Source organism: Calypte anna, chromosome 3 (assembly GCF_003957555.1).
Source record: "Calypte anna isolate BGI_N300 chromosome 3, bCalAnn1_v1.p, whole genome shotgun sequence".
Classification (NCBI taxonomy): domain Eukaryota; kingdom Metazoa; phylum Chordata; class Aves; order Apodiformes; family Trochilidae; genus Calypte; species Calypte anna.
Window position 1 is genome coordinate 37,262,882 of NC_044246.1, and position 120,897 is coordinate 37,383,778.

The following is a 120,897-nucleotide window of genomic DNA, read 5'->3' on the forward strand; positions in this document are numbered from 1 at the left end:
CTTATAGACAATTTGGTCTAGGCTCCCAACACAGAGTTTGAAGAGCAGCAAGGTGTGGGCATCCTTAAGAAGTACCAAACAACCTGAGCACCAACTTAAATCTCTCCCAGCATTGGGGCAGATGAAGAACATTTCATGCTCAAGATTAAAAACTTGAACCTACTCTTTATGCTAAGATGAAGCTTGTTATGTCTGTGGTAGAGAAAACTAGTGTTTTCTATGGATTTTTCTCATCCAAGAAATATCACCAGACACTTCACTTAGATAAATAATACAGATTTTATCAGGATTTGGATTTCTGGCACCTCTGCAGTTTGTATCTCTGTTTTATAGGTAATGCAAAAGAATAAATATACTCCTAACTTCCTTATCAATTGGCATTACCGCACTGCTAAGATCCTCCGGTGCTCCTTCCAAAGTGTTTTGAATGTCAGTGTTTCGATTCGGCCAAGTGCTGTTATGAACAGCACCACGTGTGCCACCTGGTGCCAGGCAGAGGTATGGAGAGCTCTTCACCTGCCACTTGGTTTGCTTAAGTTTTCTATCAAAGATTAACACGCACCACACACATACACCCACTCCACACCCACCTACCCCTTTCCAGGGGTGCTTTTCACAAAACAAGCTAGTTGTAAAAAAAATAAGCATGAATGTAAATTCTTTGGCCTGAAAATGTATCTGCTTAATTTGCAGACCTTGAAATCTTCTGCAAATGGTGCCCTTCTTCCACATGAGGCTGTTTCCTTTCCCACCATCAAATTTTACTTTTCTAATGCTTCGTCACCCACCTTCATGATTTGACTATCATTTTTTTCAAAGAACACCATGACCCTCAACAACAAATACATCATCAAACACAGCATGGAGGACACCTGTTTGCCTCATTCATTTGCGCTGCCCAGCAGGACAAGTACAACCCCAAATATTATTTCTTGCTGCCAAGAGAGCTGAGAAGAGGATTTATAAGTCCCTGAGATTTTGCAGTGCCTACTTGTCCCAGCTTTGACTTTCTGGTTGTAAAAGATGGCATTAGGCTTTTGACTTTTGACAATCAAGGGGTGTTACAGAAATTCTCATTATTAGGTATGGCACTTCAGTATGACATGAAAGGCTGGTGCTGGGTAAAAGATGGGTTATGGAATTGATTCCTGTGTTCACTGTATCTCTGTTCAGAAGAGCCTCCTGGCATTCTGGAGTCCAAACAGTGTTGCTGGTGTTACCAACTCTGGAGAAGCCCGGTTACTGTGATCTGTGAATGCCACTTCTCTGTGGCAGCTTCCAAAGGCATGTGGCAGCTGGGTGAGAAGAAGTGATTCCCTGATGCAGCCAAGTCCCCTGGAAAGGTCTTCCAGTCCAGACAGGCAACCTCACTGCCCTGCAAGAGGTTTTAGAAGCTAACAGACCCACCTGCTGAATAGCTACACCACTTGGCATATATTAAGGGTCCTCTGTGCTGATATCATGACATGAACTAATGAACCAAGCTACTAGCGGTCTGAGTAGGAGGTGACTTTGGCTGCACACATCTGTTAATCATAGCTGTAGGAAAAAAAAAAATTAAAACAAAACCAAAAAACCCAACCTCCAGTATCTTTCTACTCCCATTCTTACTGCTACCAGCAGCTATTTATTGCCTTATCTTTGATTCCTGCCGACATACACAAGGCCTCTCAATGTGGTGTGCAAACCCTAAAAGTGCCAGCAGAAGCTGAGCACAGTCAAGAGCTGTTTTCAGGATGCAGGGGTTTGTCTGCACTCAGGTACAGGATTTCCATTCCTTCCAAATTGAAAAGTGCCTAGCATCACAGAAAGCCTGGCTGACTTTTCCACATCCATCTCTGGCCCACTGGAGGTGGTTTGAAGCCTCAGCCTTCAGTCAAAGGCATCCTGGATAGAATAGGGGCTCCACCAGGAAGGCTAATCACAGCCAGAGCCTCCACCCACAGACCATGTCTTGTTCTCCCTGGTGAGCACTAGGCTTGCACTACTGAGGAGAGTGAGAATATCAGGGGATTTCTGTCTGTGCTCCTCTGTCAAGCACAGCAACTCTATGGGTGCACATGCTGATCCCCTCTGATCAATTTGCTTTGTCTTTCTCTCTTTCTACTAAAGCAGGCATTTGACACAAGTAATGTTTCCCAACTGCTCATCCCTCTAGTTTTCACTTAATGTCCCAGGAAGGAGAGTTAGAATATGGGAAAATCCATGACTGTCACTTGTTTGTTGCTCCTAACTGTGCTTTCCTAGGGTTCTTCCCATGTGGCACTAACAGCTGGTATCTCAGTCTGTTACCATTTCAATCAAACTCCCAAAATGCAGACAAAGAGACTATGTTTGGGAAGGAGACATTGCTTTATTTGATTGTGTGCAGAATCAGTCAACCGGGGAACATTTCCTAAATCAAGTGCTCCATAGCTCATAAACCTGAACATATTTATACACTGAAGCTTACATCACCTGCATAAGTGGCCTTACACATCACATCCTACCTATCTGCTGTATTTGCACAATGCTGACATTACAAAACGAAACTACGTGTGTGGGGGGACCTCAGGTGTCATTGGTGGTCACTTGGTTAGGTGCCCCCTTGTCATTCCAAGGCAAAGTTCACTTTAGGCCTCTTCTGCTGTTAATGTTCTTGCCAAATGCTGTTGCAAGCATGTCCTGTGTCTTTTGGTCTCTCATCCTGACCTTGTGAATGTTTCACTTGAGTGATTAAGGCTGCACAAAAATAGCTGGTAAGGTGACTGCAGAAGAATAGCTCTAAACATACTACATAGGGCTTTTTTTAACCCTTACTGGTAACAGGCCCATAAAGAAAGGCAGGGCCAGGCAAAAAAACCATAGAGCCACCTACACACGTATCTGTGTTAGAAATCTTATCAAGTCGCAATTAATCCAGCTTTTAATAAAATCTTGTTCTTCTGATTTTGTTTATTTTCTTGTAGAAAATAAAATTATCAGTTACATGTTACATCTGGACCTGCAGAAGAAATTGGATGTGTTTCCAGGTGGCTATTCCAGTGAGCCTCTGAGATCATTCAGCTTCATCTGCAGAGGAGAATGCTCAGAGGGAAGTTTAGAGGAGGGATGAAATAAAGCTAAAAATGCAGTTGTTCAGGTAACACTTTACCTGGCACAGATCAGCATGGGCCTTGGGTCCAAAGCAATGAGAGCTATAGTGGATTTGAAAGATCAGGATATTTGAGCTTATCAGGGACATGAATCTTTGCTTGATATGCTCACATCTAGACACATCTGAAATAAAGCTCTAAACACTGTGAAAAATAAAGATTTGCTGCACTTCCATGGATGAATATGTAATAAATGTCCATGAAGTGACAAGAGAGAAAAACAGCACTTGCAAAAATACTCAGATAACACAAACAACAACTAAAAGAGTTAAAAAAAAAAACAAAACAAAAATGCCTCTCCTCCCACTTTCAGAAGTGTGTTCTAAATTACTGTAAGGTTGTTAGAGGTGCAGTGCCCAGCTGAGCAGCAAGGCAGATGCAGCATGCAGTGCCAGCCAGGGTGCAGTGAGCAGCACAGGAACAAGGCACAGAACCAAGGCTGCACCAAGAAGCAGGAAAGTGCAGGCATCTGCCATGTGAGGTCTGACTGCAACACATACATGCACAGGACCACATGCAGAGTGGTCCTGCATGGTGCAGGAGCATCCAAGCAAGGTGTGGGCACAGGGGCATCTGGTGGTCCTTCAGGATGTGTGTCCAGAGTCCAGGGAGGGTATGTCATGTTTGTCATGAGAGAACAGATAGATACCTCTGATCATCCACTAGAGAGACTCAATCTCTTGTCAGTCTCTAGGTAGGGGTTCCCATCTGATCTCATGTGTGGGATGTCACATCGGCTTCCACACAGCTGCAATGCTCCCCAGTCCCTTATGGGCACCTAGCCAGGACTTTTTCCCCTCCCAGTGTAGTAGTCTTTAGTGGCGACAGGGAAGAGGCACCTGCATGTTGCAAGTCTGCAGAGAGGGTCTGGGAGCTGTGCCCCTAGCAGTGCGTTTTATGAACATCTGTAGGGCACAGGACAGTGTGCACATCCACAGCCTGGGGCAAAGGTGTTGAGGTGCAGCTGTGGGCATGGGCAATTTGCAGTGCACATGTGGGATGAAAGGGAACAAGAAAGCATCTGCAAGAATCATGTGCTTATCTGTCCTGTGAGTACAACATGAGTAGCAGTGAGCTGGAGCATGGAGAACAGCATGTCCCTGGAGCAGGGGCAGAGCTGTGTACCTCAGGGTGGGTCAAGAGGGGACTGCCTGGGCATAGGCACAGTGCTCAGCTGCATACAGTGAGAGGCTGATTTCTGTGTGATGCAGTTTTGGTAGCACTGGTGCTGTGCCCAAATGTGGGCTGCTGGGCCTGTTGTTCCCAGCTCTGTGGAGGTGATGACAGTGCTGGTCCTGGCAGTGCAGTGTCTTGACCAACCCTAGTATTGCTGATCCTGGTCCCACTGCTCCGCTGGTATCCTGCCCAGATTATGCTGATGCCAGCACTGGCACTGTAGTGCAATGTACCAGTCACTTGCTGGTGGTGCTAATGCTGGTCTTTGCCCGAGATCGCTGGAGTAAAAAATCCCCAGGCCAGGGGAGTTGACTTCACTGCCAGCAAAGGGCAGTGCCAACCCAATGCTGGCCACAGTGGGTGACGTTTCCAGTCCTAGTGAACAGCAATGCCAAGCCCCAGGCAGATGTGCTGACTCTGGACTTGGTCCCAACAGTACATTGCCCAGCAACAAGCTGAAGGTGCTAGTGACAGTCTAAGGCCCAATGGGACAGTTCCTGGTGAGACAGTCCCAGGATCGTAATGAGGGTCCTGGTCTAAGCGCTGCCCCTGTACAGTCAGTGCCAGCGCTGGACCCGATGCCCGAGCCAGCCGCCCTCTGGTGATGACAGTGCTGGTCCCAGCAACACAGAAACGACCCTTGCAGCAGCCCCCGTCCTGGCAATGCCCGTGACGGTGCCGGCGTTGCAGGTCCCGGTCCCAGGGCGGGGCATTCCCCTGCCTGCCCCGCTCCCTGGGCGGTGCTGTGCCGTGCCCAGCCCCACGTTACTGCCGTGCCTAGCCTCCCGTGTCCCAGCGCGCTGCAGAGCCCAGACCAGGGTGCCGGCAGCGCAGTGCCCCGTGCCGGTGCGGCGTCCAGTTCTACGGCGGGGCCGGTTGCCGGGGGTGGCGGGGCGGGCCCAGGGCGGGCCCGGCCGGAGCGGGGGCGGCCCGCGGGTGATGTCAGGCTGATGCTGTCGGTGCGGCGCGCGGTGCATTGTGGGCGAATCCCGCCGCCCGCCGCGGCTCCGAGGGGGAGGATGCGCCCCGGGCCGGCCAGCCCCACAGCCACAGCCACAGCCAGAGCCGCAGCGCGCCGGGCCGGCGGCACCGAGCCCGGCAATCCCCACTGAGGAGCGCGGGGTATGCGCTGCCCACGCCGGCCACAGCGGGAGGCGCCGGCGGCGGCGGGGCCAGGTGAGCCGGACCGGGCCGGGCCGCGGCGGCCGTTGCGGTCACTGCTGGGGGAGGGGGCGTCCCGCTAGCAGCTCGGGCATGAGGGGCCGTGGGCTGCACCGGGCCGAGCCGGGCCCCTCCACGGTTATGCGCGGGGCACTGTGGGAACTGTAGTTCACCCCGCAGCGCGGTGCCGCCTGCGAAGGAGATGGGTACTGCGTGTGGGACTCAGATTCCCAGAATGCTCGCGGAGCTGGGCGGGCCCGAGGCGGAGTGACGGGCTGGCGCCGCCAATGAGACGGCGGCCCTGGGTGGGGCGAACCATCTGCTGAGAGGGGCGGTGGAGCGGGAGGGGTGGAGGAAGGCGGTGTGCCGGCAGCTGCAGTGCAGGGGCGGACGCGGCCACCTCCTCGGCGGGGGGAGGCGGGGCGGCCCGAGGTGAGGGGCAGAGCGGGACGTGTGGGGCGGTGGCGGCTCCTCTTGCCCCCGCCCCGCCGCCTCCTGCCCGGGCTGGCTGCGGGCCGGCTGGTGCCGGGGCTCAGGGAGAGGCTCGGGGGGTGCCCGCCGGGGAAGGAGGGGCGGGCGGTGGCCTCGCAGGGGCGCTGGCAGCGTCGCCTGTGTCGGTGGGCGGCCTGAGCTGGGGTGGTGCTCCCTCCCCACACGCCTCGAAAGGCTCCGCCGAGGAGGGGATGGTGCTTGGTGGCTCCGCTGCCCTCCCGGCCCCCGGTGCCGGGGTGAGGGCTGAGGTGCGAAGGCAGCCGGCGGCCTTGTGGCGAGGGGGTGGGCAGGGGCCTGCGGGGGCTCCTCAGGTGAAGCCGGGGAGGGTGTCGGCTCTGCCAGCGAGGGCAGGCTGATCGCTGGGGCGAAGGGACGAGCATCCTTCCAGGTGTCACTAAGTGCCTGTGCAGCCGGATGCTAGAAAGCCAGCTGGCTCATCTCGTAGGGTCTTTTGGGGAGGGAGCGTTTTCATTGTGTTATTTTGGGATGACTCTTTGGTGCTCGGGTTTGAGGCGGGAGGCAGACAGCTCCTTCTCATAAGCTTTCACGGGGAGGGAGAGTTTACTCCTGTGTGCACGTTGTCATGTCTTCTGCAGCTTTTTAGCTTGGGAGTCTGCAGCCATTGTGTCTTTATTGCTAGTGGTCCACAAGTTTGCATCGGCGAATATGACTGTAGTCATGCTTTGCCTGCGTACTGGTAGAAGAGGTATCCAGTAACCTGGGTATGACCCGCTGACAACTTTGAAGATGAACACCATGACCTTGAAGTGTGTCTTGTATTTAACGAGTAACCAGTATGCTGTATGAAGCGCTGGAGTGACACTGCTGCTCCAGCAGTGTTGCTGAACTACATGCATGCCAAGTTAAGGCCTCCCTGTGGTTTTTTGGGGAGCAGGAATTTCAGTACCTGTTGGTATCATGTTTCTGAGCAGTCCAAACCAGCTGTGTATTAAAATCTTTCTTCCATATTTTAGCCTTGCAGGGAGGATTTACGTACAATATGATAGAATGAAATGTTTCCCACTTTTACCATTGCACATTTATTTCTTTATATTTCTTTTTACTGTCACTGAAAATGTTACCTTTTAGCAAGAAACTACTCAGTGAGTGACAACAGAGATTTTCAGCCCAAGAGCTTTGTATTTAACCTCATGTTGTGTGTGAGATAGGGTGTGCTAATATTCCCTCAACAGTAACCGGTGCTATGCCTATACAGGGGCTACTGCCTCACTGGTAACTATTGACAACATTTCGGTGTATCAGCTTCTTTTTGAGACCATGTCTGGTCTTGAAAGGATCAGAGGGTCAACTTAGGAATTCAGTGTTAATGTTTTGCCTCTTTCTTTGCCTTTGTGTGCCAGTGATCACCCAGTTCATAAGAAGCATCCTTATGCTGTTGTATGTAGGATCAGAAACTTTTGAGGTGCAATGAATGGTGTATGCGCTGTCCACTGCTCTTACTTCTGCCTTCTTTGTGCTGTTGCATGCTTTATAAAAATCTCATTCTTTTGGGAGTGGACAAAGTTCCTCTTCTCTAATTGGCAAAGCAAAACACTGGAATTATCATTCCCTTGTAGGATAATTTTATCAGGATCATTCTTGAGAATACCTGCCTTTTTTTTCTTGGAATAGTTAGCAAGAGGAAACTTGAATCCATATCTCTTGGTCCTCAGAAAGGAGTGTCTCTGGTGTCAGGAAATATATTTCGCTAGCTCCCACTGCTGATGCTTATTAACTGCAATTTGTTTTGATTTCCTTCCCTTTTCCTTTCCATCCCAACCTGACTGTTTGTTGGCTAAGGCAAGTGTATCTCTAAACTGCAACAGGCAGCATGGAGCTCTCTTCCAATGGAAGCAGGTGGTAATCCTTGTTTTTGAAATCAGGAGTGGTCAGAGAAATCCATGAAGAACCAAATCCCTCTTCATTTTTAGTGCTGGGATCCCATCATGCTGTTTGTTGGCCTCACTTACAGAAATATTGCCACATCACTTTGTAGCGTATTAGACCCACTACTCATTTGAGTCTGTCTGTGGGCTCACCTCTTCAATTGTGTCCTGTTGGTTTTATGCCTTGGTCTGGTCTTATTTATGTGTGTATCGCTGTGTAGGCTCCAGATAAACTGCAGGTATGGCTCCCCCCTCCTGAGAAAGTCCTGGATTAGATTAATTTTGCCAGAGCTCCATAATGACCTTCCAGTAACATTGGTTCACTTTGAAAAAAGAGCAGAAGACAGAAAATACAGCCTTGGAGAGATACATATCTTTATAATGTCCTCAAGGGTTTTGTAAACTCTTTCCTCATTTTTAGGGGTTTGTTGGTATCTTCTTTGGATACTGCAAGTCACAGCCCAGTGTTTGCTGGAGTGATTGTGGAAGTACAATTATTACTTCCCTCCCGTTCTTCCATAAAAAATGACCCCCAAAAGTGGGTTATCCTCTAAAACCTGAAATCTCTTTACATGTTATTGTGAGATGTCCTCCAATTGGAATATATGTTAAGATTGCTTTCAGAGAGAGGAGTAAAGAGAGACAGCTATGAGACCTCGCTCCCTAGGGCAGCGAAAGAACAGGAAAATGTATGGACTTTTTGAAGCATTAGGAAGGAGATGTGAGAAGAGAGGGAGACCATGTGATTTCTACACCATGCATCTGGACCCACACTGAGACACACTCACCTGGAAGAGTCTCAGCAGCTACAAACGGGGCAATGGCAGTCCTCTGTGTCATGCAAGACCAACTGTTGTCTTCTCCACAACAGTGCCCAGGTACAGGCCCATGGCAGTTATCCCACAAAATACGGGAAATGATCTCACAATAGGAATGTCACTTGGAACTCAAAGTATCAGCTGTTTTTTCACATTAACTTTTCCATTTTTTGGAGATGAGCAGATAAATCAATGTATTAGACTTGATGAGGGGGAAAAATATTGCCATGCTAGCTTTTTTCATCAAACTCGTGATCCCTTTTTGTCTTACCCACTTCCACACCATTATCTATTAAATCTTCTGCACTACTCAAGAGCCATTTACATGGGAAAGTATCTTTTTTTGTAGCTGAAAAGGAAGACATTGACAGCGTGATGGACTGTACATGTAATCAAATGAGATGTGCTTGGAAACCCTTTCCTTTTGGTGTCAAGCTATGTCATCTTTAATTTGGTGAACAATATGAAAGGAACAAATTGCACATCCTGGACTGACTCCAGCTGTATAGGCGCAATGGGGATCAGAGAGAGTGCTTGTGGGTGCAGATTTCCTCTTATCTGGAGAAAAAGGGCAGCCCAACCTTAAGAAAGAGATTTAGTGTCAGCCGTGACAGATGGAAGTAGTTTCCTTGTTGTTTGTGTGACAGTAAATGTTAGGAAGCTCACCGTCAACCTGGAGGCTGTATGTATAGAAAGCTTTGGTGGCCTGCCTATCAGATACGAAAAGACTGCAAAAGGGATAAGGAGAAGTTGATGTCTAGTGAAGAGGTTTTTATTACAAGATTATAAATGCCACTGCTCAGGCCAAAACCCCATATTGCTCCAGTCTTTTTTCTACCAGTGGCGAGGAGATGATGCTTAAGGAAAGTCTGAGAAGATATGCATAAAATGCTTGCCCTAGTTATACCCTTCATGGTGTGGCAGTCTGCAGTTTTTCAGTCTCTCTGTTTATTAGCCTGAAGAATTTCATATGTTCACATACAGTGTCATTTAAAGCATGTAATAGCACTCTGTTGTGAAACCTGTGCACTTCTGTTTTCCTCTTGTAGCTTTAGAGAAACTTTCATTTTATCCTGGGACATCGTAATTTTTAAGGCCTTCCACCTGATACCATACCAGAAGCTTTGGACTATCCAGAAACATTGTTATTTGTGACATGGCCCTATCAGCTTGCTAATTCTTTCTAAAAGCTCATAGCGCTACCTATCAGGTCTCTAAATCATTGTTTCCCCCCCTGCTCATCAGTTAGTTTTATTTTTCATTTTCAGTTTTCTGAACATGTCTGGTGTGGAAGTAAGACTGCTCTGATTTTCCAGATCCTCTACAGAGCCCTTTAAAATAAACATCAACCAAAAATTCTTGGAATTTTCTTTAATATTTTTTCTTTATTCAGTTGTTCCATTTCTTGACTGTCAGTCACTCAGCAGACTGGCTGGCTGGCCTCTTGTCAGTTAGGTGTGGAAAACACATAGTTTTTATTGCTGGAAATTTGCCTCACCTCTTCAAAATAATCAGGAAAAAAATACCATATGTAACTTGGAAGAACTTGTTCTGTTTTCTTCTTTCATGCACATCTGTTTTTGAAACACTTTTTGTTCATGCAATAAGACAATCACAACTAAAATCAAGCAGTTTGAAGTACCAAGAAGTTGCACTATCCAAATACTTCCCCCCCCCCCCTTTTTTTTTAAAGGTGATGTATTTATGTTCTTACTAAGCAAACTTGAGTTACTGTTGAGTTATAAAGCTACTATTTAAAGTTTCATCATGGCAACATGTCCTGATCTCTATGAGGAAACTGAAGTTCTCCATTGCTGCCCGTTTCCCAAAGGCAGAGTCCATACAGTCACCCATGGCAAATCACAGTTGCTAGTTTATTCTTGGCTGATGAGGTAGTTCTACATTTTTGTTCCATCTAGGCTTGGTGCAATTCATTTATCTGTCTCCTTTGAGTCTTTTTTTGTTTGTTTGTTTTTTGTTTTCTTTTAGTATCTAGTACTGTTCCTCCCCTTGAGTGATCTGGACTTTTTCTGTGTTCCTTGTTGCTTGGAGCACTGGAGAATGCCACCCTCTTAACCAGTTCCTGGGGTACATGCTACTCCATGTTCTCCCTTGGATACATACATCCTAGCTCTCCACCTCACTTCTGAGACTTATTTCATCTGCTTGGTTTTTTGCATCCCATTTATATGTAACACAAGCCTAAAATTGCTCTTTGGGACAGGGGTGTCTCTTCTAAAATTCTACCCATTTGTTTCCCTGTCTGCCCATAGAAGCTAAAGAACTTGGGGCTTAATCCAGGCTGTCATTTTTGGCTTTTATACCACTGAAAGCCATACATTCATGCTTGCCAGCTTCCCTCTGGGGTGATCTAGAAATGGCATCTCTGGATTAGATCTCACAGCATGTTACCTCTGACTGTGACCAATGCTGAATGCCCAGGAGAGAGCCAGAGGTTGGAGCTGGTGGGCAGTGCCAAGGGCTGATCTCTCAGAGCTCAGTTTCTTTCAATTCAGTGATTCTGGTCAGAGATTTTTCTCATTGTATTCCATTGTCCTCCACTGTTTGTTGGTTTTGTTTTGTTTTTCTTCAGATTTGTTTTTCTGAGTCTTTCTTGTTTGTTCTGGGTGATTTTGTTTGGTTGTTGTTGTTTTGGGTTTGGGTTTGTGGTTTTTTGTTTGGTTTTGTTTGTTTGTGTATGTTTTTGATTAATTTATCCAGTTCCTTGGGCTCTGTGTAATTGCTAACCTCTACTGTGTCTTGCAGCAGGTTGCTGCAGAGCTCCTCTGTGCTTTGCATTTGTTTCAAGCATGTCACCTGCTAGAGTTTCCAGCTGCTGTTACTTTAACACAATAGGAAAAGCTGATAACAGTAATTTCTTCTTCACCTTCTCGGTGCAGAACTTGGTTGTGTTGACCTCAGTCATATCAGATCTCAACTGGTTCTTTGTAAGAATCTGCCTGCCAGCACCTGGTGTGCTACCCTTGCACCTGACTGGCATGTGGCTATGTTGTCCTTTCACCTCACAAATTCAGGTGTCTGCCTGCCAGGTATCTGAGTTGCTTCTGCAGCCTCCCTGTTCCTCTGCCCAGCAGGTTCGGTATTCCTGGTGGAAAAGGATGGGATACCACTATGTGGTTGGCAGGTTTCACCAGCAGGATCATAGCTAGTTGCCGTAAGAACTATTGCCCCAAGGTGTCATCCTCTCATGGGAGAATAGTCTGAAGTTCTCTCTTCCCCTTCCTCAAACTCTGACTTGTGCAGTTCATCCATCCCTAATGTGGAAAAAACAATACTATCCTCCTAATGCATGTGACATATGTGCATATATGCAGTGTTGTGCTTGCAGTGCTTACAGTGCTTGAAGCAGACTATAGCCATCTCACCTTTCTACTGCAATACTGCCTGCTTCCCAGTTTTCCAACCTTTTTGAAGGCAGTGTAGAGCAATCTGTAAGTAGTTCTGATGCTTCCCTCTTAGTGTAAGTGGGTTTCATTTAATTTCTACAGCTAGAAACTAAGAGCTTCATAGTCTTCTTGACATATAGCTTAAATTCTTGATATATGTCCTGTTCACTCAAACAAGGAGATGGTGTAGCTGTCTAATACTTTTAGCTCCATATAGGCATTGGCACAATGTTCCTTTTGAGTGGAAACTCCATTAAGTTGTATTTTGTTTCAAGTTGCTTGTTTGCTGAAGTACCTCAGTCAAAACACAGAAGTCACCTTTGTGGTGACATTTCGTTACGAGACTTAGAGTTTTTGAATTAATTATGTCTTGAATTATTTAAGCAGAATCTAGCTGCAAGAGACTCTAAAATTTACTTATTTACTTAGGGGTTGTGCAGGTGATTTACCAAAACTAACTGGTTGTTTTAAATTTTGCTTTTCTTGAAAAAATTATGGTAGCCTTAGAGTTACTCCACTGCTTTTAAGAAATAGTGGCTGAATCCTGTAATCTTATGGAAGACTGGGTGGTTCCTGCTATGTGAACAAACGTGGAACACAGCTTGGCTAAGGCTGAAATGGAGCTGAGGTACTGCTTCTCTGTGGTGCTGGCATTTGAGCTTGACAAACTACAGTGAACTGGCCCATGGTGGAATCTTGAGTACAGGAGTTGAGAACTGGCACAAGAGAGAGAGGAGCTGTTTCTTACTCTTGCAGGTAGGTTTTTAGGTTGGCTAACCAGGAACCTGAAGCTGTGGGTCTCCAGTATCAACATCTGTTTGTAGGCTTTATGGAAGAGGAAATGTAGGTAATGAACCATTGATTCTCAGCTTTCATTCATTAGTGTCTAAGCACCCAAAAATGTGACATTTGCTTTTGTTGGGGTTTTTTTGTCTTTGTTTTTGTAATTTGCAGAAGCTAAAGCATGCCTTTTTAAAGCATGCTTTAAAGCGAGGCTTGATCTGAAAAGATCAAGAGATCTAGAATCCACCATTTCCCTTGTTCTAGGTCCTATCCTTAAGGAAAGCTCCCATGAAAAACTAATTTGCAGTTAGGCTTCAGTTTCTAGCAGAAGATGAGCTAGAATGGAAGAACCCTTCAGTTTCTTAAACCTTCATCATAGAAAGTACTTCTTTGCTATATTAATTTTCAGTGTGGCTTTTGCATAAGGTACATGCATTTTGAAGAGTTCGATTTTCAGGTGGCTGGAAGGCATCTTTCAGCCTTTTCTCAGTGACTATGAGGCATGGATGCTGGCCCCTTACCAGAGTCCACTGCCTCTGCAATTGTAGGCAAGGACAGAATATCCTCTCTTACTTTTTACTTTTCTCTGTAACCATGTGGTGTTCTGTCTGCATGACCTGGATAACCTAGAGACATCCAAGCATTAATTTGATTGCATTAAGTATTTTGTGGAAGCTACACTTTTTCTTTCTGCTGTTCTTCATGTCCAGAAAGAATCAGGAGTGGCTGCATATCAATCAGCGATGAGGCCTGTGGGTCTTTGTACAATACACTAACTGGAAAAAAAAAAAAAAAAGAGAGAGAGAGAAAGAAAGATGTAGGAAGTGGAAATAGTGGAAATGCAAAGGGCAGGTAGTCAAATATTTTCTCCCTGTTGTGACAGTGTCAGGGAAATGGCAGCATTTGGGTTCTAGGACTCTGGTCTCTCTGGTGGTTTAGGTCTCTGTAGCCTAATTTTAAGTTTGAAACAGAATAACATAAAAATGACAGAAGCTGTTATTTTTATTGTGGTGGTTGCTTCTTTTGTGAAACAGATTTTCTTTAGCCTTGCTACCTGTGTCTCTGATTGTGATGAAATGATGTACATCTTTTCCCTCTCCAAACCCCCTAGGCTGGACTTGAACCAGTAATTGTTTTGTCTGTGGATTATCATTACAAGTGTTCACCAGTAGCTAGTTCACTCTGGCAAATTGAGCACAATGCACAACTACCCATTTCAGGTTCAGATAAATTTGAAAAGCTATCACCTTTGGCCAGTTCCAGTACAAAATTTTTTTTCTATAACTTTACTATATCTATGAATAGAAATAAAATTGTTTTTATGTTCAAATATGACATAAGTTTTAGGTGCTTTTTTATAGAAAAAAATGTTGACCATCTGTGTTCTGTAACAGCAAATTCCTAGGATCCAGTTACCTGGCATAGCACTGGCAAATTGAGTGTCAAAGTACAAATATGGTTTATTAGAGCAAACCTGTCCTAAGGAATATTTTGAAGATTTTTTTTTTTAATTATTTTTTTTTATTCCTGAGAATAATATTCAAGGGACTGGCATGAGATGGCTGGTGTAAGATCTGATAGTAGAGTGAGAAGATGCACGCCTAAGTCATAAAACTGTTTAACTTGACAGATAGGAAAACTCAAGGATGGGAAACTGTTGTCCCAAAATTTGGTCTATTTACCTGGTGTGCAATAGTCTGATCCACACACAGAGCTGAGGTACTCCTTTTTTTCAGGTCTACATCGAAAGGGGTGCTAGGTGGTAAATCCAAAAACCTACTGCAGCTTCCCCATAACACAGGATTTCTTTAATACAGCATAATATGCAAAATTACTTTATTTCTAGGTATACCAATATCTTTTGCTTACATAACTGGTTAACTAGGTCTTTGCTTCTACAAGTAGCACTTCTGCTTTTTACTACATATTCTCAGAGGATAAGGGGTTTGTGTGACTAGGGATCCTTCCAGTGTAAGGGAGGGTATTGAACTATGTTTAAAAAGTGAGTTCTTGGTAAGTTTAATTAGTCATTGCTTTCTGTTACCTTTATTGCTTAAGGCTAAAGACATCAGTGGTTACTATCTTCCATTCAACTCTTCTTCACACAAAAATATGCTCAGTAAACACCCCCTTCCATCAGTCATACTGACCTGTCTTTTTCGACATCAAAATGATTATTTGCATGGACTGGGAGAACACAAGCAGGTACTGACAGCTGTGGACTAGATGGCATCATTGACACATGTGGAAACGGCTTATATAGAAGCACTCCAAACCAGCTTGTAAAAATCTTTTGTAATCTTAGTACTACCATTTCTCCTTGGAAACTAACACACAGCAGTGCAGAAAGAAATTTAACATACAATGCTTGCATATATAAGAGTTTTCATATATCCTTCCTGGAAGTTCAGACATAGAAAGAGATGCAACCCACACCCATTATCTGCTTTGCTGTTATTGTTTTCTTTGTTGTTTCTATCTTTAGATAATTACGAAGGAAACAAATTCCTCTAGAACTGCAGACCCTTCAAATAACAATGGAATTTGTGCTTCCAATCTAAAACCAAGTTTTCCACCTCTGGGGACTCTTAGCTTTGAGAAAAAGCTGAAGCAACTGTTGAATATGGTTGAGAATGCACTGGGATTTCTCAAGAGGCAGAAGAAAAAGTGGGTCAGCCATGAGGACATTACCTTGGGGCTGTCTGCAAACTAAAAAGTGGTGAGGCTGCAGATCAGAGAATGAAATGGTGGATTTGCAAGTGTAAAAGGAAGGTTGAACATTTTCCCCTGAGCATGCTCCAAATAGGGGGGTAGAGTTCTCCTCAAAAATAGGAAAAATGGTTACAGAAGGGTTGTAGAGAGATGATTTAAGGGACTGAGAGTTGGCATGATGAAACATTTTTGTCAGTTCCAAGAAATCTCTTCCATGTAATTACAATCAGAATCTCTGCTGTGGCCAGTGGTGGGATCGAAAGCTGCAAAAATTTTGTCCCAATTACTCTCATTTAGTCTGATGTGATGCATCACTGCAGCAAGTGGCTGTTGTCCCACTTATCCTAATTTTTATTAAATTTCGTATAATTCTTGGCAGCATGAAGTCTGTGTGGCAAATCTATACATGATTTTCCCCTGCAAAATGCCCTGCCTTCCAGAACTTGAATCAAAATATCAAATCTCTGTTATGTTCTTCACCTGTTCCTGTTATGTTCTTAACCTCTTTATATTTTTCACAAGGTTATTTAATATTTTATAATTATGCTGACTGTGTCTGTCATTAAATTATTTGAATGGGTAAGATGAGCACTGTTTTCCTGGGAATTGAGTTGCAGTTAAATGTTTATTGTTAACAGACCATAATATTTGCCTGCTAAATTAGTAGAGGTGAAGCTGGTTATGAGGGGTTTCCTGGGGTGTTAAGTTGAATTTTCTGCTTGGATCAAAAACTGGAGAAACTCTTATCAGCGAGATTGGTAGAAGATCCTAGTCTTTCCTCTCAAACTTTCCTGCTCTCCATTTTTTAGCTTTGCTGCTGGATGTATTTGGAGAGCATTAAGATCACGTAAACTGCCAGTAGTGCAGGCGTGCTCATCTGGTGTGTTCCTAATGATTTGTTGTCATAATTAACTGTTCTGGTTCTCCCTGTAGATAGATGGTTTTTGCACAGAAATTACTGGTGTGTCTGACTGCTCTGTAATGTAGGTGAATACCATCTCTGGCAGTATAAAATTATGTGCTTGACGGTTTTGTGCTTTGTGCTTTTATGTGCTTTGCTTACATAAGATGTAAGCAAAACAACAAAACACTGTGCAGGTAATAATATATTAAGTTGGCTGTGCAACCAGGTAGTCATAAACATACTGTCAAGGTGCATCTGTTATAATATTAAATGTATTTATGTATGCTCTGTTCAATGCAGCCTCACGTTAGCTGAGAATCCAGACCTATCTGTCTCGATTGCAGAGTTTTTTTGAGAGGATTTTTTTTTTGCTTGGTTGGTTTGTGGGTTTTTTGGTTTTGTTTTTCCACATCATAGCTACATCACTCCTCAGTGGTCATAAACCTTTCAAAGGTGAAAAACAGTCCCAGTATCTTACAACCTCACCTTCAGATGTTTTCTTTTCTACAGAAATTAAATGCAGTAAATAGCAAATTTAGAACTTGTAAGGCTGATGCCCTTGCATATATATGGGAAGAATATGACACAGAGGAGACTTAAAGCCACAGCTGCTGAGAGCTGAGCCTGCTCTTTAAGCAGCGTTTGCTTCAGCTGAAGCAGGCAATGAAGGAAGATAAGTGTCTTCAAGGAACAATTTGGAACCTTTTGAGCTCCTGCTGTCAGACCTATCCTAACAGCATATGACTTGTTTTTATTTGCTGTTCAAAGTTCACCTAGGAGGTAAGGTGAGAAGCACCTAGGAGGAGCTTCTCACCAGGGCTGAGAAGCTGTTAGTCCAGTGCACTGTATTTTTTTTTTTTAATTAACTTGTTTCCTGTACTTTCATACACATTTCTACCCTAAAAAGATAATCAGTGCATGGTTCAACTTACTATTCAAAGACTTTATCTTTGTTTGCTTTATTGTGAGGGATTTTATTTTTGTAATTAGCATTGTGTTTTGGAAACAAATTAAGTTTGTTAAACAGTGAGGGATGCCCAGTGTGTGCAGTTATTGCTGCCATTAGCTGAGCCTCAGTCCCACTGCTTAGTTGCAATTGAAAACGCCGCTGTTTTTCTTTTTTTAGTATTTCTCACTCTTAGTCCAATTTTTTATATTCTTCTCCTTTTCCCCACTCCATCTGTTTAATTTTGGCGTAATGCCTGTTGGTAATAGCAAAGTTATGCTTAAATTCTATTTACAACTTTTGTTTGTTTGTTCCTCCCATGAAAATACTGAATGGAGAGAGAGACTACTTTATGGGTGTTACTTGGGTTTGCAGATATTTAACTTCTGTCTCCCCTAAAAAGCTGTGCTTTCCATCAGCTTTCTGAAACACCTTTGTCATCTTCTTTGTAGATGGATCCCATGTTCATGGTAGGAAATTTGTTCGCATACAGAGGGTCGTGGGCAACTTCAGTCTAAATAAACTTCAGGTGTTCTAATTATTTAATTTGTAGGCTTGCAGAGGTAAGGAAGTGTTCTGAAATAAAGGGGGATATTGCAATTCCTCCACAGTGAGATTAAGATGTTTAAAATAATCCAGGATATAAAGCATATAAAAAGACTCTGCAGAATGCTTTTTTTACACCTTCACTGATATGTGAATTCAAGGCTCCCTAAGCTAAGGATGGAATATATGGATGTAACTGTTTTAAGGATTTCTTTATTACTAATTTTAGTGAATTTTTCAAGTCACTTTTTGAATCCATGTAACCTCTCAGCACCTGCATCAAAGATTTCTTCAGATTAACAATTCGTATGAAGTTACTTTTGCTTGGTCTAGTTTGTCTCCCGATGAACACAAGTGTGAATAAGGCAGATGAGTTTGATGTAAGATTCTGCTACACTAATTGCACCATAAGGCCTTGCAATACTTTCCTCCTAAGACTGTTGCTGTTGCCTATCCCAGTTATGACTCCTCTGTTGGGTCTTGATTTTCATGTCAGCTAAGTAATTGCTGCTGTAGTGCAGATTGTTGTATGAGGAGAGAAATAAGGAAACCATTTGTCTGCCAGTGCTGTTGGCTGAGATGGAAGGAACAGCTAGCAGAGCACTGTGTCAGGATATATCATAGAATTGTAGAATTGGCTGGGCTGGAAGGGACCTCTGAGATCATCAAGTCCAACCCTTGATCCACTACCACTGCTATAATGAGGCTTATTAGCCTGTTTTAGCATGATTTTTTAAGATTTCTGCTTGGGGTTTTTTAAAACTCAGGCTTAAAGTATACAATTAAGGTATAAAACTATAAAGGTTTTCCAGTATGGACTGAGTGGAGATAGCAGTATGCAAAAGTTGATCCCACACTTGTTCATGCTGAGGTCTGCCAAGAGACAGGATTTGATCCTGTTGTCACCATTTCTTTCTCACAGCTGCTTTTGTTTCTGCTTCACTTGCTATTTCTAGGAGGCCAGTTTTACAGAATCTGAAGACTGTTCAGCTTTCTTGCCTGTCTTCATGGGAAAGAGGTGCAATCTTGTGCATTTCCTATAGGAGAAGACATTCTGCAAGTTATCTTCTCACTCTCTTCAAAATTATGTCTGTACATTTTAAAGCTAAAAGTGATAAGGATAGATGTCGAAGTTCGTATGCTTGGTCACCCTTTGAATCACGAGCAGCTTTACTGGAGTTCAAGAAGGATATAATCCTTCCACCTGTCCTCCAGTTCCCCGTAACACCACTTAACATTTAACACGTGGAAATGATCCTCCCTGGTGTGTGTTGGGGAAGATGTGGTAGCACATTACCGCTCCCCCACTGACCATTTCTTTGCCAGCTCCCTTCTGTAGCTACATTAGTAAATCCAGCTCTAGGAGGGGGCTGGCTGCAGGCTTTGGTGCCAGTCAAACAATATTTACACTATATTTAATTGATTTAGAAGGAATTAGAATAACGTGTCAGTTAAAAGCCTTTCTTTGTGACTCCTGAAGACCTAGGTTAACAAGTGTCACATATTGCCATGCGTGTCAGCAATGCTTTAGTGTTAGTCGGATAAACCCTTGGTCCGTAGGCCTGAACAGGTTTCTGCAGTATTAGTACTGCCTCAGGAACAAATTTTTGGTATGTTAACTCTGCTCTGTGCTGCTGCTGTGATCTATGACAGCTTGACATTTGTCTCAGGTTGTAATTAAATTGGCTTCTGGTCTGGCTGCATCATTTTGGCTGTACCAAAGCATATCCATAAACTTCATTCTCTAGCTCTGTATTGCCAAATGGCTGCTATTCATGGTAGTGCCCAAAAGGACCTTGTTCCATTTCAAAGCTTCTGAAGACCTAGGTGGCTCCTTCAGATTACAAACATGTTATCTTTGTACACCTGTATTGTAACATTGCTAAAAAAAGTGGAGTAATGCACGATGGAAAGCAGTTCTACGTTGGTTAGCTGTGAGTGCTATTAGATTTTCATGCTCTGACTCCCCTCTAAAATTATTCCTTGGGATTGCTTTCTGCCATCAGTCTCTAGACAGAAATTTTGTTGTGCATCTACATTGTGAATGCATACATCACAAACCATACTTTTTAGGGGGTTTGCTTCAGTGAAAAATAATACATCACTGACTTTCTCTAGAAAACCATTAAACTTCTATCTGTTGCCACTACTACCCTACATCCTGATCTATAGCTGCCTTTGTATCCCCTGCAATTCAAAGACTGCATTGTGCCTTACTTGTCTTTATAAAGTGATGCCAAGAGACTTTCCAGATAGGGAGAGGATACCTGCCTCTGTATTAAGAATTTTTTTTTTAATGTTGAAGGCTTGGGACAGTCTATAATTAAATTACTTTAATAGCAGAGTGAAAAATGGCTAAAAAGAGATTTTGGTGGTATGCTCTCTCCTGTGCAGTCTTGTGGTGATGTGAAGGAAAGAATGGGTGCACACCATATGCAGAGCTCACTGGTATCTTAGGGATGCTCAACTCAGATGTTCTGGTGAGCATAAAAGAGCCTGGGAATGGCATTAAACTCACTCATTAGGGAAAAGCAAAAAAGTTGTGCTGCCAAACACAGTGTATACTTTCTTATCGGAAAGCTTTCCAGTTCCTTATTTTAGTACCTGGTGACTGAAAGGGTTGCTATGCCATACAAATGCAGAACTCTTTCTATGAGAATTTGGAGTATTTTGCAGCACCTTCCTTATGAATTTCTTTAATATTCAGTTTCTTCATATTTCTCTTCTATCATTTTGATTGTACTTTAGCAGATGTTGGATTATATGAACTTTTCCCAGCAGTGCTCTTACTGCATTAATCTTCTGCTTCTTTTTTTCCAGGTAGTTATCGTCTATATCTAGGACACAGTCTTTTGTGAAGATCTTTTGAGAAGGATCTCTTTGAGATCTTTTGTTCATGGTTTTTTTGATCATCCACTATGTCTTGTGCTTTTGACACACCTGGGTCTGCTGCTTCCTTGTGCATACTACACGCTGGGTCACTTCCTATCCTTACTTCTCAGTTCTTTTGTTGGTAGAGAATGAGCTCTTTTCTCTCCTTGAGCACATAATTCACTGGTGACATTTTACTTCTTTGGTGCCTGAAGAAATGTGATGGCTGAATGACCAGCTCAAGTCTTTTTTTCTTTTGGTATTTATATTGTTAATCTTATCTAAGTCTGTGGTCAGAGTGCTACAGTAATGCGCATTTATACAAAGGAGGAAATTTCATATTTTGGGGGAAGGACAATATGGCTGCTGAGAAAGCTTAATAAAACTTCCATGCTTAATAAAAGATCTAGCCTACTTCTAAAGCCAAAAAAATGTTATGGGAAGAGTTAAAATGCTGTAATAACATCTTTTATTAGTACTGTTTCAATTAATTTTCTTCCAGAAAAGTGGATTTAATGTGTGTCTGAAAGTCTTTTTTGTAGAAGAATTATAACCAAAAAAATTGCATAACAAAAACTTAATTTCAGCATAGGCTATCTGGAGCTACCTATAAAAACAGGAAAAAGGAGTAGAATGCAAACACTATAGGAACAAGATATCTCTCTGTATTTTAATTTGGTAATTTTTAGCACTGTGTGTATCCTGTGAGGAGGACAAATTTATACATGACTGAAGCCCCATCTAACCACCCCCATCTTCTTGGCTTGGCTCTTCATCACAGTGATAGTGTCTGTAATCCTGTCTCTGTGAAAGCCCTTCTACTCTATTCAGATGCTTAAAACTTACTGAAAGCAATACCTGGCAAACTTTTCTGATTTGTGTTGGATGTCGTCCAATAAAAAACATAAAAACTGCCTATGTAGCAGCTGCTCTGTTAAAGCAAGACCTTCTTGCCTGATAACAGAAACAGTTCTTGCAAGTTTGGCATTAGATTCTCTTTGACTTGTTGGCTGTCAGGCCCAGGAGCACTGGGATGCTGCATGGTATAGCTGGTAATGGTTACTCTCTTAGTTTGTGCTGCTGACTTGCATCTGCCAGGTTTATGCATGAGGTAACCTCGGGCATTTGCAAGGTGAATTTTCCTTCCTTTATCCTAAGAGATCGTCTCTGATTTAGTCATAAGCAAAACCTGTGGAAAGGTAGCGTGTTCTTCTGCCATAACCTGTAGTAATTTTGTCATTCCTTCCCTCTGCCCCTTTTTTCTCCAGATAAATGGCTCATTTAAATTGGGAGCTATTGAAATACTCTCTGGCTGGCAAATGCAGTGCCTAGCAGCAGTCATCAAGGACGAACCAAACATGAGTGGAGGAGGGGAGCAGGTCGACATTCTTCCGGCCAATTATGTGGTCAAAGATCGCTGGAAAGTGGTGAGTAGCTCTGACTTTGTGCTTCCTTTGGCTACCAAAACAACTCTCTTCCTCTTGTCTTAGTACAGAAACTTGAGTAAGTGGTCCTGAGCTCTGTCAAGCAATAATGGAGTGGTATGGTTTGACATGTTAGTAAGATAGTGCAACAAGGTAGTTAATATTGCTCTAGTGTTTATTTTAGACTGGTGTTTTTAGAACTCTAAACCTACTGATGAATTTTAGGTAGGATTTCAGGCAGAATGGGTCATCTTTTAGTTAGAACCTTAGATTATGAGTTACTGTGTCAAAGAGTACTACAGATCACAGAACCAGCCAGGACAGAAAGGACCTCTGAGATCATAGAGTCCAACCCTTGATCCATTACCACTGTGGTTACCAGACCATGGTACTGAATGCCACATCAGTTTCTTCTTAAAAACCTCCAGGGACAGAGAATCCACCACCTCCCATGGCAGCCCCTTCTAATGCCTGATCACCCTTTCTGTAAAGAATATATTCCTAACATACAACCTAAACCTCCCCTGGCAGAGCTTAAGACCATGCCCTCTTGTCTTACTGGTAGCTACTTGGGAGAAGAGACTGACCCTCACCTGGCTACCCCCTCCTTTCAGGGAGTTGTAGAGAGCAATGAGGTCTCCCCTGAGCCTGCTCTTCTCCAAGAAGATGTATAGATGTATGGATGTGCCTATAAATTGCATTACAATAAAATAATTTTAAAAGAAATGTTGAAGTTTGGAATGTCAGCTACTTCAAAAGTTAGAAATTCCTTAATTAGCTTGTTGGTACAATTTCTGTCCAAATTTATTAGGATACTTTTTAAAATTATATCATCGCATATTAAGAGTTTTAGTTCTTTGTGGGATGACTGTCTCATCTGTTGTATACTGAATTAGTAGCCATTTCAACTCCTATGTATTCATTGTATGGCTGCAGATCTCTCTATGCTTTTAAATTCATGGCATGAGTTTGTCATTGAAAATCAACTCTCTATGTTTCTTAATCCTGTAATATCTATGCCAGATTTTTTTAAAAATGTGTTTTTACTAGGTGATACAGGAGAGAACTATTAGCTTGCTTTTACAGGTAGGGTTTCAAATTTAGTTAAATCTTGACTTTTATAATATATTACAGACTGCTTAATATTTATGACAAAGCACAACTCTGCTAGATGTCATGGGTATCTAAGCATTCTCCTCACATCTATAGATTGGACCTTTCTGTGTTGCCTCAGACACCCAGTGGATGAGTATGTGACTAATGATGGCTTGTGAGCAGAGATTTCTACAGCTTGACCAGAATCATGCAGGAATGCTGTGGTAGAGAGATGGGGAGACTCTCATCCTCTAGACATGTTTCCTTGCCACCAAATGTGTTTGGAGAATACAGTTTCTCCTCCATATAAGGTTTTCTCCTATGTCATAATGTGATGTCTCTGGGATGGTAGGGAAAGTAGCATTATATTATCACATCAATTAAAGAAACTAAAAAGAAGCTTGGCCTTCCAGTACCTGAAGGGGCCTACAGGAAAGGTGGGGAGGGGCATTTTGCAAGGGCACATAGCAATAGGGCAAGGGGTAATGGTTTTAAACTGGGAGAGGGTAGAACTAGGTTAGACATTAGGAAGTACTGTGTGGGTGGGGAGACACTACAACAGGGAAGTTGTGGATACCTGCTCTGTCACAATTTAACCCTGGGAACGATATGAGAGATGCTCTCTATGTATCCCCCTCCCTGATAAAGAAAGGAGAGAGAATAAGGGAGAGAGACTTGTGGGTTGGAAGCTAAACTCCACAGCTTTAACAAAACAGTATTGATATAAAAAGGAAAAATAATTAAATATATATGATATGCAGAAAAATGATGCCACATTCCTCCATCCCTTTCATAGAATCATAGAATGTCTTGAGTTGGAAGGGATCTTGAAGATCACTAAGTTCCAGTCCCCCTGTATGGACACCTCAAGGCCTCATCCAACCTGGCCTTGAACACTTCAAGGGAGGAGGCAGCCACTGCTTCCTTGGGATACCTGTTCCAGTGTCTTGCCACCCTCAAATTAAAGAATTTATTCCCGCTGTCTAACCTAAATCTCCTTTCTTCAAGTTTGAAACCATCTCCCCTTGTCCTCTCACTACACACCCATGTAAAAAGCCCTACCCCAGTTTTCCTGCATGTAGCCCGTTCAGGGGGTTGGAACTAGAAGATCTTTAATGTCCCTTCCAACTCAAACCAGTATATGATTCTATGATAACATGAAAAGATCATGACCTTTATACTTCTTGAAATTCTGTATGTTTTTCCAGGGAGGTTTTTTTTCTGCCTTTAAAAGCTTTGGTTAAAAAAAGGTGAAAAAAACCATTAGATACCACGTGTGCCATTGTGTCCATTTTTAACTTTGGTTACCAGCAGTGCCTGTGTCATTAAACTCACAGCAAAAGCCTTGCTAGTTTGAAATACAAGTGATTTGTAGTAGTAGCACTAAATCATTCATCTGTGCTAACTAGTTATGGTACAGCTGCCCTGTGAGTTTTTCTGTGGACTGTGAAGAGCAGAGGACCAGGGAGACTCAGAACTCTCAACTGGCTTCAGTTCCATGCTGTGGATAGGTTATTTTTAACAGCCCTTTTCAGGCAACATACCCATTCCTAAGACTTGCCTCATGCCTCTGTCTCTTCGTTGCACTGGGCAATTCCTGCTTGCTCTGTTCTTGCTGCTCTCCCATTGTTTACCCTCTCCTCACTGTAGCACTTTGCTCATGCTTTTTCCAAAGCCTTCGCTTTTCTGTCTGGTCTATCCCCAAACAGCCTATTTGTATTTAAGTAATTCAAACTGCTCTTCATTCTCCACGCTTCCTGAGAGCAGATGGGGAATCTCAGTTTTCTCTGTGATGAGATACCAAAATGGAGACACCCCCTGCCCCCTCCCAAAGCTTTCTGGCACAGGTGAAGGAAAGTCTTGCTGTGCTCTTGGAGGTCTGGGCTGGAGCACACATAGCTGTTTTGGCAGGATGATACCTGTGCAGCTTAACTGACGTACAAGATCTGAAACATGTTCTGTGCTTATGGACTTCTCAGAAAATACCTCTTGCACAAATACCTCTTGACCCTCTCTGCACAAATGGAAATTTCCTCAGAGCCTACAGTTTGGTCAGATTGGAGCATGTTCTTTGCAAAGGTGAATCTAGACACTCTCCTCATGCTAAGCCGTTGCTTCAAGTATATGATTATATTCTCCTTTGCCCTAGCTAGCTTTGGCTTGTATCATTCCTCCTGTTCATCAGGAATGGTAAAATGTCCTTATATGATGGGAGTGTTTTTTTTAACACAGTCTAAACTAAGTAACTTTGTTCATGGAAACAGCAGAACTATTAAAAGCACAAAAACCTCAAAATAAAGCCCAAAATATGCTGGGTTATGATCACAGGGAAACATTCCTAACTAAATTTAAGTTTGGTAGAGGCACTAAATGTGGGATTCAGTGACTTCATGCGTGTATCTGTGACTGAGGGCTACTGGAAGCTCTACCCTACCCCCTAACTGCCCTAGGAAATACAGAAATGTGTAACTATATTGTCAACAAAAACTATCTCAAACTAGAGAAACAGTATTTTATGTTTTATAATGTTGGCTCACAGTAGTATTCAATACTGCAGTGAGGTCATCACTCCACTTGAAGATCCTGAAAAGTTACATCACTTGCTAAAGGGTGTAAATACCAATGACAAATTCCGATTTCCAGCTCCAGGGAGCAGAGCTGGGAATGCTTTGTTCTAGCTGAGTTGTGTGTTGTGAGCTTTCATTGAACAGTCATTTCTGCCCCCCCCAAAGTGCACGCCCTCTAGGCAGGCCTTCTGTGCTGTACCCTTGCTGTGCTTGATATTAATGTAGGACCAGTCAGACCTGTGAACTGTATGGAACTCAAAATAATTTGTAAAAAAAATTAAAATACCTGTGTTGGGCCAAAGAAATGGACAGGATAGATCAAGCAATAGATGAAAAAGGGAGCATACCCTGAAGTAATGTACAGATATAAAATCAGTAGTAGCTTTTTTGTTCTTTGTCATAGACATTTCAGAAACTAACCAGTAGAATACAGGCTGGACAGTCCAAGCTTTCTGTGAGCAATGGATCTTGTTCAGGCAGGTGTGTGGCATATTTATGTGATTCTGGGGTTCAGCTGCCAGAAGGCTTTTTGTGTAATTTGTCCTCCCATTGTGACTGTCTCTGGCTGGGCATCTGCTTGAACCTTGTAGTTCTTAGTGCTGGCATACTTCCAGTATTGAGACAATTTCTAATTTTAGATCAGTATATTGTATTCCTTGAATTCCTTTTCTCCTCTCATCCTGTATGCTGGCTGTCAAAGCTTTGAAAAATGAAGATATTAGTCCTCTGCAGTTAGCCTCTTGGTAGTTCATTTTCCTGTCATTCCAAGTCAGTAAAGTTTGGCTGTCTGACAGCAATGGTATTTTTGTTCTTACTTTTGAAGAAAGTCATGGACAAGGAGGGCATATGCTTTTTTATCAAAACTTGTGGACCTGAAGAAGTATTCTTTTGAGTAATTCTTTGCTTGCAGATATTTTTGATGTTTTGACTAGATGAACTTTGGACAGTACTGGAACCATGTAACTCTTTCTGAGATCCCAGAGGGTCACTTGATCTGCACATGCTCTGCTGAATGATAACAGCTGCTTCTTTCAGGGAAGGGAACACAGTTAAAACATAACTTGTACTTTCTTTGAATGAGGTATAGATATTGAGGATGAATGAATGGATCTTTTTATTTCTCCCAAACACTTTATACTGGGGACTCACAACTGAGACTTATTAGCAAAACAGAGTTGGCAGGTCATGCACTGAACTTTGCATATAGGTAGTGACTCCTGTTCACAGGGATATGTATGCTCTTTTGTCAGGTACAATCCATGCTTTGTTTTTTTCCAAGCTTCTGAGATTTTTTAACTGAAGTTTTGGTTACACTTCTCCTGTTTACTTTGGAAACCTCCTTGTAAGCCCCACAAATTTTTGTGCATTCTCACCCTGTCTTGGTCACAAAGGCCAAGAGTCTATGGTTCCAAGAGAGAACTTGGGACAAAGAAGATGCTTTGTTAGTCTTGGGAACTGTTTTGTTCTCACTCTGTGCAGAATTACTGTAAGTGGGGTCTAGCAGGTCTTCAGATGATTTAGAATGTGACTCGTTGACTTGTTCTTGATTGGCTTCTCCATTCATGCCTGTTTTCTATATGTTAGTTTTTCTCTTGAGATCAGTATAACTACAGTCCTCCTAAGGAAGTTGAATAGCCTCTGGGAGTTTGGTGAATGTAGGTCCACTCTTCCTCACCTGTCAGATGAGACCTGCTGGCCATTCTGTTCAAGTAGTCCATTGAGTTGGGCTGCAGGAGTTAAGAGCTTGACTATACAAGTGCTCCTCAAAGTAGTCCCTATTTGAAGCCTGTGGGAGACAGCCTTTATCCTGGTGAGTTCATCATAAGGTCTGTGGCTCTGAGTTTGGTTCTTTGTTGTGGATTCATTGTATGCATTTCTGACCTTGCCACCAATCCTGAGACTGAACCACTCATGTCTTGGTCCTGGAGCATTTTCCTGGGAAGTCCTAGTGCTTATATAATGTCCTTGGAAAGCAGGCTTTGTTTAGAGCAGCAGTGCCTTATATGTTTGCTGAATAAAAGCTTAAATTTGTAGCTGAAGGCTATTTTTAGTTGAGGGAGGTTTGTTGCCTTGGTGTTTTGAACTGCCCCTATGTGAGTACTGATTTCTGCTTAGTGGGAAGGCTGTGTGTTTTGTTTTTAATAAGCTCTGGAGGACTCTTTTCAGGATAAATCTAAAATATTTCAGGATATTTAAAGAGAGCTGTCTGTGTCCTGTGTAACTACTGATATATCCAGGGGGGGCTTTTGGGAGTGGATTCTCCCTCATCAGGACATGGCTGGTTTGTGTTGATAGCCCTGAGGGACAGTCCAGTTTGAGGAATTCCTGGAACCCTGTAGTCAGAGATTGCCACATTGAGGGGTCAAGTAGAGTAGCTTTTCAGAAACAGTTCACTCCAAGGGTCTAATGTGGCATGAAACCTATTAGAAGGTGGAAGAAGTGCTGCAATGAGCTGTGTGGTTGTGTGGCCATTAGTGAGATGCTGAAAGGACTGAAATCGAGTCTGAGATGCAGCTTAATTTTTATTTTCTGTGTGCAAGTCCAAGTAGGTATATGTGTTTGATCAGATGAACTGTTCACATGACTCCACGGGCTGTAATGGAAATCTGGACACCCAGCTCATGTTTGCTCTGCATTTAGGCAGCATGAATCTAGCTGGTGTTTTCAGCCTGTATCCTAGCCTTAGCAGCAAATGGACTGGTGGAAGGTAGGAAACAGGATGAGAACAGAATAATCCCAGAGCAGTGAGGCTTGTCGTGGGTCATTAGGTAATTACTAATTAAGTGATTCTTGTTAATATTCCTTTCTCTTTTTTGACTTTGTTTTTAACAGTTTAATTATTAGGTTTTTTTCTTGAGTGGTATATGCTCATCTCTTCTTTGTGGCCAGCAGAAAGCTCTGCTGAATTCATCCTAGTGAACTCCCACAGTATACCCAAGCAGCAGGGAAATGCCTGTGTGGTAAGTAAGCCTGTGCCTTGTAAGCTAGCCAAGGCCTTGAGTTGCAAGTTAAAAACTTGCTTTGCAGCAAAGAAAAACAAGTGGCTGCTGATGGCCTCTGGATGTTGCTGAAAAATCCAGGAAGGCAGCAGTGTTGTTAATGATGAATAGGACCATCTGGTGTGCTGGGAAAAGCATAGCAGAGAATAATTTCCAAAAGAGGATGCAAAAGGATGTGAGGAAGCAGGGCAGCTTGAGGGCTCTTGGACAGCAAGGTGCATCCGTTGGCTAGAATGTGTGTATAAAATTGGTTTTCTGAGTCAGCAGAAGCTCTGATCTTGATCTCGAGTCATCTCACATTTGTTGTTCGACTTACATGGGTTCTCCAGTATGGCTATTTTCCCAGGTGAGCGCTCTCAATATCCGTACCTTTCTTCCTGAATCTGTTTCTCTGATGTGCACATCCCTTTGCTTTTTCTGAAGTAACAGTCCTAGTCTGTTCTTAGTTTTTCTAGGATCCTGATAATTGTTTTCATCCTGAAATGAACCACTCCAACTCAGTGAGAGCTTCTAGCAGCCAGGTGATTGATATTGGGTATTGTACATGACTAGACCTTCCTATAGGTCCTTATAGTGCCACTGTTCTAATTGTATTACTGTTGTTCCATTTATACTGTAGTAGTTTGCATTTTCACAAATGTATCAGACATGGGAGCTGTCACTATTAAGGGCGGTGAATGGAAAAACATCATTGTGTGTGCCTGTGCTGGCTCAGCAATATTTCTTGCCATCTCCATTTCTTGAATTTGCAGCCCAGCAAGAAGTTTGGGTAGCCTATGTTTCTTCTCCATCCCAGCTATGTTGTGTTATATTTATTACTGATTACTTTGACTTGTTATGTTAACGATTTTCCCAGTGAGGCTTTCTTGATCTTCTTCCAAGCCTTCCTAGATCCCACTTCTGTCTTCTACAGCTTTTATTATTCCTTTCCCTTCTGTGTCAATACATCAGGCAACAGAAAATCTGGTGTACTGAATCCTGAGGTATTAGTTGGCATGATATTCCTATACTGAGTGTAGCATTGTTTTGATAGGAAGATTTTTAATAGCCAGCTGATCGAGTATGTATTTCCAATTTGAAGTAGGGCTGCACTGTAATAATTTATGATAATATGTGGTGACCTAGTTATTGGGTTGTTTACTGTATGAATATGCCTGTTCAGCTCAGTGGAAGCTTGTGAGGAAAAATAACAAGTAAAAGGGGAAAAAGAATGGCTCTGGACGATAACTCTCAAGGGTTTATCAAGAAATAGCTTCAGAGGCAATATCCAGGCTGTTAATATGTGAAGTACTATCTTCTTCATGCAGAGCTGTTTTTCTTGAGATGGGAGCCAGAAAAGCAAATAGTTTATGTTGCCTTCAGAAGAAAAAAATCTGTCCTTTAGAGTCAAGGCCCTTTGCTCAGCAAACAGGACAGAAGCACAGGACAGGCCTTCTGTGGTGCAGAAGACTCTAAAATACCATCCAAGCCTCATTAAACATTGTGTAAGTTATGTGATTGACTATTTGCCTTATTTAAACTTCTTTTTCCCTCCAAGTGTTATTGCTGGCATTGGGAAGAAACAGCACTCAGAACTTCCTAAGCAGATGTGGACAGAGGGAACACAAAATGCTAAAGGGAAAGGATGCAACAAGGTTCAATGAACAACTGCTAAGCAGATCAAAGGAGTCCTGATCTAGCTCTGCTGTAAACCTCAATTTGTTCCTGGGCAGCATAGTATGCTTTAAATATATCTAAGGGGAGCAAATATAAAATTCCTGGCAAATACGTTGATACTTGCAACATGTTACAAGTCTGTCCTGTACATACTTATGTATAACTATATGTGCATATGCTGAGAAGTCTCAGCAGCAGGAGAATCAAGGAATTGCCTTCCAGGAAAGGCAGAGGATCTCAGCTTGCATTCTGAGTGGGTGGCTACTCTAGAACAAGCAGACTATCTATCTCAGTAGGTGCATACCAAATATGCTGCAAGTTAGACATCTTTAGCTTTGAATTTATTTCAATTGCAATTGGTTTGATCTCCAAGTAGTGGTATCCTTCTATTGTGAAACAGTCTTTAATTTTGCTCAGAGAAACAAAAAGCGTCATTTGGTGTGGTTTAAAACTAAAGAGGAATAAAAAAGAAGGAGAGAAGGAGAAGCAGTGGAGCTGTACTTGTGGCTTGTTCATAACTGTTTGGAGGCAAATGCAGTTCACATTTTTCTGAAATGTGAAACTGAAGTAACCTTACCATCATAGCAGGCCAAGCAGCTTGTATAATATTCCAGTGGATGTTTTGGTCAGTATTTAAAATCCTGTGAATAAGATGTAAACTTTATTTAGCTTATTTCTTGAAAGCATTAGTTCCAGCTATCATGGTTGTGTTTTACTGCAGAGCTGTGTTTGTTGAGTGGGAATGATGGTTTTTATCTACCATGGTCTGGATAGTCATTCACTTTGAAGGGTCTTTCCTTGAATTTTGGCAAGAACATTATTGAGGTAATAAGGATTATAATTTGCTTTTTAAAAAGTATCACGTCATCACTTGCTAGGCTTGTTTTTTGTTGTTACAGCAGAGAATTTATACATAACACAGTCAAGTGGGAAGCTGGACTTCTGCCTAGCTGTACAGGGAAGGGATTCAGGCGCAGGACAGATTGGGAGATGAGGTTGTTCTCTCTATACAGTAAAGAAGCTGGTGCCTAGAGACAATTTGATGTTGTCTCTCTTGTACATTTCAGCAAACCTATTTATACTTTTCTAGTTGAAGAAGATTGGTGGTGGTGGCTTTGGGGAGATCTATGAGGCGATGGATCTGCTGACCCGTGAGAATGTGGCCTTGAAGGTGGAATCAGCCCAGCAGCCCAAGCAAGTTCTCAAGATGGAAGTGGCTGTCTTGAAAAAATTGCAAGGTAAGGCAGAGTGTTTAAGGCCATTCATTGTGCATGCTAACAATTAGCATCTGAATTGCAAATGTTTTTTGTAATTTTCTCTGTAGCTTTCATCTATATGTGAGATATTAGATTAAGTCATTCAGCCCAGAAAGTTACTACATTCTGGAAAGCATCCTACTCAAGCGAGTTCCAACTACAGGGACTATTTTTGTCTGCAAGGCTATGAGAACAAGGAGGAGATTTAAACTGAGCTATTGGTGCACATGTCTGTGGAATAGTGATATTGATTAGATAATAAGGAATATATCAAGCAATGTTTAACTAAGAAATGAGGTTAGCTGTTTGCCTGCCAGGACCACGACTGTGTTTGGGTCTGTGAGCATGATGGAGTCTCCAAGTAAAATGGCTGACTAGTAGATGAGTGCAAAAAGTGGATAATATGAAGCATAGAGACACTGGCAATTAATTAATTTTTCATATACTTGATTGTCCTGAAGGCAAAATTTGAAGTGATTTTAGGTGTTTTTAGCTTTGGGAATGCTGGTTTTGAATTACTTTAGTTTGAATGGTATGCCTATTCTTAATTTTCCCTAACAGCTTTAAATTAGTTTGGATGTGGCAGTCAGCCCTGGCACCATCCATTTCTGTAGCTGAATATGGCAAAGCTTATAAATTGTCTGGGAAGAAGAAAAATGGGATCCTCTCTACTTATGTCCAACCCTGCTTCCACTTAAGAAATTACACTCACGAAGGACTTGCCTTATGCCATCATGCTATTTTCTGTTTGCTCAAAAGAATCTATAAGTAGAGCCAAAATTTGGCTCTTCCTGTGCTGACATTTAAAATCAGTCATTTTAAGGAGTGAGCTAGTAGAATAGGGTGAAAGAAGCCAGCCAGTGACCCAAAAGCTTTTGCAATGCTGGTGTGATACAGTTAAACAACAAAAGATGCGAAGGAGCTGCAGTTGTTCCTGACTCAAAAAACTGTGAGAAGGCTTCTACTAAAAATGATTGCTAGGGAAGGATATAACAAGGAATTTCCAAATCTACCTTTGAGGAACTGCTGTTTGCTAAAGCACATTGCACATGGATTTCCTTGTGAAGGCAAGGCATACTGTTGACAGGTATAGTTCACATAATCTTGTGTAATATGCCTCTAAAGAGATGTTCCTTTTTGTAGGATTCCACTTAGGCTGAGGAAAAACCTTCCAATGAAGGAGTGAGTAGTTTATTCATTACCAGAACTCATGCTTCCAAGACAGTCTTGTGGCCCTTTGTCTGTGCACGTAGCTCTGCCCTTGCACAAAATCTCCAGAGAGATGATTGAATTAGAGGGTGAAACTGTTGCAGGCCCTGTGAAATAGGAATGACTCCATATTTTTGACAGCTTGCCTCTAGGTAATATCCGTAAATTATTTTTGAAGGTCAAATAGTTTTCAACAGTTCAGCTCTTCTAAAAGGAGGGCTAATAAGGTGGTTTTTTTAGTACTCTGTATTGTAACAGATGTAGCTGAGCTGTGTAAAGAGAATCAAAACAAAGGAGAAATCAACCCAGGTCATTAGGAAGAGGTTTACTGTTTATCTGTGAAAGTCCTGGATGTATAGAGCTCACAGCAACAGCAGAGCAGGTGGCTGAGATTTGAAAGCAATGGAGTGACGGCAAGCAAGGCTGGTTTTAGATTTTTGCATTTGGAACCTGTTCTGAATTGAGTGGAGTCTGACTGTGTAGCATGGCAGATTATTAGTATACCAAGAAAAAAGTACTATAATGCTGACTAGTGTAAGTACTTGTTAGATCCAGGGCGGGGAATGCTTGAAAAACATGACCTGAAGTCATCAAACCAGAACTAGCATCAGATACAGTGGAAGGCATTGACTAATACTCGTGTTTTGCCATCAGTGTTTATTTCTGGAAAATACTTGGGAATATCAAATGCTTGAAAAAAACCCCACACTTGTACAGAGCATGATCCCAGTAACTGGGGAGAGAGAGTGGTGATGGGTGGAATTAGGAAAGTCCCTTGGCAAAGAAGTTACCAAACATTAAGGGGGAGAAAAGATGGCAGAAGCAGAATTGGCTACGCCTCAGCTATCCTGCATTTGCGAATGATAAATTATCTCAGCCATATTTTTACAAATCAATCTGTTACATGAAGATTTTAGCTTTTTGGTTTGGATTGGTTTTTGGTTCCAGTTTAACCCCCAAATGCCTTACTGAAATAAATGATGAAGTTAAAATAAGAAATAAGGTTGATAAAGTTAGGAATCATGTATTGTATATGTTTTCACTTTGCTGTTGCAAAGAGGTAAGAAACATTTAAGAAAGGAAGATACAGACATTATTCAAACAGTTGGTGGGTGGAGGAACGTGATGGTATTTCCAGAGGTGACATAGTTGGTTCATGGCTTTACAGGTTAAAAAGCAGGGAAACAGTGTTGTCTAAAATTGCTCTATACTTTTCTGGTAGAACTGAACATTGCAGTCCCTCTTAAATAGTAGATGTAACAGAGTTTTTTATTGTTGTTTTTTACTGTTACCTACTTCAGGACCTTATTTGGGTTACAGCTCAAGCTCTCAGCGCTCCTGGTCAGTTTGGGCTGCAGGCTGTTGTCAACACTTAGGCACTTTCTGGAATTGTTAAAGAATACAGCTGAGTTGAGGTCACAATGTCACTTCTGCACCAGGAGTCCACACAGAGGAACTAGGAAATTAATCAGCTAATGACTCTGCTAGGAGTCTCTATACCTTTAACAAACACTATGTAGTTTTCTACTGTGAGGGTGGTCCCTTTTTTTCCTGTGACAGTGATCAAACAATGGCATGGGTTGCCTGGAAAGATTGTGGACTCTCCATTCCTGGAGATACTCCGCTCAACTGGATGAGACCCTGGGTAATCTGTTCTAGCTGTGGCTGCTTGAACAAGGTGGTGGGTGGTACATGACCTCCAGAGGTCCCTTGCAACATAAATCATTCTGTGATATTTGTACTTGGCTATATGAGATCACTGCCGCTTTGATATCTCTCAGCTGCCCTAGAGAGTGATTCTGTTCTGCTCTTACTTGATTTGCTTTTTCTAGCTCTATAGTGCTTTTCAGTTATCTGTTTAGATTTTAAGGTCCTTGTCAAAGGCAAAATTCTTTCTGACTTTCATTGTTACTTGCAAGAGTTGTAGATCATCTTCTGACAGTCTTTATACTGTTTTAGGGCTGAGAAGAACAAGCTATGGTGCCCTTCTATGCTTTGGGTGCAACACGGTTGAGAAGTCAGCTTACAGAGTTTTTTGCTTAAGCAGGTGATGTGTTGAAGCTCTCAGTTGTCCCATTGTTGCACATTTACCCAAAAAGTTTTCAGCAAAATTTCTGTGTTTTCTTGCATGCCATGGACTGATGTGGTGAAAATTGAAACCTCTTTGTCCCACGAGTTGTTATAGAGGATTTTCTTGTTCTAACTGAGCTTACAGAGATCAGGATATTCTGTCTGGCACTACTCTTTTATCTGGCTACTTCTTATCAAAGCACTGCAAGATAGCATATTTTCTCAACCTTTATATAGGATTGTTTGGCTTACATTATCCTATTGCTCCCCTCTTCTGACAGTGTTGAACCAAAGGCGTTTTCTCAGTGTGTGTTGGTAAGTTTTCTTGGTGAACAGGGCAACTGCATTCTCTTTTTGGCACCACTAGGAATGTTGACCTCATCACAATGTGTATTACTGTCATTGCTAAGCAAGGAAGCCCAAAATCATGACAGTGTCTGATTTTGCTCATAACATTATTGCAGCATGAGCAGACAGATCAACCATTATGCCAGGCCTCTTCATTGAGTCACCTTTCTTTCCAAGTCCTCACCACATTGTTGCATTCAGAAAACCATACCTTGTTGTACCACTAGTGGCCACTACAAATTACAACCTTGGACCTCTTATAATTGAGATGACATTGTGTTTCCCCACTGTCTGCTCTAGGTGAAGTCCTCTGCTGTTTATCAACACCAGATAGAAGATATGTTTTAGCTTGACTACAGGAGTTTCTCACCACTTTTTTCTGGCCTGACTGATCTCTCTGGCTTATCTGATCCTTCCATGGGTGAAGGAGTAAGCAGGAGTAAGTTTAACTGGAGGACCAGAGAATTTTCCTCCCTTGAAGAAAGATGCTGTGCATTGCCCAGCTACTGGGTGTTAATGAGAGTCCAAGGAACTACATCAGAGAGTAGACTTTTGCAGTGATAGATTCTTATATATTTATCTCTAAAATGTGCAATAAGTAACAAGCGATATGCAAATTATATAAAAAAAATCAGAGTGTACAGCAATAAGAAATGTGTGTATGTAGCTGGTAAGTACAGGGATAATAAATCAACGTAATACTAAAAAAAAAGATAAGAAAAGTTACATTATAGTGACATTATAGACAGCTAATAGAGAATTTTACTACTGTAACAAATCCAAAAAACGTTTCAAGAATATTTTGGCACATCTACATAAGGAACTGCTGTATGAATGCAGCCTCTTGAAGAATACTTAGTGCCAAGCCCTCATTTTATTCCCTTAATCCATAAAGTATCTTTAAGTGAGATACTTGTATATGATGGTACCATTTGCACACAATTGTAAGTTATTTGGCTTTTTCTGCTCTGTGGCCTAACTGTGATGGCAGGATACTTCTTGCAGGTACAACTTGTCTCCAGAAGAAAAGGTTGCTGGGTTAGGTGTACCTTCTAGTGCTTTGCTGTGCAGAAAAGCCTTTTGATCACATATATTTAAAAACTATTGGAAATAGGATCTCTATGGCTAAGTGAATTAGCAACTTGCTTATCCAAAGAGCAAGAAGGGTTTTGGTTTTTCTGTGTTTCAGCCTCTTCAGCAATGTCGACATGAGTGAGCAGCATAGTGCCAACAGATCAGTGTATGATAGGTCTATACATCTCCAGTATATATGGCTTGGGGATTTTATATTATAGCTGGCATGTGTTATCGGGGTTTTGCTTTGGGTTAATTTTAGTCTGGTCTCACTGTTGGAGGGGTTAGTTGTTGGTTTGTACTGTCTCTTTTAGGATTTGGGGGCTATTTGGTGTGTAGCTTGAACGTAGTTTCTGGGTCTGTTTGCTCAGAAAAGTTCATATAATCCAAAGCTACTCTGTGAACAATGCTCACACATGGTAACCAAGATCATTTAAGGCAGTATAGGAGCTTGCTTTAAAACCTCAGTACTATTAGAAACCAGGAATCAGACTCCTGTTCTTTGGAATCATGGGGAGAAAAAATGTGATGGTTTCGTGTCATAGAACATGAAGAAGAAGGGGTCCTGTTACTTTTAGAAAAGCAGATGTTTTTCACTATCTTCAATGCTTTTCCAACTATTTGCTTTTCCAACTGTTTTGGAAGACAGAAACCTGGCTGCTCTCTCCATCACTTTTTTTCTCACCCTGGATTTGCTGTGGAGCAACAGTCAGGTGGCAAAGGAGCCTCTGTGAAATACTGTCCAGACTCTGTTTCCCATCTCTAAGGGATCAATGAAAATACAACAGCTCTGTCAGAACAGCTCTTGCACAGCTTTTGAGGTGGTTGACTTTGTCTATCTTGGCACCAGTCTGCCTTTCCAACAGCAGCCTTAGTGCAGAAATACTAAACCAGTATTTGATTAAATCCATTGGATTATTTCCTCTAACTTTTGGTTTGCTGCAGAAGAGGGTGTGGAAACCATTTTCCTATGCCAAACCAGATGCTCAGGTGGGGCTGTGTGAGGTCCAGCAGCAGATGCTTTAACTCAAAAGTATTCTCTCTGTCCTTACCCACCTCTTGATAGGTCTCTCTGGGAGCACCCTGCATGCTTGTGAGACTGGGATGGTGCAGAAGGATCTCTCACAGGGTGTGCAATTCAGATGCCCTCTTGTCCACAGGGTCCCCAAAATATGGATGTGGTCCTGGCATTTGGTTTCCTTTGCTGGGATTCTTCCTGGAGCAGCAGAACTGTCAGATTGTCAGCAGATTGTCAGTTAAAATGGCCAGATTATTCTGATGCTGAACACTGTTTCCTGTGGTGACAGTTTTGCCTTGGTGTTGTGGCTACAAGGTCCCTATCTTTGATCTCACACCAGTTATTCATAAACTCTTTTCAGTGTGTCATTTTCTTTGTAAATGCCTTCTTTTTAGTGTAACCAATCTCATTGCGTAGGACTCTGATTAATTTTACTCTGCAGTGCAGAGATCTTCTGCATATTGAGTAGCTGTGCAAGATACATCTTGGTCACAGGCATTGTAGTTTTTCAGTACCTGGTTTTATTACAGCAGATAGTGAAGCAAGTTTGTGTTGCTTGTTCCTCATACTGCCAGGGGATAGACATGGGAAGGACATGGGATGGATGAAATAGGATTTAAAACACACTGTTTTGGGGCTGTGTTGAATTCTGGCTCCTTTGCTATTCTGCTTTGACTTGTGTGGGATCTGTTATCAACTGGTCATCTTAAAGTTTTTAGCGATCTTGGGGAAAAAGGAGAGGAAATTATGCCATGCAAAGTCATGCATTTTAATCTTTTACTGTTTGGTTAGGTGATGACCAGCTTTTCCTTTTATGTCTATTAGCTCATTTGTTTATTACAGAAGAATTATCCTAGTTGATTACTCCTGGCTAATGTTGTTATTTAAGCCTTATTTCAAATATAGAATTTGTTTTCTTTCATGTTCAAAACTCCTTGTGTCCAGCGAATTTGACAAGGCCCCTTGTCTGGCCAGAGATAAAACTTACTAACTGCAAAGGAAAGAAAACTATATGCTAGTCAGCTTTGCCAAGCTACAGACACCATTTACAAGTAAAGTCAGAAGCTGATGAAAATAACTAATTTTCTAGTCCTGGTAGATCTTCCATTTCATTAGAATATTTGTACAGAAGTTAACTCAGTATTCCTACAATACAAAATCTGTGATAAGCTGATAAACCTGATGCTGATGCTGACAGGTAAATAAAAAAGAGGATAGATGTAAAATATATATTACATCTAAAATGTGGAGCTTGAGAAACAGCTGTGGCTTTCCAGATGCCATTGTATAGCTAGGTGTCCATTACTGTGCATGTAATAGAGACCCTGAAATGCTCAATCAAGCATAGAATCATAGAATCATAGAATTAGCCGGGTTGGAAGGGACCTCAGAGATCATCTAGTCCAACCCTTGACCCACCGGAGCAGTTGCTAGACCATGGCACTGAGTGCCACATCCAGTCTTTTTTTAAATGTCTCCAGGGACGGAGAATCTACCACCTCACCGGGCAGTCCATTCCATAGCCTGATCACCTGCTCCATGAAGAAATTCTTTCTAATATCTAACCTAAACCTCCCCTGGCACAACTTAAGACTGTGTCCTCTTGTCTTGTAGAAGGTCGTCTGTGAAAAGAGTCCAGTTCCCACCTCTCTACATGTTATGTCATGTTATGTTAAGCATGTTATGTCACCAAGCACTTGATCTTTTCACATGCAGTTGTCTTTAGGGTTTAGCTGCAGATCAGCAGTATACCATGGGTTTTGATACTTCAGGTATTGCCTGAAGAAAAAGAAACTTGATGGGTGATTCTGGAACTAAGCTGAGTTGGTGATTAGAGAGGTCATTGCTGACACGGGAGGCAGGCCTCAGAGAAGAAATAGTGCTTGACGCTGATACATCTAGAGGATAATTTAGGCTGGCAAGGGGGCACCTCTGTAGGTCTCAATTACAGTCTCCTGATCGAGGCAGAAAGAAATAGATCTGGATGCTCTGGGATTTTTCCAGTGAAGCTTTGAATGATCTCTGAGGATGGAGATTGCACAGCCTTTCTGGGCCCCTGTACCAGGGTTTGACCACTGGTGGTAAAAAAGAAATGGCATCTAATGGGTATTTCTCATGTTGCAGCTTGTGTCCACTGCCTCTCTGTATTTCTAAGAAAAGTCAGGCTCCATCTTCTTGGCACTCAGGACTTGTGCCGTTATGTCAGTGTTGATCTTGTACTGCCAAGAAAATACAAGAATTGGTAAGGTAACAGTTATTAGAGTAACAGTACTTGCCATGAGAGTTATAGTGATCTACGCAATACAAATTTCTTCAGTGTTTAGAGTGTACTGTTAGCAAGTAGACATCTCATCTATGGAACTGAATCAGAAAATTATTTTAGCATAAATGTAAAAGATTAAATTCTTGAAATCCTTTCAGGAGAAGGGAGGTAATTTTTTTCCTGTAAGTGAAAATGCAGGAGTCTGTTACAAAAACAAACAAACAAAAAGCTTAATTTATGTGAAAAAATAAACTTAAAAAAGGATCATAAATTAAGTTTTTACGTGCTGTGCAATGAAAATTTTTCATGTAATAGGAGCTTTTAAGTATTAACATGGGATTTTTAAACATATCTTTATAAGGATCTATTCTAAGTGGAAGGGTTTCCCAGATATTTGAAATTATTTTTATATGTGAAGAGATCATTACTGACTGTAATTTTAAAGTTCCTTCAGAACAGGAACGGTGAAGACCATTTCAGTAATGGAAATATTTGTATTTCCTACCCAATGTTACATGGGAGATTATTATGTTCATTTTAGCAGTAGAAAGAGTATTTATTTGTGCATGAACATTAAAGGCAACTAAAACATTGCCTTAACTGAATGGTTGGAAAAATGAATGCATATGAAACAAAATAAAACACCTATTCTCTGAAATTTTCCTTAGGTCAGTGTTTATGAATATCAGGCTGACTTATTTCTCCAACCTATGTCAGTTAGTTAACAGGTCAAAACTTTATAATCTCTCTGTTCCTCTACTTTGTTGAAAGGCAACTGCTTTGTTTTAGTACTAAACCAATAACAGTTGTAGGACTTAAAAGCTTGTAATCTTCTGTAATATAAGAGTGGCTGTTAATTGGAGCAGTAGAGCCAAGGAGCAAGTGTGATCTGGCAGCTAATGCAGTAAAGTAGCTGTGAGGCTCCCCATAATAAGTATAATAATAAGTATACCTTGAAGTATACCTTCTCACCTTATTAACATGACTGTTCTTGTGGGCATTGTAATTCTGATCAGTCTCAGGACTGATCTGCAGGAATGCTGAAGTCATGCTTGATTGTCAGCTTCCATCTGCTACTTCAGCATGTCATGAACTCCTCCAAGAGAGCAAACTGTTGTTAACATGGCGACTCCTTTAGCTGAAAAATGAGTAAAAGCCTCAGAAACCCAGAGGGGATGATGCTGCAAGCTTTTACCCCATATATATAATCTGCTGGCTGTACATATACCACCTCTAAACGTGGCCTGCTTTTTCTACAGTTGTATTTCTTCTGTTTCATGCAGCAATTGGCACAATCTTTCCTCCCCCCTTTTCTTTATTTCCTGGAGTTGCTTGTGTTGCAGAGTAGTGCATGCAAGAGCTGTTTCAGGAAGTTTAAGTTCCCAGTACCAACAGGTCAGGTAGGAGCCTATTTTAGGCTGGAATTTAATATGAAGTTAAGTCGGTTTGGGGGTCTGGGTCATCAAGAGCTGTCAGTCAGTTCATTGTTTTAAAAAATTATAGTAAGCAGAAACATGTTGTTGTCCTAAATGTGCATACATTTTGAAAAGATAGTAAAGATTTAAGTGCTTTTTCTTTTTGTAAAATTTTGTGATCCATAATAATAATATGACAAGACTGATTTTAAAAAAAACATAATCTTGGGAGTATACTTGAAATCCAAAGAGGCAGTACTGAATTAGTAGGAATGTATCTGAAGTCATGATTAAGTGTATTGGGCACTACCACTCCTGTTTTGGAGTAATGATTCATTTAGGTAGCTGGGTTCTTCCTGTCCGAGTATTGTTTTTTAATGTTCCTCTCTGTAGTTTTATGGCAATAAAAAGCATACGGCATCCTGCACATCATTTTTTTGCCACAATTTAAAAAACAAAAGAAAAAAGCATGTAAATGTTGGCATCATTTACCCTTTTTATTTACATAGTAGCTGTCGTTGCCAGTAGAAAAAGTAGTTGTTTTGGCTGTTGCCTCAACATTCATCTCCTGCTGCTCTGAAAGGCAAAACAAAGAAAAATGAGTGTCTGTAAGTAAGCCAGGCTGGTGTGTGTGAATCTGTATGGACTTAAAGTAGTCAGGTCGGGGATAAGTGTGGACCTGGCCTGGCTCGTCATCCTGTCAGAGACCCATGTAGATTGCCAGTTTGCTGAAGCACACAGGTATCATAAGCTCCTAAACAAACATACATGGTTCGTTCTGAGGTTATTCAGGTATGTTGAATTTATTGCCACAGTTCTGGCTTTGAGGCTGCTTTCACATTGGCAGACAGCATAACCATGCATATCGAGATCCACGGCAGATGTGTAGGACAGCTGAGGCATGCTGATGGTTCCTTCTTGATAATGCCCAGGCCAAAACATATGCTATATCCAGTCAGTACCTCAAGGAGTTCTCTCAGAAAACTGAAAACCTGTATGTCAAAATCAAACCTAAAACTGCAATTAATTTGCAGGTAACAGGAAACCAGTGGCACCCAGTACTCACGGGCACATGCAGGACAGGGGCTTGGTATGTAAGAAAAAGATCAAGGAAGTGAATGCAGGCTCTCTAGATGCGTACTGAAGAGGGTATTTTCCTGACCTCTGAATGTCTTTTCATGAAATATGATGGTTTGTGACATTCCTTGATGGTTTCAGCAGTCTTACACACTCAGTCCTGAAAGTGGACAATGTCCTTAAGTCTGTGCCAGACTTGAAGGAACTGCAGCCACATAACATTCCTGCTTATCTAACCAGATGTAGGTGGATACTAGTATTGGTTGTCTGCTTTGTTTAAGCCTATTGTTCCAAAGGGAGTAAAGGGTAGTCAAGGCTTCTGTCCCTCCAGTTGTGGGTACCAGCAGTTCAGTTATCTCCTTGTGGCAGGAAAGAGAGTGTGAGTGTTTTGCTGAGGGATGCTCCTGGGCCCTAGAGGGCAGGTTTTTTATGCTCTGGCATGGAACTCCATACTCCACTGCTGTATGAGTTGCTCTGGTGAAAACCCTGGTTCTTCAGAGAGAAAGCTGCTTCTTTGTCTCCTGCTGTCCTCCAAGTCCCTAATCTCTCACATCTTGCTGTTCACAATAGTTTTTCATGTCTCAGGTCTCTGGTGCACAGAATGAGAGGAACAGTGGGATCCCAAGGGTGTTACAGGCAGTGCAGTTATTGATAACTGTCCATGTTCTTCCTTTTTTGATTTAAAACTGGAAAGCATAAACCTGTAAATTTTGGTTTAACAACTAATTAAAATCACCATTGACCAAGTGCTACAAAGAAATACAGAGGAAAACTATGCAATGATAATTTTTTTTTTCTTATTTAAGATAGGTCCTCCCTAGTACCACAAAATGAAATGTAGATGTTGCAGCAGCACTTCTGTGCCACAGAGAGTGAACTTATAGTACTAGCTGAGTGTTAAAGGGTCATTGGTTGGTTTTGATTTTGCCTGAATAAATGTAGTTTATGCTTTTAACACTATACTAAAACCTGGCATGAAATTGCTTGCATTTATTCTTTTATTATGAAATTGCTTCCGTGTTTCAGTTGATTTTTTTTATAATCATCTTTCTTTTCCAGATGTTTGACTATTAAAATAAGGATTTGTCCCTGTTAAAGTAGTATCAGTTTAGCTATTCTAGGGTAAGCAATGCTAATCATAGAATCGTAGAATGGTTTGGCTTGGAAGGGACCTTAAAAATATCTAGTTTAAACTCCCTGCATATGGACAGAGACACCTCCCAGTAGACCTGGTTGCTCAAAGTCCCATCCAGATTCTCCTTGAACAACTTCTGGACAACCTGTGCTGGTGTCTCACCATGCTCATCATAAAGAATTTCTTCCCAATATCTAACTTAAATCTACTCTCACAGTTTAAAGCCATTCTCCCTCATGATATCACTACATGCTCCTACAAAAAGTTCCTCTCCAGCTTTCTCATAGTCCCTTTTAAGGTATTGGAAGGCTGTTATAAGGCTTTCTTGGAGCCTTGTCTTCTTCAGCCTTCTTCTTCAGGCTGAACAACATGAAGTCTCTCAGCCTGACTTCCCAGGAGAGGTGCTTCAGCCCTCAGATCATCTTCATGGCCCTCCTCTGGAACATGTGGTTGTGTGTGCTACCCATGGCTTATTCAGAGATGATGGTGGCTATAGTGGTGTTGAACGCACACGGTGGTGGCATAAACTACTGTCTGTCACGTTTTCACTTGTGCCCTCTGTCAGTTTGAGGATTCAAGAACCCGTGACACTGATTTCTACTCATGGCTGTTTCACAGGTAGTTTTCTTATTGAATGTCAGAATTCGCCTGAACTATGGGTTTGAGAAGCAGAAACAAAATCAGTCTGTTCTGCCAAACTCCCTGCCTGATGCTACAAGCCTTAATCACAAACCATTTGTCTAAAAATCTTGATCACAGGGTTGTTATCTTATGTTCCATGTTCTATGTTTCTGTTTCTTTTCAGGGAAGGATCATGTTTGCAGATTTATTGGCTGTGGAAGGAATGAAAAATTTAATTATGTGGTTATGCAACTTCAGGTGAGTTCTGTGCTTCCCCTTTTCCCCGTTCCATGGAGATGGCATCACAGGGATGGATTTACAATGAGAGAAAAAAGCCAAGCACTGATGTAGAGACTTTATTGTACATAGAAACTGAGAGGAATGGGAGGCAGTGAGAAGGGGCAATGTTGCTGTGATATCCCTTGGGATAGCTCCAGTTATCAGGATCCACTAAGATGTTTCATAGGTCTACTTCTCTGTTTAGGATGGCTTTCTGTCAATTTTCTGGGGAAAACACTCAATTGAGATTTCTTTCAGGAACTACCCACAATATCATGGCTGTTTGAAATGTCTTCTGCTGAGCTCTGTGGTGCAGTGCTCAAAATATGTCTTAGAGCTGAGAGTGCAGTGGGAACCAGTGTTCTCATAGCAGCAGCACACTCTTCTCGATGAAAGGGAGGGATCTCTGGCTCCCCTGTCTCTACTAAGCTCAGCAGCAGCTTGACTTCTGCTTTTAAAGCGTTTTTTCCTGTTTGAACACTGTTATTGTAAGTCAATATGGGTAAATACTTGGGTAGCTAGCACATTGTGGCTGTACTGCTGGACAGCTAGTTACTCCTATCAGAGCTAGATAGTTGAAGTCATATATGGATGTCTTACAAAAGCCACAGTAACAACAGGAGCTGAATGGACCTCTGCATGCTTCAGCATGGAACCTGACCAAGAAAACATACATAGTTAGATCTTCAGACAACCAAATATGGGGGCACTGTGATGAGAACGGCTTTCTTTCTCACAAAGCAGCTTTATTCTACAGCATGCAGTCACAGGAGAAAGAGTTGGAGCGAAACAAGTGGGAAGAGATCACCTGAGTCAAAAACACATGAAAGACAGAGTTTTAAGGAGAAGGAGATTTTCCCTTGTTCCAGGGGAGTAATTTAAAACTAAAGGTGCTTCTTTCTGACACAGTTACCTTGGAAGCTGGCCTGTTTTAGCACCTGACTTAAGAGTTTACAGGGAACTTGTCTTATCTTTCTTGCTGCGTGTGTGATTATACAATACAAGCCCACCCATCCCCTGAAGAGATTATAGCTTATGTCATGTTTCTTTATGTATAATTTGGATGATAGAACATGCTGTAGGAAAGTGAGGAAGTTGAAGCTCTAAGTAAAGAGAAGTGAAATGCTGCATAAAATGGAATTTTTTTTTAATTAGTGTGTGGTGCATGAAATAAAAATGACCCAAGCAGACCCCAGCACTTTTTTTAAAATGAACTACCTATTCTTTTGAAGTATAGCTCTATTTTGCAAGGCCAGTGTATAAAACTATTAAATTTGTGGTGCTTGGGTCTGCCTTTTACACATTATAGACAGCCCAGGTACTATTACAGATATAAAAAACCTTTTGCTATCTTGTGAGCTCTGGCTATTGCTCCTGCTACAGTGTCAGTGTGGATATGATTCTTGAAAGAGTTAATCTGGAGCTCATGGAACAAGGCTTCTACCCCTCAGAACATGTCCTTAACAAAAAACTTTGCTGGACAGAATCACATACTTTCTAATTTGTACTTGGCTATGTAGCTAAGCTCATAGAGTAGGCAGGGCTAAAAAGAATTAATCCTTAAAGCATTAGTTAGTTTGCACTGTCAGTCTTCAGGCTAAAATTCTCCTTCCAACATCAAGGTTTGCTGAGAAATGGCTTATTATGTGTCCTACTGACTGCTGGAAGTCTCCCTTTCTCTTCAGTCACTGGGACTGAGGCTTCCACTCTAAGCTTTGCAGCTCATTGCCTCTGCTCTGTTTCTTAGCCAGGCTAGCCTGATAGCTTCTATTTGGAAAATAATGCTCATTTTCTCTCTTTTCCTGGGGGCAGTATAGGACATTGATACACTCTGGGTTGTTTCAGTAGAGCAGGTGCCTGAGACTGTCTCCGAAACTAGCTGGGGAAAATTGTGGCACATTTTAGTGTGTGGCTTTGGAAAAAATCCACCTTTCCCTATTGCCCTTGGGTTAGAGTTAGTCAAAGGAACAACTTATAATGGAAAGGAGCATCTGCTGTCAGTTCAGTAACTCAGGTCTTTCAGGATAGTGATGACAAATCTGTGCTGCCTCTAGGAAACCATCACATAAATTTAAAAAGATAAGCATTGGAGAAGTAGCTTAGTCTTACTTGCTGAGGAGCGAACCTGAGCCAGTCACTGTGGTTTTGCTTTATCTCTGTTAGCTGACCTTTATCAGTGTGGTTGTTAAGGGACCAGACCCCCGAAGTGAAACATGGTTTAAACCAACCGGGGATGCTAGTTGCTCACTAGAAGAGCCAGTTGCATTTGACCATTTAATGTCTTTAAATGACTGTAGAACTGGAATTGGGCAGATGAACACATGGAATTTCACCAGTTTGAAGAGCAGTCTGTGTTGTCACATCAACTGTTTGGTATCTCGTATATATCATCAGCTGTGAATTTTGTTTGATACATCTAGACTTGTATTATAAGCATGTATGTAGAAGCAGAATCAAGAGATCCTGTAGTGGCAATCAGCATGTATAACTTTTGATCTTGGTGCATGTTCTCTGAAGCAGTGGACTCTTACTCCTTATGTTTTTTATCTATACAATTAGTTCTAAAGATTAAATGGATAGTCTGCCATAGAATATACTCATTTTAATACCTTTCTCTTTACATGTTAAGATTTGTAGATTTGTATAGACAAAACTGAGATGGCAGAGCTCAAAAACCTTTCCCCACATCTTGGGACTGATTCCTTGATAAACAATTTTCCCAGCTGTAGCATTGGCACAACAATGCAGACTTGAGCTTGAGCCGGACGGTTGTGGGAGTGTTTCTGATGGAACCACTTCTGTAAGCTGTAGTAGATAGGGGTGTCGTGACCTGCATATCATATTTGTGCTGCTTTAATCTTTAGATGGCTCTGAGAACAGTCCAAGGTTGTTCTTAAATCAGCTTCTGTATAGTCTGGGTTTAACAGGAAGGAGATGCTGGGCTCGTGCAGTCTTAGGCTATTGCTGTCCATGCTGTGCCTGTTTCCCAAACAGTATTTCAGGAGACTTCCTAAGATAATGGTCTGGTATCTTCCTGTTGTAAATACATCACTTAAATGTTAAAATTAAGTACTGGAACATCATATTCAAAAAATAAAGCAGACATAAAGCGAGCACCTGTCTGATTTAGCATTTCTGCTTTTTTGGTGGATGCATTTTAGAACTTACATCTGTGACATACCATGCTTTAGTGTGATGGTTTAAGTGTTTTATTGATTGTTTCAGGGCCGAAATCTTGCAGATCTCAGAAGGAGTCAGCCTCGAGGGACATTCACGCTGAGCACAACGCTGCGATTAGGCAAACAGATTCTGGAATCAATAGAAGCCATTCACTCTGTGGGATTCCTACATCGTGATATCAAGCCTGTATGTTGTTTTGCAAACCTATTTTCTGCAAATAAAGAATTGTAATAAAGAATTATTCCTTTAACTGCATAGCAAACTAGTTTTTATCAGCAGAGGCTGCTCCATGGTGGGTTAATAGCTGTCAGTCATACCAGTCTAGGTCACATGATGAAGCAATCTAATTTTGAACAATCATTTGGAGTCCAACCAATTATTAATATAAAAGGGGTTCAGTAAGAATGTCTTGTTCTATGACCTATTACTTGAGTAAATGCTATTCCATGGACTGGATTTAGCTAAATAATCCTCTTTAATCTATTCTGAGCAATTGCAAAAAAAATTGGAGCACAGTTTCCAGTGTTACCAACACAGCCCTGGTGGTGGTGATCTGCCTAGGAAAGGCACAATAATTCCAACTCTCACTGTAGGAACCAGTCTTTTCCCTGCACCTCCTCACTGCTTGATCTCAACACTTGTTGCTACACAACTTTCTTCCATAAAAATAATTCGCTGCTTTTAAAATCAGCTGTTTTTTGTTGATCGAATTCAGCTGAAAATCAATCACTAATGTGACTGCCCACAAACCCTTTAGTAGCCATCCATTATGGTAAAGGATATTACTTTTAAGATGGGCATTAAATGAGAGTTGCTCCATTTGCTTGTTGTCAGTTTATTTACTAAGAATCAAACTGAGTAGCTTTTTAGATATCTGAATGTTCAGATAAATTTGGGTAATGCAATAGTGTGTGGAGATTCTGGGAGTTAGTACAGAATGCATAACAGCAGCTGAACCATGAACAGAACCATTTGTCTACAATAACTCCAGCCTGTTATGCAAGTGATAGAGCTCTTACTGCAGAGCTCATGGTGTTAAGTGTATCTCTTTCTCATAGCACCTGAAATATAGCTAAGCTAATGTGAATTTTAGTTATTTAGAGACTTCACAGTCACTCATAGACAAAGCAAACAGCTTAATATAGCCATGATTCTCTAATCATGATGTTTAAAGATGCATCTTGAAATTCTTCTCTTTGACATGTTTCCACCAGAGACACATGGGGCTATATGACAAAGTTTTATTAATAAATGGCCACTCTTAACCAAGTTGCTAGTATCAAATTGATTTCTTTTTCTTTATTTCTCTTACTAGTCCAATTTTGCCATGGGTCGCTTACCTTCAACATACAGGAAGTGCTACATGTTAGACTTTGGTCTGGCTCGTCAGTATACCAACACTACTGGTGAAGTCCGGCCAGTAAGTAATTTTAAGTAATTTTTTCCAATTCTGTAACTGCCTAGGTATGGACAGATTTCATTATTTTGTTTGGTTTGTGGTTGTTACATTTGGTCATTATACTTGGCTGCATTTTCTGCAAGGTGAGAAGCAGCAGGTGATTTCAGCTGAGCTGGGATTCTAAAAAGGGATGTAAGGTGTGGGTGTTTTTTATTTTTCCTTTAGAATGACAATGTTTTCCACAGGCTTAGAATACATACTGAGTACATTATGGCCAAGTTAAGAGGGTGTGCCCAATGCTGGCCATCATTTCTATTGTCCCATTTCTATTGTCTAGTTCAGTTCTGTGCAACCTGGGGAACCATGCTGGTACCTTCTTAAACCTTTTTATTTAAAAAATTCTAGAATTTCAGAGGCTGACCCAATCTCTGAGGCTGAGCTTACTACGAACTGCAACCTGTAATGTTGTTCTCACCCTTGCCTGGCTTTGGTTTTGTGTACATTGCCCCCTGACCAAATTTCTTAGCAGGAGTATTTCAGTGTGCCTGTTTGGAGAGGGGAGGTAAGGGCAAGGAGCCTAACTTGCACCAGGCAACATGTTTTGTCTTTGTCTTTTTACCAGCACTGTGTTATCTGCTGTCACTCATAAGGATGTGTTGAGCTTCAGATGCTCAAAGTATCAATAAGAGCATTCCTAGATTTATTTCAGAACATAGCACAAGCAAAGAGGGCTTGGATAATCACTCTATCACCTTTTGATCTGCACATCTTTTCCATCTACAAGATAACTGTTTTTTTGAAAAATGTTGACAATGTGAAAGCTAAATTCAGAGACTTTGCAGGATGCGGTTGGGGAGTGGGAAGAAAGCAAAGATCAATGAGCAGATTTTGTGTCTTTAGCAGATGAATACAGGTAGAGAATTTTTTTCTATTTTGTTCTTTTTTTATAAGCCTTTTCAGTTGGACATTGCAAGCCTTTTCTTTTTATCTGAAGATGCTCCAAAGGTTATGTTTGCATCCTGTTCGTAAGAAGACACACACTGCATGTAGCTGCTCTGGTCAATGATGCTTAGTCAGGGGATAACCCTTCTCCATATTGCACTTTCCAAAATGCAGCCCCACTCTTCCTCTTTCTGTAGTCAGAATTCAAGCTCATTGTTGACTCAAAATGGCATTTGGTTTTCTGTAAAATTTCTTCACTGCTTCCATAAGTTTATAATTACTTTCCTTTTATTTTGCTACATCATTAAAGAATTCTCCCAGGCTTTATTTTATGGAAACAGTAGTACATCCAGCCTTGACATTTTTCAGAGCAAAACTTTCTTCAGCTGGGTCCTGCTTGGGTTAATGTGTCTAAGGTGGGCTTTGTTAGGACACAGAACTCTGAGAAGGTCACTCTTAATTCTCGTCATTCTCAAAGCAGGATTATTGACACATAATTGTTTCCTGAAAAAAGACACAGTGATACCCCTCGATCCTGAGAGAGGTGGGAGTATGCTCTGCTGAAATTGGTAGAAAGTCTCCTTTTTTTTTTATTTGGAATTTGGGAGGATCATATGGGGTAAAGTTTCATATCCCTAATGTACTTATGCGCTTTAGTCCCAGCCAGCAGCCAAGCACCATGTGTCTGCTCATTCCCCTCTCCCCCCACCATGGGATGGGGAGGAGAAAATCCAAATAAAATCTCCTGAATCAAGACACGACCAGGGAAGATTCACTCACCAGTTATGGTCATGGGCAAAACAGACTCAGCTTGGAAATAAAAAGTAATTTAATTTATCACTTATCAAATCAAAACAGGGCATAGAGAAAACAAAAAACAGAGCTTAAGCACCTTACCCCACCCCTTCCTTCTTCCCATGCCCAAATTCTTTTGCTCCCAATTTCTGTACCTTCTCCCCTCCAGTGGCACGAGAGGATGGGGAATGAGGTTTATGGTCAGGTTGTCACACGTTGTTTTCTGCTGCTCTTTCCTCCTCAGGGAGAGGACTCCTCACAGCCTTCCCCTGTTCCAACATGGAGTCCCTCTCATGGGAGAGTCCTTCATGAACCCCTCCAACATGAGTCCCTCCCAGCAGGTGCAGTCCCTCAGGAACAGACTGCTCCAGCCTGGGCTGCCCACAGAGTCATGGCCTGCTTCAGGAACAGTCACCTCCCCTGGTGCAGGGTCCTCCATGGCTGCAGGTCCAGATCTTCTCCACTGTGGTCATTCATGGGTTGCTCCTCCATGGGCTGCATGGAGCAGCTGTTGTCTCACCATGGGCTGCTGGGGAACCTCTGCCCAAGCACCTCTTCCCCTCCAGCTTCCAAACCAACTTTGTTATCTCCAGTATTGTTCTTGCCTCCCCTTCTCCTCTGCCCAGCAGGTCTTACAGCAGTTTCATTTTTTCCTTCTTGAATATGTTACTCACAAAGATGTGCCTCTGCACTGATGGGCTTCACCTTGGCCAGAGGTGGGGCTGGATTTTGGAGCTTGAGGAGCTTCCAGTAGCTTTCCACAGGAGCCACCCCTCTGATGCCCTGCTACCAAAACAACACCACATCAACCAGTCCTACCCATGTACCTATTCTTCCATGCCACACTTCAGGTGAGGCTTTTTGACAAAAATTATACAGTAAGAATACATAAATATTTACTTCAGTCCCTTCTAGTATTATGTTACAGTCACCAGGCTGTCGATCTTTTTTTGTCCCTACTGCCTGATACTACCATTGAATTCCATGTACTGAGACATTTCCCCAGGGGTAAGCATGGTATGATTGCTGCCCAAATAATGCTCTGAGGATTACGAAAAAGATGAGACTGAAGGGCAGTATGAAGTATGAGCATTGTCATACTTTATAAACAATACCACTACAAGCATTTGCTGTTTTCACATCATCTGAAGTTTGTAGCCTCAGTCTTGCTTGTCAGCTTTTCAGAAGGACTCTGACTTACTTGCTACTATTATAGGTAATGGGCCTGGCCTTTAGGATGTTGTGGTTTTGTTTTAGTTTTTAACTTACGTTGTGCCTTCTTGTTTTGGTCACTTTTTTGTTTCTAAAGGATGTTTAAATTTGAAAAAGGGAAAAGCCAGTGATTCTGTTGAGCAAAATCCTGTGTTGGCATTGATTTTATGTATTATTGGTTTTATGTGCAATTCACTGATGCCAAACAGTATGATTTTTTAAAAAAATATATATCAAAAGGCAAGAAGCTCCTTAGTAGGCAGACATTCTTTTAGCAGTTGATTAAAGCTTTGAGATGGGATCATTTCTGCTCTCCATGACCTTCATGGAGCATTAGTTCCTCCCTCCTCTGTTGCCTCTGTTGTTAGCACTTAGGCTTTCCAGACCCTCTTTCAGGGAGACTTTACCTTGGAGGTAAAGTAGACTTTACCTTGGAGGCTGTTACTCTGCTAAGCTTCTGATGAGTGCTGTTATTTAGTTTGTACTTGATAGTTTAATTTGATTGTTCAGCATTTGTAAAGTTATGGCCCCTTGGCTTAACTAAAATCCAAATTTATTCTGAATCAGAATTTATTCTGTGCTTTTAGGTAAAAGAAAAATTGTCTACCTTACATGGAATGCTAATATTAGACAAACAGCTTTGGAGAAAAGCTGTTGCACAGATTTGATTTCATGGGGAACAGTCTCACCCCTCTACCATTCGCCCCTTGACAGAATCTCCTGGATAACATTCTGTTGGAACTCATATTGCACTATAAAGGCAGAAGATGGTTGGAGCTAGAAGGTGTGTAAGGAAGTATCAGCAACATTTTTTTCTTCTGTTAGCAATCAGGGGAACTCAGCTGTTTTCAACAGTGCCATTACTTGATATTTCTAGGGGCTATAGAAATCAGTCTTTAGTAGTTACTCCTTTGGTCAGGTAGAGGAGGTATGCATCAGTCATGTAGCCATCTAGGTATCCATTGTGTGCTGAGAACTGTTCAAGACCTACCTGAAGACTGTTACTTTGGTTACCATCAGCATTTCTGGCATTTGGATCAGAGTCAACATCCTTGCTAGCAAGAGGGACTCGGGTTTTCCTGATAAGCAGGACAGACTACCAGTGTGGAAAAACCTCCTTTTCAGAGGTTTTGTTTTCAAACACTTGTGAGGACAGGGAAATGCTGGAAAAGACAGGCAGCCAGACAAAACTGCTAGAGATGATGCTGATTACTCCTCTTCCCTGCCCCTCCAAGGTCCACTCTTTCCCACTTCAACACTGGCAAATACCGTTTCAGGTCTGTCATCTGTGTTCAGTGGAGTATGTTTCACCTGGGATTTCCCTTTTCTCAGTGTCACTGTCAGAGATAATTCTCTAAGTTTTTCTGGTCACTTAAGTTTTCTGGTCTTTCTGGTGCTCAGTACTTACATATTTACTGAAACAGAGAGTGGAAAAATTATTTAGTCACAGTAAACAGGGCCATCTCCATGTCTATGAGACTCCTGAGATCCCTTTTATATGGAATATGTCTTAATTTTGTGCAAAACTGTAAAGCTTCAGTGAAAAGGAATCACCTGCTCCCATTCTGCCTGTGGCTTAAATATGCTATATCTGTGGTACTCTGCCATCAGTTGAAAATGCAGAAATTAGGAGGTTATTGAACCTGAGAGACTTCCAAATTTTGAGTGAATGATCAAATGCTGGAGAGAAGAAACTGTGCTGCTGCTCAGTGTTGTCCTTTTTTGTGACTCAAAACCTTCATTTCTTGTTTTGGTTATGATCAGCAGTCACCAGAAAACTCCTGGATTCCTTCACTCTGCCATGCTGCCTCTCTGAGCAAGATTTATTCAAGCCCTCTATAAGTACCAAAGCATACAAATATAAGACTTCCAGAAATTATCTGCAAGAAGGCTTCATCTACTTTTTCTTCTTGATCAGGCAGTCAGTAGCATATGCTTATGATTATTTTACCTTCAGTAGTGGATGTCTCATAACCTGCTCCAAGGAGAACTTCATACATTCAATCCACTCCTGTGCAAACACACCTCCTTGCCTTCACAGTCCTTTCCATTCATTGCAGCTCTCAAGCCATGTGAGCTGTTTCACTGTATTCCCAGTGAGACAGTAGTTTTGCAGTGCCATGTGGACCACTATCTTCTGTTTGTTTCACAGGTGTATGTGTTTGTGGATAGGAACTTGATGGATGTGGGCCACCAGTTGTGCTACTTTCTCAGGGGAAGCATGAGAGCTTCTAGCATCCTCCCTCTGGGGTATCCTTCTCACAGCCTCCATTCTTCCACTGCTCTTATGGTAATTCTTTCTCATTTTACCTGCACAAGCCTGGATGCAAAGCCTTCACAAAGATGCTTTTGCCACCCTATCAGATGAGTTGCTTCTTTCACCATCAGTCCTTTTTTTCTCAAAGAGGGACCTAAGGTCATAGAAGCCAAAGCCCTGTCTTTATAGCTAGGTGTTGACGTCCAGATGCATCCACTTCTACTTAAGTCTTTCTCACTCACTGGCAGGATTTAGGAGGATAGCACCCAGGCCCTCATGCTCCCAGATCTGGAGTCACTCAGTATACTTATGGTCACACCTGAAAAACCAGGTGCTTTCAGTGTTTTCCATAAAAGAGCAGCAAGGGTTAATGGTCAGGGGGCCACACAAACCTTGGCAATCTGACCTTTTCATCCCATGTGCAACAAGACACAAAACTCTTGAGACATCAAATCGGGCCAAGTAGCTGGGGCTTCTATTTCCTGCAGGAAGGAGTCTTCAGTGACCATCATTCGTTTGCTTTCTGGGACAGACATTTGGTTCACGCTCAGCTGTCTAACCTGACAGGTCTTGTTCCTCCTCACCAGTTTCCAGATTGTTAAATATGTTCTGCATCTGCACATCTGCATGTGGAGCAATAGTCTCTTTCCTGCTGCTAGCTATCCTGCTCTTGAGAGTCTCCATCTGTTGCTCCTTTGATCATGACTCCTAAGTTGTCCCTTTTTCCTTTCACTGCGTGGTTTGTGATCTTCACTTTCATTTTCAAATGAGGTGTGACTAAAGCTCTACAACTTCAGAGGTTCTGTGAGGATTCCATTGATCTCTTGTTCACCCTCCCTGATGCTACACAATCTGCTCACCTCCTTTCCCACCTCAAAACAGCAACTTCACTGAGCAATTCTGCACCTCAACCAGAGTACTTCTGTTAGTAATGAGTCCACTGCAAAGGCTCCAGGTGCTCTCTGCAGCCCAGTGTGGATTACCACATCCTTCCAATGGGGGTTTTTCTGCAGTGAAGTCTCCAGCTTGCTTGTGGTAGTTGCAGCAGCCCATGCTGGCAAAACTTGGTCACTCATCACCACCGTTATTGCAGCCTCAGTCAGATTTACATTGTCCTGATCAAAGCTACAAAACTTTTTTAGTGCTTTTATACAAATCTAGATAACTGTTGATGATGCATAAGATACCATCCATCCAGGTTCTAAGTGTGTATTTAAGATCTAAACAGTATTCAGAACACAATAATGGCAAACTCATGATGGGGAATTAAAAAGATTGTAGTTGCAATGAGCAAGAAGATTAATTTTAGGATTTTGTAAAGGTCTATCAAATACTGTAAAGTCTTGAGAAGCAAATGAGAAAGCCTCTGTTCTCTTTGGTTACACAGCAACACAATATTCTGTGAACTAGACCATAAATTTAAACTAATAAAGGTATGCATTTATTCACGAGGCATCACTTGCTGCCCCAGGTAGTCAGCATGCACTGGGAAGAGTAATGGAGATCATGCAGGTCAGAGACTGGTCTAAATAGCAGCTATAGGACAGAGTGTGCTGCAATAAAAGTAAGGGCCAGCTACAGAGAAACAGAAATTGAGCTATAAACTGGAAAGTTACATTCTGTGTAGATAAAAGGTGATGTTATGGAATAGCTTCATGAAAACAGTGGTTTGATATTCAACAGCTTTCAAAAAGGTGCTCAAACAGAAGTCATCAGGAAAGGAATGCATGACAAATCAGACATTGCTGTTGTGACCCTTGATGAGATGGAGGTGGCTTTTCAGAGTTCTCGTAGCATACCTGAGAGAAAACTTCAGTCTGATCTGAGGTGTACTGAGTATCTATTGGCCTCATTCTTGCTCACTTGCTGTTGTTCATAGTGTGATGCTGGTAGAAGTGTTGTGGGTATAGGCCATCTCTGCCATATACTATTACAAGATCTTGATTTAGAGTGCTTTACTTTTTAACCCTCCTCTGAGATTTTTGCAGTGGCTTCACTTTTGCATGTAGGCAAACTAGTACAGCAGCAGGAAAATGGATTATATAAAATATAATAGATATTAATATAAAATCTGTGTTTAGAACCATCTAAGAAATGGAGGTAAAAGCAAGAACTGGTGTTCTTTTCCATCAGTAGTCTTCCTCAAGAACATTTGCACCACATTTTTACCTTGCTGGAGAAGAAAATACGAGTAGCTTGGGGGCAATGTTGTCTTGGACCAATCTGAGCTTTGTCCAGACTACTGATAAATCGAAAGCAGTTCTTTCTTCACTTAATCCCCAAAGCAATCCCATTTTCTCTTCCAAGGCTGCTGTCCTTGTTTTTTAAGCTGATGTTCTGCACCCTCCCACACCCCACAATGTCTTTTTCTCCATGGGATATTCTCAGGATTTGTGCTATTGTATAACTTTAGTGGCAAGGAGGAATATTTTTTTTAATATGGTTATGCTGATGTGTTATATATTCTGTTATCAACACGAAGGTTTCCATCCTAGTAGACTTGAAGTCAGAAGTGGTTCAAGCCGTATGTTTCATTCATGGAAGACTTGGAGATCTCCTTAAGAAGAGTGACTTCTGGATAGTATCTGTTAATTAATCTGTAATTAATAAATACCTTCAAATACAGGGGGTGCTCTTCTGAGAAACAAGTCTAGTTTTCTCTTTGTGATTTTTTTTTTTAAATTTATTTTCCCCTCCTATAAAAAACATCCATTTTGGGGTGAATCTCAAGACTTCTGTAACAAATCAGGTATTAGAGGATGCAGAGAGCTTTTCTAGGGTTTTAACTATTACTTCCTCTAGATGCATCCTTCTACCATCATTCCTCACTGCAATGTCCTGGTTGTACAACCCACCTTTGCCATGCAGCAGGATATGCTGTTGGTGCTGATGCACATCTTAGAACAACAGAACTAAGCAGCTGGGGAATGGATTGAAAAGTTGTTTGTTGCTTGTTGTTTTTTGTTTTTTTTTTTTAATTTGTGGAAGTATCTTCTATAGTAAGCACACAAGTCAAAATTTTAATCTTCCATTAATTTTTATAGCTTAGCCCTGGAGTGGCAGAACATGTTTCATATGGAGAACTAAGGCTGAGAAGAAATTTTCAACTTGAAGGGCGAGTTAGACATAAATGTTGTTATACAGATAATATTAATAACATACTTGTATAGTGGAGGTGTTCTGAGTCATGGAGGTACTCTGTGCTAATGTGGGTTTTGGACAATAACTCCTTCATGTATTGGTCTGCTAGTGTACTGACTAGTGTGGTACAGAAAGCATTATCCTTTTCTTGTGCCTTCAGAAACATATTCCCTGTTGCTCCACAAATGTTAATTAAAAGTGGTTGAGGGTTTAGCAGCTTGGTCTGAAGTATTTATTTGAAAACAGAGGAGAGGCTACGTTTTTCCCAGAGCCTCTCTCCCATTGCAGGATCTGACACTGGGCTGCTAAGCTCAGCAAGCATTATTTTAGCTTAGTCAGCTGCAATCCATTGATTAGATCTCTGTCTCCTCGTGGCTCAGACTGCACTGCAGTAGTTTGCAGTGCCTTGCTGAAGATACTGCATGTGTTTGAGGGTCGCTGTGTGAGTCTGTGGGCAGAAAGAAGATGTTGTAGGCAGGACAGTACATAGCCTGTTCAGACAAGCGTGATGAAGGCTGCAGAAATGTGTCAGCTAATGGAGAAAAAGATATTTATTTTCTGAATCTTTGTGCATAGTGTTGAAAATGCTGCAGTGAACAAGGTATTAGAAGAGTGGAGCATGGTACATTTTTCTGCTTAATAGTTTCCCCCCACTGGAAAATGAGCAATAAAATAACACAAAGGATATTAACTCCTACATCCTAAGACCCCAAATATCAAACATAGACGCCCAGTTGCCTTTTGCCTATATTTCAGGCACAAAGTAAGTATAAACTTTACTGTTATGTAGAAGACGGACATTTTGAAGTAGAATAAAAAGGTTTGTAAAGCTGTAGCACCCGGAGCACTCAGATATAATTTTTGTCTCAAACTTTGTATTGTAAAAAAGGTATTCAGAGAAGGTAGAAATCAGAGCATGTGCACAGTGGTTTGCACAGATGTGGAGAAAAGGACAAAATTATACCTCTGTCTTTAAAAATATTACACATTTAATATATTATAGAAATTCCATTTCTGATGGAATGGGTTGTTATAAAACAGATCATCATGAAAATTACATAAGGGTTCTCATTGCGTACTTTCATTGTTGGATTAGCAAATTTAGACTTGACAAGGGAGTTCATGTTCTGATTTAAAACATTACAACTCTAGAAAGCCAGTGCAGTTGAAATTAAAAAGCAGACTAGCTGATAAATTTGAAAATCTATTAGCAAGCAGGGACACTTGTGTCTTGTTATAACTAGCTGTTTTCTCTGCTTTCCTCCCCTGGAAACCATGATTCGGTGAGGGTGACCACAGATGATCTGTATCAGCTTGTTTTATTTTATGTGGCACCTCTCTGGTTAGAGCTTTTGTGCTAGAGCTGATACAGTACATCTGAATATGTTTCCTTCTGGTCGATGCTATTCCTCTTGAAGCTCTGGTTCTTCTTCCCACTGGACTACAGAGAGAGGAACAAAAATTATTACTGTGCTTGGTGGTGAAGGAACAGGGGCTTCACTCCCAGGCCAAGTGACAGTTCAGTTGGATTGCAGATCGTGTCTCCCTTCATCAGGTAAGTGTATTTGCTGCCAGGTTACAGAGCACCTGTAATACACTTTCTCTCTCTTAGTAATAAATACTGAATTATTTTGTGCATGTTTGATTCCTTCCAACATGCATGTTCTTAGACTTGTATCTCAAAGCATCCGTGGCTTAAGGATGTATTCTGGAAGGAGGGAGGTGTGGTTTTCATGTCTGTCCAAGGAGAAATTTGAACGTAGTTAGCTCTTCTGCATCTCAGTGATTACCACGACTGTTTCTTGTCTTCTTCCTTTTTGGTAGAAAAGACCTTCTCCAGCTGACTCCAGGAAAGCATTATAAGCTGGAAATCCCAAATGAGATGTGGCTAACACTCTGCAACACTCATCAAGGCATTTCAGTTTCAGTGGTTCCCCTGTTCTGTGTTACAATACATGAAAAACTTATCTTTCTTACTTAGCACTACACATTCTTTCCATGGGGATTTTCTGTGCTACTTTTCCCCCTGTAGGACCATACCTGTAAGAAACAAGTGAAGTTCTCGGGCCAAAATTCTCTTGTTAAAAACTGAATGACAGTTGAATAATAGGATTACAGCTGGAATAATCTTTTGGTTTAAAAATGCTCATTCTTGCTCTGTTTGTAATGTGAGAAAGGCATCCTCATCTCCAGCACAACTTCTGGCACAGGGATCACATGATCAGAGGGTTGGCATTTGCTAGTCAGAAAGACAAAAATTACTACCTTGGTTCTTTCTGATGTTCTGATGTCTGAATTCAAAATTTTGAATTCTTCTGAAGTAAAGATAGATAGCATTTTAACCAATATCCATCAGGTCTTTTGCTTTAGAGAGAATAGTAGTAGACTATTGAGGAACAGTTTCAAAAATAAACTTCATGCAAAATCTACAGAATTCTTAGAACTTTCACATTTTTAGGGAAGAGGAATACTGAAACTTAAGTAAGAAATTCCATTGGGTGGATTGCATTTGATTAGTTGATTTCTTTTGGACATATATCTCTTTATTGAGGTCTTTCTCAGTTTACTGAATTGAGTTTTAAGGTTATATAATGAATTATAAATACTAGCTCTTCCCTGTGGTCGGGGTGGCTGTTATGTTTCTGTACTGTGCAATTCACATTTTAAGATACAGTGATTGCTTACATGGTCTAAAAGCAACACTAACTTTCATTCTGCTCTCTTGCAAACTACCATGCTGCATCCCACCACAGACAGTGGAGGCCCCACTATTTCTAGGTGAAGCACTGCAACAGTCATCAGGGAGGGGGAAGATGCCTCAGACATTCAGAAGTTGGCAGATGTGAAGCCTGTAAAATTGATAGACCAGTGACTATATGGATATTGCTGGTGAAAAAGAAAAGTGGTGGCTGCAGAAATTCCAGCTATCTTGAGTGGGAATTCTGCTGGGCAAAGGGACATCTCTGTTGTTAGAAGCTGGCGCACTAACTTGTGAACTTGCTGGGGGTGAAAAGAGCAAGAGACAAAAAAGAGCAAATACCCTTGCAAATTATTAGATCAGTGTGATTGCAGAGGATCTAGTTATAATATAATTTTAGGTAGGAAAATTATTGCAGAACCGTACAGTTGACCTATGATTAGTCTGTATACATCTCTGTTCTCCACTTAGGTTTTTGTACTGTTAGATGTGATATGTGAGCAGGGGGAAGTTGGTCTCTAGAGGGGCCCCTCTCATCCCTTTACAGGGTACTCACAAACCACACAGGCTAATTCATGCTTTGCGTCTAAATGAAACTAAATACAGAATGGGCCAACAGCCTTGTAAAGGATGCTGGGAGATGGAAAGAACTGAGCAAGAGACACAGGTTTCTGGAAGGATACGATGTTGTATTGTTTTTAAATTCATTTCTGTTTAATTTTTTTCTCATTTTGTTGTTTTTTTATCATGTTTTTCTTTGGGTTTCTCTCTGTTTTACAGTTCTTTTGGGCTCTTCTTTTGAGGCTGTGTTTGATGCGTTGGCTTCCCATCCGCTGCTCGTAACCATCTCTGCTATGAGTTGTGAGTGAGCCATCACCATGATTCTGGGTTTTCATTTTGTTTTGTGCTTTTGTTATATATGGAAGTCCAAATTACACCTGCTTTTCTTTTTTCCCTCATGATATGTTTGTTTTCCAGCAGGACCATGACAGCAGAGGCCTAGAACGCTTGGGATTCTGCCTGAGGGGCTGGCAGACACTTGGGTGGTGCCAGAGACAGTGATTTTGTCACTTCTGTGGTTTCAGAAGCAAGGGGAGGGCAGTTCTCTCACTTTACATTTTTTGCTTCAGTCATAATTCTGTACATTTCTCAGTCCTCATTGGGATAAAATAGGCTGCTGTCATTAATAATTATACAAATTGCTGCTGTTTAAATTACCAAGTTGATACACATACAAGAGGTGCAGAAATTGTTTCCACAGAAGGGGTGGAGATGTATATTCCTGCTTCTCCCCTAGGAGCCTACCTGATGGAAGCAAGAGACTCCTAGAAGTCACAGAGATACTTCCTTTTATTTCAGTTAAAGCTTCCTTTCCCTTCTCCTCCTTATCACAACTTTTCCAACAAGTAATTTCAATCCAAGATATATCTCCAAGTGCTTCCCATTATCTGTGGCATTTCCTCTCTCCTCTTGTCCACCTTCTCTTCAATCTGTGCTAACTTTCTTTTCATTTTCTTACTGCTGGAAATCCTTTTTCTGTTCCCAGAAGAGATGGGGAATGATCCTAGGTAACAGCAGACTTGCCATGGGAAAAGCTGTTTAATCTGCTGAGATGTTTGCACAGGCTTCCAAAAAGTTGGAGAGAAACCAGCAGTCATGTTCTATTAGAGTACCACAGGCATAAAAAGCATCAGGAGGAAAGTACTGGCATCCAAATATAAGTTTTTAGGAACGTAGCTGGAAACTCGATCATTCAAAATATTGATGTAGAAACCAGTGATGCAAGATAAATATGTTAATCTCTACTTATGAACGTAATGTAGGAAGAAGGGGTTTAAATTAGTGAGGAAATACAACAGCTCTGAAAATAAAGGGAAATAAACAGCTCCGTGTAATTATGATACACAGTCTTCATGTGTATAATAAGGGAGACACTGTTAACACATAAAATATAAGTGATCATGATTGTTCAGACTGGAGAGTAATGAAAGACAGATGGGTGCAAAAGAGAAGAGTTTGTAACAAGGCATCCACTTTGTACGGAATTTTGTTACCTGATTTTGCCTTTGTGAAGCAGTGTATATTGCTAATATATTGAAGGGAACACAGAGTATAATTTTTGCTCTGTGGTAGTGATCTAACTCATTTTCCCAAGCTAAAACTCATTTTAAACCAAGCTTCAAACACAATGCAATGTATTTCATATATCTGTTATCTCCTTGACAGCTCTGTGTAGTAATCTACTTAAGCTTTGTGCTTGACACAATATGAATGCAGGAAGAGATATACTTCACCCTGAGAAACATTTTTGATAGTAATGCTAGTGTGGAAAAATTAAAAATAGATTATGTATGGTTTAAAATGGTATTCCAGCTTGCTAGCTTATTATTTTCTTATTGTTTTGGGGATTCAGATCAGTTGGGTTATATATGATTATATAGTCTGACTGTCCCAACTGTTACGATTTCAGTTCTCTGTCAAATATGGACTGGTCTGTATGGCAAGAATGCTTTATCCAGGCTCTTCCACTGATGGGCAATGCAGTGGTGAGATTAAATTTATTAACTGGAAGAAATAAAGTTTGTAAAGAACTCCTCTGAAAAATTAATGTTGATGAATTCAAAAGAAAAGTCAGTAACAGCTGGTTAAACAGCATGTGCTACAATAAATACTCGGGCAGGAACTGTTTGGATGAAAAACAAGGTATCTCTACAGCCATGGAAATATTTGATCACAGTGATTAGTGACAAAGTCAAAAGGCATGACTAATTTCCTTGTGACTAGCAGGGCAGTCAAGTATGGTTAAAAGAGGTAAAACCTTTATGAGAAAAATATGCTGTTAGCAGTTAGCATCTGCCTCTTTTGCTCAAATGTCCTGTCAAAACAAGTGCTCAGTTGCAGTGCTTTCTCTGCTGAGGTACCACATGAGAGAAGACTTGGAGACAGATTGCCCTTTGGGTTCAGCTGCAGGGCTGGCTTGGTGAACTGTTTGGTGTTGGCTGTGGGACAGATGCACAGTTAAAAGATGACTTGGCTTTTTGGTTCTGAAAGAGAAGGGAATACATTTGCAAACTGCCTAGAGTTGGTTTCAGACTAGATCTAATTAAAGACTGCAGAGATAGCCCGTCTGCCAGAAATAGTAAGTATTGATCTAAAAAGGTTTTCAGAGTCATTGCCAACCATACTGAAACCAGCACATGCGATACTTGGTTCAGTACATACACAGTTGATGACTGAAGACACTGAAGTAGGGAAAGAATATGAAAAACAAACTCTCATGGACTGCAAACATTGAACAAGCTAGAATTGTTCATAATACCCTCCTATTTTATTGCTCATTAGAAGTATCCAAACACACTCAAAATTGAAAAGAGAAATGTCCTCTTGCTTTTGAATATGTAGAGGATGTTTATGGTGATGGCTGATTCCAAAAGGTGTATTCCGGCGGACAGTATACTGCTTTTCAGGAACTCACATCAGTAAATTAACTGGAATTCTGAAAAACATTTTGCAGTCATTGGTCAGTGGGAATCCTAACTGTATGCTCTGGAAGAAATGAGGTACATGATCATGAATATAATACCTTTACTATTACCTGCTGTTAAATAAGTAGCTTATATTTAGAGCTTGTGTACTGCAAGATCAAATGTTGCATCAAGTGCATGATATATATGCACATGGGTTCTCCTTGTGAAATATTTGATTAATGTAAAGGAGTTGTAAGATACACTTCTAGCTTTCTTTGCTTGGAGTTGCAATAACTTAAAAGCTGCATTATATACAGCATTCAGGTGTGTTTTAGTGTCAAAGTGTTGGTGAAGTTTTGTATAAAATATTTGAAATTTTATTCTTTCTGAAAGTATGGAAAGTCAGAGCATCTTCCCTGTTGCCAAAAGGAAGCAACTGAATTGTATGTATTTAAACTGACAGAAGGGTGCCCTAGGATAAAGGTACAGAGTCTTAAGCTTAGTTCTGAAAGTGTAGGCACAGCTGAGAGAACAAACATGAGTCATGGGACCTAAGTGGGACAAGTTACCCTATAGGAGTGCCATTAAGTGCTCAAATTTCTGCAAGAATATGATCCTTATTATGAGTGTGTTTAGTTCTTTGCCCAAGCCTTATGATGGAAGATGTCTGGGCTTGAACCTGGGTTTGCCTCATGAATTTTGAAAGCACTGATGTTAACTGTGGTGCTTCTAGCTTAGTTGAAAGGATTCTTCACTATGAAAGTGGCAAGACACTCTCACAGGTTGCCCATAGGGGCTGTGGATGCCCATTCCCTGGAAGTGTTCAAGGCCAGGTTTGATGTGGCTTTTATCAACCTGGTCTTGTGGGAGTTGTCCCTGCCCACACAAGAGGGTTGGAACTATATGATCTTTAAGGTCCCTTCCCAGGCAAAGTATTCTATGATTTGGTGAATGGCATTATTTAAATTCAATTTTTTTTCAGAACTTCAGAACTCACATGGTGTAATGTTCTTGTGGATGCAGCAGTGGAAAGAGTTGGAAATGTTGCTCAGTCCCCAGAACAGAGAAAGCCTCCAGCTGGGAGGGACAGATGCAGGAGGACTACCTTGTTCGCAAGGCCACTGTATCAAGCCTTCACTTACCAAGGACATGAGAACACAAGAAACAGAGAAAGAGAAAATAAAAATACATAGCTTAAGATACACTGGGAAGAATATGGAAAAAAGAGAGAACTGTGAAAGTCAGTGCTTAAAGAGGATGTTGTCAAGCAGTGTCAGCAAGCACATATGGTCATCTTCCCCATGTCAGAGTAGGGGATCCCAGTTCTTGTTCTGACGAGGCTGTCCTCAGGTTCATGTTATTCCTGGCTCAGATTTGCCCTAGTACTTCTTTACTAGCTTCTCCCTTGACCTGGAATTTTAAAGGAAAATATGATCTTGGAAAATGTGCTCATCTCTATGCCTAGACTATTACTATTCTAACCTATCACTGTAACCACCTTGCCTCTCTGTAAAATAAGCTTTTCTAAAAATGCAGAATTTAAGAATGCTGGCTGTTTAGCTGGCTACTAGAGCAGGTGAAGGCATTAAGAGCTTTGTATCCCCTGCATACATATGAAATAACTGAACATACAAGAAGTCCTTGGGAACTAGCTGCACAGGGGATATAGTGATCTGCTCTGTCTCTGAAATTTCTGTTTTCTCCCTTCAGCCTCGGAATGTTGCTGGTTTTCGAGGAACAGTTCGCTACGCTTCAGTGAATGCACACAAAAACAGAGTGAGTATTTTTGGGTTATAATGAGTTGACAGCAAGGTTAGTTCTCCTCAGAAACCTGTTTTCAGGAGCAGAGGAATAAGAGGCATGAATTCTGGTTTGTTACCTACAGAGGTTAGTATATCAGGTAAATTCTATTAGGTGTTCAAGGCTGACTGTACACTTGTGACTCAGTTATTGGATTCTGTCTAGTTGGAAGGCTTAATAATTGCAATTATAGCATTATCAGACACTTCTTAAGGGCAAAAAACCCACCACACTTCAAGTGGAATTCAGGTTAAGTTCCAGGTTGCTTGCTGCTAATTTTTAACAGAACCAGGCTGTGAATTATCAATTGCCAGGTCTCCAAATCCATTCTCCACCTGAAATTTTTAATATTAACATCATCCCATCAGGTGAAGTATCTCCTAGTGAAAAAATAAAGTTATTTTTCCATGAAAAGATCCATTATTTACATAGTGTCTGGCCTGTTTCATTCTGAACACTTCAAGAAGTCTCATCCAACATTATTCTCAAAACACTTCTTTGTCCTATTTCAGTAATGCTCCTGTGTAGACAGTAGAAGTCCTCTGGCTCTGATGCAAAGTGCTTGCCAGATACAAAATATCAGCTCTCCTGCATTACCTCCAGGTTTTTGGCCTTATTTGGTGACCTGACCTAGGGGGAAGTTTCAATGTCTTTAGGGAAAGAATTACTGTCTGCAGAGGGCAGAAAAGCATAATAGGGGGAGGGCAGTTGAATGCTATCATGAGTTAATTCTGTTTCCTGGGAGACACTGAGAAACCTGAGGTATAATTTTTAATGAGCTGAATAGTCCCAGCTGTAGCTGGCATCAGCTAACGGTATATTTAGATGCAAAAATTGCTGTATAACGCATGCTATTCTGAGAAGTCATATTCTAGACATTGGATCTTGAGCATCAAAAATTACTCCATATGTTTTGTTAATTTCAGCCTTAACCCCCATGGTTCAGTTTCCCATTTGCTAGACCAGGAGGAGAGTAGTATGTGGAAATGTTATAAATCTGTAAATTGTTGTGATGCTTGAATGATGAGTGTTTAGCAAAAGCTCTTGAGTAAATGCTGTTTTATTAAGAGCTTGAATGATATTTAGCTTAAAAATAATAACAAAAAAGATTTTCTGCTCATTTTTTTTCTTAATCTAGGTTATACCACATCTCATTAATAAATATTCCGCTTCTGTATACTGACTGAGGGACAGTCTTATGGAAAAGTTGTGCTTTTTTGTATAGATAATAAAATCCTACTGTAAACACAAAAAAAGAAAACAAATGGGGTTATTCAGGTGACTGTATTGACACTGCCGAATTTAATAAATGCTTGATTTTGCATCTTTAGTCTTTAATCTGGCTTCTATAATCACTGAACAGGAAGTATAACTTCTCTTCCTGTTTTTTAAAATGAGGTAGCTCATCTGGAGGGCAAACCTGAACTACTGAACAACATGGAACTTTGCTCCTCAGTCTTCATCTCTCTTTTCTCCAGGAGATGGGTAGACATGATGATCTGTGGTCCCTCTTTTACATGTTGGTGGAGTTTGCAGTTGGTCAGCTTCCATGGCGAAAGATAAAAGATAAGGTAGGATACCTAGTGTCTGTGCTTGGAGTAGGGAGCTACATCTTTTTATTATTATGATGATTCTTATTCATGCTACAGTGGAGCTGTTTGCTGAAGTAAAGCTAGAGTCTGCTTTTCATCATATCTTGCTGTGTGGAGCTTGTTTTATTTGGAGTAGCTACACATTTTTTTATGGATGATGTTAATCATATTTGATCAAGTGACTTTGTTCTTGAAAGCAAACAATAGAAGTGGAAAGGCTAAGCTGTTCTTTTGACAAAAAAAACCCAAAAAAACCCCAAAAAGAAAACACCAGAAAGGCAGGAGGATAATGTTTTGCCATGGCAAACAAGTCAGATGGGAATTGCAACTGGAAAGCTAGATTAAGGCTAACTGTTGTCTTGGAAATACTTTTTGCTAGAGAATAAAATCCCTGGAAAGAAACAGGTCACCTGTGCAGAAGGCTCTGCTACAGGAACAGCTTCTGAAGAGTAAAGGCACTGCGAAGAGTGCTTCTGACTTCAGGGCTCCCCTTTGTGCTTTGCCTTCAATGATCAACCTTGTTTTCCTCACAACACCAAACAGAAGTGTGTAGACATAGTGCTGGATCCAAGAAGCCAGGTTCCAGGAACAATAAGACTAAGTGGTATTCCAGGAATGATAAGACTATGTGAATATGAAGTAATAGAAGAGATTCTTCACTTTGAGATATTTTCTTATTTCCAGGAGCAGGTTGGAATGATAAAAGAAAAATATGAACACCGAATGCTGCTAAAACACATGCCTTCAGAGTTCCACCTTTTTCTGGATCATATTGCAAGCCTAGACTACTTCACCAAGCCAGACTATCAGGTAGGACCCTTTATTTGCTACTAATCTGGTGCATGGCACTTTGGTAAGGCATCTGGATTTTCTGACATTCCCATGCCTGCGTTCATATCTGGCTGATGTATACTTAGAACCAAGAGGAAAATGTTGGACCTTACCTAAAATAATCTTATACTCCAGACCACAGAGCTCTTCCCAGGCAACAGATTACGTTTGGCTTTCATTAAAACAAAAAAGTTTTAAGATATTCCAAATGTTAACAAAATTTCAGCACAGCTTGCCAAAGCCCGCAAAGAGCCTATGCCAACAGCTCAACAGTGCACACCAACCCCTTTGTTTTCCTGAAGATTCACATGGGCCTGTAGTGAAATGAGGCAACCAGGTGCCACTAATTCCCAGGGAGTGAGCATGAGCTTGTGTCAAGCCCACCTGTGCCTAATTAGGGTGGGCCCCCACTGCACATGAGCAGGACCAGGGGATCAATAAAAGGTGAGGCCTAAGACACAGGTGGAGCTCAGTCCTGAGCTAGCCAGCAGAGAGGCCAGTGGCTCTTGGAGCAACAGCACCTATCTGGGCTAGTCAACTCTGAGAGCCATAGGCTTAGAGCATTGCTCGTGAGTCTCTGCTGGAGCACCTGGTTGGACCTTGAAGTGCCGTTCCCTAAGAGAGGTTCGTCTTGCTACATGGGCCTTAGCTATTATTATCTTTATATTAATTGTATCTTACACTCCTCCATGGTATTGCTCTTCAGGTACTCTTTTTGAAGATCCTAGTCTACTTACTTGTTTCTTACTTGTTTCTTCCTACTTGTCCAGAAAGAAACCTTTTTGCACCTTTGGTTTGTGTCCTCCTCTGAACCTTATCCAATTGTACTTTTTTGAGGTGGGAACTTGCCAGCACTGCATGTTCAACATATATGTATGGATAAACTGCAGTTATGATGTTCTGTTCCATTTCTATGACTTTCTAATATTCTGTCTGATTTATCCAGTGGCAATGCAGTTTTGAATGCTCCCGTGTGTGCACCAAGTAAAGCTCTAGCTTCTTTTGCAGTCGCATGACATTTTGGTAAAATCCTTCTGCTCCTACCTTCATTATTTTTTAAGTGGGGAATGGTGCATAAATGCAGTACAAGAGCATCTGATAATCAGCTCATTCATGACTGCTCCTTCCTCACTCACTGTCTGAATTCTGATGTATTACTTCTGTAACTTAACCTGCTTTGTGCCTTCTGGCTTCTTTTATGCTGGGTATCATAGGGTACTTTTGAATTTAGAAAGAGGCCAGACATCAGTTTAAGAAGAGCCATACTGGGTCAGCCCTTCCTTTCTTGCTCCCTTGTAAATGGGGACAGACTATAGGAGACTGGCTGCTGCTGTTCTCTTTGCTCCAGGTGGTCCATGCCCTGAAGTTTGCAATCTTTTTCCTCAGTTGGACCCTGGCACTTAAGAGGTGTTCTTAATAGTTATTCTTCAATACTGTGTTGAGGGTTAGAATGCAGGTTATCCATAACTATTTTGGAACCATTTTCACATGATATATCAGGAGTGACTGTGATCCATTTCTTGAACCTTAGCCAGTAAGAAGGCATTTGACAAGATGAATCATGGCAGTTTAACAGGTAGTTTCTGCACAACCAGCTTCTTCTTACTCATTCTATGAGACATCACTCCAAAACACAGTATGCTGCTACAAAATGGTGGTTTTGGCACTCAAAGAGTTAGAATTGCACATTGTCTTGTAGAAGCTGACGTGCTCTGATAGGACATGGTCTAGACCTGACAAATGGTCTGACAAGCAATGCTCTCACCAGCCTATATCTACAGAGTCATGACTCCTCATCCAGTGCTAGGGGGAGAAAAAGGTACCACAGTGATTCCCTAGTTCCCATAGCCATGCTGCAGATGTGCTTTATCTGATGTATTTTCTTCACCACCTATCCTTTTTTCTTTGGTTAAATTTGGCCTGATAGAGGAAGCTTAGGAGTCTGGACAGCCCTAAAGAGTCACAGCCCATCCAGTCCATTCTCTGCCCCTGTTTCAGTAACATTTTCCTGTGACTCTAATAAACTTTCAAGGGAAACGTCTGTATTTCTCACAGGAAGAGAATCTGATCTACATCTGTAGCCATTGCCTCTCTTCTCTTTCTAGACCCTGTAGAAGCAGAATGACGGCTGTGCAATGCAGCTAGTCTTAATGACATTTACTGTCTTGTGCCTTTCCTGTTACCTCTCAGAGTTTCATAGTAGCCAACATTCACCTTGTATATGAGAAATTCCCGGTGAAACTTACCCAAACTGTTGGTCTTCCACCACAACTTCCCTGACTTGGAAGCTCTTTTCTACAGGCACCATGGTTTTTGTCCCTGTCTGCATGTGGTGTATACCTCTTGGGTCTGTTGAAGGTTAGTTCTATTTGGTAGCTTTGTGAATTGAGCCTAATTTTGAGTTTCCAATTAGTTGTATATAACTTTTTTGTTTGTTTGATTTTTAAATCTGGTGCATGGATGACAGACATATGAGTAGAGAGACTGGAATTTCTTCCTGCATCATGAAAGTCTTATGAGAAGATGTTACTTGGTCATCTGCTACCTTTTCCTATATTCTCTTGTCACTTGATCTCAGCCTTCCCTGAAGTCTCTTCATTTAGCCTCAAACCCCATCAGTTTCTTACAAAGTTTTGAAAAAAAATGTAACATTGCTCATGTATGTACATGCTTCATAATCGCTTTCCTTGTTTCGGTGTTTTATGACACCAAAAGGCTATGTCTTTACTGCCAAGAAAATCTAGCAAGTCAGCCTCTATCTACCTTTAGATCCATGGTGTACAAACTAAAATATTCTGAATGGAGTAGGGTAGAAGGGCATTATATTCTTGCTGGCATGAGATGCTGGGCTTAATATGAAATAACTACATTTGGAAAGCATGTCCAGTTACAAGGGGATTGAGAACAGCTAGAAGGGGTTTACCCAGGACAGAGCATAGCTAACCAATTTGACCAGCTTTCTGCGAGCAGGTGACTTCTACGGATGTAGAAAAAGCAGTGAATGTCATCTGCCTTGACTTTACAGTCTGTTATAATGTCTTCATAGCCAGGTTGAAAAGAGATTGTTTGAATAAGTGGAGCACACACAAGTGTATTGCTGCTACAATAACTAGTAGCAATAAGTATTGCTGGGTGCCAGAGTTGTGACCAGCAATGCAAAGTTCAGTTGGTGGGTAGCCACTAGTGGTGTCTCTCAGGGAACAGTGTCCTCATTAAGAACCTGGGTGATGAAAAATGGGGATGGAGCACACTCTCAGACAGTTCACAGAAGATACTGACTTGGGAGAAGCGGTTTGATATGCTGAAGGGTAGTCCTGATACTCAGACAGACTTTGGGCTTACAGGATCCTCATGAAATAAGTCTAAAGTCCTGCACTTAGGATGAAATAAACATGTGAAACAGTACTGGCTGGGGACCAATGAACTGGCTAAGGAGGAGCTCTGCTTCTGCAGACCTTTATGTCTTAGTGGTCGGCATGGCACAGCAATATGTCCTTGTGACAATGGAAACCAGCCACACATAGGGCTGTATTTAGGCAGAGCATAGCTAGCAGTGTAAGGGAAGTAATTGTTCCATTCTGTTAGGCACTTGTTACGTCACACTGGGAAAGCTGTGTCCAGTACAAGAGACACATACAAACTGGAGCCCAGTGGAAGGCCACAGATGACTAGGGACTAGAGCATATGTCGTAAAGGAGAGGCTGAGAAAAGTGAGTTTCTTTGACCTTTAAGAAGGGAAAGATAAAGGGGATACTGGTTTTGCCTTCTGCAAAGAAGATGGAGCTAGACTCTTCTGAGATGTACAGTGAAAGCATGAGATGGAATTGACATGGTCCACAGCAAAGGAACTTGTAATTAGCTATGCAGGGAGAAGTTATCACCAGGAGGAAATCAAAGTAGTAGTGAGATCTTCATTCTTCGATCTAGTCAGAACATAACCTGACAGACCATTGAGCAAGCTGATTTGACTTTGAAACTGGATTTGACTTGAAGGTAAGCCCTGCTTTTAGTAGAGAGTGGACTATGCAATCATCTGAATTCGGTCACATCTTAAACATTTTTTGAGTTTCAACAGCCGTCTACAGTCTGTTGCAGCTCTTGCTGTGCTACTTACCAGACATACTATGTAACTGAGGGATCTTTTCATCTCCTTGACACTGCCAAGTTCACTGTTCTTGGGCCCAGCAGAAGGAAACTCAGTATGGGAGGCATGCACTTACTGCAGGCATAGGATCCCTAGAAAGGATCCAGTAACTCTTCATATGACTTCTGGTAGCAGTGTTTGTTATTGGGACTGTCTGTGAACTTTCCTACTTCACTTTCCTTGTAAACTTTGATCTTTCATCGTAAGTATAAAGGGTTCAGAAAAAGCTGAGAAAACTCAGTAAGGTCAAGGAATAGCTGGAGAATAATGGTAGCTGAGGACACCAGTATCCTTCAGCTTGCATAACCAGACTCTTCAGGGAGGTAGTACTAGAGGTCTATAAAATCCCAAATGGTCAGTGAAGTCCAATGCAAGTGTTATAGAAGAAGCTGTAGCAGAAAGTAACAGAAGTTGTTTTGTCTGAGTGGATCCTTGACAGCATGAAGGAATGCTAAGAATAAGACAGCTTCTTATGTTATCATGTGGTTTCTTACTTCAGAATGCTTCTGTTTCAAAAGAATGGAAGGTGGCAGAAGTAGTACTCATTTTAAAATGGCTTAAGAAGATCAGTCCCTGACACTGACATGTACATCACAAAGAATCAGAAACTGTGATAAAGTGGACAGATGTGTGAGGATGATCTAATAATCTGAATTCAGTATAGCCTTTATAAGGGCATCGGTCTACAAATGTACAGTTTTTGGAAGGATTCTTTGAGGTTGTGAAGACAGTAATTTCTAAAAGACATTTGACGGTAATCCCTGCCAATGTAGAAATCAGAAAACAAATACAGTCCTAAGAATAATCAGAGTAGTATTTACAGGGTAAACAGCAAATATATACCATGTAAATCAGTGTGAAGCATACTCCTAAATACTATGTGCATTTCCATTTTTGCATGTCAAAAAGGGTATCTTGAAATCAAAAAAGTTATAAAGAAGGGTATCAAGGAGGCTTAAAGATAGATTCACTCCCAGATACAAATAACTAAATAGATTAGGACAATACACTCTGAGAAAAAAAAAAAAAAAAAAAAAAAAAAAGAGAGAGGACTGATGTGCTCAAGACATTTTTAAAACCAAAGGCAGATCAGCAAGAAGTGAATGGAGAGTAATTGATTGCTGCTTCTTCTGGTATCAAAATGAGGAACTGCCAAATGAAATTAGCAGGTGGCAGGTTTTAATGAGCAGAGAAGACAGTTCACATAATTGGTGTATTCTTGGCCATGAGATAGGTGAAGTCCAAAAGCTTTTATGTTCAATAAGTAGCTAACCAAATTAATAAGAAAACATCCATCTAAGGTTACTAAATATCAGAAAGTTTAAAGTGTGACCCTTTAGTTACTCACATTGAGTTTTGAGGAAGAAATTCCCTGCCAACAGCAGCAGCGCAACTCCCATTTCCATCAGAGGTGGAATTGTGACATGAGGCTACCAGGCAGAAACATAATCCTATCATATCAAGCTATCACAACAGTCAAAGCCCTTTCAAATCAAAGAAGCTGCTACCACTGCTATGTCACATCCACTCTATGGAGAGGTGTTACCTGACTGACCAACAGTCAGCTCTGGGAATAATTTTCATCAAACACAGTGGCACTGCAGGGGTGAGGCACCTAATTCTAGGATTCTAAGTCACAATAAGGAGAAAAAAGATAGCTCAACTCAAAGCTGCAGATAGGCATTTTACTGCAGTTTGGTGGAAGGCAGTGGGAAATGGCAGGCTCTCCTGGCCTTCTGATTATGCTGATAAACAAAACTGGAATATAAATGCAAGCAAGTAGGGGGTTTGTTCATGGTAATTTTTATTCATAACTTAGTGCTAATTCTATGGCATAAGCCAAATGCGTTTGTCACTATATTCTTTCTTCATAAAGACTTCAGGCTGAATCCTCTCAGTTCTGTACTATTTAGTTGAATTATTGTATTGAGACATGCAGGACCTCCCATATGGCTATGTTTGTCATCCAGCTTCCCTTTGACAGCAGCACATCAGATTTCCCTAGGTAATGCATTGATGCATGAAGCACTGTTGCCAGTGTTACCAGTAGTTTTTTTCTCTCCTAAGGAATACCCATTCTGAGAAAGCAAAAAACATAATCCATGTCAGTATATCAGCATTTGTACCTCCCATCTTATAAAGCAAATTGTATTATCCCTTTTTAGTTGTACTCTCTCCCGCAGCCAAATGCAGCAGCCTGAATTGTGCTTAAGTGTATCACAGGGCCCCTGACCAAGCTGTGTATGAGCCAGACACTGTAACCTGTCAGCAACTTAGGAATGTTTTTCTACAAGGGCAGCCCTTGCACTCTACATATCAAGTGTACTGTTCTGTATATGTTTAATCTACAGGAAAGCTCAAATTAAGGCTTTAGAATTATAGTAATAAGCCAATTGCAAGATTTCATCAAATCAGTTTCAAAATGTTGCATCCGTTGATTTTTCAGTTGCTATTTTCAGACGTTTCAGTTATCAAGCCAAAAACAGCCTCAGAAACAACTACTACAACATTGTGACATTTGCTTTCATTTCTTGAAGCAATCTAATTTCACCTTTTATAGGCAAGATGGAGAGTATAAGCCCCACTTGGTCCTCATGCTCTTTCTTCAGATTTTTTGTGAGCCACCCTCAGCTACTTAGCATAAATTGTTTTTGTAAATCTATTCCAGCTAATCATGTCCGTTTTCGAGAACAGCATGAAAGAAAGAGGCATCACAGAAAATGAAGCCTTTGACTGGGAGAAGGCTGGTACAGATATTTTGTTGTCCACTAGCACCTCTACTCCACCACAGCAAAACACCAGGCAAACAGCAGCCATGTTTGGGTGAGTATTGTAGTTGCAGTAGTCAGACTACAGACGTCCTCAACAAGAAGCTCAGTGAGAAGTTCATTTTTGAAAGGTTTCAAGGCCATTATGATCTTGGGAAGTTGGAGCTGCATCGCAGCCACCACTCAATTTGACTTAATATATATTAATATGTATTTAAGGTGGTGGAATCCAGTTTCAGATCATTGCTGACCTGAAAACACATTTTCTACTGGGGATGAGTGTGCAGGCTGGAGTCACATTAAGGGATGTCTGGAGACCTTTGGCCAGGATTGACTGTGCCCTTATGCTTATATATTTTGTATGATATATGGCACATAAGGCTGGAGCTTCTGTAAGAGTGCCTGCTGTGAGGCAGTTGTTGCCTTCCTGTGGAATGGGTTTGTGGTGAACAATGAGCTGAACAGAGCACAGTGAACTCACTGATCATGCCTCAAACACAACTCCTCCACCTTTACATATTTAAGTATATTTAATTTGTTGATGCAAAGGTACACAGAGCTTGGTGTTCAGAGATCAAAAGGAATCCCAACACAAGTTGATAAGGCTTAGTTCACTGGTGCTGTTGAGGGGGCTGACATTAAGGGATAACAATAATCCTTAGTAATATTATAGAAGATAAAAGCTGTAAGGCCTGTCAAGCCTCATTTGTTCATAAAAAGAGAGGATGTTTCTTCTAAGCTTAATATTAGAATAATATAATAATTTAGGTTTGAAGGGAACTCAGTCATCTAGTCCAACCCCCCTGCAGTAAGCTGGGACACCCTCAACTAGATCACATACAGTCCACCAAGCTCAGCAAGGTATTTGTATTCTTCTGATGAAGGAAAAGAAAGATGCAGACATTCAGAATACAGTTATTCCATTGTCATTTCTTTCTATGACAATGCTAGACACACAACTTCTGACATATGGTCCCATTCACGTAAGTGTGAACACAATGTCTGCACTGTGAACTGTCCACCCTCCACACCTGAGTGAGTAGGTTCAGGGGGCCTATATGGCCCCACCAGACTTAGCATCCCAAGGCAGTGATAGCTGGGCCTTTGCTGGTGTAGATATGCTCTGAGTCACAAACAAGTACCTGTCATACCAGATTTGGTGCATAAATATTGTGTAATGTCCCTTCTGAAGAAGTCTGCAGCCTGCGTATCAAGGGTCCCAAGTCTCTTTTGCTCATCTATCCCACTGCTTTGTGAGAATACATTAGGTGGAACTGTCCTGTTCTGTTTCAGGTTGTCATAATTGGGATAATGCTAGACTGCCTGCTTTTTCAACCCCATAATGCCCTAAAAGCTGCTAAGGAATTCATAAGGAATAAGCCTCCTTCCTAAAGTGCTAATAATTTTACTTTCCTTCTTGTCTCTTCCATAGGGTGGTTAATGTCACTCCAGTACCTGGGGACTTACTTCGTGAGAACACTGAGGACGTCCTACAGGGTGAACATCTGAGTGATCAAGAGAATGCTCCTCCTGTACTGTCAGGCCGGCCTGCAGAAGGTCTTGGTCAGGCTCCAAACACCGCCTTCAATGAGCCTGAAGTTTGGGAAGAGACAGATGTGAATCGCAACAAACTCAGGATCAGCATCAGCAAAGTAAAGAACATTTATTTGTATGCTGTGGCTGCTGGATTTAGGGCAGTGGATTCACAGACTACTATAAGCCACCCAAATCCACTGATGAAGCATCCTACATAGTGCAGCCCAAAAGCCACTGTGGAATTTCCCTTTGGAAAAGGGAATAAAAGCCATTGGGATTAATTTGCATCTTTAGGCAAATGACATTTTAGGGGCCAATAATGCTAGAGTGAATCTTTCATGGAACATGGTTATCATTATCTAGTATCTTGGAATTCTAGTCCTTGGCTAGCTGACACAATATCAGAAATGTCCCTGGTTTGGACATTATATAAGAAAATTTTACTGTGTCCTAACCTCTTGGGTAAATAAACTTTATAAGAAATGTCTCCAGAAGCCATATTTTTTCTACACCTTGGATCATCACTATTTTTCCTCTTCCAGTTTTTTAACTTTCCTTTCTAAGGGTGGCACAATCTAGAAAGTACATCTAATGATGGTTTCACTCCTGTGAACAGTGAGAGAAACTATCACTTAATATTCTCATATTTCTGCATTCCAAGATCGTACTAGACCTTTCACCTTCCATAAAGTGTAAACTTTAGTTCATCTTCCTCATAACCCCTAAGATGTGTCTCAGTCCTTTTATGTAAATGTTAACTGATTTCTTGGGGGAATTCCATAGTGATGATTCCACAGTTAAATATTAAAATCTACCAGTTGATTTATTTATTAGATCAACTTATATATATTGTAAGCTAATTTGTATTTATTGTGTTGATCTCCATTTTTATTTAAAAATCAGGATGTCACATGGCATGACAGCAGGTACAGAATCTGAAGATTCTTCAGAGAATCTTTCATCAGACAGACTTAAACTATTACACTTATCTAATTAAAATATTATCCTCATTAAAATATAATCCTTACCAGATTCACATCTCAAACCTTTCTTTAATGTACATTTGTAAACTAGTATGTTAAATCTACCAGTCTTCTGGGTCTGAGCAAAATTTACTTCATTGTCTACTGGCACAAAGTTAGTCCTTTCAGCCCTGTAGATATCTCCTCTTTTTATAGTATTATTAATGGGCAAGAAATAATCTCGTCTGACTCACTTAAAAATCTCCAGTGCAAATAATTTGAATCAATGTGTTATCTGTATGGACCATTACCAGTGACTATTCTCAATACTGAGTGTTATAAAGCAAGTTCAAATCACTTCATCTCTCACTGGCAAACAGTGCATTCTCAGAAGTTCTGATTTTAGGCACATGAAATAAGAAAAGCCTGGTAGAGTGGGATAGTACTGTGTCCACAACATACAAAAGGAAAAAGAAAGGTATCACAGAAGAACTGTGTGGTAACTCCTGTGCGTTTTTCTGTTCCTTTGAACCACCAGGTATCTTGATGTTCTTCAGTCAGACTGAGGTGTTCACAAGGGAGTACTAAATGTCCTTTCTCCGTGCTAGGTGTACATCATGTCTTAGGTACCCAATGCTGCCATTCACAAGCCCTGTCAAAGATATCTACAAGATCCACACTGTTACCAGGTGACTCTCCTGCCAAGGGATGTGCTATTTCTTGTCAGTTTACAGGCAAAAGAGCTTAGGGAGTTAGTCAGCATGGCAATGAGCACTTTATTTCTGACTAGCTCTATAGCTAGGTAGTAGAAGTACATGAAATAAGGCAGGGCATCACATTCTCCGAATCTAAAGAATTCTGTCCTTTCTCTCTGTGCAGGTTGGTATCTTTTGCTGGTCCTGTCGCTCTGCTAGGCTTATTATCTTTAATCTGTTCTTCGACAGAGAATCAGTTTTTGTTTAAGTCACAGTGACCACATGGTTACTGTCTTGCTCTTTGTATTTAGGTGGTGACTAGGTTTCTCCTACACTTCTCTTAAGATCATCCTTATTTGCCTGTTCACACAGTTCTCCTTCTGTCCTGCTTCTCCCATTTCCGTGCTAAGGACAGTTTCCTTGCTTACTGTCACTGACCATTCTAAATCTCCCTTCTAGTTCTCCTTCCTCCACTGGATCAAAGTTCTCATTTTGTACTTTTTTCAAAAGCCTCCTCTTTCTCTCCAGCACCCTCGCACAAATTTTCTTCTCTTAGATCCTACCAAGTTGCCTGTTACCCTATAGGTACATCAGCACTTTGTGCTTTTCACAAACAAATTTGACCTTCGTTTGTCACTAACTTGTCCTAGCCTGAATGGATTATAGATTAAATCATTGCCATCTATTCTTGTTTTCCTGTAAAGCCTGAAAGTTCTCCTTGAGTCTCAGTAGCTGCAAGGACTCCTTAGTTATGCATTCTAAACCTACCCTGGATGTTTTAGATCTGCTAATTTATGACTAATTTACCATATACACAGTACATGCACAGAGGCAACTGTCTTGATCAACAGCATTTTACTGAGAAGTCTGCTTACACTCAGAGCCTCTGGTATTAACAGAGGACAAGTGAATGTAAGGCTTGCTGCAGAGAAAGGTAAACACTCTTCATACTGCAAACTTGCACCAGCACCTCAATACACACCCCTACACAGAGGCAGTGTGTAGCAGCTGATGCTGCATGGCTGGCTGCACAGCAGGGTTGAGTGCAAATCCTAGACAGCTGCTGTAGACCTTGGACCATTCTTCCTCTATGCTTTTGCATAAAAAAAAAAAAAAAAAAAAAAGGAAGTCAGATTCATTAAAGGACATAAAAAACCAGAAATATGTACTTGTAGAGTATGAACAGTCAATTCTCACAAGTGTTCACAAGCAAGTTCAGGAGTTTAGGTCTGCATGATCTTGGGTCTATGGAGAGCTTTTATGTATGTTGGGGTTGAGTATACATCCTAGAAGACTTTGTTCAGAAGAAACAAGAGTTTAAAAAAAAACAAAAAACCAACCCCTATGCTGGGAATTAGGAGATGGCTTACTCATATCAGATTCATCAGAAGTGTAAGTATTTACATTGCAATAAAATTCATGGACTCTGCATAGACAAATATTGACAAACAAGGGTTCTTAGACATCTCTAATAAGCAGTCTGAGTTAGTGTATGTAGGTTAGAACATGAGAACTGTGGATCAATTCTTCACAGTAATGGAAATGCAAAGGTCACTTGTAAAGATGTTTAAATATCTGAACTGATTTAAAATCCATACCTTGTTTTAATAATAGATCTTTGCCATAATAAATGGACCCTTACATTCCTTCAAGCGTAGCTTGTGTAGATTATGCAAATGCAGCTCAAACTATATTGTGGAATTAAAAACAGCATAAAGGATAGGAAATCGATGTCTTTGGTCAGATTTTGAGGTTCTCTGTGTTTACCCCCTACAGACTCAGTGCATGGTGGAAGAGGAGCAGAGAAATGGTGTCTGCCCCAGTTCCCCTGTCCGAGTGCCTCCGGAGTCCCCCACTGCACAAGTGCGCTCCTTAAGATACCGCCGTGTGAACAGCCCCGAGTCAGAACGCCTCTCCACTGCTGATGGCAAAGGAGATCTACATGAAAGAAGGTTTGCTCATCCTCCATAGCCTCCTATTGCTTTTAGCAGGGTCTAGAACTGTTGAGACCAACCTAATCGTTAGATCAATGGGCACTGGAAGTTCCTTTCTGGGTGGACGGGTTTGTGGGCTTTATTATTTCTCTGATGAGACACTCATGGCTCTTAACAAGGATAGTTAGTGGGAATGATTCTCTCCCTGTCTCTGGATGGGAAGAAGTCCACAGATGGAAGGAGGAACATTGGTCAGACACAAGGAATTGCATCAGATCAGAGATAATGTAAACATTTACAAAGCTTTTGGCTGGCCTGAAGTGGGAGGTAAGAATGGATCTCATTAGGATACTTACAGGGATGCATGTATCCTGCTGGGAGGTAGCTGCCAGTTCCTGGTGTGGTGGGTTTTATTATTTCATTATTTTTCATTGATAGTAATAATAGTATCTGTTCCTGAGCATGTAGCATTGCACTTGTTCACATGTAAATGTATGCACTGCACCCTGATTTTGAAGGTAATAGGAATATCTCCTCTCAGATCCACAGTAAATAAATAAATAAAACAATAATAATAAAAATAACTGAAAGAAGCCTTCTAAAGTATTGTGTGCTAGGGAACATATTACAAGGCATAAGCCCTTGCTGCTGGTAACCTTCATATACTTTGTGTCTGTCTTCCTCTTTCCTTTGAAAGTCAGGGCATAAATTGTGGCTGCAGAACATGCTGGTGAAATCATGCCTCTAAGAGAGGTAGGAGAGAGACAGGCTGCCCTCTTTCAGAAAACCTGACAGACTTCAGCCAAGAGGAACAGTGACAAAGAGACAGTAGCTGGGAATGAAGGAGAATTAAAAAGAATTAGAGAGCAGATGAGCCCCTAACAATATCCCCAGTTTGCTTCCAGGTAGCTTCCCCATGTATGCTTCCCTGTAGCTCAGGTAAGATTGTATTACTAGTAATAATTTAGGGTTTGGATAACAAACCTTGAGTCTTGCTACGTCCTCTTTCTCTTGCTCAGAAGAAGGGCTCTTTAAAATACGAAGGGAAAGAAGTCCACAAAACTAGTCGTGTATATCCACTGAATCCAAAATGCTTTCCATTCTCTTGCCTTCTTCCCTCAGCTCACGTTTTTAAAATCAAGATCTTTTTTTCATCTTCCAAGTAGCCTGCAATAAGTTTGGTGGAAATACTATTCCACTCTGCCAAACAGTCTTGTCTTTGTCCAGTTTTTGTCTTTTCACAACGTAGACCTCATTCCCAGCACTGGAAAATTCTTGTTTTCTGGAGCCTGTTCTTCCACTCCAGGAGTCTCTCCTCTGCTGGAGAGTAGATTAAGATATTGGCTAAATTCAGAGTTTCTTTCATTTTTCTTTTTAGCAACAAATCTTTAAAATCCTGTTCCATTTCATACACACAATACAGGCCATTTTTCACTCTCACTTTCCATACTTACTATTACCTATTTATTATTATATATTTTAATATTATTTTTATTGGTAGTATTATTTTTTTAATATATTTTAAGACTTTAATAAAAACAACCTTGCCAGCCACTAGCTGGCTTTTGCCAAAATCTTTGGTTTTGCCCAAGATTTTCTCTACATCGCCCTTAGGTTCACCACCTTCTATAATTCCCCCTTCTTCATCAAAAATCTTTCATTTTTGTTTGTAATTCTTTCCATCTCAACTCTGATCTTCCACTGTGCTAAAGATACCCAGTTTTGCTAAGCAACCCTCACCCAATAGTCAGTCACTTCTCTGCTTCCCCTCGTGCTTTCTCACACATGGAAGGCTTTTCCCAGAAGAGTCTGCAAGGCTCCTGTATTGGTCCTTCTTAAAATCCTTTTGGAAAACACACTGCAGTGGTCTTTTTCTGGTCAGCAGACACTCACTGACTTCTTGCAGCAAGCTGCAAAGCAAGCAACAAGTGCAGGCCAAATGAGAAGCATGAATCACAACAGTGTGGAGCATAAAGACAGCAGTGCCACCAGCTGTTCCAGCTGGGAAGCTGCCAGGGCCTTTGGGGCACAGGGATTTTCCAGGGCCTCTTTGAAAGGTATATCCACAGGGCTGCAGAAGCTGTTGCTATTTAGAGTGTAAGACAGTGAACATGACAATACTCTTTGTAGGATTCTGGTCATATTTCCTTCCTGGTCCACCAAATCATTTTGGCGTCATCTATGCCAAATGGGATCAAAGATTCTTGCTGTCTTCAAAGAACTCTTGTGGCCCCTTTGGAGACCTCACTGGTCACCACAGAGATAGCACAGTGCAGCTGAAGAGGTTGTAGGAGCCCAGCAGAGACACCGTTAAGTCAGTAGATTTGGGATTTAGGAATGGCTTGTGGTTATTTCTTTTTCAGAAGCCAGGGGAACCTACCAGAGGGGAAAGAGGATATTGGTATTGTCATCTACAAGGAAGACAGATGCTGAATTGACTGTCTTACTGAAGCACTCCAAGTGGAATGTCTTTATGCCATTTTAGGTTCTGAAGAAGTATTTTTGCTTAAGCCCTTCTTTCTGTAGCGTACTGATAAATGAGTGAGAAGGGCTATGCAGTTTTTCTCTCAACTCTTATGATCTCTAAATTTAATCACATACCTGATGTATTTTTAATGGCTTCATGTTCTGTCTTTAGATCTCGAATGGATTTACCTGGCTCTCCCTCACGGCTTGTATGCTCCTCCCAGCCAGCCCAGATGCTGTCCATTGACACTGGCCAGGCTGACCGGCAGGCAAGTGGTAGGATGGATGTGTCTGCTTCAGTGGAACATGAAGCCCTCAGCAATGCTTTCCGCTCAGTGCCACTCGCAGAGGAGGAGGACTTTGATAGCAAGGAGTGGGTTATCATTGATAAGGAGACAGAGCTGAAGGACTTTCACCCAGGTGCTGAGCCAAGCACCTCTGGAACTACGGATGAGGAGCCTGAGGAACTAAGGCCTATTGAAGAGGGTGAGGACAGAAGGCGCCTGGGGGCAGATGCTGCAGTCAGGCCGAAGACACATGATGGGCGAAGTCGGGGTATGCAGCCTGTGACTGAGGAGGACAGTTCCCACAGACATGAAGGACCTTCTCAAACAGCATCTGACAGTAAACATGAACAGCAGACAGGAAGTCCAGCCCACTCCCCCCTACATTCAGCACCAGCCATCCGACAAAGGAGACGAGAATCTGAACCTACTGGTCCTCAGAGACAGGTAAGATCCTTGGGTCTGTATCTTGTTGCCTAGCATAGCATCATCTTAGGAAACCTCAGGTGTGCTGGAGAAATCTGTGATTCCAACCATGGATACTCTTGTGAAACTCTTCCTGACAGTGCTTGCAAATGTTGTGAATACCTTAAAGCACTCCCTATAGCTAGTAACGTTACCAAGGTCAGCCCTTCTGGCGCAGGGACAAGAGAAGAGCACAGCTGTGGTTATAGGTATCTTTAATCAGTTCTCCTATTGCTCACCCACAATGGTTTCTAATAACCACTTAGATGAATGGAGGTGTTGTTAGCAGTGAGGTGTCAGTGGATGGCAAGAGAACACCCACTAATTAATCACTCATCAACACTGGGCAGGCCTACAGGAATGCAAATCATAAATTAACTCCCTGAAATGAAGCTTTCTTCTAAATATTTAATAAAAAGCTCAGAGTAACCAGCACCCACATCCCATCAACCTCACTTAAGTGACTGGCATTGTTGTTACCAGGTATTTTCTCACAGAAATGTTCTTTACCTACTGTAAAAGTAGTTTTTTTCCCACGTAGTTGTAGAGGGCCTTTTTCTTCTGATTTTGCTTTTTACGGTGGTCCTCTGAAGATAGAAAGACATTCAGGTTTTAGTGGGAGGTAATTTATTAAGTTATCTGGAAAAAACCTGATATACTGTTAGTCTCAGAGTTCATCTGTCATATCTAATCTTCATTTCTCAGGCATTCAGAAGAAGGTTGTCCCAGAGTGTTTGCTGCAAGAGAAAATAAAATTGTTCTCCTGAGGGCTTTTTGTCTTTGTATGTTAATGAAGAACTCTCATGCACATGGGATTGATAAGTGCAGCAAAGAGCAGACAAGTCTTGGGTCACACACATGGTGATACCCTCCTACAGAAGGTGGTTGTTCACACAGTGTGCTTGTTTCCCTCCGGAAGATGATAACCATCTCCCATTCCCTCTTGAGCTTATTATCTAAGGGGGTGTTCACTTGACTGGAACATGTTAAAAGAACATCCTCCCTTTCAGGCCTTGCCTAGATTCTTCTCTTCTCTGGATCCCAGAAAGGTGCAAGAAAAAAAGGACTGTTAGATTTGGCAGGGAAACATGAATGTTACAAGAAACTCTATAAAACCAAATCCTTGCCTGCCAGGCAACATGTTCCTTGCTAAGGTGTGTGAGACTGCAGCATTTACAGGAAGGACAGAAATATTGACAGCAAGCACTAGTGGTAATGTGTCCTGCTGAGGGTGGAATAGTAGCAGTACGTGCTTCTCATGGAGTTGAAGCATCCAGTTCCAAGGTTCCTAGGTGGAGATGTTTGCTGTATAAAGCCTATATGTTGAATGCCCCAGATATCTAGATTGTGTAGGCAAGAGTGGCAGAGTTGAAAGGGTCTGTGCCTGACTTTGCTGACTGTACAAATAGGCTCATCAGTGCAAGATGTGCAAGATCTGCAAGACACAATGAACATGGCAAGAGTCAGCTGGTACAAACCAGCTGTAAGATACTCACTGACACATTTAACATAGCTAGAGAAGGCTGGAGGTGCCATCTTGGCTGTAGCACATAGTACTGCTACATGAAATGACTGGGGAGGTTGGATATGATGCAATATGAAGGCTGCACAATGATACTTAAAAAGCAGGCAAAAAAAAAAAAAAAAGGTAAAATACTGCTGATATTTCAGACAGCCTTGGCTCTCCAGAAGAGAGCACATTTTTCTTTCTTCTGTGTTCTGAAATACCCTCTGAAGTGTCAGTAAGCCACTCCTGAGCTTGGCTTTATACAGACCAACAGTGGACTTTGGCTGGCTGGGATTTAGTTGTGCTTCTTTTGATCCTTCAGTTGTCTCTATATACACAACTTTGCAGTGACATTGATCTTTTTCCACTTGTCGTCGCAAACCCAGCTGCTAACTCTCAAAGGAAAAATTACTAAAGGAAAGCAGAAGCCTGTTCTCGTTAGGTACACCAGATGGAGGGACCAGTTGGTTGGGATGTTGCTAAGAATCTGACCAAGGACTTACCTAATGAAAATACTGAAGGCCTCACTAGCAATGGCATATGTTTCCTTTATCTCAGGCTTGGGTTTCCTCTGGGTTTGATCAAAACTTTATTAGACTCTATGTGTGTGAGAAAATCTTCCCTATCTTTGAATATGAACTGAGACTTTAAGACAGGTAAAAATGTCACTAAATGCTGAACTGTCATGAGTAAGGTCATAGGCCTTGTTGTACCAATTTGGAAAGTCATTCTGGTCTTCTGAAAACTGGTGATCATCCATTGGTTGTGAGCAGAGAACTAACTGAGAGCTAATGGGTAATCGCTGTTCTAATGCTTTCTTCTGTTTCTCCATTCTCTGGCTCCGAGATATAAGCCATTACTTGTTACTGGCAAAAGAAAGTGACCTCTGGACTATCACAGAATCACAGCATGATTGATGTTGGGTGGACCTCTGGAGATCACCTAGTCCCACCGTCTCCTCCAAGATCAATCAACTAGAACAGGTTGCTCAGGACGTTGCTCTGAGGATGGGGGCTCCAAAATCTTTCTGGGCAACCTGTTTCAGTGTTCAGTCACCCTTATGGTAAAAAACCTTTTTCTTATGCTTAAAACGAATCTCCTATATTTCAATTTCTGCTCATTTCTTCTGGTCCTTTCATCGGATACCACTAAGAAGAGTCCGGATCCATCTACTTTTACCCATCAGGTATTTGAAAATGTTTATAAGAACCTCTTTGAGCCTTCTCTTCTACAAACTAAACAGTCCCATCTCACTTAATCTTCTCTCAAAGGACACATGCTACTGTCCCTTCATCATCTTTGTGACCCTTCACTGGACTATCTCCAGTGTGTCCATGTCTCTCTTTTACTAAGCAACCTAGAACTGGAACACGGCACTCCAAGTGTGGCCTCACCAGTGCTGAGTGAAGGGGAAGGACCACCTCCCTCAGCCTACTGGCAGCACTCCTCCCAGTGCAGCCCAGGAGGCTTTTGGCCCATTTTGCCACAAAGGTACCTTTGGTGTTCAGCTTAGTATTCATCAGAACTACCAGATACTTCTCTGTCAAACTGCTTCCTAGACAGTTGGCCTGCCTATCCAGGCACCTCTGAACATCAGCCAAACCTGCTGGTGTGTCAGCCATACCTCACAGTTTTGTGTTGTCTGGGAATCTGCTCAAGGTACACTCTGTCCCAACATCCAGATCATTAATGGAATTGTTAAATGGTAGCAGCCATCATAAGCCCCTGGCTACCCTAGTGACATCCAGCTGGACTTTGTTCCCCTAAGCACAGTGCTTTGTGCCCAGCAACTCAACCAGTTTTCAGTCTGACTCACTGTCTACTTATCTAACCTGTGTTTCATCTTTTTATCTGAGGATGTTACAGGAGACAGTGTCAAAAACCTTACTAAAGTCGAGGTAAACAACTTCCCACCCAGTTGTCTCATCACAGAAAGCTATCAAGTTCATCAGTCATGATTTACCCATCATACATCCATGCTGACTGCTCTCAATTACCTTCTTCTCCTTCATATGTTTGGAAATGGCTTCCAGGAGGATTTGCTTCATGCCCTTTCCAGCTGACCAGCCTGTAGTTACCCTGAGATGTTTATTCAAATTATAAATCTGTTGGAAGAAACATATCGGAGTGCAAGTGTGAGGGATGGTTGTGTCCTCCTGAAACTGTGTGGGTGTAAAGGGGAGCACAGTATGAACAGATGCTGCTCCGGGAAAAAGTCAAGTACAGGGTAAGCTCTGAATGGCCTGGGGGAATTTCTGACCCAAATATTCTCACATATTGGATATCTCCCTGTTTCAGCTGACAAGAAGACAGCTGCAGTGGAGCATAGACCTCATGAGAAGCCCTGTTATGGAGGGAGAACAGGTCTGTGATGAAACTATTCAAGCACAGAGTACACAGCAAGCTTGTTAAAAGAGCTCTTAGACTTTAATGCATGCATTTCAGGAGTGTACTGATAAATCTCTGCTTATTTTTATGCACTAATATGTAGATAAAGCTATAGAAATAGATAAAAATGAGGGGAAAAAAGATTAAACCTGCATTTCTGTTTACATATTAATCCTGGCATAGGATTGCTGTTATATTTGGAAATCATTTATATCTACACCCAGCAGTATAATTAAAAAAACTGTCAAGTTCTTAAACTTGCTGAATAAATTCACTAACACTTGACAGAGACAACAACTTACTGCTGCCTTCTGCATTGAAAAGAAATATTAATGTTCATACATCTATGAGTTTTAGCAATTACTGCTGAATGTAGGTCTGTGTTCATAGGTACTTCTTGACTTTGAATATCCCTTGCTGCTGATGCAATTGGCATTGTACAAAATGTTTTGAGATCTGCCTGTCTAAATGAACTAAAAAAACCACAAGAAAAGTGAAGCCGTAGCGGGTGTTCATATTAACTCTTCCTTACCTATTCTTGGATATATGCTGCAGAGCTCATAGAGCATTTTGCTTACAGTTTGTCTTATAGTCCATCCCCCACAACCAGGAGTTCATCTTTCATAGAATGTTACAGTGTGAAGAAGTGCTGGTGTATTTCCTCACCAACTTAGCTGCATAGTTAGAATCACTCTTCAAAAAAATCTCCCCTGGTGTTATGCTAGGCCTCTTTGGTCCCACAGCCAGCCTTCCACAGCTAGGAGAATGAGCTTAAGTAGACTTACTTAAAGTTGACTACGTCTTGACCCTAAAGGGGCATCAGCTCTGGAGCCAATGAGCTGTTCCCAGCCAGTCCCCAGCATTGGCATCTTTTCTGGGAGATCATGCAAGGATGTTCACCATGAAGACCTGTGTTGGCAACACTATGGCTAAGACAGGGGGCAGTCAGAAGCACATTGCAGAGGTTGCCTGGGACAGCTTCAGCTGTGTGTTCAACTTTACTTAAAATCACTAGTTTTCTTTTAGAAAAGACTGTACTGGGGGCCTCATTGAGGTAAGAAAATATTCTATGTTCTGGTGCTGAGGTCATGGGTGCTCCCATGCTCCTGAACTTCCTCATTGCTTCATCTGAGGGATGTTATAGTTGTGACATTGCCTGATACCTTTGAGAGCATCACTTTAGTGACACCAGTAGGCTGTTCTCTTTCTCCATTGGTTTGAGCTGGTGATGATTATTCCTCCAAAAGGCACTCAGAGACACAGGAGAGGGCTGCCTCCCAACAAGGACAGGGCTATAGAGTTCTGCCTCTCTGGTTCATGTGGTGTAGAGCTCTGGGTTGCCCTGGGTCTGTTACGTGGAGGACCTCTGGTTTGCACTGAGAACTGAAAACCAAGTAATGCTTTCTGTGGACTATATTTTGAGCCTGGTGGCCTCTGTGGCTCCCAACCCTAGAACAGTGATGAGGCACTCCTAGAGTGCCTATACACAGCAGGAGGAGAGGACAGAAACTACAGCTTCACCAGCTCAGAGGTAGAAAGAAGAAAGGCTGGGCTGAAATAATTGAGCAATGGACAGAAGCAAAACACAGAAGGCTCTCAGGTTAATAAACTTGGGCAGAAGAGGTGGGCTGGGGGAAGAAGGCAGCAGGAAAAATGAGATTTGAAAAGCATCTATGTGTCTTGTTTTCCTTTCCCTTCTACAGCATTGTCTGTGGGCTGCTCCAAGGGGACCTGAGGGATCATTTCTCAGTGGTGAGAAATAGGCATGTGCAGAAGAAGGGCAGACTCTCATTGCCTTCCACTCAGTATAATTCCCATTGGGTTGTGCTTGGTATGTAGATTATGTGATTCTTTCACATTCAGCTCCTCCAGCTTCCCTTCACATGCAAAGAGCTTGCCAGTGGATGGTGTTGGCCTCTACACACATTCTTAATCCTCTTTAGATTTAGGGTCTCTGTCCATCCACGTGCTAGGAATAAGATAACAGCAAAAGGGTGATACAATAAGAGAAGTAATGTTCGGGCATGCCTGTTATTATGTACAGGTTATAAAAATCAAAACTTTGAGCTCTGTAGAAATTCCTAATTGCATTTTATTTCTGTAAAATAGATTGAGTTCTATCAATGTCCTGTTTTTCCAGGACTTCACATGAGAATTGTTTTACTGCTCCTATCCAAACGGCAGAATAGGCCTGGTGGAAGTTGGTCCTCCCTGATAGCTTGCAAGTGCAAAAGGATAAAAGGGGGCAGCACCTCCACCATTGAATGAGTAACTTAAGCATTAGGCCAAAGAAAACTGTCACGTCTGTAAGCTCAGCTTCAGTCAGGAGGCAGCAATATCTGTGCTTGCTGGTGGGGTGCTGCAATTTGCAACTTCATGTTCTGGGCTGTAAAGGAGGTCCGTCTGGGTAGTTGGAATGATTCTTTTTGATGTAAGGAGTCTTTACCATGTTGGGATGATACATATGTTGAAAACATGCAACATGCTGAGCCCAAACATGGAGCAAAAAGCAATAATAGGAAATCCAGTATACTTAGCTGTACAGCCTACAAACAGTTCACCCAGGATTGAAGTTCTGCACCATCTGCACAAAGAAGAGATGATTGTTCTTATGAGAAATTAGAGCTGTTGTCCAGAATTTGTCTCTCTCTTATACGCTGTATGACAACTTTACATTATTATTATTATTATTATTATCTGAGAGCCTGATCTGTGCATTGACATACATTACATTTAGGAGTGTGAATAATTCCTTTTCACATTTAATACTGATCACAAGCTGAGTAGTTCTCAGATGCTTATGAAGATAAGATACCTGCCTCAAAGCACTGCGAAGATACTGAAGGTGACAGGAAAGAGAGGAGCTTGGATGTTCAGCTCTTTTCCTCGTATCATTTGCAAGGGCAGCAGTAAGGTGAGGAGTGTTGGCTTAAGAAAATGCAATATTGCCTTTTCACATTTCCCAACTACATTTTGAAACCTGCAGAGACTTCCTGAAAATAAATGCAGCACAAGGAAGGGAGTGGATATGAAAGGAAAAATGTAATTCCAGGAAAAGTGGTCTGGTTTTGGAAATTGAGGTTGCTTACCCCTGTGAAAATGCTAGTTTCATAGTAGAGGTAGAAAGGGGAAGAAAGGCTTAGCATTTTCGAGGTGAAGAATCTGGTCATTCCCATAACTCCCGTAATAAGGGAAGGTAGGGACTATGATCTCATCCTGGCACAAACTGTCCTCTGAGTATACTTTCCCCCCTCTCCTGGACATCCCAGGATCACAGAAGCAGAGAAGGGACCTAAGAGTTCTTCTTCTCCCTATGTCTTCCCTTGGCTCTGTGTTCTGAATTTCTCACTGAAAGAATTACGTTCTGCCTGCCTTTCCATATGCTGCCTGTCCTCTGCTTACCAAAACTGGAAGCATTAACACTCCCCCTGCAGGTACTCGATATAAAAGCATATCAGGAGGCCAGCATGCTGTTAAAGGGTGAGAAAAGGAAAGGTCCACTAACAGCCCCCAGAACTTCCTTTGCAAATCCTTGGTGTGCGTTTTAATGAGACTCATTGAAAGAACCCCTGAGAATCCCTCGCTTTTAAACGCATATGATCGTTTTAGCAATGGGTGTTTCACCTTTCCTCATACACATGGTTTCCAGGTGTGTTCATAGTTTGACTGTGACCTATATGCAAGATGTATGAGTAGCCTAATGACATGCCAAGATGAGTGATGCCAGAGGAGCGGAGAGGTGAGGTGCGTGGCCTGAAGAGCCAGAGGAGGGGACTGATGTAGCAGAGCCTGACGCTGCTGGTGTCGCTCATGTCCGCATGTGGCTGGGGAGAGCGTGGCAGGACCCCTGTAATGGCAGGCCATAGGATCCCTGGGAATTTATAGACACAGAGCAGTAAGTAAGCCCTGCGTAGAGCAAAAGCATTTTTCATCCGCCAGCGAAGATGTCTGCAGCATGCGCATCACAAACCAGGGGCGAGTCACGTCTTTGCCTGACACCTTTTCCTCCACTCTTCTTGGTCTTTTTCAGTTGGAGGAGGACAGGCCTTCTCAGCACTCCCTCCCGAGGTACAGCCCCCTGAGAAGACTGGCGTCCTCCGTTTTCTCCTCCTCAACCCTGGAGACAGAACACTACCCTCACGTTGGTGGCACTTTCATACAGCGCAGCCGTTCGGCGGAGAGCAGCCCCGTGCGCATGCCCCACCGCAGGCACATGCCCCTCACGGCAGGAAACCACAGACTCATGCCTTCCGTCCTCCGCATTTCCAGGTCCCAGCTCCAGCAGGTGTGGGCCCGCTTCACACACAAAACATAGCCTGTTCAGGGAAGCAGCAGCCTCCATAATGCAATAATAGATCCCACCTGCCCACAATGTGTCACCACTTAATGCAATACTGAATCCCAGACAACACTGGCCTAAGGTACTGTAACTTCCAAAGTCCCCGGAACCAGACCCCACAGAGACTGAAAACATCTGGCTTTCTAAACCTCCCAGCAACCTAGGCAGAGCCGAAGATGAGAACGCAGATGGTGAACGTGTGATGTGTGGAAGAGTTGGATGCCAGGGCTCATCTCAGAGTCTTGCCCGTGCATCCTGCAGCCTTGGGGTAGGAAGCGCAGGGCTGCCTCACTGACAGCGAGCAATCGAGCCACAAACATTGTCAAATTGTGACTGGAATGGAGAGATCATGGAGGTATCAGAAAGCTTTACCTTCCCCAGGCAAATTGGTTCAAACATCTTTGTTGGTATCTTACACCGGGCCAAATTTATAGGTAGTTTTACTCTATCTGGATATAGGCAGACTCCCACCGGAAGCTCACCTGAGGCAGGACCTCAGGATTTGTCCCTCTTGTGGAGTTACAATCATGTATCTCTTTCTGTCTCTGGTTTTGGAAACTCCCTTTTGTTGCAGTTCCCATGCAGTGACCACGTATTTCTGTCTCTCTGGCTTTGCCCCTGTTACATTACAGTGGACCTGTTTTGTCTGCTCTCCACTCCGAAGCTGCTCAAAATCTTCCTGCCTTCCCCCAGAGGTGCAGACTGTCAACAGCTGGATAGCAAGGATTTTCCTTCTGATCCAGCTGTATATTACACTGTTTCTCAATTCCAGAAATTTTAGGCACCTGCAGCTTCTCAGTGGTAGAGCAGCCCTGCTTCTTGGCCTTGCTTGGAAATGCCTGTGATAACAGATCTCACTTGAGAAATTAACTGGCCTAAGCACTTGGTATACAGAGCCCCTGGAGACCTTGTCTAAAAGTGACTTGCATCTCAGAGGAAAAGGGACATCAAAGTTAATTTAAATGATGATAAGTATCCCCATTACCTGGGTTTGCAGGGATATACTGTCCTTCTCTCAGTATAGCTGCAGTGTAAAATACCAGGCTGAATTAAGACCTTCAGTAATTAAGTCAATGTAGTAACTGTCTTCTACTGAAATGAGGCTTTGGTTCAGTTTTATGGGATAAGAAATAGAATGGATGCTAAGGCTACAAAAAAAGGGGTCATAGTTTGTGCTCAGGACTTTAGGAAAATGCTAGTCCAAAGTAAATTACTCTGCCCAAAGATCTGCACAGGATCCAGACAAACCAAATCAAACCAAAACAAACATGTAGAAGGCTCAGGCAGATGTGAAGATGGCGTGTGATAAGTCTGGGTGTTGGAAGAATGTTGTGACATTGAGGTATTAGTTCATAGGTAGGGTGTTTCCAGTGGAGTTAAAATAAATGCTTTCTTCCAAATACTGATTTCTTTAGTTACATCTGCCCTGCCTGAGGCTCCCTTCATATCAGATTCACCCTTCTGTAAGCAACCCAGACAGTGCAGCCCCATGTGCAGTGGGAAGTGCCTTCTGAAGCTTGTAGGACCTGGCCAAGTGGGTCTGCATACCACAGGACAAGCTCAGGCAGGCTGGGTGTGTGCTGCCTCCTGTCTGGCCACAGAGCATTCTGGTGGGTGTGGGGCTGGAGAGGGAGGGGGCAATGCACCCTCGTTGAAAAGATTCAGCCCAGGCATGACCAGTTTCTTCCCAGAGTCATTCTTGAATCAATGACATCAAACTCTTTTGATTTGCCCCAAGAATATGAGTGAACAGGACACTTTACTGACTAGACAAAATTTTAATCTGCACTTTGTTTTATTTTTAAAAAAGACACTGGGTATTGCCGGAAATACTTGGACTGAATTAAGCAGTAGCTTAATCCTGTTTGACAGGTCTCCTTTTGTCAAGCACAGAAACCAGAAAGAGCACGGCTTTGCTCTTAGAGTGACATGAGAAGGGATGATTCCCTTAAGTAGACTCTGCTCTGATATTACTTTTTTCGTGTCCAGTAGAGACTTTAATAGAACAGCAGATTCAAGAGAAAATCATATTTGTGAAAGAAGTAGATTTAGAATCAGTAACTTAATAATTCTAAGTTCATAGTCTACAACACTGATGTTTGCTTTTCAAGGTCAGTTTTAGGAACAAATATTTCTGTTGTTCTATTTTTAAAATAATTTTTAGCTTCACCAGTGAGAGAAGGGAACAAACAGGATAACTGGGTATTTATAAGCTCTAACCTGCCCATTTCAGACAAAAACAATGACTAGCCACTACGTACCCCCATGAATAAAATTTTAAAAGCAGTAATTTATCTAATGCTACTAATCATGGTTATATACAGAACTTTTCTTGCCAAGTTAGGTTCAAAAGTCTGATAAAGATGGTCAATTTAGATGGACTTCAGTAAGAATTTCTTCTACTTAAATTTATTAATAAATAGAAAGCCAGCTAATCAAACAAAATATGTTTCTATCTCTTAGGGGGCGATATTCTCATTAGGGGATATTTCTCATTAGGACTCCTGATTTCCTGCCCTTAGCCAAGTACTATTCCGTGTTTTTAGTGGCTGTCAAGAGGAAAAAAGAAATCATTGAGGAGAAGGCTTTCAATGACAGGATGATGGGTGGCTTGATAAAATAATTCTGGCAGGCTAGCTTTGCAGAAAGATCTGGATTGCTTGATAAATTGCTTGGATCCAAACTAATTATTTAATTCAGCCAGGGACAAGTTCATGTTTGGAGTATGGATAATATATGTCACATGCACAGAGCAGGAGAAATGGTGCCCTGGGAGGTGCTGTCACACAAAATGAGGTAGTTGTTAGAGAAAATAATTAGCTGCATCAATGTTCTCATTATGCTCCTATAGCAAAGAAAAAGAAAAGAAAAAATTATTCTTTGATGTATCAGCAGAAAAATGAAGATTTGATCAGAGATGACATCTTTTGTAGTGGTGAGATCAATACCAGACATTATATCCAAGTGGAAATATTTTTAAAAGGTTTTCAAAACCTAAAAAAGGAGAAGTGATACAAGGATTGGTTGATTCTGTAAAACATGCCTTGCAGAGTGAGCTTGAAAAAATGCACTCTGTCATTACAGACAAAACTAAAAAGTGACACGATTGCTGTTAGGAGTACCTGTGAGAAGAGACCAAAATGGGCTTTCAGTCTTCCAGGAAAAGGTATAGGTCTAGGTGCTGGAAGATTAAGTAACAAATGTCAAACTAGAAGTTAGATGCTAATTTTAAAGACATAGGTGGGTGGTAAATGGCTGAAATACATTATTAAAAGACACTGACTTATTCACTGTTCAGATTCTGTAACATGGGATATTGATTTCTAAACCAATCCTGTTAAACCATCAAATTTGGGCTTTGTACCAGAATAATTGAACATGTTGATTTTGCCTGGCTTTTATGGGAAGTTTTCTTTCATGATAAACATGGCTTTTAGAATTTAATTCTTAACAAATTAATTGGTGCTAATGGCTGGAATCCTGATGTTACATTAGTATGTAAAGAGTATTTAAAATAGTAAATTTTCAGTTTTTTTAACATCTTCATATAATGCTGTCATAATTACAATGGGATCTACACATTGTTGAGGAACAGTTGGAAATTTAAGAAATGTTAAAATAGCTCTTTTTTATATATATGAAAATGTAATAAATTAATATTAAAACTAGTTACAGTGAAATTCTGAAAAAAACCCCTGTAGATTACATTTATATTGCATTTATTTATTGTGTTTCATTTATAATGACTGCAATTATAAATGTAAATATGTTCAAATTCAGCTGTCAAAAAAAACCAAAACAACCCAGAAGCTCAAAGGAAGCAGCAAGCAGCTATTTCCCATATAAGGCTGCACATTTGTGGTCAAGTTATATATATCTATATATATAGATATATCTGTTCCCCAAGAAGTACCCTTCTACCCCACCTCATCCCACCCAGCCCTTTCTCCTGTGCCAGTGCCTGTGTTTATGTGGCTGCATGGGGAGAAGGAAAGTTATTTACAGCTTTGTTTTTTTTTCCTGTTCAGTTCATGTCCATTTGCACAACTGCCAGCACTGGCAAGCCAATGGTCAGCAGAGAAAAAAACAACTGATGAAGGGCTGCTGACACAAAAAAAGCCATCATGGGGCTATGGGCTGAAAAGTTAGTTGTCCTAGTTACTTTTCCTTTTATGCCAGATAAGGTTCCTTCTTCTGCTGGGGGAAGTCAGTGTAAATCAATACTACTGAAATAAAATTCCCTTTCAGCATCAGGCTTAGGCATCATCATAAGGGTCCAAGAACAGGGTTTGCATCCTGAGAGAGATGTTGTTAGTTTCACTTCCCTTCGTACACAGCACTTGTTCACCTCAGAATCCAAAACAAGGATTGAAATGAGCACTTGTTGCTCCTTTACAATCATTAGCATCAGGACAGGCAGCTGTTGCTAGGGTATGCTCAACTTCAGTGAGCAAATGCACATCAGTAATATATGCACGCAAAAGCCATCTGTTTATATCTTGATCTCCTGGCTCCTTTCACTTTCTTTCTATGCATATTGGGAGATGTTTCCAATTTATCACTCTCCAGCCTCCTTCCCACAGGAAGGAGCTAATGAGATGTGATTTCTGTGGAAATGTTACTGTAAATGCTTGGGTTAAGCTCGCTTGAATTGGGAGCTCTGCCAGCACCTGTTCACTTTAAGTGGAGAGGGTTTTGGTGGGAGGGAGCTGGCTGAAAATTAACTACACTGACAAAGGTGCAATGTTACAGATGTCAGTGCATCTACATTAGGGGTATCCTGTTGATATAAAGTCCCTAGCCTGAACCTGAGTATGTCTGCCTTTCCAGCACTTTTTTTGTTGATGTTCAGGGGCAGGTAAGTGGAAGAGTTATGTTGCAGCACCTCTTTCACTGTTTAATGTCTCCTTTGTTACAGTGATTACAGAATGTAAGGTAGAAATGCCCTGTAAGACAGCCATATGGGTGATGTAATCCCATCCCAATGCTACCTCTTAATGATGAAAATTATCTTTTGCTCTTTCATTCCTTTTTGTTGTGGTTCTGAACCTGGACATTGTGGTGGTCTAGGCTACTGAAAGGAACAGACTGGTTCAAAAGTTGTATTTGTTGGGCTGTCTTTGTGATTCCGAGAGTCTTCCAACCTAGGCCGCTGCTTTCCTTTCCACACAACAGCTGTTGACTCCAATACCTTTCCTTCAGCTTTTTTCCTGTGGTTCATGTGGTGGTTCTTTAAGGGTCCCCAAGGATAGAGGAAGATCAGCACACCTCTCAAATCCTGTATCCAAATGACTTTTGAGGAGTGTACAGGAAGCTTGCTCTAGCTTTCTTTCAGTGACCAGGTACTCAGCAGAGAGTGAACATTTGAGCACACCTTCTCCCTTCCAGGGCTGGGAGGCAGCAGGCACCTCCTGATCTGTGAAGGATGTTGGCAAATGCCACCTCCCCAGCCCAAGATGAAGAAGCTGTACTTGGATAGTTGGCCTGGATTGAAATAAGACAGCTGACTCTAGCACTGGCTGACGTTCTCTAGGGTCTTGTCCATTGCTTCATAAGCAGAGATATTTCTGTGTTGCTGCCGCCCAGTTAGCTTACATTTGACTCTGAATCTACAAGAACAACACTCAGCTGTGGCCCTGAGCTGTTGGTTCATACTTCACCTAGAATGTGATGAGGAGGCAGAACCCCCTCATCTTCACCTTCATGTTTGGGAAACCTTCTTAGATCTAATTGCCCTTTTGTTCCTCTTTGCTTATCTTATCTCTTCTCCATATAACAAAACTGTTTTCACTCCACCCTGGTTGCCAGAGCATGTCCATTCCACACATTCACCTGTCCCCATGGTTCACCTCCATTCCTGGTTGTAGTAGCTCATCCCTCTTATCCTTACTGCATCCTGCCTTTGCTGTTCCCAAGCATACACAAGGCTTGCCTTCTGCACCAGTATCCTATGCACTGCATATCTCCTCTTCTACCATGTGGTCCCTGTAGCACTTTGATCAGCCTCTTGCCTTCCATCTCTCTGATTTCCTTGGAGCAAATGGTGAAAAACGGCACGTTTTGGAACTTGGAGTAATCTCAGCTCTACTTACAGTCTGCATGAGGAATAGTGATCGTGTTGTTTAAAGGCAGTTTCATTTCAAAGATGATAATGGATGAGACCTTCCATTTTCAGGACAGTTTCATGAGTTTCAAGTCCTAGAATCCTTAGGACTTAGCAGATACCCCAAAATTATTGTGTACTTTAGCTACCAAATTTAAAGAGCTGCAATACTCTTTCCTTTTAGACACAGCTATCTCCTGTGATTGCAAACCATGCAAACAGCTGGTTAAATCTATTGTGGTGAGCTTGTTTCTAAGTTCCATTTAAATTGGTACCTTGTCTCTGTGAATGAGAAAATGTCTCAAGTCCAGTTGCAAATAGGTCAAGCTACTCCAACAGGATGTTTCCTGGGCTGGCAAAAGTGGCTGTCTCACCCATTCTCCACCCTGGAGAGAGGGAATGCAAATAAAAATAGAAATAAATAGGGTACTTCCAACTGGACAGAGCAATATTCGGTGCTACAGAGCTGACACTTCATTCATTAATTCTAAAATTTAGCAGACTGGTGTTTCCTCCTGTTACCAGTCTTATCTGGAATTATCAAAGAGCGGTAGATTTTTTCCTTGAGGCTTGGTGTTCTTCACTTTGCCCAGATAATGACAGATCTTCCCTTATCTTATCTATGCCACTGGCATTATACCATCAAAGTATCTTCTTGTTTTAAACAAGCTCTGTGCTTCTTCTGCAATTCCATTTGGCAGCCAGGTCTCCCCAGCTGCTTCTGCAGTAGTCAAACCCAGGTGTTATTAGAGAAGGCAGCATGCCTTTAAGAACCAGTCAACAATCTTTTTTTCCTTTTGGAGGTGAAAAAAAACCAACAACCAAAACCAAACAACAACAACAACAAAAATACCAAAACCCCAAACCAACCAAAGTGAAGGAACTTCGATTTTTTTTTTTGTGTGTATAGCACTTCTGGAAAGAGGCCTATAGTTTCAAACTGATGGGTGATAATAAGAAAAGGTGTCTTTAGCAGCTTCCATAGCCTGCTCACAAGGCAGAGAGGTTGTTTGACTCTTCAGTAGTTGGGCTGTGTTTCTTTTCTAAAAGTGACTCTGAAACCAGTTAGCATAAAGCTTCTTTTCTAACTGCTCTGGGCTGTGAGCACTTCAAGATGAAAAACAAAACATTGGTCTGTGCTTCAAATGTTTCTTCCAAAGGATGCACTTTGGAGTGTTTACCTACCTCATTTGTCTTTTGTTTCAGTGGCATTGCCAGGCTTTGGTACCATCTTTATCACTGGCCATGGTACCCCAAAATGTTCAACCTCTTCTAAGAGACTTTCTAATTTGTTTTGTAGTAGAAGCCTTCTGCAATCAGATGCAAAACCTGGGAAAACACTTCAATTTAGCTTTTCCAGAGGTTATTCAGAAAAAATATCAATAGTCACAATACTTAGACTGTTCTGTGGCCTCTTAACACAAAAACATCCCCAAGTGCTTTATTTTCCCTATGGATCACTTCCCTGCTGTTTGACACATGGAAGCACTGAAGGAACTCAGCAGCAAATAAAGCCTTTTCAGAGCAAGTCAGGAGAAAACCAGATGTGAGAGTTTGATTGCACAGAGAGAATTTCAGGAGCCAGAATATTATTTCATGATCTCAAAATAGTCAGGACAGTGGGTGGGACCTATATACCAAATATGACAAGTATCATTGAGGTATTTCTTTTACTACAACTCACCAGGAATTTCACTTGCTCTGTCATGTAAAAATGCACTATTTAAATCTGGTGCTGCGATCCTGTGTAAATAAATTAAGGCAAGAAAATATAACTGTTTATAATTTAGTAGTGTAAAATAGCGCAACAATAGGATGCACTGTGAGACTGAAGATCAGAAAGCATGGAAAGATGTGTTCAGTCCTTTTCCTGTTTTCTACTGTCCTTCCCTCTCACACCTCCATCAATTAATCTTCCATTATGTGTTTATGTGGAACTTTTAAGTGCTTGGCAGTGGCACAAGGGTGTTCTTGAAAACATAAAGAGATGTTCTACTGCTCATTTGGAGGGATTGGTGACAGATACCCACAGTGTTTGTCCAGTGGGTTTAGCATCTCTTCCTTAGGCTATATGGAGTCTTTGTGGTATCCATTCACATTCATATTACAGCCACATAGTACTGCATCAATGATCTGACTTATTTTTATTATAAAACTACTGGATCAGATGAATGACACATTTTATTAATGGTTTTCAGTGGAGGTTTTTTTGCACCGCTCTTGGAACTTTACCTGGAGCTGAGACCATTTTCCAACTTTCATGGTGAATAAGAAAGGGCTCTTTTATCCCAGTATATTCAAATAAGATTTTATTTTTATTTTTTCTGTTTTTTCTTTTGATGACAAATGGGAAAGAACTATTTAGAGATCACTATCACATATTTGTCTAGCTTTGCTTGGCAGTAACAGATGGGCTTGAAGAGGCTAGCTGAAGAAAATAAAATTGTGTTTCCTGGCAGATCAGGTCTGAAGCCTTGAAAATCATGGATGACTTGCAAATCCCTGCTAGTGTTTATAGTGAATAAATTGCCCCAGATATTTCTCATCTGGAGAACATGGGATGCTTTTCTTCTTGATCTGCTTCCTCCGTAGTTGCCAGCCCTCCCCAGGGTGACTGGAGGAGATGAGTTTCCAGAGTGGCTGACCAAAGTAAGCAAGATTTGCCTCCTGATTTGACTCTTGTTCCCAGGGTGGTGTTAGGATGCTTTTTCCTGGGGCTTCCATTTCTGATTGTATGTATGTTTTTGTGTTCATGACCCACACCTGGAGTGGGAATGGCCACACATGGGCCTGCCTTATAGAAGCGTTTCTTTGCTGGTAATGGGCCACTTTGTACACATCTAAGTGCTCAAAAGGCTATTGCAAAGATTGAGTCTCAAGCAGTTACAGAAAGTATCCTCGTGGTGTCTGATTCAGATGGCACGCTTGGCCTCTTTCTGCACATTGGAGATCTGATTTTGGCAACCTGGCCCAGACCAGTTTTCTTAATTCAGTGTCTTATAGCATACATATCCCTCCATTCCCCATCAGCTGGTGGCAGAGTGTTCTGGAGACAGAATGGTGCTGCCACTTGGGACGTAATTTATTATTATGCAAACACCTATTTTGGGTAATGTTCAAACATTAAATAAAATGTTTTAACGCTGATTGTTGCGGTACTACCTTCCTTTGTGTTGCATTTCTATACCACGTGCTCTCTGTTTGGGCTGCTCTAACACACAGACCTGCATTTGCAGTTCCATGGGACAGCACAAAGATTAATTTCTGGAAAATATTTCAAAGTATTATTTGATGTATTGCATCTCCTTTGTATTACACCTGCCATTGAAAAAATGATGTTACAATGAATGTACATTCTGAACAAGCTGCTAACCATGTAACTGGGGATTGGAAGCAATCCCCATTTTACATTCACTTGCATGTCTTTTAGTGCTTGAAAAGAAAATTGCTTTTATGGTAGGAGGTGGGTTTTTTTCATATGCAAAGTGTTTCAAGTCAGTTACCTCATCTAGTGCACTTGCCTCATAAGAATTCCCAGGGCTTCCTCCAACAATTCCAACAACTTTCTCAGTTTAATTATGAGTGCAATTAATTGATCTGGCAATGTGAAACGCAGTCATGGCAAATTTCCTCTCAACATATCCATGGGATTCTTGCCTCTCAGCTTGGTCCTCCTTAAAAAAAAAAAAAAAAAAAAAAAAAAAAAAGAAAAAAGAAAAAAGAAAAAAGAAAAGCCAGATCAGGTTCTTATTCAGCACTGCTGACTCCTGGTTATTTTTACGACTAAAGAAGGTACTTAGCTTTCAGAATCTCCTCTTTCTTGCTGCTATTAAGTTGCCTTTACAATTAGGGACTAGAACAATTTTTAGATTACAGTTTCCTTCCACTTTGCTTGCCATTTCCCAAGTCTCTTACAAGTGATAAAAATGAGGTGGTCCCCATGTCTGCGCAGACAGGGAGCTCTGCTTTGACTCTTGCTGGAGACACTGGTGGGTGCAGAGGTGGAAAGCTAAGTGGCAGGCGTACCACCTTTACAGAGCTATTGCTTCCATCCAAGAAACTAGGAAAACTGGCACAAACCTAACAACATATGAAAGCACAAATAGGGAGGAGCAGAGCACTTACCCAGCATAGGACTGCATTGTCCTATTCACCTTGCTAAAAAAAGAAAAAGAAAAAAAAAAAAACCAACAATGAAGAGAAAGGCAATGGAACATTTGATGGTAAGATGCTGGATAGAACATCTCTCTGACATTTATGGTGCTGATTCTTGGAATGCAGAGATCCTGCAAGCAAGCATGGCAGCTCTAAGACCCCTGCTACTTTTACCTCATCTGATGATGGTTTGAAGAAAGAGCTGCTTCAGAAACTCAGATTCTATTTTTTTCCAACTCACTGTTGACAATCCTGCCAGGTGTCCCAGTCCCAAACAAGCTTAGTCTATGCTGGCAGAGGATAATGTCACTTCCAGGATATGCTAAGGTCCTGATAGTATCTGAATCAAAGCTGTTACAGGGAAGACTGGACTATGGCTCTTGCTGTCTGTGTGCCATCTGCATCTCTCAGGACTAAGGCCTCTTCCCATTTCCAGTGGAACAATTAATATCATATTGGGAATTTGATTTCTGCTTCTTGGACTTTCCAGCTCCCATGAAGAATCTCAGGGACCAGCATATCCTTCCTTTGCATTACCTTGTGTCACCTGTTAGACTTCTGTCACTGCTAAGCAGGAGAGAGTCCAAACCATATTTAACCAACTGCTATTCAAGTAGGAGATGAATGTGGGTTTCTGTAGTCATTTCTACTGAGAGGAGACAAAAGCTGTAGATAACCTGTTGTACTTGGTTTACTTGAGAAGCTTCATCTGCTGGGACTTACGTTTGCTTGAAGCGGTGGATCTCAGGAAAGTCCCCTTCAAGCAGGCCTTCACCATTAGGAGGCATAGCAGATGGGTTTCCTCAAGTTGCAAGAAGTCCTCATGAATTGCTAGGGTCAGAAAGTTTGAAGAAGCTCTGGATGTTTGTCTCAGGGGGAGGGCAGCAGGGAGATGAAGGGGAAGCAGCCTGCTCTAGCTTTAAAGGTGGTACTGAGTAGGGATCCATTTGGAAGGACATAGTTGACTAAAGGGATCCAAAGCTTGTTTTCCTTGAGTCTTTTTATTCTTCCTGTATCTAACCCCTTTAGAGCCTAAGGTCAACCCCTTTTTGTACTGCAATAACACTGTAATATATGCTTGCACTAATTCTTCTGGCACACCAAGCATGCAAGAACAATTTAAGGCTTTTTTCAGAAGAAAACCACTGTATTATTGTGTATATAGAAATACTGAGAGAGAAGTTGAATTCTGTCTCCTGTATAAAAGCATGCATTGATTACCTGTACGTAGACCATGCTGTAAATGCTGCAGAGTACTGTAAAATCCTACACTTGAAACCACAATGAACAGGCAGTGTCATCAAAAACAAACAAACAGAAGCTGTGCAATGGATTTTGTGCCTTTTTTAAATCCATGTATGTTAATCCAGACAATCGGGAAAGAAAAAAAAGAAAAAAAAAAAAGGAAAATAAAGCTTGTATACTACCAAAATCTTATTAAAGAATCAAAGGCAGCACCTTGGTGATGGCTGGGTTTTTTATTTGCTTTCTTCCTTTGTTTTCCTACTCCCTTTGCTTTCCAGCTCTGGGAAGGTGTCTTCTGCTTGTCCTTGGGTACATGGGAACACTGGGGGCAGGGACATGAAGAAGTTCTGGTAGAATACTGAGATTTTATTAATGTGAACCTGGAAAACTTGCAGTTAAGACAGATCTGAGACTAGAAACAAAGTTCTGTGACTGTTGGAGATGTATTTAATGTACTGATGGAAGGCCACACTGAGTTCCATTTACTTAAATTTGTGTACCAATTTCACTGACTTGAACTGAGTCATATCACAGCAGCAGGTTACATCTGGCCTCAACTTATCTGCTTTGATGGTTACCAGCATCCAAAATGGCTAAACTTAAGCTTGTACAATTCAATACCTGCAAACACACCAGAAACAGTTTATCACATGTATCTTGGTTTCTTACACTGAGAATCTTCCCCTTGCTGGCTGCACAGTGTGCATAGAGTGGGTGGATGGATGTCTCCCATGAGACATTTGACAAGGTGTTTATGAACACGTGGTAAACCTCAAGCCCCTTCACCCTGCAAGCCCCAGGGAGATGGATGTAAAATTGTGGCTGTCCTGCAAGTCATGTACTCCTGTCTGGGCTGTTCAGTGGATCACCTTTCATCATGACTCCTAAATGAAAGTAGTCTGCACTGTAGAGTGGCATGTGACTCACTCACAATTGCTGTTGGACTGTGTGGGAACACGCTGGAAGAGAAAACACAGAAAAAGATGGTGTTTGCTTTGGTATGAAGTGTATAGTTACTAATTCAGTGTTTTCCTGAAAGTGGCTGGAGAGTGAGGCTGCAGGCAGTAGTAGGAGCATGGGAACACACTGGTACCTGTGAAAAAGGTTGGTGTAAGCTTTCCTGCTTTCAGGAGAAGCATAAGACCCCAAGTCCTCAAAGGCAGAGAGCAGCTCTTGCAGACAGGTGATGGGCTGAGGGGAAGAGCTAGGATTAGGCCATGGTCTCTGACTTACAGGGCTGTACAATATGAGTCCCTTTTTTAGCCTGGGAATTGAATGGAGTGTCAGGATTCTTCTCTATCAGCAGTGTCCAAAACTGATCTACTCCATGGTGAACTCCCCAAAGTGTGTTTTGGTTTGCCTCTGTAAGGTGGTTTGTATGATTCTGTCAGACACTGCAGAAGGATGCACTAAAGCAATAGTGATGATCGCAGCCTGGGACATGGCTGACAGCATGGTCTGAAACAGAACAGTAGGTAAAAGAGATGCAGCATTTCTGGGTTTATGTTACACTGGTAATTGTGATTAATTTTTCCTGTACCTGGTGATTTTTCTGGTGGGGTAGTTTTTTGTTTGGATTTTGTTCTTCTGTTGTTGTTGTTGGGGATTTTTCCAGAAATTGTTGCATTCAAAATGTTTAAAACTAAGGGATGGGAGAGAAAAAATATCCCAAATTGATTAGACTCACTCGAGAAACTGTTCCCTTTCCCCTGTGTTAGTGCTGCTGCTTGGAAGAGAAGGCTTTTCTGGTGTACACTGGGACTGCTCTGCATGTGGACACAGGTAGAGGCAATCTATAAGATCTCTTCTTCATGCCCTCATGTGTTGTGAGATCATCAGAAAGCCATACAGAGAGAGCAGATACTGTCATTGCTGTAGGGACCTGGGCCAACGTGTGTAACTTGAACCCACCAATGTGACTCTGCTCCTTGGCCTGTCTGAGAAGAACATGTCTGACCACAATCCTGGTTACCAGGGGACCTGGTACCTTCTAATGTATGGCTGTAAAATTGCTGTAGCAAAGTGGATATTGCATCTTTGCTGATTTTTTGCAGTATTTGCATCATCACTAGGATGCAGGAACTTTGCTGCTGCCCATATGTGGTGATCCTTAGATCTCATCTGAGGCTGTCCCAGTGCAAATGATCTAACTAATTGGAAATCCCAACAGTTTACAGTAAAGGCAAGCCCTCAGACTCCACTTACCTGTTCATGACAGGGGCAGAGATGGACATGAAGGGGCTGGTTTCTGTCTCTGCCATATATGAGCAGCTAGGTCTTCTTCTCTCCTGACTCTCCTCCCTCTTTATATTCTAACTCTGGCCTCTGTGCAAAGCAGGGACATTTATTGCCTTCCAAATATATATTTTTACCCAAAGTAGTTACTAACCAAATAGACATGAGAGGCTGAGAGCTGGGTTTGTTCCACCTTAAAAAGAGAAGGATTGGGGTGGAATTCTATTTCCTTGAAATACCTGATGAAAGGGTGATGCCAGACTCTTCTCAGAGGTGCATGGTGAAAGGATGAGGTGTGATGGACATAAGCCTCATGGAAGGAAAATTAGATGTAGGAATGAGATATAAAGAAAAACTTCACCACAAAGAGCCTTAAACACTAGGGAAGTGTCCCAAAGAGATTGTGGTATCTCAGTCCTTTGAAGATACTCAAAACTCAGATGGACAGGGCACAGAGAATCCAGCTTTCAGTTGGTCCTGTGGTGATTGGAACAGAGAAGATTCCTTACACTTTTGTTATTCTACAACTATAAGATAGAGGTTAAGCCTCTCCATTCTTTATCTGCTGGTATCTTCCCACAGTTCTTCCCCATTGGTACAGTTCTCCAACCTTTGGGGGCATATTCCTAGAGCAGCTGAGTGTGCTGTAATACAAAAGACACATGATGACTGTCAAGAGAGGATAAAAGCTTCTCCAGTGAGACGTTCAAACTGGAAACAGCAGGGTGTCCACTTGCAGCTAGATGCTGATCACCTTAACTCAACAGTGAAAACAGTCTCAGACTTTGATGCCCTGGGACAGTCTTCCTTGTTAACAGCTTCAGGTGATGATAGTGATGAAGGTAAGAAAATGTGTTCAAATAATATTCGACCCAAGAGATATTTCAATTAAGTTTCTTTTAGTTGGGTTTGTCCTCCATATTTTTGGCATACTTATGCTCTTTGGGTTTTCTCCAAGGTGCACTTACAGTAGGAAAAAGACCACAGTCTCTGACTTCTTTAAGAAATGCATTCTGGCAATTTTGAGGTACTACATGTAACAGGCTAAGCAGACCAAGTCTCCCAAAGGTCTCCCAAAGGTAGATAGAAGCCAAGCAATCACTGTTGTGCTTAGGGTGCCATGTCCATGCAGGGAAAAACAGAAAGATGGAGAGAGAGGCAGTCTGTTTGCTAAATTTTTCTTTTTATTACAGCAACATCATGCTGTCCAGCTCCATGTCATACGTTACTGCTTAGTGCATTCTCATCAGAGTAAAACCTCTGATGTCTTGCAAGGGAAAAGATCTGTTGGAGGAAAGAGGGGTTGCTGAGTACAGGGCTGCTGGTGGGACAGACTGCAGGGCACAGAAACCATATTTCTGGCCTATATAGGATATTCACTGCAGGACTGGATTCAGTTCTCCTTGACCAGAAAGCAGATGAGATGACACAAACTCCTAAGAACTAGCAGTCTTTTGTACCAATAACCACAGAATCTAGAAAATGGGGTGAAGTAGAGCAGCAGGTGAATTGCTGGGCTCCTGTTTCAGGTCCCGGTCCTTCTGGGGAAGCCATTTCTTTAGTCAAGACACCAGGGATAGGACTGTGAGCGTATGTCTTGGTAAAGCAAATCCAGTCTTAGGCTGCTGTGTAGACTGATTTCCAAGAAATGCCTGAGAGAAAAAGCGAAGTGGGTAACTTTGCAAAGGGTGGTCATTCCCTCCTACTAGTCTGAGTTCCACACCTCTCATTGTGATGCAAAAGGTAGACTGGATCAGTTAAATCCCACATCAAGTTCATACAGGGCCATCTTAAGAGCCAGCCTTCAGCTTTAATGAAAGAAAAGCAGCAGCTTTGACCTCCAGAGGCATTGCAAAAAACAGCTTGTGTTTTAATTTGTAATATAAATTATAAATAAAAATAAATATAAGTGTAACATAAAAGGAAATACTAAATGGATAACAACGTATCACCATGCATAATAGCTTCATGCTACCCACCAGTCTATTTGAAATGTCCCTGCTATACATGAGCATAAAGATCTTACATTTTCCAGATATGTTCATAGGGCAGTTGCTCTGAACAGAATAACATGCAGATTTTCAGCACGATCTGAAGTTGTATTATTGGACTTGAAAAGCTACTGAGGGCTTTTTTTCTACCCCAAAAAACAAAAAGATCTGTTCCCATAGCTAGGTGAACGTGCTAGCTGTTGGCAGCTCTGTAGCCCACACATTTAAGTGGGTGTTTGTTTAGTTGTGTAGCCTAAATATTCCATGACACTGTCAAATGCTGCTCAAAAAACACAGAGGCCTGGACCCTTTCTGTTCATAAATAGGACTTTTCAAGGGTAACACATGATGCATTATTGACGGCCTGAGTTCATGGAGAGTCTTTTGTTTTCCAGCCCTCTTAATAGAAGGGTGACCTAAATGGTTTTTTAAAATCCATTTTGCAGAGTGGTGCTGCTGTGGTTTTCATTTACAAGCAATTGCTAATTAGGCCACATTTCGATGAGCATGTTTCCTATTTGGTTTGCCCTTTTCCTCTAGTTCGGTCAAGTGTGTGTGTGTGTGTGTGTGAGCTGCTGCTTTTCTGTCGTAGAATGTTCTCGAATGTTCCCGAAAGGTAGGGGGTGTGACCCCTTTGCCGTGCCCAACCCCATGTTTGAGGGGCCAATTAGATCAGCCCACAATCCTGTGCTACCTGCACCAGGGATTTGCTGTGCTACAGGTAAACACACCGGGTGTCCAGTAAAACATTGTGTTGATGTTTGGTGACGGGGGTGTGGTCACAGAAACACTATATAAGAAAAAGTTACTGTGCAATAAAGTTGAAGCTTGTTTACCAGCCATATTGGTTACATTAGTTTTCCCTCACCATTCTCCAACACTTTTCTGCTAGTATTATTTGCAATGATTTCACAGCCTACTCCTGTTACCTTATGGGCAGTGTCTCTGCTACAGGCTGGCCCAGAGTGGCCCCTTGAGTTCACTGTGGCCTGGGCATAAAAGAAAGTTGCTGAACGGTTCCAGTAAGGAAGGAGTAAATTTGTAAATATATAGATACTGAACCAAATACATAAATACCAGAGAAGATTGGGAAACATGAAAAAATCCAGAGGAACTGCATGCAGAGAGCTCTTTTAAGTCCAGAACTAAGGACCGTTAACAAAGGAATGCCTTTGAAACTTTCTTCTTTTTTTTCTATTTTTTTTTTTTCTTCATTGATAAGTATCTTTGAATCTCTCCTTTCTAAGGTTTATTCAAACTGAATGATAGAGTGATCACTGTTCAGGCATGCATTTTGGAAGCATGGTCGCCCAGACGATTTCTGCTGATGCTGCCCACCTGATCCTTATGTCTTCTGTGTCAGTGCTATGTCTGAACACTAACTCTTTTCTTTTGTCACATCTGTCCTCTTGCAGGCGTATATGCTGAAGTCATTTGAAATTAATGGTCTGCCCAAGGCGGTGCCTTTAAGTTTGCCTTATCAAGACTTCAGAAGAGATGTGTCAGGCTACTGGGAAAAGCCTAAGGTATCCCAGCGGATAAAGAAAGTTGATTTCTCAAATGTTATCTTGACTGCTCCTTGCAAACCTCTGGAACCTTACCTGGAAATTAATGGAAAAGAGGAGGAGGAAGAAGATGATGAGGAAGAAGAAGATGAGGAGGAGGAAGATGAGGAGGAGGAGGCAGAGGAAGAGGGGAATGAGATTGACATGAACAGTGATTCCAGCAGTGACCTGAGTCAAAAAAGCACAGAGCGCAGCCAGGAGTGTGCACCATCCACTCTCCTGGCTGATGACCAGAAGGGATCCAAGGGTCGAGCATCCACTGCTGATGGGGACCTGGAGCTAGAGGAAGGCTCAAAGACACTAGTATTGTTTTCACCAGGTGATCTAAAAAAGTCTCCAGTGATCACAGACTTGGCTCCAGAAGTTGATCTGGGCACTCTTGCTGCACTGACACCTCAGAGCGAGCGACCACAGCCTATGGGTAGCCAGCTGGATGTATCTGAGCCAGGAACCCTGTCCTCAATCCTTAAATCTGAACCAAAGCCTCCCATGGCAGTGGCTACAGCTTCCTCCCCCTTTACCAAAGTTGAGCGCACATTTGTTCATATTGCTGAAAAGACCCACTTAAATGTCATGTCTTCCAGTGGACAGCTGATGAGACATGAGGAATACTGCCCTCCAGGCCAGTTTGAGGAGGTCATTGTCGAAGAAGAACTTGAGGACAACCTTGTGCTGGTAGAGAATGGAAGCATCCATTCAGGGCTAGAAGGGGCAGAGACAGAGAGCTGTGCACTTTCAGCTAATCACATTGAAACCACCTCAGAGACAGCCAGGGAGCAGCTCGCCCTTCCCAATGGTGTGGCAAAGCCTCCCGAAGACAAGCCGGAACTCTCTGACAAAGTGGCTGTCTCACTGGATTTGGAAGAGCCTGGCAAGATGGGTACAAGTGGGCCCGACCTTGCAAAGTCAGCATCAGTAGCAGAACACCTCAAGCAAGCAGAGACCCTCCCCGACACACCACAGCAGGGACCCAGGAGACCGCTGGGCTCCAGGTATAGAAGTCGGATACCCATTTTGTTCTCTGAGGAGGACACCGGCTCAGACCTTTCAACTTCACTCTCGGGCAAAGACAGGATTTATAAGAGGGCAAAGCAACCTGACTTGGCTCGCCTGGTGATGGAAAAGAGGCAAAACCGTCTCCTTCGGCTGGCCTCAGGGGCCTCTTCTTCAGCATCCTCCAGTGAGGAGAGGCCACGGGCTTCAGAAACCTTATCGGGCACTGGTTCTGAGGAGGACACCCATGATTCTGATGACTCAATCCCAAGGAAGGCAGGGAAGGAGAAGGCTGCCCTCCTGGGAAAAGAAGAGAGACCCATAAGCACAAAGAGCAGAATCCCTCGGCCCATCACACCAGTGAAAACACCACTAGAGGCAGCAAAGCCTGAGATCTCCATGGCTGTCACAATGGCAGTGCTATGTAGCTCCCCACAGGATGCAGCTGTTGCCTACAGGTAAGACCAAGTATTAAGGAGGCACAACCAGGGGCTTTGCTCACCTCTCTCTGCTTAACCCTTCACTTGGGTTGAATGCATGGTCCATTCCTGTTTCCTACAGTAATTTGAGCTCACTGGTGTGTGTAATTCCCACCTCTTTGTCTTCTTTGGCTCAGTCTGGCCAAAGAGCCAAGCATCTCTTCACTTGCTCTGGCTCTGAGGCATTTTTCCCTTCCATGAGCTCTTTCATTTGGTCTGATCCTACTAATAGCGAGTTCTCCCAGTGCTGAGCTCCCTGTTTTGCAGCATGCTTGGCACAGCCATGACTCTCTCTGCAGGGAGACTTGGACTGTCTATTGTGATTAGAGCTGCAAGGGCTCTGAGGCTGCCAGTTTTGATTGCCTCAGAAGATGGCCAACATGCAAAGAGCTGGAGAGAGAGAGGTGCACATGCATGAGCATTGGTAGTGACCTGGAACAGCCTGGGTCACCTCCAAGTGGTCTGAATTTCCTACACATCACTGTGCCTTGAAGTTTTTGGAGGGATACTTGGCAATCCATTAAATTGGCAGAGATGTAAATGGAGGTGGACCTTCTGAATTCACCAGCATTTGGCTTTTCTACCTGGCCTTGGGGCTGGAGGTCCAGCCCGGGAGCAGTGGTGCTGATGTGGCTTTGCCACAGGGTAAATTCTGATCTTTCAGAAGGGGGGGTGAAAGGTGGGGATGCCTGTGGGTTCATTGATCTTCCAGCACACCACTGTTACTGTCAGAGACTAACTTGTGCAACCCAGCTCATGCCCACCTTCTCAGATTGTATCTCCTTCCTTGAAAGAGGTTGCTGCATCCGTGCTGCATGCCGTCCCATGTATGTGCTATCAGCCAAACCATGCCTGTGCATTGGCCCAGAGGGTGCTGAAGGATCAGGGCAAACACTTGCTAGATAACAGCATCAAGAGTTACAGGATGATGTTCAAATCAATGCTCCATTTTATGCACCCCTGTCATCCTGGTGCTGGACACTCCTTGTAATTGCCCAGCAACATTCATGCCAAACCTGCCAGGAGCCTGGAGCTTCTTGTAGAAATTCCCTTTCATCTCCTCTCCTCTCCCCTCCCCTCCCCTCCCCTCCCCTCCCCTCCCCTCCCCTCCCCTCCCCTCCCCTCCCCTCCCCTCCCCTCCCCTCCCCTTCCCTCCCCTTCTCTGCCATCCTCTCCTCTCCTCTACCTCTTCTCTCCTCTCTCTTCCCCTGTAGGCTTCAGGCACAGAGAACAGTCGGAAGTGTCCCACAGGAGTGCCGAACAACACAGACACAAAGTCGGATTCCTCCTTCACCAAGCACCACTTCTCTTCCCCTACGGAGCAGCTCACAGAGGTCCAGCTACGCATCCCCTCGGAGCCCTGTCCTTCCTTCAAGAAACCCCAGTGCTTCCCCCAAAAGTCAGCTGCCACCTCGGAAGGAAAGTCCTTCTCCCTGCCGACAGCATAAGCCAGGGACTGCTCTCCAGCGAGTTCCTCCTTCCCCCCGATTTCAGCCCACAGCTCAGGCCCTGGGGCCAAAAGGAGATCCCCTGCCCTCTCCTAGTGTGGCCAAAAAACGACAAAAAGGAAAATCCCAGACTCAGAGTCCAGCAACCAAAGGAAAGCAGGTGTCCCTGGAAAATAAGGCAGCTGCCAGATAATGATCTTCTTCTGCCAGCCCAATAGAATGGGTAACTTCTGCATATAGTATACACTTGAGATGCTGCAGCACAGCCTTCTATGCTGGACCCACAAGTGCATAGCAGTAGCTGTACTTCAATGCTTCACTCACTGTCACCCCACACCGTCACGATCAGCTCCCACGGGCCTGAGAGCCTCTGAGCCACGGAGCCTTCTTCAAGGAAGACATCCAGCCCACAGCTCACGCTTGCTAACGCACAGCACCAAGCAGTGACCCAGGCAGCCTGCCCGGTGCCTGACCATCCTCCCTCCCCAGGCGTTGCCCTCTCTCTGTTAGCAATACCAGCCACCAACACTGGCCCTGGCTTTGGAAAAAGGAGCAGAGGTGATGAGAGCAAGGCCTGCTGGAGTGGAAGGCTTCCATCCTGCAGGCATCTCCCTCCTCTCTCTTTGCTGGGAAAGCACCAGCCTTGGCTTCCACCATCTACCTGAGTGCTGGCTTGCCTCCTGCCACCTGTGTTAGCAAGGGATTGTCACCTGCTTAGCCAAGAGGGATGGGTGCATCCGTGTGTGCTGCGATAAGTGCAGGGGCAGGGTGTAGGGAGCTCTTCTTTCCTTTCCAGATGGCTCTGCAGGTGTGAATGGGAGGCAGGCAGGACTTTCTGGATGCTTCTACCTGCTTCATAGGAGGCTGTCTGGCACTGCTGCTTGGCAACACTGCTGCTTTTTCAGCAGATGCCTGCGTGGTAGGTGTTTAGATGGAAGTAGGGTTGTATTTGCAGCTTGCTGGGAAATTAAGAGCACTTGCTAATCGATGTAGAAGGGAGCACACTAAAGCCACTTCTGTCACACATACCAAATTGTGGAGACCACATCTCCCAATATGGTTGGTTCCTCTTGACCTGAGTCAAGAGGATCTGTAGTCCACCAAACACAGCTCTGTCCTGAAGATGTGAATAGTCACTGGATGCCTTTATCTAGGGTGCCCCTTGCACCTAAATTCCATGTGCTTTATTGTCACGCTTTTGGTGTTTGTTAATTTTGGCACCATGGTTGGAAGTTCCCCTATGTGGCAGGGCAGGAAATTATGATCCTGTAGTATACTCAAAATCTGCTGCTTTGCAAGGATGCTGGCACTCTGTGGGTACCTTGTGCATTTCCGTCTGAGCATCCAGTGGAACAGTTGAGTTGCAGAGGTCATGTTTAGGTCTTTCTTCTTGGCGCTCAGCTCTTCCACTCATTGTGTGAGAACCAGCAACATGAACGTAAAAGAAAGGGCTGTGCTCTTCAAGTAATATTATCAGAGCAAAAGCTTAGTGCTCAGCTAGGACTAAATCGACCAACTTTTTAACCACCAGACTAATAAAAAAGGTTTGAAAGTGAGAGCTTTCAGGAGGACTAATAACTGTCTGAGCTTGATGAGTTCTTGAAGTAGTCACCAAATTTTCCCCACACCTCACTGGGCAAAACACTCCAGACCCAAATGCTTTGGGCTTCACACCATTGTCATGCCTAAAAGAAGCTTTGCAGGAGCAGACAAAAATACAGCTGCTCTGTACCTGCATTCCTGCAGCTGCAACTAGCTGCAAATAATTATTATTTGCAGGTACCAACGCTCAAAGAGAAATCCAGTCAGTAATAATCTTGATTCATTTGAACATAGATACAGTCACTTTGACAGCCATTGAGTCCAAGGAATCCTGAAGCTGTCCACATCTATAGGATCTGTTCTGGGTAGGAGCATGAGAGCTGTGACAGAGTGGCCAGGACAACAGGGTATTCCTTGGACATCTGAACAGGCTAGCAATAGGTGACAGGAATTACCTCTTTATATGACAGTCTCCGTGTTGCCAATGCTAAGAAGGTATTTCACCTAGTTCAAAGTGTTCGCTGTTTTCCATTGATGTTGTTCACCCTGGTAGAGTAAGAAGCACAGCTTCTAGTCTAAAAATGTTTCCTTGTCTTTGCATAGAAGCATTGGGAACTCCAAGGTCAGTTTGTGGTTGAGGGACTGAGCTGATGTTGCCACCAAAAGCAGTGGTCCCTCCAAGTTCTGCCTGCTTCATTGCACTGGTCCACCCCCTTACACTGGGGCAGCTCTTTGATAAAGTGGCTGAAAATGCTGATCCAGCATGGCATCAAGTGTTCTGATTTCGTTTTCATCTCTTTCAACTTATCAGTTTGATTCAGTATGTGGTCACAGAACAGAAGTGGGGGAAGGAGAGGCCAAAGACTGTGACCACTTCTTCTGGTGGCACTGTAAATTCATGTGAGTTTGAAGTGTGGGTCCAACTACAACCTAAATATGCCTTGCATGTTTAGAAACTAGAAAACAGAATAAACCCAAACAGATTCTTTCCAGAAATATAAGCCATAGCGGCACTCCTATTAATTTGTTGGGGGACTGTTCATTTTAGAATGCTCAGATGGCAGGACTTTGTTGTAAAGCCTTTACCAGATGCTTCATCCAGGTCTTAGAAGTATATGCCAAAAATTTAATTGAAAGAGGGCTATAGGACTATATTAACAAGGCTAGCAAATCTGCCATATCATGGGAGGCCAAGTAAACACAATAAAAGTGCTTACTCAAGAGAAAATTTAAAGGAGAGTATTTCATGGCACAGCTACACTCATGTCAGGAAGGAAATTCCAGGGCAGAGATCTTCCATCTGGCACATGAAAGCAGGAAAGATGGAGAATGGCAAATGAAAAAATCGGGCAAGCTTTTTGTCTGGAAGTGACGGTCCAGTGAAAACTTTCACAGGAATGTGGGGAGTTTTTCTTATTAAAAGTCCTTCTGAGAAACCTACCTGTCTTCTAAGATGATTTCCTGCCATGAGCTAACCAGAAGTAGCAGGTAGGATGCTGATGACACCAAAGCATCATCACGCTTTGTGGTGCAGTAGATTCCGGGTCCTGAGTGACACATGCCAAAGCTCTCACATGCTGGGGAGCCACCAGGCAGGTCCCACAGGTTTCAGAAAGCCAGTGAAATATTTCCAGCACAGAGAATAACAGCTATACCCTCTGCTATTTGATAAGCCCAGGCTGAGGGTGCAGCTGCATTCACAGAGGTCTGGGACTGGCATGAGTTGTCTTTCCTTGTGGCTGTGCCATCAGCCTCCCTGCCTCAGCACAGCCCTGTTTCCCAGGTGGCCCTGGCACAGATAGGAGGTGGACAGTGCATCAGCAGCATGGATGAGAGTGGGCTGCACCATCAGGTGTGATGGCAGTGAAAAATGGCTGAGAGCCTCTGCAGGAGCTTCCAGGTGTGGTCACTGAAAGGTTTCTAAGGATTATTCCTACAAGATCTGAATGTCCCTATGTGTCCACAGATTTGGGTCTCTAGATCTTCCCCCCTTCCTAGTGGAAAGTGATGTTGTGATCTTGGCTGGATGTCACATTGCCTTTTTTGTGCCATCACTGAAGGTATTTTTAGAGGAGCTTCAGTCCTGGGCTCTTCCAATCAAGTGGATAAGAAGAATTTGTTAACAAGAATTGATCCTCAGAGCCACATTTTGCTGGCAGAGATGGTCAGAGGGCACTGCCTGGCCCAGGCATGCTCATAAACCTCCTGTTAGGAGCATGCACACTGCAGGAAGTGATGTCTTGATCCCTCTTTCACAAGTCAGTACAGCAACTCAGGAGAGCCCCTGCTACATGAGTGCTGCTCTGGATCTCCTCCTTGGCTCAGCTTTTCAAGGTTCTTCCCTTCAGTTGCTCAAAGGTGAGTGTGACCCCTGGGTACTCCCATCACTGGGCTGCTGAGCACACCCTGGTTACAGAAGTTCCTGTTCTTTTTCTGTGACCCTCAGGAGGGATTTTCTGGCAGGCAGATGGACCAACAGTGATGGTCTCTGCCATCATTACTGTGAAGAGAGCCCTGCAAAATGATCAACAACTCCTCTGGGTCCTCTCATCCTCTTCTTCTTTCTCTACCCTGCTGGCAGTCTGGAAGGGCATCTGCTATAGCAGGAGCAAATATGGGAGGTCATGCTTGGGGGGAAGGAGGGAATGAGGCCTCTGATGTTAGGGAGAAGACATGTGGTTGAGGGATGCAGGACAATCCAGTCTGGTTTTGAAGGACACAGTGGGCTCTCACATCCCAGAAAGGCAGGAGAGGCAAGACTCTGCTGTTCTCTACTATGAGAAATGGTGTGCAAGCTCTGTGAAGCCTCAAAGACAGGGCTACTCAAACACTGCCATTGGTCTGTGGCAGCATCCTTGATTCACTGCAAAGAAGAAAAGATCAAAGAGAAGATTCAGCTGACCAGAGCAGAGGAAATAGCTAGGAAGAAATAGCTATAAGGAAAACTGATTGGGGTCAGGGGAGGAGAAGGCTTCCCAGCATTTTCCCATGTTTGTGGGAATTTCTTGGGTCAGCCTGCCACTACGTGGTTCCCTGTCAGTGTCTTTGCTGCAGGGTCTGTCCTGCCCAGCTGCAGATGGTTGTGCCCATGTGTGTATTGAGGGGATTCCTGGGACAGCCTGCCACCATGCCTGCATCTGTGCATGCATGTGCATTGGTAATAGGAATAGATAAGAGCTGTTCAGGGGAGTACTGTGGTGTGCCGGAAGCATAACTGTCTTTGTGACTGCCTGGTATAATGAGATAAAGCAAACTTGATGGACCAAAAGCTTAATGTAAGCCATCAATGTGCAGTTCCAGTCCAAAAAGCCAACCAGGTCCTGGGCTGCATCAAAAGAAGCATAGACAGCCTGTCAAGGAATGTGATTCTCCCCCTCTACTCTTTTGATTACTACCTGGAGTACTGTGTGCAGTTCTGAAGTCCCCAACATAAGAAGGACATATTGCTCCTGGAACAATAGAGGAGAGCCACTAAAATGATCAGAGGGGTGCAGCACCTGCCCTGTGAAGAGAAGCTGAAGAGAGGTTGTTCAGCCTGGAGAAGAGAAGGCTCTGAAGGGGACCTTATAGCAATATCTGAAAGGGGCCTACAAGAAAGATGGAGTAGGGCTTTTTACATGGGAGTGTAGCAAGAGGACAGGGGAAATGGTTTAAAACTTGAAGAGGGGAGATTTAGGTTAGACATTAGGAAGAAATTCTTTAATTTGAGGGTAGTGATACACTGGCACAGGTTGCCCAAGGAAGTTGTGTTCAAGACCTCCCTGGAAGTGTTCAAGACCAGGTTGGATGGAGCCTCGAGCAACCTGGTCTAGTGGAAGGTGTCCCTGCCCATGCAGTGGGGTTGGAACTGGATGATCTTTAAGGTCCCTTCCAACCCAAACTATGCTGTGATTCTATGATTCTACGAAACTTGCTTCACTTTGCTGGGGTCTGCAAAGGTCCCACCTGCTTTCTTATCACCTGAGGAGATGTCATGCTGGCTGGCAAAAATGAGTCAAGTAGCTGCTCTCAGGCCAGGAGATGCTTGCAAAGAAGCAGGGAAAGGAGGGGGATGTGCCAAGTGGCAAATCTGAACAATAGTTCTCAGCACTAAGGCAGCATGACAACAGGCTATGTGAGCAGAGGGAGGAAAAGGACCAATGGCTATGGAGAGGCTTGAACGCATGGATGGAGATGCTTAACTGATATGTCTGGTTGGCAGCACAAACACTTCTGCTCATCTTTGTGCACGAGGTTTTTCAGTAGCAGACTTTTCTGAGTCAGCTGTGCTTGGAATCTATGAGAGGCAGGAGACTTTGCTTGCCCTTTCTAAGTAAAGATTATTATAATATATATTATTATAACAATATAATATAAGTAGTGTTCATTATATATAGTGGCTAAAGGTTGAAAAGGAACCTGCTACCTTCAAAGAAGTTCTCCAGTGCTATGTGACTTCTGATGTGTGCAGGACACAATGCTGTGTGTGGTGGATGTGGATGGAGCAACAGGGTACCATGCTACCAAAGCACATGTGAATTGTGAGGCTTCACTCACCGGAGCATGAACCAGGGGAAAACCACCCCAGCTTGGCCTGTTGGCAGCTGCCATGCTTACCATCAGAGCTGTAGTAACTGGTGGACTGCCACACATCTTTGTGTGGCACAGATTGGGGTGTGGGGAGTCTCTGCTCACATAGCTGCCCTTCATTAAAACAAGCATGGTTTACTTGCTAGGGACATGCTTCCATCCAAAGGTAATTGTATTGGGGCAAGAAAATCTTTGATGTTTCTCCTTTCTAACACAGGTATTTTTTCAGTGTGGATCTTCTGTAAGAAAATGGCTAAGTATCTATTGATAGTCTGACCAGCTCCAGTAGCAGCTCAATGGTCCCTAGCACACTTCTTTCTTCTCTGTATAGTTTACTGACCCCTGGCATGATCCCTCCACTGTTCCACATGCACAGACACAAATGCCTACCTAAGGCCTTGCCCCACATATCAGTCAATGGCAGTGAACACAGGAAAAGTCCCATTGTGGACATGAGTTTGGTTTCAAATTAGTTTCTTGGGGCTTAACTGAAACATGCCCATGCTCCAGTGGTGCAAGGCTGGTTTCACAAAGCACACAGGGACCACTTGGGAGTTTGCAAATGCCTTTGACTCCATCTGTTTGTCAGCTACTCTGACATCTTCACACAAGGGAGAGAGACCTTGAGCTCCTGTTCCGAACCTTTCCTTGTGTGGTGTGTACCTGTAGCACTGATACTGAATGGGTGCCCATGGGTTCTTGGGATCCTCTGCAGAACCCTGAATGGTAGTTTGGCTCTTCCTTTTGTTGCACTTTAAAGGGCTGGGACCATGCTGGGCCAGCTGATGTTAAGACAGGTTGGCAACATCTCCATGAGCATTGGGGTTTGTATCTTTGTGAGGCCAGGGAATAGCCCTGGTTGCAGGCTGTGGTGAGGCATAGTCCTGAGCACAGCCAGGATGAAATGGTAGTGAGTTGAACACCATAACTCTCCTGTCTCCTCATGCTTAATATACCTCCTCTGGCAAATCTTGTGTTCAAAGTCACTGCATGCTTCCTGCAGGTCAGTCCCTCTCTAGCTGGGGACTTGAAGCCCTCCTGGATTTTTGCAAAGCTTGAGGCAGACCTATGCCACTGACCTATGCAGCAGGCCCTGCACTGTACAGGCTGATGCTCCAGGTTTGGGAACATTAAAAAAAGCAGGTTTGAAGTATACAGTGATGCCCTCCATGCTAAAAGGAAGGGAGCTACCACAGCAAATACAGAGGTGGGTCCCTGGTAGGGACTCCTGTTCTTGGTTCCTAAACCAAAGGGGGCTGCAGAGGTGAGATCTCTGCTTTGGTGAGAGTACTACAGGGCTGGTATCAGCATAGAGCTTGCCAGTAGCTGCTCTGCCTGTGACTTGCCTCTGCCCTGAGTGCAAGGAGGGGTGCTGGAGGAGGCAGAGGCTGATGTTTACTCAGCCAGGGCACAGGCAGAGTCTCTCAAGACCATAGCATGCAGATGATGTGATGAGGTCTGCAGGACATGGGGGTTTAGGTGAGGAGTCCAGGCTAACAGGGTGCCTGAAAATGAGTGTCAGTGACACTGCTGTGCTATGGGACCTGGGCTGCTTCTTCTCCGAACAGGAATTGGAGCTGAAAATGCAGATAATTTTGTATATCTCCTTTTAACACAATAGCATGTGACTCTACACTCAGACATTGTGTCTGGTGCACCGACGTTGTTTTCCTTCATCTCTGGCACAGTCTGACAAAGTCTTTTGGCCTGGACACAGGACTTCTGCTCCTTGGTACTGCCTGCCTGGAAATGCAGCTGGATCCCAAGGCTATATCTCTCTACATATCTTCTTTGCATTCTTTAGGAAAGCAGATGGAGAATGTTTACATACTGCAAACAGAATGTACGACTCCAACCGAGGAACCACAATCCGGTTCAACTGCATGGCAAATTTCTTGGCCATAAAATCTGGCATGAATCACAGAAGCCCTGTCTGTGTACAGATCCACCTGGCATTTGTCATAACTTCAGATCACATCTTAAAAAAATAAATTATGATGCCATTTCTTGTTCATATCAGACACAGTTGTCAATAGATTTGTTATTAAAAGGGGATTCTTGATCATGCCATTAAAAGCCTGTCTACCTTTTCATTGATGTCTTCTCCCACTTATTGGTGTTTCCACATGTGAAGCAGAAATACCCCCTGAACTGCTGGCAAGGGACTTTGGCTACAGTTGTGCTTGGGTTTCACTCCAGCTGTGTGTTATTTGTGGCCTCCATTCCTTCTCAGAAACCTCCTGCAGAGGTGTTCCCCAGGTTGCCATAAAATCTTCTCACAAGGTAGATTATTTTTTCCTACATAATAATAACTTGGTTGGCTGTGACCAAACTCTAAGCACATGCTGGCAATGAGTAGGAGCATTCCCTTGCTTCAGTTTGAGCATCAGTGATACCTGGTAAACAGGTATGCATACATGTAAACAGGTATGCAAATGCTCAGAGCTGTCTTATTATCTGGTAGCCTTTCCCTCGGCCACTGTGGTAATTCTGGCTGGCTGTTCTCTTCAGGCTTGTGCTTCGTGCAAATAGGCAAGGGCTGAGGAAGAGCTTGGAAGAATGTACCAGAGCAGGGTTGTTGGTATCCATGCAGATGTTTCTGTACTATAGATATGTTCCTTCACCATGAATCTTGTTGACAACCACACTGCCGGCAGCAGGCTCAGCTACCTGCTTCCAAAACAGCATCTGTTAGAGAGCAATAACTGCTTTCTTAAAAAAAAACAAAACCAAAAACAAAGAAACAAAACACCACAAAAACAAACAAACAAAGCCATTAAAATTGTGCTTTTAGGGTAGAAGCCTAGATGCCACAGATAAGTAATGTTTTTGTCATTGTTTGTCGACCCACACCGGGCTGACTGTGCGGTCCATTTGGGACCTGCCTGCCTGGAGGATCTTTCCTTCACTTCAGAGCTGGCCAGGCCCAGTGTTTTACCCAGCTGGATTCTTGCTCCTCTGCTTTATTTGGTTCTCCCAATCTGAGCACCATTGGGATCATTACTATATTTCACTGCCCCCCCATCTGTACTCTGTGTTGAGATGAGCCATCTGGGGCTGTACTTGGATCTGCACATTAATATGCTGAAAGTGGAGCAGAAGCAAACCAATAACATGGAATGGTATGACTTTTAATATTCTCTGAGAGTCTGACATCTCATCTGAGAACAGCTCCTACAGCAGTCACTTTACCGTGTGCAGGTTGCTCAGTGGCTATCGTGTGCAGGTATGTGTAGTAGTTTCTTACCCAGGTTTGAGAAGAGGTGGTGGAAGAGGGAGCACATCCCCTGTGAAGGATTGTTTTCATCAGCTGGTAAATGCATACCTCATCACCACCTTCATTTGGGCACCTTTACTGAGCCCTCTGCAGGCAAGATTAGACACACAGCAGGTGCCACTGCCCAGTGTCAGCATCTCAACAATTTTAC

At 42.3% G+C, this 120,897-nt stretch overlaps 1 protein-coding gene across 1 annotated transcript; it reads left to right on the forward strand.

Annotated features, from left to right (window-relative positions):
- Window positions 1-6,143: 6,143 nt before the first annotated feature.
- Window positions 6,144-111,551, forward strand: TTBK1 (tau tubulin kinase 1). The gene is made up of 15 exons (XM_030447682.1): window positions 6,144-6,211; window positions 22,105-22,263; window positions 31,668-31,815; window positions 44,248-44,321; window positions 47,568-47,708; window positions 48,838-48,942; window positions 65,144-65,209; window positions 66,712-66,804; window positions 67,510-67,635; window positions 74,469-74,623; window positions 76,001-76,220; window positions 79,538-79,713; window positions 82,334-82,892; window positions 108,289-109,889; window positions 111,125-111,551. Exons 1-15 carry the CDS (start codon window positions 6,155-6,157, stop codon window positions 111,549-111,551), a joined length of 4,107 nt encoding a protein of 1,368 aa, XP_030303542.1. The 5' UTR covers window positions 6,144-6,154.
- Window positions 111,552-120,897: the final 9,346 nt, after the last annotated feature.

Excerpts from the sequence above, each read along its gene's own strand:
- TTBK1 (XM_030447682.1), top strand. The coding sequence starts at position 6,155 with ATGGTGCTTGGTGGCTCCGCTGCCCTCCCGGCCCCCGGTGCCGGGGTG. Across the intron at positions 47,709-48,837 it reads TACATCGTGATATCAAGCCT|TCCAATTTTGCCATGGGTCG; the intron begins GTATGTTGTTTT and ends TTCTCTTACTAG. Across the intron at positions 66,805-67,509 it reads GGCGAAAGATAAAAGATAAG|GAGCAGGTTGGAATGATAAA; the intron begins GTAGGATACCTA and ends TCTTATTTCCAG.